At 38.6% G+C, this 128,685-nt stretch overlaps 1 protein-coding gene across 1 annotated transcript; it reads left to right on the forward strand.

Annotated features, from left to right (window-relative positions):
• Positions 1–1,798: 1,798 nt before the first annotated feature.
• On the forward strand, positions 1,799–98,751 carry Frk (fyn related Src family tyrosine kinase). The gene is made up of 8 exons (XM_052164262.1): positions 1,799–2,729; positions 49,190–49,311; positions 79,102–79,265; positions 81,430–81,598; positions 87,287–87,445; positions 92,853–93,034; positions 94,932–95,097; positions 95,490–98,751. The coding sequence occupies exons 1-8, from the start codon at positions 2,365–2,367 to the stop codon at positions 95,693–95,695; spliced, it is 1,533 nt and encodes a 510-aa protein (XP_052020222.1). The 5' UTR covers positions 1,799–2,364; the 3' UTR covers positions 95,696–98,751.
• The last annotated feature ends 29,934 nt before the right edge of the window (positions 98,752–128,685 follow it).

The raw sequence follows: 128,685 nt of genomic DNA on the forward strand, positions 1-128,685 counted from the left end.
TGAGGCATACGGGTGGGTTGAAGGCAAGGCCTGCCAACTACTAACCACATCCCAAACCCAAGAAAAAAAATTAAAATGCCTTATACAAAACAAACAAAATGTTTTGATTTTAATCAAATGAAACATCATAAGAAATTTTGTAATTTTTTTTACCAGCACAGAGTCTGTGCAGATAATTTGTACAGTTGCTCCTGAGGTCTAGGGTGACAGTGGCCCGGAACCAGAGGAAGTAGGGCAAAGTCTACTGGTAGACCCAGAAGGGCTATGTTTTTTTTTTTTTTAATTTTATTTAATCTTATTTTTTTTTACACTTCAGATTTTATCCCCCTCCTGGTCCACCCTCTGACTGTTCCCCATCCCATACCTCCTCCCTATCCCCTGTCTCTATAAGGATGGCCTCATTCCCCCCCCCTCCCCTCCCACCAGTCTTCTCCACACCCCTCCACTCCCTGGGGACTCCAGTCTCTTGAAGGTTAGGAGCCTCTTCTCTGACTGAGTCCAGACCTGGCAGTCCTCTGTTGTATATGTGTTGGGGGCCTCATATCAACTGGATGCTGCCTGGATGGTGGTCCAGTGTCTGGGAGATCTCGGGGGTCCAGAGTTGAGACTGCTGGTCTTCCTATGGGGTCACCCTGCTCATCAGATTTTTTCCCCCCAAGCTTTTCCCTAATTCAGCCACAGGGGTCAGCAGCTTCTGTCCATTGGTTGGGTGTAAATATCTGCATCTGACTCTTTCAGCTGCTTGTTGGGCCTCTCTGAGTCAAGATAGCTCCCTTTTTGTGAGCACTCCATAGCCTCAGTTATAGTGTCAGGCCTTGGGGCCTCCCCTTGAGTTGGATCCCACTTTGGGCCTGTCACTGGACCTCCTTTTCCTCAGGCTCTTCTCCACTTTTGTCCTCACAGTTCTTTCAGACAGGAACAATTACGGGTTAGAGTTTTGACTGTGGGATGGCCACCTCATCCCTTGCTTGATGCCCTGTCTTTCTACTGGAGGTGGCCTCTACAAGTTCCCTCTCCCCACTGTAGGGCATTTCATCTAAGGTCCCTCTCTTTGAGTCCTGAGAGTCTCTCACCTCCAAGGTCTCTGGTACATTCTGAAACCCCACCCCTCCTTCTACCTCCAGAAGTTGCCTGTTTCCATTCTTAGCGCTGACCCTCAGGCCTTCAGACCCCGAATGGCTATCTTAACTTGAGCCTCGGTTGCTCTGAGGTTCTACCACAACCACCACGGAGTCAGAAGGAGTGTGGACCAGAGGTCCAACTTCAACAGACTGCATCTCTACAAATGCTGTCTTCAGCCAGCCACCTATTTCTCCTCGGCACATGTGCTACAGAAATAGCGATGTCTCTGTGGGAAAAAGCAGCCTTTCGAGTTCTCAGCATTTTACCCAGCTGCTTTTCTACTTTTTTTCCCCCCAGAAACTATTAAAAATCTATTCCTAGTGATTAAAGAAAAAAGAATGGTTGGGACTCAATGGCTCTTTCCCAATTGCCCCCTTCTCTGGCAGAACGTACCAAAACAGCCAGTTTTCTCATTTTAAAGTTTTCTCTACCAGTATCATAACAATCCTGCTCATATTTGCAGGGGGAAATAAATCTCTGCCTTGCATTCTGTGTAGGGAATATAGCAAGACAGATAGCCATCTGGGCTAGCCTGTTTTCTCTAGAGTATGGGTTTTGGCTGCTTTAAGAATCTGGCTTCTCGGTAAGGGGGCTGGTCTATCCTGGGTGTGGGAGGAGGGAGGGGTAAAACTGACCTGGGAGTTCCTTTTAGATCAGACAAAAAGAAACCAGGAAGTTAGGAGGAATTATTACAGCCTGTACAGCTCAGGATGTTAAAGGCGATAACCTCCACGGCCTGGTTATTCATTAGCAAGAAGGAAAGCTTCGGGGAGAGCAGGGAGAGCGGGACTGGCTCAGCTGCAGGCTTGAAGGAGGGTGAGAACGGCTGGAGCAGGCCGGCCTGGGAGCTTTTGCCTGGAGTTAGCCTCTCCGTAACTTTTTCCTGGGACAGAGGGAGAGGTGGCTGCTCTTTGTTCTCAGATGTCCCTCTAAATAAAACCCTTTTTATTTTATTTATCGTTGGGGGTCCAAGCAGTCAGGAAGAAGCACCTTCCCACTGGACCTCCTCCTGCTAGGTCCTCCCTTGATTTTTGCCCCAGGGCAGCAGCTACAAACAGAAAGCCAGCTGTGAGTGTCTTGGCCAAGCCCAGATCTGCCGGGAGAGATCCTAAGCAGGACTTTATAGCTCTGCTCGGTATGGTGAGTTGCAGCTGATTTGGAAGCTGCCTGGTGGAGGACAGTGGCTCTGTACAGCTTGTGGGGAGAGGATTTTCCTCCCCCGCTACTTCTACCCAGAACACTATGGGCAGCGTCTGCGTGAGGCTCTGGGCATACCTGCAGCCTTTTCTCCCATGCTGGTCCCAAGAGGCAGACAAGTCAGTGGTGATTGAGAATCCAGGGGCCTACTGTCCCCCAGAGGCTCCCAGGTCACAAGAGCCGGAGAGAAGCCATGGCCAGTATTTTGTGGCTCTGTTTGATTACCAAGCCCGTACCGCAGAGGACCTGAGCTTCCGTGCCGGCGACAAACTCCAAGTCTTGGACACTTCGCATGAGGGCTGGTGGTTGGCCAGACATTTGGAGAAGAAGGGAACCGGCTCAGGTCAGCAGCTGCAGGGCTACATTCCTTCCAATTACGTGGCGGAGGACCGGAGTCTCCAGGCAGAGCCGTGAGTAGCACAGGCCATACTTTTTTTCTTGATTCTTTCGGGGTCGGAGACTGAGCTCTGGTTCTCCTCTTTCCTATCCACGGCCTCTCATCTGCATAGATAGGTCCAGTGTGTGGAAACACATTTCAGAAGCTATTACTCGAAGCATGTCTTTCTCGCAAAGCGAGAGAGACCACACAGGTGATTACTGCTAAAATGACTGATTACAGCGGGCACACCTACTACATTTAAAACTCTCCCTCTGCCTCACTTTCAATAGAACTACATTTTCATTTACGGGCCGCTAGAGTCTCTTCTAAACCTACTTTCAAATCTAAAATCTGAGGCTATTTAGTGTTAACTTTCCAAGCATTCCAAACTAATGCTACAAATCCTGCAGCTAACCACAACCATTTCCATTCTGGTAGGCTCACAAGTGGGCTAACTTACATAGACGACAAAACAACTGCACAACAGTAGGTTTTTTTGTTTTTTGCTTTTTTGTTTTTTCCTGGTGAAATCATAACCGAGAAAACTTATTGGGATTCCTGGATCCTGAGGTTTACTATTCAAATTACATTGGCTTTTGATTTTTAGGATTAAAAACTGGCCAGGTATAGACAGCAAATTTTAAGAAGAAAAGTAAAGGCGACATTTCTTCCAATAGTAGATTAAGATTTCATCCTGAAAAAGTGATTTTAGAGGGGGACTGATGATGGGCATATCTACTGTTATTGATCTTTGTCTCAGTTCCAGTTATCTGTCCCTGATTGTGGAGGTTAACCAATTATTTAACCTTGTAAGAAATGAACTACAAACGTTTGTTGAATACACCTTACGGACTGAATCGCAAATGACCCGTGCAAGCTCAGGTTCTGAATCTTTTCCTCCATCTGGTGGTGCTACGTTTGAAGTCTGTGGACGCTTTACGGAGTTGTGCCTAGGTGGTGGCCAAGCCTCTGCAGGGTGTACCTAGCCTCTACTCCATCTCCTCTGGGTGTTTACGGCTACACCACACAGTCTGTCACAGGTTCTTTCCACCCTGAACTTAATCACTATGCCTGCTGTCCCATGGCAGATTAAAACCTTCAGTAACTATGAGCCAAACTAAATATTTCCTCCAGGTGGGGGGTGGGGGGGGAGAGGGAGGGAGGGAGGGAGAGAGAGATATTGAGAGAGACTGAATAATTCCTATGGTTTATAATGGCACAAGAGAGTTCATTTAGTATTTGAATAATTCCAACAGTTTATAATGGCATAAGAGAAGAAAACCATTATAAATTTATTTAAGCCGCATCCAGTCATCCATCTGCCCATTCAAAGAGCAGGCGTGAAATCGGTGGGTATGTTAGGGCTGTGTGACTAGGATGTAGGTAAAATGTAATCTTAATGGATATGCAGAATCTGGTGGATTAGAAAGCAGGTAAAGATTCAGTGTTGGTGATGAGTTTCAATGAAATCTCCTACAGGGAGCATCTTTCAGGAAACAGGCTTATAGTAAGAAGGGCTCCTGACAGGAGATCACTGGGAATCCTCTCATCTTCTCATCTAGAGATTTTTCTTTCTGCTTGATTTCTTTTATTATTACTTGAATATGACATTTTTTTTTTTTACTAATTTTTAGAGAATTTCATTTTGTGTAATTTTGATCAGATCCACTCTGCCTCCTCCACAATTTTGGTTTCTTTGTGAGCTGGGCATCTCTTAGGGTCCCAGGAAACAGAATGGCAGGCAGCAGCGATGGACCATTGCTGCTGTGTTCCAAGCTTAGTATTTCTAAAGAAAGGATAGTTTGGTGATTTTTGACATTTTTTTCCCAATACCAGGAACGTTTAAAATTAATAAGGCTATAATTTATGCCTAACTGGGCATTAATTGGCTTAGACTGTTTTTTTTTTTGTTGTTGTTGTTAGTATAGAATAGAGTTTATTCAGGACATGGAGAGGGGACCTAAGGGTTTAGTAGAGGCAGAGAGAGAGAGAGAGAGAGAGAGAGAGAGAGAGAGAGAGAGAGAGAGAGAGAGAGAGAGAGATACAGGAATAAAGGCCAGGCTAGCCATGAGCTTGTGGAGAGGGGGGAAGGGAATGGGGAAAGCAGGGGGAAATGAAGCAGAGAACTAACAAGAGAAGAGCAAGAGACCAAGAGTTGACTTAGACTTTTGTTGGGAGGAATTGATGCTATCAAATGAGAAGATTCCCTAGCTGGGCATGGTGGTGCTTTTCTGTAATCTCAGTAACCAAGGGGGCCTGAGGCAGGAAGATTGCTACATATTAGATGTTAGACTGAGCTACACAGTGGATACAAGGACAGCCTCAGATACACAGTAAACCTTGCTTCAAGGGGGAAAAAAAAAGAATGAGTGAACCAGTGACCTGAATGAACTCTTAATTTCTGTGGTAGTTTAGATTTTCTCGCTTAGTTTCCCATGAAGGTGGGTAATACCCGAGACACATCTAAACAGAAAAGAAAGTAACTTTTTCTTATCCACTAAATGCATAGTTACATGCATTTCCTAATACTTTGTTTCTTTGTCAAGCATTAGTCATAGTTTATATTCAGTGTAACATTATCAGAACAAATGCTTTAATGTTAATATTTAGTGCCTTGAATCCATGATATACTAGTGTTTAAATATCTTTTATTTATTGTAGGGTAGGGACTCTAATTTCTCTGTAGGTCTCTGGCTTGCCTACACTCTCTCATTTTGTAATGTGGTATACTCATCCTTATTGGACTACAAATCCTGTTGTTGAGGGGATTGAAAGAAGATGAGCTATCTCAGGTTGAACATACCCTGGTTAAAAGGCCAGGAATCATGTCTGGACTAATTTAGCTTGCTGTCTAGGAACACAGAATAAAGCAGCTAAAGTACTGTGGTTATTTTTCAATTCACAAGGCTGGTTTATAGCCAAGAACACCCGTTCTCACTTTCCTTAGACCTTTCCCCTTGGAGTCAATTGTCAACTGCATTTCCGTCCCTGCTAACTCAGCTTTCCATAGTAGGCTCCCATATATGCTGTCCAAAGGGGCTCCTACTTGGTCTTTGCCAGGACAGGATACCTGTTTTCTTGTAGACACATATGGAAGTTTCGCCCATGTACCTGGTTTCTTGCCACCACTTGGCTGAATGCTACGGGTTGCAAAAAGTACCTCCATCCCACTAAGAGATGTGATTTTAACTCACAGGTTTCAAAGTAAGGATGTTCAAGAGACTCATACAGTATTTATTTCAAAGGAATCACGTAAAAACCTTTTACTACCTTCATTGAGGTTTTTAGCCCATATTTCAGTTTTCTCTTTCAACACCTATCAAATTAACATGGTTAATTGAGTTCAGTAAATGGAACCGAAGAGAGATTGTTGTCTTAACCACTTAGTGGATATGAGGAAGCAATGAAAAGCCAATGAAAGAAGATTCGTCTAATTTCTAATTATTTAGTTCAAAATACAGTAGTTACTTGTGTATGTCTTGATCTTGTTTTTCCTTAGTAGGAAAACAATTAAAGCTCTTCTGCATTTGTTACTTACTTGGGCAAATCAATTGAGGGTTTTAGTTTGTTGAACATCCGGATACCTGGAAGTAGAGATGTCACAAGAACCACACTATTGTTAAAATGAACCACTGCACTAAGGGGTTGTTACTACACTTGGACATGCTTTAAGTTTCCTGAGTATCTTACAGTAAGTGACACAATAGCTCGACTCTTAAAGAATTTTGTTTCTGTGAAGAACTCTTAGATTTATATTATTGTTAATTCAAATTCATTCCTAGATCCTCTTATAGATGAGTGCTTTTCTTCTTTGACATTTTCAATCTAGAATCCATCAAAAACTTTATGCTTGAGGTCTGGTTATTTGGAGATGCTTTAGAAAATAGTATTTGGTGTTTTTAAAGACAGCTGATGCTGGTTACTATGTGTTAAAGGCCTGGGCACCTGTTGGTGACTAGTAATAGGTCTTTGGGTCACTGAGACTGTGCCCTCCAAGACTGTAGGACTTCAGATTTTTCCTTCCCACTTCCCACTTGTGCTGTTTTGCTCTCTGAGGTCCACAGCACTGGGGTCAACTTGGTCTTGGTCTGGAGCATACAAAATTATAAACTGGTAAAGATGTTTCCTTTTTTTGGTGTGTGCATGCTCGCAAAACCCTGGGTCCTATCAGTGCTGCCCAAAACAAAGTCAACAGCAAAACAGAAAAAAAAAAAAAATCCCTGGAGGAACTTTTGAGTGTTTTTTTTTTTTTTTTTAAATCAAATTTGATCTTTCTGTCTTTTACTTTTATGTGTGTTCTTACTTAAGAATTAACTGCTGTGCTCTGTGACCAACCATTCTGCTAGGAGCAGACTCAGCAAACTTAAAAGACTTGGTATTTGCTTTGTTAGGTATCTAATTTGGCTTTATGCTCATAAGCATCTAAAAAGCATATGAGGTTTCTTTCTCTCTGCCTCCTAAGCTTGAGGGTGGCTTACTTCTGTGCACAGGAGGGCTAGAGGAGCCCCCAGCACAGGACAGTCTCTGTGTCTCCTGGGATCACCTGGATAAGATGCAAAACACTCTGTGGGAAGCCTTGCCTGCTCCTCTACCTCCATCCTTCTTAAAGCAATATTTCTCTCTTCCCTCTCCCACCCTCCATTTCCACCTACCTTGCTTTTGTTGCCTACACACTATTTTAGAATCTACCCTGGAAAATAAAACAATAATCAATATTTGTAGCTTATAAAATATTTATTAATATATTTTAAGTATGTATGAGTGTTTTGCCTACATTGCATGCAAGTGTACCATGTGCGTGCCTGGTACCCTTTGTTGGTCAGAAGAGGGCACTGGATCTTCTGATACTGGAGTTCCAGATACTTATAAGCTGCCATGTGGGTGCTAGGAATAGAACCCTGGTCCTCTGATAAAAGCAGCAAGTGCTCTTAAATTCGGACTAATCTCTCTAACCCCAATACTTGTAATTTGTGATTATTGGGAATTGGTACTTATAGGATAAAAATAGAATGTTTTGAAGTATGAAAATAATGGAATTTTCCTCTATCCTTTCAGGATGTAGGTTATTTGTGATCTATTTATAGTGTCGAATGAGGGTTCTTTTCAGATGTTATATAATCTAAAACCATTGCTATAGTAGCCTGGGGGAAATAAAATGGCTATTTTCAGACATAGTCTCATGTTGTCATTTTATAACAGAGTGGGGCTTTGCTGTTTGGTAGGTCATACATTGTTGAATTTACTAATGATCAATAGAAAATACACACAGTGGAGATGGGAGGAAAGACTGTGGGAGAGAGTAACTCGGAGGGAGGCAGTGACCGGGATGTAAAGTGAATAAGTAATAAATAAATAAATATTAGATAAATACATAAAAGAATCATAAATATATACAACAAACACACACATACAATACATACATACATAAATACATACAATAAATACATACATAAATACATAAAAGGAAAAGGAAATACACACAGTGACATCAGAGTGTTCAATGCAGCGTCAGCTAATTTCTTTCTCAGTTGGGATATGAAGCCAACTTTTGAAACTTACATTGGCTAAAGATAAGCAATGTAGTGTCAAAATAAAAAAAATTAATGAATGAATAAATGAATGGCTTCAGACTACTTGTAAACCACACTGGCATAATACACTTTACCTCTATTGTGTAGTTAAGCAACTAGAAAATTTCCACAGGCAGCCAATCATACAATCCTTCTTTGTCTAGATTATTTCTATCCCTTTGTGTTTGGTCTCAAGGAATATTAAATGTACATGTGTTGAGATGAAAAAATTAGATTTGTAGCTCTTCCCCCAAACAAAATATAATTATTATAATTCTAAAAATCAACTAAAAAGAGGTTTATAGAAACAAAAGTAAAATACATCTTAAATACACATATGGTTGTCTATGAAATAAAAGTGTTTTTGGTGAATCAAGGATAAGAATTTAGGACCAGCATTTCAAGTCAGACAAATGAATAGTTAGAGTCATGAAAGCGATTGGGAATTTTTATCACAACACGGCTGAGCCCCCTCTGGATCTGTCTCCTCTTCGAGACTCCTTTGTTATCTGCTTCTTGCTGTGGTTTGAATCAAGAATGTGAAAAACCTGTTGCTGATGGAATTAACTTATCAAAGATTTATCTCAGCTTTAATGTGACTTTTTTTATGCTAACACTGCATACTACATACGCTTGTATAATGTTTATATTAAAGTTTTATAGAGTGATTATATAATTGCCACTACTTTAAGGAAAATGCAGTCAATTATTCTTTTCAACTGTACTGGAAAAATGGATAAGTATCTTAAACTGTGAATAATGCATTTTTTTTTGTTAAGTACTCAAATTTAAAAAGAAGACAGAAAGACAGAAGAAATAAAGGAAGGAAAGAAGGAAGGAAGAGAAAGAAAGAAAGAAAACTCACAAAGATATAGTGAAGTAGTAAGAAGTGGTATCAATTACACTTCATTGAAATTACAATTAAAAATTGAGTTAATAGGGTCTTAAATAACTAATAGAGGAAAGACTTGAGAATGTGCATCTCATTATACCTTTGAGAAGCACTGTAGTACTATGATTTAGAATCATTAAGATGAGCTGGGTGCTGTCTTTTCTCCAAGAAGTAACACAGTTGATAATACTTTCGAATTCTCACAATATTTCATTCATGACTAGTTTCTATTCATCAAAAGCAATGATTTTTTTCTTTTCAGGTTTTCAACAAATTAAAAACAATGGGAAATTCTATGGGAATGAGATAAATTATAAACTATGAATACTAAGTTGAGTCTTAAAGAGGAAAACCTAAATTTCAACTTGGTTGAATTTATTTTTTTGTGATAGTTTAGTGGACTCCCAGATTGCTTGTTTTTGTCCAGTTGAGTTCATTTCAGAACTTTGGTTGCTTTGTTGTTGTATCCTGAGATTTTTGAGATTTTTTCTTTCTTTTTCTCTTTTCTTTTTTTTTTTAATAAATAAAAGTTAAACATATTACTCATACACAATCTTGTGCACAGTAAGATAAGAGCTAACTATTCCTTCCCCGTGCTTTTTGATTTGCCCTGTGACTAAGAAAGAAAAAACAGGAATTGTCTCATCAAACTGAAAAAATTCCTTTTGGATTATCCAACTTGCAATATTACCAGAATAAATATTATATGATCAGCATGCATAAATATTAGATTGATACTTGTGGTCTTCTAACAAATATCTGAGTGAGGCTAAAGCATTGATGGAATAGGATTTTGGTGGAAATATAATACTGGTGGTTCTTTTTCACTCAAACTATTCTATGCTTCATGACATGGGATCTAGATTTCAGGGTGGCTGATTTCCTTTGTCACCTAGAGCTAGGCATTGATAGTCCTATCTCATTTTTTCATATAGAACATGGGAATAACAAGGAAACCTTTTTTCCCGCAGGATTCATTCTACGACATGATTCTGTTCAAAAAGGCGAAATGTTAAGAACCTCTCCACCTCTTCATTATAAGTATTTAATACATGTTACATATTATTCACTTGGAAACTTTTCTACTTTTATCTGAATGGTTCACTCTTTGATGCCCAAGAAGAAGGAAGGAGAGTCCCCCTGGTCCTGGAAAGGCTTGATGCAGCAGTGTAGGGGACAAGGAAGCTGAGAAGGGGTTGATTGGGGAACAGGGGGAGGGAAGAAGGCTGATGGGACTTTCGGGGAGGGGGAAAACAGGAAAGGGGAAATCATTTGAAATGTAAATAAAGAATATATCTAATTAAAAAAAAGAAATGTAAATCACTATTTTAGTCTAGGCTCATAATATACATTCCATAGAGCAAGAATCCTACACTGGGAAACTTTCAGTCTTAGCCAGTTCAAAGTTGTGCCTCACCTGAAAGTTAGATCTTCAGACAGACAATTCCTCCCATTACTCTCCTTCCTCTTTGTTACCTCATGAGATGGAACTTACTCATCAGGTTTATTAGGATGCCTTTCCTTTCCAGTCCTACCTTACTCTCTAAAGGACATTAAGAGTCTCTATTTATAGATTTTAGCATCCTTTGTCATAATGGAAATTTTGTTTTCTGCATAACTGTAAACTGTAAATAGAGGTGGTAAGAAGTAAAACCATTGTCTTGCCTTTGCCTTGAGTTTAGCACTTGTGTAATAACACTAGTTGGGTAACTGAACAATTCAGTGAATGCCTACTGCAAATCTCAGGTCTTCTTAAAGAGCTGAGTGATCTGTCTGAGTCCCATTTATTTTTAACCTGTAGGGAGATCTATATTAAGGACATTGACCATATACATTGTCCTTCTGAGTTGTTTTGTTGTTGTTGTTAGATTCAGTCATAATAGCATAATCTCCAAACTCCAAAACAATAAACTCTGGTAACCTATCCCCAGATTGGCAGACTATTTTTCATAACATAGAATGGATATAAAGTCAGGAAGAAATGACAACTCTCATGAAGATGATATCCAGAAATCATATACATACACGCTCACCTATAACCCTGGTTATCTTCAAAGTAAAGGAATTACTGGAGCAGAGTTTTAAAATGGGAAGCAAACCAAAACTCAATTTACAAAATTAATGTTGTGGGTCAGACTTGCAATTGCAGCTTTTATGCTCAACATATATAATTTCAAATTAGAATGTTTATGAAATATTTTTCAGCTTACACATGCTGAAAGTTGACTGGGGTGGATATTAATAGAGTTTCACTGCTACATTATAAACATTACCAAACAAAATAATTCTATCTTCTTTTTGCTAATTTTCTTGCTAATTAACTGCTACTTTCTCTACAGCATTATCCCTGATTTCCATTTTTAATGGGGTCCTTAACACTTCTTAGCACTGAAAGCATTGAGCTGCTTTCTCCAGGGAAGGTAGTTATGCAGATTAATAGCTGCTTTAACAGTGTTTCAGGGCTCCTAGTAGCTATTTTCCCAAAGCCTGCAACTTTAGCATTAGTTTATGTGGCTGTTTCTTTGAAGATTAATAGACCATCAGAGTTTTGCTAAAATGCATAGATGCAGATATAGATCATGTGATTTCTATTACCCCCCTTATTGCTTATTTAGCTAAAATTCAGATACTACCCCATGTGTATGATCTTTCTGTTATGCCATGTTTTTTTCTAAAGAGTTTCTTCAGTTAGATGTTTTCTATTTAAAAATTGAATTAATTTGCAAGTCAAAGTCTTTAATGTTTATATGTATTTTTATAATTCATACGATGGTTTGTATTGCCTTCAAGTTTTGAAAAAAAATTAATAGACCTTTTGATGATTTCTCTGCCTTTTTGAGGATAAAATGAAAAGCATAATTCAAGGAATGCAATTACTAGGAACTTCTGAACTTCATGTACATAGTAATTTGAAAGGAATTTAGAATAATATTGAAAAAATATTTCCACTAATGCAAATGTTGCATAGGTCATTGGCAGTTGATTTAAATGGTTCAGAGGAATCTCATACTGATGGATGTCAGATCATTATAATGCAAATCTGACCTCATATTTCTGAATACTAATTATAAGATATTGAGATGCTATGTCCGGAGACCAGATCCTTTTTTTCAAAGTTGCTGCCCAGGACTCATTTCTAGAGGAGTCCTTGGTACTTCTGAGTGGTATCATTTGAATTCTTTCTTCTTAGTCTCTGCACCATTTCTATCTTTGAAGGAAATGATTTCTAAAGGGCTCAACAAACATTTTGCTGTGTGTTCTCTGTTTTAAAAGTTCCTATATGGGTGCTACAAAGTTATTAAGACAGTGCTTCTTTTCCAGAGAAGTTTTCAGTCTTAGGGAGTCAGAAGGGTAAGTAGAGAATCTCAATGCCTTTTAGCAAAAAGTCCTCAGTAGTGCAACTGTAGTGGCATGCAGAGAAAAACATACCACAGAGAAGAATAGATCATTTCAGAAGTAAAGCATTAGAAAAGACTCCTGTATTTGAGAGTCTGATTCTGGGGAGGGTGTAAGGAAGAGAGGGTTTCCTCTAAATGGTAGCTATCGGGAAGCTGAGATGCATATATGTTTGAGCATCAGTAAATGTTGTTGAGGCAAGACTCTCTGAAGACTAAAGATGCAATTGGTAAAGAAACAATGGTCACCCAAGTGAGCCAGGATACATGGGTATTTAGTTGTTTGTGTCATTAGACAATGTTTATGCTTTTGTGGATGTTCAAATATGGTTGTATAGTGATTTGATTTCCTTTTTGTCCTGCTCTATCATGATAACAGCATGACTTGTCTGGTGTTGATGGCCTATGAGATTGTTTATATTTAATAGGGAACACCACGACTTAGCCTTAAGTGCTCAACTAGCTTCTGAATGTAGGGGTTTCTTTTCAGTATCCTGGGATAGACAGGTGCTAATTTTTGCCATAGCACAAACTGTCATGCTATGCACATTTGAAAAAAAACTAATTGTTTAGTGCATGAATGAAGAAAGCAATATATGGATGAATAGGTACAGGTAGAAGAGTTCAGTCTTGATTTGAAGGGAATGAGGGCTTTCAAGGCTCAACAAATTTGATCTTCTTTTTAGAAGGAATTCTTTATTGAAAGGATTTGTAAATCTGTTTTCCCTGAAATTCTGCATTTACTATTAGTAGAACAAAAAGTTATAATAAGTGTCATTTGAGAAGAGTTAGCATTGTACTACCTCAAACACACTCAATTTAGCTTGTATTATCTCTTATCTTAGAACATTTGCATGAGGTTGGCTTTTTTATTATAGCCATCTGTAAATTTGGAAAATAAAGCTAAATTAACTGTGAAACAGGATGTTATTAGAACTTAATTTTGATTTCTAGGACTAATCAAAACAGAAGAGTAGAGAGTGAACAATGTAGGCTCAATGTAGGACTTGAAGGCAAAGGAAATAATTAAGATTGTGTGTGTGTGTGTGTGTGTGTAGTGTGTGTGTTTAAAACACTAAGCATACAAAACCAAGTTAATTCTTACATGATAGCTCTGTCTGTAAAGTGTTCCTATCACTTTTTAGGGCTGGAAAATTGAAACTAAAATGAAATATGTTCTAGAGTTCTTTTATCTGGTGAGTAGTGAGGACAGAACTAAATTAGGTGAGGAAGAGAGGTGAGAGGGACTGGAATAAAACTATGATTTTAAAACAGGTAGAACATTAAGTGAAATATTCGTTTCTTACAGTAATTTCACTTCATACATCCATTTTGTGTATGGAACATTTCTTTATAAAAATATGCTTTTCATTGGAATATAATTTTATCAATTTCCTGCCTCCCTGTGACATGCCATCTTTGAAGTCACAATAAGATATCTCAATGGAAATATCCAGAAGATCTCTGGAAAAATCCATCCAGAGGGGCAAGTTAGTTCTGTAAAGTTGGATCTTGAAGTCATTCATATGGAAAAGTTATAATTACACAGAAACATAAGAACTGTGGCATGCTGTGGTCTTTATAAGGATTATAAGGGCCATTGTACAAAAGCCAAAGAAACAAATGGGAGGCACAGACCAAAAATCTTTAGAAACATTTGTAGTCAGCTGAGCAAGAGTGATGTGCAAATTTTAGTAAATTCCCTTTTGGGGTTTTGTATTATATATCCACACTCTTAGGCAGCCTCCTGCCTCACTAACAACTGTCTAAATCAATATGAGTTAGTTTGTTTTGCTAGATGGCATAGTAGCAAATGTGGCAGGAGTAGAGACTTAAGTATTTATAAGTTGGTATTTGCCTTCTGCTCTTAGAGTTCTATAGCTACCGTGTACAAAACACAAGCCAACATTCCGGAAAGTTAAGAAAAATGTGAAGAGCTCCTTCTGGTCAACCTATCTTGCCAGCTGTAGAGCCATGATTAAGGTTAGTTAAGAGGAGTGGAGCTTTCTGAGAAACTAACCTGTAGTTTGTGAGCTAATTAAATAGTTGGTATGAATCACCTATAACTTATGCAGGAACAAGAGCCACCAAAGGAAGCAATGGACTCATGGTAGATGAAAACTGACATCAATCTTCCTTAAAACAGCTAACAGAATGCCAAACAAAATGTTTTAGGTCAGATGCTAAAGAAAGGTCAAGAGATCAAGAAGTTAGACCCCAGGGAACCAAATCACCCTATTAAAAATGGGGTACAGATCTAAACAAAGAGTTTTCACCTGAAGAAATTCAGATGGCCGAGAGGCACCTTAAGAAGTGCTCAGCATCATTAGTCATTAGGGAAATGCAAATCAAAACAACCCTGAGATTTCACCTTACACCAGTCAGAGTGGCTAAGGTCAAAAACTGAGGAGACAGCAGGTGTTGGCAAGGATGTGGAGAAAGAGGAACACTCCTCCACTGCTGGTGGGGCTGTAAGATGGTACAACCACTTTGGAAATCAGTCTGGCGGTTCCTCAGAAAACTGGACATGACACTTCTAGAGGACCCTGCTATACCTCTTTTGGGCATATACCCAAAGGATTCCTGGCATGCAATAAAGACACATGCTCCATTATGTTCATAGCAGCCTTTTTTATAATAGCCAGAAGCTGGAAAGAACCCAGATGCCCCTCAAAGGAGGAATGGATACAGAAAATGTGGTATATTTACACAATGGAATACTACTCAGCAATTAGAAACAATGAATTCACAAAATTTTTAGGCAAATGGTTTGATCTGGGAAATATCATCCTAAGTGAGGTAACCCAATCATAAAAGAATACACATGGAATGCAATCTCTGATAAGTGGATATTAATTAGCCCAGAAGCCCTGAATACCCAAGGCACAAATCGTATAACAAATGACTCCCATGAAGAAGTATGGAGAAGGTCCTGATCCTGGAAAGGATTGATCTAGCATTGGAGGGGAATATAAGGACAGAGAAAAAGGAGGGAGGTGATTGGAGAATGGATGGAGAGAAGAAGGTTTATGGGACATGTGGGGAGGGGGGAATCTGGGAAAGGGGAAATCATTTGGAATGTAAACAAAGAATATAGAAAAATAAAAATATTAAAAAAAAGAAAGGTCAAGAGAACAAGAGAAAGAGGTAGTGACCACCAACTCGTGATAGTGTGCAATAAAGATAGAGATTTGCAGAGGAGCACTGCCATTTCTGTCTGTAACTCTGTACTGGGTGCCTTAAGCCCGTTGACTCATAGTAAAAGTATTGTATGAGACTTAGGTCAATCGAGAGAGTCAGCATTAGGAAACGCATAAGGTCAGTGCCTACAGCTGCCTCCACCTCTGAGCAGAGTTTGCGGTGCTCTTCAAGACTGTTTGACTGGCATTTACAGCCTGTGTCTTGTCTCGAGGGTATCAGATGGGAGCTATTCAGTATTGTATAGTGGATCCCATATTTGGCAGTTGAGATAAAATGAGAACAGACATGGGGAATGTATTTTTACCTTAATCGGATCGGCTGTCTCCAAACTGTTTGAAAATGCAGTAGAGTTTTCCGATCATATAAGCCCCCTTCAGGGCCCGTATTGTGGGAAGAGTGCACACAGTGCTAGATCTTGAAGAGAAGCAAATAAAGATATTACTTCGAAAGAAATTTGATTGGCGCTAGATTAAAGCAATGTCAAGATTGGTGCTTGTTTGAAAATACCAAGACAGATTAATAACTTTAAAAATGCTTCAATGTGCAGCAAAATACTTTATCTAGACATTGGAAAATTCCTTTTACATGGTGTGTTAGTTAATACTATGAAGTAAAAGGAATGCCTCAGAGCTACTTATGCCTGCAACCTACTATGGGCCTCTGTGCTTTCTGTCAACACCTGGGATCCAAGTTAGGTCTGTCCTGGACTCTGCTCTGGCATACCGTCCCTACCTGGACAGTTATGATAGAGTGGATTCCATGATGCTTCAGATAAAAACAATATAAAAAGTGACTCAGCAGCTTCTATCCCTGTGTTATACAATAGCTGATAACAAAACAGGCCAAACAGGTTTTGAGGTTGAATCACTGTGCTCTGGGCTCTGTCTTAACAGAGGACTGCCTTAGGGAAGTAATAGTTGGCTAAAATGAGAGGTCACAGTACTGACTTAGCTAGGTTCTGGTAAGAAAATAGGAAGCCAAAGATGTGACAGTTAGTGGAGGCTAATGAATCACAGTATGTGGTGTTTTACATTTGAAAGGAAAATTGGGGGCTTAAAGAAACTCCTGATTCCTTGTAAAGCCCAAATATCCATTTCCAAAGTTACATGGTATGATGCAATATTCTGGCTTGTCAATAACTTAATTTTTATCTTTTAAGATAAGTGTGATAAATATGAAAGAGCATGTGTAACTTAGGGAAGTTTTGAACTAATGATTGATAAATATCACCAGCTTGTCCAACACAAAAGCGACTACCAACAGTGGTCCCTTAAGGTTTTTCTCCTCCTAGATTCAGAGCAAAACCTGTTTTCCTTAGAAAATGTTGGTAGTAGCTCAGTTTTTAAAAAGAAATGACCAGGCCAATCCAAATGCCCACTGATGAGAGAAGGATCAATTTTGTTCTATTTGTTCTATGATATATATCCCATTGGTGAAAATAATAACTCGGATGACTTGGAGCACAAGGGATGAGGTTTGAAAGCATAACTCTGGGCTGGAGAGGTGGCTCAGCAGTTAAGAGCACTGACCGTTCTTCCAAAGGTCCTGAGTTCAAATCCCAGCAACCACACGGTGGCTCACAACCATCCGTAATGAAATCTGCTGTCCTCTTCTGGGGTGTCTGAAGACAGCTACAGTGTGCTTACATATAATAAATAAATAAGTAGATATAAAAAAGAAAGCATAACACTGAGCTAGCCATGTTTCAGAAGATAGGTGTCTAAAGGGCTTGTCGCACAAACCTACAAGTGAGCGTCACTCTGGTGTGAGGGAGGCAGAGACCAGGATAGCCAGAGCAAAGAGCTACCTTATAGGCTCTGTGTTTGACTGAGAGACCATGCTTCAGTGAATGGCATGGCGAGTGAAGATCCTTAGTGTTAGTACCAGACTAAACATACATACTCACACATGTACATATGCACCCACACATGTGCGTGCACACACACATACATATACATGTATTTTTAAATGTCACTAAATACATTAAATTCAATAATATATTGTTTGAGTATGTATATTTTAGAAAGTTACAAATCAAATAAAGATACAGCAAGTAGACTGTTGCTTGCTTTAGTTATGTGAGTATTGTAGATTAGGAAAATAATGAGATATTGGAGTTGGGTGTATGACTTAGTGGTACAGGGCACTTGGTTTGCAATCCTACAGTTGGTTGTGAGTTCAATCCATAACATTGGGGAAAAATGTCAATAGCAACAACAAAAACTAAGAGTAACTTAAACATACGATCAAAGGGTAGTAAGTCTGATGATCCATAAATTAAACATAGACATGTAACCGCACAGGCAGCACCTGACCCCACTTCATCCACAATATTAATTTTACCAAGGAACAATCTAAAATAAAATGACTTTGCAGTGTCCAATGTCACTACACACTATGACTTTTAAGATTCTCCTCTCTACGTTCTGATGCTAAGGGTCTTTGTGCTGGAGCCTATGATTGCTCTAAGATTCTGAAGGACCAGTTACATCCCATGTCCCATGGTCTTCTGTGTTACCAAGAAGCACAGAGTACAATTGCATGCCTACCTAGAATAACTGAATTTGGTCACAATATGGCTTATTTTCATTCCCACTTGCCTTACTTTAAATATATGTTTACAATTTCTCATCAATAGAGAATTTAGGTTGATGTTGCCTTTTGGTTTTTGATAGGTGTCTGCATTGTAATCTGTTTTAGTGAGTAAATAACCATTATCCATATAAACAAGATTTATTTATTTATTTTTATTGAAATAAAGTCTTCAATATTATTGAATATATTGAATATTCAATATTCAATGAAAGAATATTGAAAATATTCTTCATTTACATTTCAAATATTCCCCCCTCCCAGAAAACCCCCAACCCATCCTCCCTCCCCCTGCTCCAAGAAGATGTCCCTCTGCTCAACCCCTCCCACCTACCCCTCCCTTGATTTCCCCACGCTGGGGCATCTATCGAGCCTTCATAGGACCAAGGACTTCTCCTCCCACCGATGCCTCGCACTCCTCCACCACAATGCGACTGGAACCATAAACATAATTTATATTTTAAAGCAAAAACATAAACCAAAACAAAATTTATATGCTAATCTATATACTCATTGGAGTATACAATTAAAGGAATTGGCTTTCTCATTTATTTGAGAGACTGCTACTGAAGCCATCAGGGCAGGTTGTTTCACTGTGGGCTGGAAGTCCAGTCTTTTCTCCCTACCACTCTGCCTTCCTGGACCTTGAGCTGCTTGGTCCTGCAACCTCTGCTTCTTTCTTTGTTTCTTTTGTTGTCTTTTCAATGTCAGTACTATCACGGTCTGCTGGAGAATCTGACATAGCTTTCTCCCCATTCTCTTGGCTTGTGGGTTTGTGCCCATGCGTATTGTATTCCTTTGACTCATCTCTTACCTACAGAATCATGTAGTGAGCGCCCTTAGTGGGGATGCTAACTCTCACTGAGCCTCCGTGTTACAAGAGAAACACGAGGCATGGAGGAAAGTGGAGGCCAAGACGAGACGCGTGCACAGTGGATAAAAACACAGGGGAAGAGAAGGGCTGATGGAAGAAGATGTAAAAGGAAAGCAAAGACTGTGTTCAGCGGCAGTGTAAGCAAATTAAAAGGAGACAAGTCAACATTTAAGCTAAGCAAATAAAGCTGGAGTGTATGAGGAAATAGAGCGATTACAAGAAGGATTGATAAGCAGATAAAAGCTTGAGCCGGTTTGTGGTTGAAAAGACTTGCGCTGGAGTCTTCGCCAAGTCTGGAACTAAGTCTGACACACATGGCTCTTCCAGGAGGATGTGGGCATTCCCAGAGGCCCAGGATTTAATGATGATGCATTTTAACTGTATTTAAAATACCCCCGGAGCTCTTGTGTTCATTTCATGTAAGCACTTATACCAAGGAGATGAGCAAATTTAAACCATGCTTGGATACTACATCCAAAATGAAGTATATATAATACTGGTCGCTGTCACGGACAGCTCTCAATTCTTTCCTTCTTCTGCCTCCTTTATAACATTCAGTTAATCTCTTTGCCTGAGTATTGTTGATTCTTCCAGAAGTTAAAAAGAAAATCAACAGCGTGTGCAACTTTATTGTGTAGACACTGATAATTGACTTGACTTGCTTGAAAGGCATTGCCCTATACAGTGCACATACTGGTTAAAGCAAAGTGGTGTTGATACAGTAACTCTTATATTGGCTAAGGAAAAATTGACCATAGAGACAAGCTATTAAAAACAGAAGAGTTACAGTGAGAATTAAAGTGACATAATAACCTTATTTTGTACCCAAGGATATAAGAACTTAGAAAAGCATGGCTGGAGAGATGGCTCAGCAGTTAAGAGAACCGACTGTTCTTCTAGAGGTCCAGAGTTCAAATCTTACCAACCACATGGTGGCTCACAACCATCTGTAATGGGGTCCGCTGCCCTCTTCTGGTGTATGTGAAGATAGCTACAGTATACTCATATACATAAAATAAGTATTTTTTTTAAAAAGAAAGAAATCAAAAATGGAAAGCATCAATATACTTAGAAGGGCCTGATCATCTCTGGGGTAGATATGAAAGACAGGCTATTCAATGGTATAATGCTCCAAGAAATGATATGTAAGTAGCGAGAAAAGCATATTTATAAGTAGGATGGGAAATTGCTTTGTGTGAAGTTAAATGTGGATTGGAGATGGTTTATACAAATTTCTGCATGATTCTAACATGCAACATGTCTCCTCATTAGTGTACAATTAAGTAGGTATAAATTCATCTCATCTCTCATTCTTCCTTAGTGGGCAAAAGACAGTCTTCTCCTTTCTCAAAGAAACATTTTCAGCCAATTTGACTTTAAAAGTAACTTCCTAGAAACTGATCTTCCTCAGATTCAAAGGGGCAGTATCTCTTAGGAAATACTGTTTGCTCAATAGTCCTGTGACAATAAAATCCTGCTCAACGCATGGTGCTTTTCACATTTCGGACTGCATCGTTGCACCCTAGCTGGCCTCTGAGCAGGCTTTGCGGTTGAGTTTTGAACAGTGGGCATTGGGAAAAGAATGATCTCAACTCGTGTCTCCAGCCTATGTTTTAAATTAGGCATTTGACATATTTTAGCAAATCGTGGCTGCGATGATTTTGTGCCACCAGAAGGCAAGGGTAGTATAAATGATGAATAGTTTAATTTGATCCAGCCGACAGCCAATGTGTTTGCTGAAAGGGCTGGAGTGGCCAGCTCCCCCTGCCTTGCAGATTCTAACAACTTCCTTTAGCCTGTGGATTTCAGCTTGTGCCCAGAGAGAAGGGCCAAGTAGCCCTTTGCTAGTGATTTGTCTTAGAAAGAGGCTTTTGCCCAGCTAAGGGCACAAACGGATCTAATTTTCAGAAACAAAGCTTGTGTTCAAACTGATTCCAAAAATAGCAGCCTGGTCTCTGTGGTTTCTTTCCTATCCAAATGCCTTTCTTGGGATTGGAAAGCAAAATTAAATTACACTTAGTGGCTCTTACAGGTAATTGTGATAAAGAAGGAGAGAGAAAGTAGGCGGCATAAGGATATGAATCAGGGACTTTTAAGAAACTGGGAAGGAGGGCAAACAATGCTCAGATTTCTATTACAAAGTGGCAAGTGTCCATAAACCACAAATGTGCTCTATTATAAATAGAAACCATAGAAACCGAGGTTCACCTGCTTGCTACTTATTCACAGGTATTTGTTACAACACAGAAACCCTGGACAGTTAAGCTCAGCCAACAGTATTGAAAAAAACATCGTGCATTAGGGATTAAAGAAAACATTTAACACTAAGTCTTTTAAGGGCTGAGTGGGTCTAACTTTCAAGTCGGTGGAGTGATATGGCATTTCTCTTCTCTTGATTCCGGTTTCTGTGACATTTGGTCTGAGTCTCAAGCCATCAGGCTCCAACACTTTGCTAGTCAAATATAGTAGTGCATTATCTCTTTGGAAAAGAGTCTTCAGCCACTCTTATTAGAGGGTTCTGAATGTGTGTTGTAAGTGGATGGGTAGGAAGGCATCATAGTTGTGCTTGAATTGGAAAAGAATAATGTTGTTAGCACATTTAGGGAAGTACGTGACTCTGAAGCATTCTCTGGGCTCAATTGAAGTGTGATATGTGGGCATTGATTTCTTATAAAAATTCTTGACTACTCCTAAGTTCACTGCAATAATTTAAATTCTGGTTGGAAGGGCACACAGAAGCAGACAAATAAAATCAATATTCTTACCTTTTATAAAACAATTCTTGACTCCATTTCCCCTCTGGCTACTGCTTATGAAATTGCTCTCTCAAACAGCAGAGCTCTTTGAAAAAAAAAATGTCTGAACAAGGAGTCCTATTTCCATCTTTTTAGTTTTAGCTTTAAAAAGTATTTTGAGTGTGTGTGTATGTTTGAGAGAGAGAGAGAGAGAGAGAGAGAGAGAGAGAGAGAGAGAGAGAGAGAGAGCAAACATCTGTGGAGGTCATAGGGCAATGTGTGAGTTGGTTTTCTCTTCCTCCACATGAGTTGTAGATATTAAACACAGGTTGTTAGTCTTGGGTAATTAATTGTCTTTATCCACTAAGACATTTTCATGGTGCTGCCTTTATTTTTTTTATAGTGAAAATATAAAACACTTGCAAAATTATAGAAAACAGCGCCTTCATTCCATCACTTATCTTCAAGAACTATGAACATATGGAAATCTTTTAAAATATAATATTCACATTAATTCTTCAAAAACATTTTCTTAGTTAGGGTCTCTATGGTTGTGATAAAGCACCATGCTAAAGCAACTTGGTTAGGAAAGAGTTTATTTGACTTACACATCCTGAATCACAGTGCATCAAGGGACGTCAAGATAGGAACCTGAGCTGGGCAGGAGGCAGGACCTGGTGCTGGTTGCTGCTTACTGGTTTGCTCCCCATGGCTTGTTCAGGCTGCTTTCCCAAACAACCCAGGACCAGCAGCTAAGGAGTGGCAGCACCCACCATGGGCTGGGTCCTCCTCCATCCATCACCGATTAAGAAAATGCTGGAGAGGTTTGCCATAGCCCAACTTTACGGGGGAAGGGGGTGGCATTTACTCATTTAAGGCTCTCTCGGATGACTGGAGCTGGTGTTGATTTGACATGAAACTAGCTAGCACATTTCATGTATTTATACAGTATGGTCTACCTCTTACGAACCTCTAATGAGACAGTCCTGTTCAGTTCTGTCCGTGGCCAGTGGGTAGACTCTTGCTAAATATGGACAGATACTCTAGAATCGTTCTGACCCCCTTCTTCCTTTCCCTTTTCACTTCCAGTCAATCAGTATGTCATTTTGCTTTTTTTTCTTTCTTTCATTTAGTATGTACTTGTGACCCAGCATCGTTGCCTATATATTTTAAGATCCCCTTGGATCTTTTAATCTGGCTTAGTGTGTGTCATGGTTTGAATATGCTTGGTCCAGGGAGTGGCACTATTTGGAGGTGCGGCCTTATTGGAGTAGGTGTGTCACTGTGGGCGCGGGCTTTAAGACCCTCAGCCTAGCTGCCTGGAAGTGAGTCTTCCACTAGTGGCCTTCAGAAGAAGATGTAGAACTCTCAGCTCCTCCTGTACCATATCTTCTTGGATGCTGCTATGTTCCCACTTTGATGATATTGGATTGAACCTGTAAGCCAGCCCCAATTAAATGTTCTCTTTTATAAGAGTTGCCTTGGTCATGGTGTCTGTTCAGCAGTAAAACCCTAAGACAGTGTGCTTGCTTTTTACCAATTTTCTTGATTTAGCCCATACTCTACCAAAACTACACCAAACCTAAGATGAAATGCCAGATGACTAAAAAATTCTTTCCTATTCTAAATCCTCTTGCACCTTCCTGTCTTATTCAGGTAGCACTCCCCTCCCCCAATCTCTCTGAGCCACTTACCCTTACTCTGAGGCCTTTTCTCATCAGTCAGGTTTGGCTCCTCCTACTTCTGCCACAAGCACCGCCCCCTGCCCCTTTTCTGGGGCTTCCCTTCCTGGTATTCCTCTACACTGCTGCACTGAGCCTTTCCAGGACCAGGGGCCTCTTCTTTCTTCTTAGACATCATTTGATATGTGAATTGTGTCTTGGGTATTCTGAACTTCTGGGCTAAATATCCACTTATCATGTGTGCTCTTTTGTGATTGGGTTACCTTGCTTAGGATTATATTTTCCAGTTCCATCCATTTGCTTAAGAATTTCATGAGTTCATTGTTTTTAATAGCTAAGTAGCATTCCATAGTGTAAATATACCACATTTTCTGTATCCATTCTTCCACTAAGGGACATCTGGGTTCTTTCCAACTTCTGGCTATTATAAATAGGGCTGCTATGGACATAGTGGAGCATGTGTCCTTATTACATGCTGGGGAATCCTCTAGGTGTATGCCAGGAGTGGTATAATAGGGCCCTCCGGTAGTATCATACTTAGTGAGAAAAATTTCTTTATGACTTAGTAAGCATGAGGAAATAGAAACTCTTGACTACTGTTTGATAGCTGGAGACCTTTGTGAAGGGTCTTTAGACAAGGGACCTTGACCTTGCTTCTACTAACCCACTGACCTACAGGATCCCAAGTGATGACAAATGTTTCATATAAAAGGCAGCATCTTGGTATTTACACTCTCACTGTAAAGTCCTGGAAAACAGTCAGTTTTAAATTTTATTGATATTACAAGGAAGTTCCACTATTCTCACCAAAAATTTTAATTAGCTTCTGTTGAGAGTTCATCTGTGTTTGACATTTCAAATGAAATTTCAAACAATGCTGCCCATGTTTTGTTGCAAAGTCTCAAAAACATAGTCTTTTTCACTCACTGTTTTTTTTGAGTCATAAAGGAATTCAAAGAAATTTTAAATGTCTAACAACAGTCTTTAGTGTTTCTAACAAGACCAAATGCTGTATTATCAAGAAAGAGACATGTATATTTTATTCTAGAAATTTAAATATATTTATATGTTTAAAGAAATATTTGAAGTTTTTAATGAACTCATTGCAACATGAATATTTATAAAATAGCTTTGAATAAGGCAAAAATAATCTAGGTACTTCCAAAGTGCCCCCACAAAACCACCATTTGAAAGATGTGTCTGTCTTCCTTAAGAAATGAAAGACAATCATGAAATAAAAATGGATATGTGTTTGTCACTTGGCATTTTAGTTATAATTAATAGGACCTCTGATATTAACCAACATTAATTAGCATTGTAAAATGTTTAAACACAGACCATAATAGCAGTACTCAGTAGATTATGAACATTCATCAGTCTACCTCATGTTTATTGAAGGTTTCTCTTTTAATGCTGAATCACTGAATTCATTAAACTATCACATGGATATTGTGGCTCTGGAAACAGGGTATGTGATGTGATTTCAGTCTTGGGTTTACAGGAGTCTGATCTTAGGGTGAGAGGATAGTGGAAGGGGTGGTGCTGGGGTGGGAATATCTTGGGTTAGCATTCTGTCTAAGTTCCACCCCACAGTTACCTGGCAAAAGCCAGGTGTTCCTGACTCACTATAAAAGGGGATGCTTGCCCCCCTCTTCTCTCTCTTGTTCTCTCTTGCACTTGCCCGCCCCCCTCTGCCTCTACTACCCTCTTAACTCCCCTCCCCATGCCCTGAATAAACTCTCTTCTATACTATACTATTGTGTGGCTGGTCCCTCAGGGGCAAGGGATGCCTCAGCATGGGTCTGCTGAGGCACTCCCTCCCCCATACCTCACCACACATCCACCAATCATATCTATTCTTATCTTTTGCATAAACCAAACCATAGTGTGTTTTAAAAAAATAGTTGGAAGTATTCGTTCTCTTACAATGTTAAAAACTAGTAAGTGCCCACTACAGATTAAGTAAACACCGAGAACAGTTGAATGCCTACTATAATTTTCCTTTCAAAAATCCTCATTTCTTAAAAGGAATTTTAATTAATGAAATTCTTAGGCAAATAGATGGAGCTGGAGAACATCATACTAAGTGAGGTAACCCAGACTCAAAAGGTGAATCATGGTATGCACTCACTAATAAGTGGTTATTAACCTAGAAAACTGGAATACGCAAAACATAATCCACACATCAAATGAGGTACAAGAAGAAAGGAGGAGTGGCCCCTTGTTCTGGAAAGACTCAGTGAAGCAGTATTTGGCAAAACCAGAACGGGGAAGTGGGAAGGGGTGGGTGGGAGGACAGGGGGAGAGAAGGGGGCTTACAGGACTTTCGAGGAGTGGGGGGCTAGAAAAGGGGAAATCATTTGAAATGTAAATAAAAAATATATCGAATAAAAAAAGGAATTTTATCCCCCAATATGATCAATTGCATCACGTTTTAGAGCTAAACTCACCTAAGATAATATGACTAAGTTCACAATAGTGTCATCCTAAAAAGGATAGGCTGTATCTACTTGTAGCTCATCCTAAGGTACTTTGATGAGAGGGTTGTAGGTTTCAGGATTGTAGAACTGTCCCTGGATCTCATTTATATTCCATTGGTATATATTAAATTCAATGGTGGGAGTCCTTATTTACTCATATTGGAATGGCAGTTGGGAAGAGGTGAACAGTATTGCTCTGAGTGCACTTGCTCTGGTTTCTCTGATAAATACAGTTTTAAAAGTTCAAGGTTAAATCCAACTTGTATTCGTTATATCTTGCCACTGCTTCTACACGTGATTTGTTGCTTTTCAGAAACTGAACAGTCTTTTATTCTTTATTATATATCGTCTTATGGTGACACCCTAAAACATTATTAAGATATCTTCAAGTGTTTTGTATCAAAAATACTGCACGGACAGAAGAATGTTTTCCCGATGTGTGCATGCAGGTGTCCTCTCCAACGAAGAGGACGTAGTCTATATTTTAACATATTTTATAGGATGCTACTTTGTCTTTATCTTAGCTTTTATAATTTTCATTATAATCCTGTCACGTGAATGTAATATAGCTTACTGGAACTTGTTTAACAATCAGAATTTAAGCTCTGGGACATTATTCATTATTTACAGTCTTTGGGATAGTACAGTAGTAACTATCTTCCGACATAACGACTCCACCCTCCATATTTAGTAGAATTTTGTTAGCATTTATTCCCAGAATCAGAATGAATAAGCCCAAGGCTGTACAGCTAGTTTCCAGGCTCTAATTGCTTTTGCTAAATTTGTTTTTATAAAAGAGTTCAGTAACTGAGTTCATAACTATGTTCATAAAAATCCTTATCACTGTTTGGAATTATTATGCTTTTTCTAACTGGGAAACATTTTTATACTTATCAATTTAAATTTTACCCATATGATTTTTGTATGTTTATGTATATCTCTGTGCACATATATGTGGATACTCATGTATCTCCTAGTGTATGTACTCAAGTGTGTATTTATTTGTAGGTGAATAGGATAGAGGCAACCCCCGCCTCCATCTTCTGTTCTCATTCCTCTCTTCTTCAGACTCTGTCTACCATAGTTTTTGAGACAGACTTTCTGGATCTTCCCAATAGGTAAGGCTGGCTAGACAGTAATCCCACATGGGGACTTACCTTTGGGATTACCATGCAATGCACCACATCTGGTCTTTGTATGTGGCTACTTGGGTCAGAACTCACACCTCTGTGCTTGCCTGACAAGTTCTTTACCAAGTTAGTTATATAGCCAGCTCTGTATATTCTTCTTATAACTGAATTTTCCCTAATTAAATCTAAACCTTTAATTATTTGTAAATTGGGAATTTCTCTCTCTCTATAGCCCATGCTAAAGAGAATAGCATGTTCAATAGACTGCTAAGGTATTAAAACAAGGTATTGTCTCATATTGGGTCAGGGGATCCAATATCTTATACTCTTAGATAACTTTATCTTAATTAAATTTTTAGTGACTTCATTGCAAATGGGGTCATATTGTGATGTAAGGAGGGAGACTGGCAATTTAATTTGCGAACTTTTAGGTGGAGAGGTGAGCCTATTTCAACTCAAAGCATTCCTTAGTTGGACACTGTTCGATGTCAGAATTGTGTTTGCTCGTTGTCTTTAAGATCACTACATGAAGTAGTTAGTGATTATTACCTTTGCCCCATGTAAGTCTCCAACACATCTAACACATCTTTGCCAATGTATTTGAGAGCTTAGAATGATTCACAGGCATCTCTTTAAGGTTTGATTCTAGCCCCATAGCAGCACATCGACTTGGACCTAAAGCAAACATTATGGCCAGTGGTCAGTGTTTTGTGGAGGCACTGTGAACTTGTTGTCATCTCTTTCTTGCTTCATGTCTTGTGCCCCCCTCCTCTTGGATCATCTTCCTCTACTGTTCAGTCTTTACAGTTTTGATATTCAATTAAATGTCATCATTCACTCGTTAGGCTGCATTTTTCTTTTGGAAGTCATTTGTAGACTAATTACTCTAATCTTTTTTTGTTGTTGTTCTTAAAACATTTCTTTTAGTGATTACTCTCATGGATAGAGGGGCCAGCTCTCTCCAAAGAATTTGACTCTTTGAGATACAACTTATCTGTGTTTCTGACACTTTGTCAATAAAAACAAATGTCAACAAGCCTCATGGTCTGATTATGTAGTTAGATTAGAATTAGACTTAGATGAGATTAGACAAGCATTAGCCACCTTTCTTATTTCTGTGACCGACAAGAAGTATACACAGGAGGATGCGGCTGTTTGGCTGACAGTTTTAGGGGGTACAGTCAGCCTCAGAAGGGAAAGCACAGCCACGGGAACAGGAGATAACTATGTTCCATTTGCAGTCAGGAAGCATGGATCAGTCGGGAAGTGGGACTAAGCTATAAAATCCCAAGATCTGCCCACAATGACCCATTGCCTTGAGCTTTTAGGTCTATGCTGGCCCTATAATTGTTCTTATTGTGTTCTTTTCATGGGTCTAAAATCTTAAAGACGTGTAGTTTCTGAGCACTGTATGCCATGGACTGCTCGAGGCGCACCTCAACATGGAATTTCATCCATTCAGCCTGATTCATCTGCTTCCTCACTGGCTTTAAGCTGTGACCTACGTGTTAGCCCTCTGGAACGTTTTTTTCTTTGACCTTTTCTTGAAAGTAAATATTTAATCCTTTTCCAAAGCCTTACAAGTACAAATTAGTTTTGCTTTACATCTTCTTCCTTGTGGATAGTGGAAACTGAATTTTGAATAATGGCGTGGACACTCTTTCATGTTTTTATTAGCCTATGGTCAGTGTGTAAAATAACGGGTGTCATTGTGACATTTTAATGCATGTGTGTAACAAACTTTCATCAAATATACCCCTTCCTTTGAACACTTTGTATATATAGTATATAAGTAGTTTAGAGTGCTATATGATAGTGATTTGTAGTCTAGAAACATCAATGTATGTATAGTACAAAGAAACTTCAATTCTTCTATTTCTAGCTCTTTTAATTACACTGTAATTTTTAGTAGAGGACTAATTTGTAATTATTGATGCCTTTGTGGTACTGTCTGGTTATGGATTCCAGGGCTTTGCACATGTTAGCAAGTTCCTACCACTAAGTCATACATATCCCAAGATCTTGTGGGTTTTAAAAATTATAATCCGTTTATTTTTATTTTTGTCTTATAAATTTGCATTTATCTATCTATCTGTCTGTCTATCTATCTATCTATCTATCTATCATCCATCCATCTATCTATCTATCTATCTATCTATCTATCTATCTATCTATCTATCTATCTATCTATCTATCTAATTGCCTAATCTCCCTCTCCCTCTCCATCTCCCCCCCCCTCTGTATGTGTGTGTGTGTGTGTGTGTGTGTGTGTGTATGTACCCATGCACCACATGGCACACATGTAGATATGAGAGGAAAATTTGCAAGAATGACTTCTCCCCTACTATTTGGGGCCAGAGGATCAAACTCAGGTCCTCAGGCTTATAACAAATGTCTTTACTTGCGAAGCCATCTCACTGGCCCTTTATCTTATTTTGAGATGATTATAGATTTAACTGTAAAGGATTAAAAAAAATCTGTTTCAATAATGGTGACAACTTTCAAAATTAGTAGATGGTCACAAACAGGTGAAGCTCAGACAGTTGCATCCATACCGGGCTGCCTCCTTCTGCTTGGATACAGTAGCCCCGCCCCATTCTGCTTCTTACCCCCACTTCCTCTTGCTTCCAGCCTCCAGCCCTGGTACCACCAAGCATGAATGTGTATACGTTTAACTAAGTCTCAAGACTATCACATAATATATCTAATATATTTGGAATTCGCTTTCATCATCCAATAAAAGTTCCTGGATATTCATATAGATTGCTATGCATTTGTATCTTCCTTTTAATTATTTCAAAGTATTTCCTGGTTTGAATGTACATAGCATAAATACCATTTACTCTCTAAGAGAGCTCTGAGCTGTTGCCAGTCTCTGGTTTTTATGAGTGAAGACACTGAAAACATCTTTTTTTTCTACAGATTTTGGTGTGAACATAAATTCTCATTTCTTTGGAACAAATGCCCAAGTGTATAATTACTAGGCCATGTGGTACTCCATCTTTCATTTTAATAAAAATCTGCCATACTATTATTACAAATGGCTCTTTCATTTTATTTCTACCAACAATGGGCGAATGACTTAGTTTCTCTACGCCCATATCAGCATTTCATAGTTACGAGTTTTTACATTAGTCATTCATGTAGTGATGGCATGTCCTGATTTTAATTTGTTTTCTTAATGACTAAGTGATGTTGAACATCTTTCCATGTTTATCCTTCCACAGTTTACTTTCCAAGAAATCTCTCTGAATCTTTTTACCCAATATGTTAGGATGAATTTTTTTTCTACTACCGATCTTTGAGGAATTCCTTATAATTCTAGACATTAGTCTTCTGTGAAATATATGATTTGTAAACATATTATCTAATTTTTTTATCAATCTATACATTGTCTCCTTAAACAGAAGCATTTAGACACAGTTTCTCACTGTGTGGAGGTTTATTTTCTCATGTGATAGTTTCTCTGTGATAGTAGTTTTTCACAGATAATTTCTCTGTGACCGTTTTCTGTCAGTGTGACACAATCCACAGGCAAACAACTTACAATGAACAGTGTTATTTCAGCTTATGCAGCCAGAGGTTAAAGTCGGATGGGTGCCTGCTTCTGTTGCCTTGCCTCTATGAAACACTGTATCGGGGTAGGGGTTCACAGTTAATGAGACCTGCTCACATAGTATCGAGGAAGAAAAGAGGATGATCTGGTGTTCCCTTCAAGGCTATACCTCCAATGACCCAGATTCCTTCCAGGAATCTCTGCTTTTTTTAAAATTCGATATATTTTTAATTTACATTTCAAATGATTTCCCCTTTTCTGGCTCCCCACTTCCCGAAAGTTCCATAAGCCCTCTTCCCTTTCCCTATTCCCCCATCCACCTCTTCCCCTTCCCACTTCCCTGTTCTGGAATTCCCCTATACTGCTGCATTGAGTCTTTCCAGAACCAGGGGCTACTCCTCCGTTCTTCTTGGACATCATTTAATATGTGGATTATGTCTTAGGTATTCCAAGTTTCTAGGCTAATATCCACTTATCAGTGAGTGCATACTGTGATTGATCTTTTGAGACTGGGATACCTCACTTAGTATGATGTTCTCCAGCTCCATCCATTTGTCTAAGAATTTCATGAACTCGTTGTTTCTAATAGCTGAATAGTACTCCATTGTGTAAATATACCACATTTTTTGTATCCATTCTTCCATTGAGGGACATCTGGGTTCTTTCCAGCTTCTGGCTATTACAAATAGGGCTGCTATGAACATAGTGGAGCATGTGTCCTTATTGCATGCTGGGGAATCTTCTGGGTATTTGCCCAGGAGTGGTATAGCAGGGTCCTCTGGAAGTGTCATGCACAGATTTCTGAGGAACAGCCAGACTGATTTCCAAAGTGATTGTACCATCTTGCAATCCCACCAGCAGTGGAGGAGTATTCTTCTTTTTCCACATCCTCGCCAACACCTGCGAGGTGTTAAAGTCTAAACCTTTAACACAGGCCTTTGGGAAATATTCCAGATTCAAAATAGGACAAATTATTTGACTCGTCTTGGATTCTGAATACCTTTTTGATTTGAGATTTTAACAAGAGAATTATTTGTTCTTATTAAACAAGAACAAATAGTTCTTTGCATATAGGCCAGAGGTCAATTCCGGCTGCCTCCTTCAAACAGTTCTCCATATTATGTTTTGATAGGCTCTCTGAATAAACCCGGGGTTCATTGGTTAGGACGGCAGCCTATGATCTGTATGAATCTACCTCTGTCTACTTTTCCATTGCAGGAATTACAGATGTAACTTGACATACTGACTTTCTGCAGGAAGAGCACTTTACAAACTGAGCCATCTCTAGGGCCAACTATATACTTATCAAAAGGAATTAATATTTTTGGAACCTGTGCTAATGAATTAATGGAAGAAAGAATATGAAAACCATGGTCTGCACAGTTGAAGTCTTTCCATTCAAAGTAATTTGGATGGTTTTAAGCATTGTGAAGAATGAGAGAGTAACTTCTGTAGATGTGGCCATGGGGTGGTGGGTGGTGGTGGGTGGGGTGGGTGGGGTGGGAGAGGGGAGAAGGGTGTAGAAAGACAGTACAGGTATTCTCAGGGCATTGTTTGGGTTATGTGGGTGGGATGAAGGGCACGCAGTAGAAATGCCAATATGGGATTAAGATGTTCTATATTTTCCAATTGGGTTCTCCTTTCCTTTTTTGAATAGTTTGGTAAGAAGTATACTCTGGGAATAGAGAACGATTACCTCACCTGGACAAGGATCTGCATTTAATTCCCATCCTGGCCAAAAAGAAAAAAAGAAGAAAAAAGAAAAAGAAATGTAGAATTATTAACCCAATTTTTACAGATGAGGAAACAAAGCATTCTAATCAACAGTCAGTCAGGTAGCTAAGTTTGGATTAAAGCATGAAACAGTGGCAGCTTCTTCCCTCATGCCCTGTTGAGGAAAATAACTCGGTTGGGCTGACCTTAATATTGGCTTAATCACACTGTACAAAGATTAGTGATAGGAAACACATTACTGAGAAACAGAGTATAATAAGGAAGAATGCAACCATATACAATGAGCATTTGTCTCTTAGCATGGGACGAGTCATTTAATAGATCAAATGTATAAGCGTGTATTTACAAGCTTGATTATTTCTAGAAAGAAATTGGTTATATGGAAACTTACATGGATCAGACATAAATCTGTGATGATTCACTGTTAGCGGCAGGAGTTTCAGTGAAACACAGCAAAGGCACCCCACATTTAAGATAAGGTTTCAGTTTTCTAATGAAGTAAAATAAGTATGTTTTAATTAGCTTCCAGTCTTAGTATGTAATTTCCGACTCCCCCGCCAATTATAAACATATTTCACCACTGCAGTCATAGGTGAGCTGCTGTCCTGACACTGGATCCAAGCTTCTGCTGGATTTCTGAGCTTCGTGGAAGTTCCTGGAGCTTTATAAAGGAAGGATCAGTGGCAGCCAGGCTGAGGTCCTTGACGTGTGTTTTCAGGCCTCACTGCTTCCAATTCCTTTCCTTCCAAGAGTCTAAAATTCTTGCTGTTCTTTGATTTAAAACCCTCTCTCCAGAAGCCCTTTTGTTTTATCTTAAAGGTAAAGATCCTAACAGGAAGTAGATATTATCTTTAAGCAGCCCTTTGATGAGAATAAGATCTCAAAACAGCAGAAGATAGAACAGTTAAGGGCCTGTGTGTGTGTTTGTGTGTGTTGTGTGTGTGTGTGTGTATGTGGTGTTTGTGTAAGCCAGTGTCTCTGTGTGAGTGATGGTGTGTATGTATGTGATGGTGTGTGTGTGTGTGTTAAAGAGAGAGAGAGAGAGAGAGAGAGAGAAAGAGAGAGAGAGAGAAAGAGAGAGATATGTATCTGTGTAAGACACTGTCTCTGTGTAATGGTGGGTGTGAGATAGAAAGAGTTATTGTCTCTGTATGAGATGGTAAGTGTGAGGTGTTGGTGTGAGGCAGTGTCTCTCTTTGTATGATAGTATGTGTGTGCGTGTGGTGGTGGTGTGTGAAGTGTTTGTGTGAGCTAGTGTCTCTGTGTGAGTGACAGTGTTGTGATGGTGCATTTGAGTGTATACATGCTGGCTTTTTTTTTTTTTTTTTTTTTTTTTGCCAACTTGAAACAAGCTAGAGCTAGAGCTGTTTTTGGATTTCTTTTCTTGATTGAGAAAAATACTCCCACAAGATTGGCATGGGGGGCATTTTCTTGATGAGCAAGGCCAGATAAACCATGCAGAACAAGTCAGTGATCAGAGTTCCTCTGTGGCTTCTGCTCCAGTTCCTTCTTACAGGTTCTTACGCCAAATTCCTCTGAGGAATGAGGAAGTAGAAGCCAAAAAATCTCTTTCCTTCCCAAGGTGCCTCAAGTAAGATAGTGTATGCATATGCAATGGTGTTTTTCTGTCAGTTTATGAGCATAGGTTGTCAAATACTCATGACTGCAGAGACATAAACTGCAGGAAGGAGTTTCCTGATGTCAGACTCTGATTCAGTACATTTATAAACAAAACCAGTATTACTACTTTTATGTCCAAACTAAGGAAGCATAAGGTTAATTAAAAAAAAAATCTCTACCACATCAGAGTACTGTTGCTTTAAAATTTTTTATCAGTACACACTGAATGTATAAAAAATAATGGGTTTCAGTGTAACATTTTGTTTTAAGACTATAACATATAAAGCACAACATGCTTTAAACGTGTTCTCCCATTACCTTCTGTTCATAGGATCTAAGAACAGAACAGAGATGTTGGTCATTACAGACCGGTAGAAGTACATTTTGCATTACAAGTCTAGGTTATTTTGCTGTCTAATTTAAGAAAAAAAGCAACAATAGTTTCCAAGAGAATGTGACCAAACCTAGATTAGTTGCAACAATGCTCTGTATTCAGCTAAAAAGTATGTGCCTGCCCCCACAAATCAATTTTTTTTAAAGAAATTTTAAAAAGATTTACTTGGGCCCTGGGGAGATGATTAAGAGCAGTGACTGCTCTTCCAGAGAATCCAGGTTGAAGTCAAAGCACCCACATGACAGTCCACAACTCTAACTCCAAATCCAGGGGACATACAGGCAAAACACCAATGCACATAAAATAAAAATTAATACTTTACAAAGATTTACTTTATTGTATGTGTTTATATGTTTGCATGTATGCATGCACAGCACATGTATTCCTGGTGCCCAGGAAATCCAGATGAGGTCATCGGATTCCTTGAAACTGGAGTTAAAGGCAATTGTGAGCTACTGGATGCTAGTGCTGTGCACAGAACCTGTGAAGAGAGCTCTCAGGAGCTCTCTTTCCACTGTCCCTAAATAACTTTTACAAAGCACAATTTACTACAGTGAAAGACAGGTCTTAGGTTGCTTTTCAATGAAGTTTGATGCATTTATATTAATAGATATATTGTATATTGATCTATTAATATATGCACACTATTAACATTTTCATCTCCTCAGAAACTCTCTGAGCCTCTTTCCCTCCTACAGCCCAGTGGCTTTCTGTTGTGCCAACACTGCTCCATGACTCTGACTTTTAATCCTTTCAACTTCTTTTTTTTTTAATCCAATATATTCTTTGTTTACATTTCAAATGATTTTCCCTTTCCTGGTTCCTCCCTCCCCAAAAGTCCCATAAGCCCTCTTCCCTCCTCCTGTTCCCCAATCCACCCCTTCCCACTTCCCAGTCCTGTCCCTACACTGCTGCACTGAGCCTTTCCAGGACTAGGGGCCACTCCATCCTTCTTCTTGGGCATCATTTGATATGTGAATTGTGTCTTGGGTATTCTGAACTTCTGGGCTAATATCCGCTTATCACTGAGTGCATACCATGTGTGTTCTTTTGTGATTGGGATCCTTTCAACTTCTATCCTTTATTTTCCCCCATGGCCATTTCTTATTATTTATCTTAGTTTTTCTATTTTTAGTTTTCTTTTATATTTATATTCCCCCCTTTTATTTGAATTTGAATATATTTGAATTTCATTCAAAGGAATGTATCTGTTACAGTCTTTAAAAAGCACTAGAGATACTTGCATTATGGTGTTCTTAGGGCATTTATGCTGTGCAACTTTTGTTACCTTGGTGTTCATTTTTCCCCCTAGAAAGTAATGGGACCATGCGTACAGATTAAATTTTGACTAATTACATACTGTGTAATGGGGACCTCAAGGAGCATAGAGAGATCACAATGCAGAAAACCCTTATCCTTTTCCTGTCAAGCCAGACCCCTAGGCCTAGGGCTTTAAGTAGGAGTTGGAGGCACATTTATGCACCTTGGCCTGTTGCTGTTCTCATGGCCTCTGCCTTTCCAGTGGCTGCATGAGGTTTTATCCATGCCATTGGCATATTGATCACACATGTCAATTATGAAGCATTTCCTCCTGACACATTCCTCTGAAAATGTATTTCTTCAATTATCTGGCATCAAAATGACAAATGACATGCTTACATTTTCTTGCCCTTCTTTTTGAAGCAGCCTCCTGAGTGTTTCTCCAATGCTAGTATGGATGGATAAGTGAGCGCAGTCTTGTCTTTACTACAGTAGCTCACGGTCAACGTCTATGAATTTATATCTTCAATATACATCCATGCATGGCTCCAGGGATTTGGGGCTGACTCATGTTGGTGAGGAAATAAAGGGAAGGGAGATGGGACATGGACAGAAGCTGGGATCTAGTGTTCTGGAAGCTCAACATTTTATTTTTTTAAATGGAGTTGAACAGGGAGGTACTGCTATTACATCCAGTTCAATCAAGGAGGCAGGCTATTTCATATAGATAGACAAGGAGGCAGGCTTATGGTGTATAGCTGGGTCAAGGAGACCAAAATTTTAGCTAATCTTAGTAGGTGTGGTCTCAGTAGAGGAGTACTTGTCAGATAGTATATAAGGATGGAGGGTAGATTTCGGTGGATGTTTTCTGCCCACACTGTCAAGATCCACACTTGGATCAGAGGAAGGTTTTGCTGTACCTCTGAGTCTCAGCCTGGGGAAAAGCTTTGCCACTCTTTCCTAGGTCTAAGGATCTTGGGATCCTTGGTGTGGGCTAGCCCATTTCACCAACACACAGTCACTTAGGATTCCACTCTGAGCTGTCTCCATGCCTCACAATCTTCTTTGGATTTTTCTCACATTTATAAAGCTTTATAAAATTTGTGTAAAAAAGATATTCATGAGAAGTAAGATCAACAGGCATCCTTGTTGAATCTGGATGCTGGGGAAAAGTCAATTCCAAACAGAATTATTTATTCTTATTTATGTGTTTATGTGGGGTTCTGTGTGAATGACTGCCTTGTAAGTATCCTTATGTGAGTGTCTATTTGAGTGAATGACATGTGTGTGTAAGTGTCCCCACATGAGGTTCTGTGTGAATGAATGTCATGTGTGTGCGGATAGATCCCCATGCAACTGTGCGAGTGAATGCTATATATACCATGTGTATACAGATCCCCATGTGAGTCTCTGTGTGAGTGAATGTCACATGTGTGTAAATGTCCTCATGTTAGAGTGTGCGTGAATGAATACCATGTATGTGCTGGTGCCCCTAGAGGTCAGACTCAGGTGTTAGAGCTCTCAGAATTGGAGTTGCAGTCACTTGTGAGCTGTCTGATATGGGCGCTGGGAACTGGGTCTTGGTCCTGTGCAAAGACAGCAAGTTCTATCAACTGCTGAGCCACCTCTCCAATATAATACATACAAAATTACACACATATATGTATATATATTAATTTTAGCTATAAAATATATCTTGTGATATAAAGCTTACACACATTGTTCAGCTTTTACTATCTTAAGTTCTTTAGTCATCTTTATGTTTGACTACAAGACTCACATCTCTAAACAGCCATTTGCTCTCCGCTCATGTACTTGTGTTACAGTTTTGAGGATGTATTTAATGCCTGGTGTTGTCCTGGGCCTGGGGATTGGAATGATAGGCTAAAATCGTAGTTGCTTAGATGTTGTTGGGAAAACGTAGACTTAATCAAATATGCCCAACTGAAGTAAACCAAGGAAAAGACTAAGGAAGAGAGGCCTCACAGGGGTCAGACATGCTTGACTCAAAGGAGATGGCTTTCGTTCTAAACACAGATCTAAGACGTAGCCTCATGGTGAATGCAAGTCAGTCTTTTATAATGAATCTCACCATCATTAATGCAGAAAAAAGTTCCCCTCATCTGTTTTATCCTCGTTACCAAAGCTCTTGGCTCTTCAGGTTTTGTGCTTCCACATTCCAACAGCAGTTGGTTTGAAACTATAAGATTTAGAAATATTTTTCATGGGTCATGAAAGACAGATCAAAGGGTACTATGTAGCTACTGTTTGCAGTATCTCTTGCCCTTTTGTGTTAGAAGAAGAAGAGGTTAACTTGGGCTTTTAATCCCAGAGAAGTTGTACTATCAGTTTCCAAATTGTGGAGTCAAATTACTTAATTGCGATTTGCTGATTATTAATAGCAGCAGCTGTTGAAGAGAGATGCTTTCAGTTTCCTGAAATTATTCCTGAGGCCCTCCCTTCTAAAAGAGTGCTTGATGATTTCTCTGAGTGCAGCCCCTGGGTGACCTGGTTTAGAATTCTCCATTGTTTCAAGACCTGCAGTATTCCCTGAGCTTCACTTCAGACCAGTCATCAGTGGTTGCCTAGAACACACTCATTCTGAGACATATATATATATACATAACCAGATAAGTGCCTGTACAGGCACACACACACATACTCTCTCATATACAGTTTAATCTAAATATTTTGACTTTTATGTTTAAGGGAGATGCATGAAAAAATACTACTTCAAATATACCTCTGTAATTCAATATTTTTTAAAATATCATGTGTACATGAAATTTTCATCAAACATTCCTGTTCCTTTTAAACAAAATCCTCTCTTTCCCTGGTTAAATAATCACAGAGCCCAAGGAATTCCTCTGAGAATGTCACAGCTTCTCCTTTCTTGCACATCTACACACACCAGTGATAGGAATACATGAGGTAGTGGCCTCGGTTTATTTTTCAATTAGAAGCAAGTGCTAATAGATGGTGTCCAAGCTGTATCTGAGGAAACTTGACACTGGCTTATCATTCTCTGAAAGTCTAGCCATTTTTTCCACATAGTTCTTTTTATTCTTCTGATTGCTTTGATATCAGGAGCACACAGGAAGACACTTCAACTCTGTCCTGCCATGTTTTGCTGCACATGGGAGGGCTTTAAAAGCTCAACTCTCTCTCTTCTTTCTTGACGTTTTCCTCTCTTGTACCCATCACCTTCCAATATACTGTGCCTTTCACCCAGCGTTTCTGCTTCCTCAGTCTCTGGCTACCTTGAGCCCATCAATCACCTATGTCTGTTCAGTCTTCCCTTTTTATTCCACAAACTCCCCCCCCCCCCACTCATCTGTACCGCAATGGTCACTAAATACAAAGTAGAATGTTCTCCCCTATAATTGTCCCAGAGGAATCTTAATGGGCCTCTCTTCCTCTAGCTCATTCCTATCACTGACTTGTCTTGCATGCCAACTGTTAATTGCTCTTACTATGTATCCTTACAATCGCATGCCCCCCTTAACTTTCTATTTAAATTGTTATCTCTTCCTTGATACTTTAAGACTCTCAAGACAATGGTTAATAGGCCTTTTTTTCTTTTATTAGATATATTCTTTATTTACATTTCAAATGATTTCCCTTTTCCTGGATCCCCTCCCCAAAAGTCCCATAAGCCCTCTCTTCTCCCCCTGTTCCCCAACCAACCCCCTCTCACTTCCTTGTCCTGGTATTCCCCTACACTACTGTATCGAGCCTTTCCAGGACCAGGGACCTCTCCTTCCTTCTTTTGGGCATCATTTGATATGTGAATTTTTTCTTGGGTAATCTGAGCTTCTGGGCTAATATCCACTTACCAGTGAGTGCATAACATGTGTGTTCTTTTGTGATTGGGGGGTCACCTCACTTAGGATGATATCTTCTAGTTCCACCCATTTGCCTAAGAATTTCATAAGTTCATTGTTTTTAATAGCTGAGTGGTATTCCATAGTGTAAATATACCACATTTTGTGTATCCATTCCTCTGTTGAGGGACATTTGGGTTCTTTCCAGCTTCTGGCTATTATAAATAGGGCTGCTATGAACATAGTGGAGCATGTGTCCTTATTTCATGCTGGGAAATGCTCTGGGTATATGCCCAGGAGTGGTATAGCAGGGTCCTCTGGTAGTATCATGCCCAGCTTTCTGAGGAACAGCCAGACTGATTTCCAGAGTGGTTTTACCAACTTGCAATCCCACCAGCAGTGGAGGAGTATTCCTCTTTCTCCACATCCTCGCCAGCACCTGTTTTTCTCCTGAGTTTTTGATCTTAGCCATTCTGACTGGAGTGAGGTGGTATGACTCTAAACCAAACAAGTGAAAGATCTGTATGGCAAGAACTTCAAATCTCTGAAGAAAGAAATCAAAGAAGACCCCAGAAGATGGAAAAATCTTCCATGCTTGTGGATTGGCAGTATTAATGTAGTAAAAATGACCATCTACATTGCCAAAAGCAATATACAGATTCAACCTGTATGTATTCAATATGCAATCCCCATCAAAATCCCAATTCAATTCTTCATAAAGTTAGAAAGAGCAATTCTCAAATTTATCTGGAATAACAAAAAAGCCAGGAAAGCTAAAACTTTTCTCAACAGTAAAAGAACTTCTGGGGGAATCAGTATCCTAGACCTCAAGCAGTACTACAGAGCAATAGTGATAAAAACTGCATGGTATTTGTACAGTGACAGGCCTTTTGCTTTTTAATCTTTTTACAGTATAGTTAGTATAGAATTGGTGTTATCAACATTCTGGCACATTAGGTATATAGAAAATGATACAATTACTAGTTCTGTAGGCAACAAGGTATATTAGGTTAAGAAAATGTTGCAATGCCTTCAAGTTATTTACAGTATTTTATTAGAGACCAGAAATTTCACATCATTAGTGTTGACATGGTAGGCACCACTGCAGAACCTTAAAGCCTCAGGTTTTTCTGTATCTGAGCTGTATGCTTGCTACTGGCTCTCTCTTCTCACCATTTAGATCAGTGTAGTTAACAGCAATTCCCAAAGAAGAGGATACTTTGTATACCATTTGAGTATATTCAATGCTTTAAATGAAATGGAAGGATGCCATTTATAACACTAGGAATCCTTTAAAACTGAGAAACTGAGCACATTTTTTGAGAACCTAGGGAAATGGCTCAGCAGTTGAACAGCTTGCTGTGCAAGCATGAGAATCAGGGGGTGGATTCCCAGCACCCAATAAAAAGTTAGGTGACTTCTGTAAATCCAGAAATCCTGAGTCAGGGAAACCTTAAGGCAAGCTAGTTAGCTAGAGTAGTTATACTGAGAAGCTTTGGGGTCAGCAATACTCAGTGCATTGCCACCTGATGTATGTGGTAGAAAACAATCGTGGAAAGCACCTGATGTCAATCTCTGTCCTCTGCATGCACACAGACATGTGTATCTGTATACACATGTGCTCACACATGTGAATATGCATGTAAACATATATGCAACCCCATTTATATATAAGCAAACATGCATATCCTTAAAAATTCCCATTTTTTCACATGAGAAGAAATAGCATCATATTGCTATGAAAAAGGCTAAGGGAGACAATGATGATAAACATTTGTGAAAATTGGTTAATTAATGCATTGTGGAAACACCCTAAAGTCAGTTGCCTTTGACCTTCAGGTTGCATGAGGAAGAAACTAACAATTAATGCTTTTGACCTATTCTTCCAGTTTCTGTGATAAACAGGACCACACCTATACAAAAGCCAAGCAGACACATTAGAATTTATATTTTATTTTTGAACTGATGACACATATTTGTTTGCATGCCGTTTCACAGACTAATCAACATCGGCTTCCCATTCTTTCACACAAAGAGGGATATTCTGAAATGACATCATGTTTTGAGATGGGTTATCTCTTTGAACCTTGTTGCATTCTCTGTACATTCTCCCATGGTGAATTCAGCAATGAGTCAGGTGTTCTTGAGAACCTACGAGGGAAGTGGTCTCAGGTCATGACAAGATTCTTTAAAGCACAATCACCTCCTCTAATGAGAAAACACAGTTTAGTTCCTCCAAAATTCCCCCTTTGAGGTGATTATTCAGGCATGCAAGAGCAATAAGAAATGCTTTATCACGTGATCCAAGAATGAACTTCCCAGTTTCTTATGTGATTACAAGCCCTACCTCAAATACTGACCTCAAGTGACATCTTCAGATCAACATTCTTTCCCTGTGTGCTGTCAATGTGCTCTTGTTTTAAAGGATGGAGAAGTCAGCCTCATTCTTTTATCTTTATGTTCCTGAACAAAGGTTCTCTTTTTTGAAGAAAAAGGAGGTCAGATAGGAATATATGGTCTAAGGCTAATTAAACGCCTGAACTGTGCCGCAACTGGCTTCTAGCCCACAGATATTTTATAGTGCAAGATATTCAATAGGCACTGAAGATTACATGAAAACACATTATCTAAAGTTCAGTGTTCAGAATCGACATGACTATAAATGCCATGTCAAAGTTCAACACATTAATAGTTTTATCAAGTATTTTGTTAAGAGCTCCAAAGGATATATCGCCAGTATTTGCCATCAGAGTTCTGTGAAGGTATCATATGTGGCCTAGAGAGGTCTTCAGCAACAAGCGACTTCCTAAAATAAACAATTAAAAATTGGTGCACTAATGTCTCATGCTTCAGGTCAAATCTGAAGTGCGTTCTCTGAATACTGTAGGAATATTGGAGAAGTAAGTTTACGTGTACATTTAGGCACAGCAGATGTAGCGGGGACAAAGTTGGATTAGTGGTAATGCCCACATGCTCAGAGGCCTGGCATTCCACTTCAGTAAGCTTTATTTCATAATCAGTCTATACAAGCTAGCCAGTTAAATCAAAACAACAATCAACTCACCGAACAACAACAATAATAAACAACGTTATCCATGTGGTGAGATGTAGCCCGTCATACTTTCAGAGGCCAGCTCCAGTGATGTCTGCATGAGGAAGGGGCAGACAGAGGCTATCTGTGTGCTTGGCTCCTGCATATGATGATGAGGCAGTCATGATTAAGGCTAAACGGAAGAGATGAATCCATATTGCCATGATCTGTGTGGGGACCAAAAGAAAGGTTGTGAAGGGCAAAAAGAAAAGCAAAGAATGAACAACATGATCTCCTTGAGAATTATCTTCTACTCTTTCTTGTGATTATGCCATGTGAAAAGGGAGAGAGGCAGCAATAGCTGACCCCGAGCCAAAGGGACACTGAACCAAGGAAGAGTTCTTGGAAGGGGCAGGGCCTAATTTGCTGGAACAGGAATTTGACAAAGGCCTACCTGGCAGGGTTGGTGGAACACAGAGGCAGGTGAATGATACAGCGATATGGAACCACAATAGCCCCAGGTTACTCTATGTGGAAGGCTTTTGTTTAGCTCTGATAAGTGACTAGATGTGAATGTGTGTGCCCTGCAAACTGTAGGCATTTTGTAAAAGTGCCATTGATGCCCCCTGAGCCACACTGGCGTGGGACAGTAGTTGGGTTTATTTATTATGTGTCATGATACATGATGATGATGGTGATAATGATGATGATGATAGTAAAGACATCCTAACCCCAATTCCAGTGTTGTGTTGTTCTAACCGACTTGCCACTTAGAGACCCTGTTTGCCAAGTTGGCCCGTACTTTCCGTTCCTTGTTTGCTCATGAGACATAGTTCCTCCCTCACCTCTAGGAACTGCCTATGGTATTTGGAGACCAGTTGCCTTAGTGTGTAGGGACACAGAGTAAGATATTAGAGGTCAACTTTTATCAACTATTCTCACATTTACTGATAATGGTGCTTCTTTTTAAATTGTAGGAGGAAATTATATAATCTAGTCAGAATTATGAGTACTTAGAACTCTTTATGAAATAAAGAACTCTTAGTGAAGGTAATATGTCTATTTGCTTGTTCTTTTCAAAGTGGTATAATGTTTGATTGATAATAATAGTACTTAGATGTGCTATTATTTAACATATTTACATGTGATAATCTTTAATGCTGCTTTTTGTGGAAGTGTATATTGGTTTGTGATGGGTGTGTATGGTGTATGCACTAGTGTGGGTGGGTACACAAACTGTTTTATTTCTTGAGATAGGGTCTTTCATTGGAAGTAGGCTGACAGTCAACCATCTCCAGAGATTGTCCTGTCCCTGCCCTGAGCAGCACTGCCACATCCAGATTTTTATGTAGGTACTAGAGACTTGAACTTACATGCTCATGCTTGTAAAACAAGCACCCTGACACATAAAGCTGTCTCTAGCCCCTTTATTTTGGTTAATGTTGTTTCTTTTTTTCATACATGATCACTTGCTATTCATAATGCAGATTTCATTAAACTTTTTGATTTAATAAGATGGCATCTACAAGGACATGAATTAAGGGTCATTTGGATCAATTAGAAATATAAGATCCTGCTCATATATTAACCATGGTTCTATCATGACTTCAAATCTAGAATATCCAAAGAAAACATATAATTTTTCTCTTTATTTAGTTCTCATCAGAGCTACTTAGCATGACCATGCCTGGATAACGAATTCCTTTTTTTTTTAAATTAAAAATTTTTTTTTAATATTTTTATTTTCTATATTCTTTGTTTACATTCCAAATGATTTCCCCTTTCCAGGATCCCCCCTCCCCATATGTCCCATAAACCTTCTTCTCTCCATCCATTCTCCAATCACCTCCCTCCTTTTTTTCTCTGTCATTATATTCCCCTCCAATGCTAGATCAGTCCTTTCCAGGATCAGGACCTTCTCCAAACTTCTTCATGGGAGTCATTTGGGATAACGAACTCTTAACATGTGTGATTTCTTTTAATCTCACAATAAGTGCAAAGTCATTGCTATAATTCCTCCTCACAAATGATAAAGTTGAGGCACAAGGGGTTAAATGAATTTCCTACTACCATGCTCCTCTCTCTCTCTTAATGTATATATGTATGTGTGTGTGTGTGTGTGTGTGTGTGTGTGTGTTTTGGGGGCAGGGTTTCTCTGTGTAACAGCTGTGGTAGTCACAACTCACTTTGTAGACTAGGCTGGCTTTGAACTCATAGGGATCCATTTGCCTCTGCTTCTCAAGTGCTGGGACTAAAGGCAAAGACATGTGCCACCACCTCCCTACCATGCTGCCATTCTTAAGTGGCTGACTGTGCTCCTGAGATAATCCTGGAGTTATTAATGTTCAACACCCTGGCTGGTATGCTCCCTCTGTTTGTCTGTTCATCAGTACTTCCTTCTCTCTGATTCCACTGGTATTTTTCTTGTATATATCAGTTTTCATTGTCAGCATTTTGAATCTTGACCTGGTGACCTGTAGATTTTTGTATATATTCCCAAGTGACTTCATTTTATTGTATATATTAAAGTAGATGGTAAATCATTCTGAAATTACATATTATTACAAATCTTCACACTGGAAAGAAGGATATAGAGTGAAAACTGAAAGACCCCTGCCATTACTTTCTTCATGCCTCACTAATCTTAGAAATGTGCACACATCTGAATACATATACACACATGTTGGTTTTAAAAATATAAACAAATATAACACTTTTATTTATTTGAAGTTTAGTACTTGAATCCAACACTTGACTATCCATGGAAATATCCAGATATTTCTGTGCCAGTATGATAGATGCCTGACAATTATTTGTAAAACACATTTTGGGCTTTGATCATATACGACTTACTTCCATGATAGACATTTATCTTCTCTGTTTTAATCTCTTTTTAAAACATTTTTATTAGATATTTGTTTTATTTACATTTCAAATGTTGTCCCCTTTCCCCGTTACACCTCTCAAAAAACCTATCCCATGCCCTCTCCCCCTGCTTACCAACCCCCCTCCCACTTTCCTGACCTGGCATTCCCCTACACTAGGGCATTGAGCCTTCACAGGACCAATGGGCTCTCCTCTCACTGATGTCTGAAAAGGCTATCCTCTGCTACATATGTAGTTGGAGCCATGGGTCCCACCATCTGTACTCTTTGGTTGGTGGTTTAGTCCCTGTGATCTCTGGGGGTACTGGTTGGTACATGTTATTGTTCCTCTTATGGGGCTGCAAACCTCTTCAGTTCCTTGGCCAGGATAGTGAAAACTATTCTCAACAATAAAAGAACCTCTGGTGGAATCACCATTCCTGATTTCAAGCTATACTACAGAGCAATAGTGATAAAACCTGCATGGTATAGGTACAATGACAGGTAGGTAGATCAATGGAATAGAATTGAAGACCCAGAAACAAACATACAACACCTATGGCCACTTGATCTTTAACAAAGGAGCTAAAACCATTTAGTGGAAAAAAGACAGCATTTGCAACAAATGGTGTTGGTTCAACTGGCAGTCAACATGTAGAAGAATGCAAATTGACCCATTCTTATCTCCCTGTACAAAGCTCAAGTCCAAGTGGATCAAGGATCTCTGTTTTAATCTTAAGAAAGCACTCCTTTCTCCCAATATCCGAGTTATCACAGGTTTCTTCTTTTAGATACTGAATGTTATGGTATGATATAATAAAAACATTATTTTTATTATCAATAAAGCATATGATTTTGTATGTCTAGGGTGTCATTTTACTGAATAACTCCTTTTCACAGCTACGTGTCAAACTCAGGCTTATTTTTATACATCTTGTACACATTCTAAATTCACGTTTAAGGCTTCACGTTATGCTCCTGATTGCTGGACTATAGCCCTGGACTGTCTGCATGAGTAGGTCAGGACTGAGGCCTAAGATTTCCCATTTTAATGGCTTTATGCAAAGCTGATATTCTTGGACTAGAGACCACATTTTGAGGACCATGCCTACGTGACTCTCTGTGACATTTCGTATGACTTACGATGTTTAGATCCCTTCTTGGCCTTCACAATTTGTTCACTGCTCAAAAGAACAGCAGGTTAGGGGATGGTTGGAATACTTTGGTGTACAGCCAGGCCTGAAGTGTGTATGCCCTTCTGCAATGGTGTCAGCTAGGTATCTAAAAGTCAGAGCCGATGATGGCAACAGTCCTGACAGGAGCTTCTGCCTCAAATTAAGGAAGAGTTTTCACAGGTGCAAAGGGCGGGATGAATAACTGTTTCCTCGTTAGGCACAACAGTTATCACATGCTCTAAAGATAACAATCTGCAGCAGGTGCGTCATCTTTGAGCATGAAGGATGGTGTTATAACATTTACTGTGAGCAGAAAATAACTTTTTATTTATGTTCTTTTCCTGATGGGAGCAGAGCCAAGCAAAAGCCTAAGTATGTCATAAACAGATACATTCAGTCAAACACTTAATTTGGATCTATGTAGGAAAGTCTAGAATTGCTGAAAATTAGTAAAGAGTTTCTGTACAAATGAAGATCGCCTTATCTTTAATCATTGGATTTACACAAACCACTGGCTTGTATGTATCTTGTGCACAAGAATCACATTATTCATGGACAATTATCCCAAATACAATTGCAATGGATGCACGTAAAATTTATTTAATGGAGTATTTATACATGAGAATAAAATATAGGAGACACCATAATTTTTAAAAATGTAACTTGCTGGATGAATTGATGCATAATCAATGCCCTTTGAATTTGGAAAATGCACAAAGCTGATCATTATATTTCATCTCTGTTGCTTCTTTGCTGAAAATATATGGAGATTTAGTTTTTTTTAAATCATTTCTGGAAATGCTTGGCTATCTTAACTGTTCATTTTTAATAAGCATGTACAAATTTATAAAAATATGCACACTTTTGAAAATGTGCTTGCTTAAGTTTTATATAAATGATATCACAATGTTGTGAATTGTTGTTCAACTTTCTCTTGCACCCTTATGATTTATTTGTTTTCAATGCTGTAAAATTACACTTAATTCCTGTAACTGTTTATTCCTTGTGATATTTAGGTTCTATCTTTTTTTTTTAACTTTGATTTTTTCTGTCTTTTCTTTTTATGGTGCTGAGGATGAGCCCAGGCCTCACAGTGTGCTGAGCAAGCATCCTATTACCTAGCAACACTCCCTCCACCTGCTTTCGATGTGCTAATGCTAAAATTCTATACCAAATTCTCTTGTCGCATATCCTTGAGCATATAATATACACAGTGCCTTTTCAAAAGTTTGTGCCTTGAGCATATAATATACCTGGTGCTGGATTGGTTTCTGAGTGGGCCATATCAAATTATATTGCTACCACAATTGCATAAAAGTTGTTTGATATCGTCAATACCTCACAATAGGAAGTTGTCCAGTTGTAAAGCATATGCCTATATTTTATTGTAGTTTTATACATAACACCTAGTTACAGATAGGCATCGGCAATGCTGCTTATTTTTAGTATTTTCTTGACTTTCTATCTCTGTGAATTACCCATTTGTAGTCTTTGCCAGTTTTCCCCAATTTTACTTTTTATTGCTTGTTGACTCCACAATACAATCTGAAAACCAATCATATTTTGGTTATGTACTTTGCAAATATTTTTAAAAGGTTTGTACCTTGTCTTTTAATTTTATTTTGTAGTATGTATTTTGAAACTGAAGCTTAATGTATGTTGTAATAAATATTAAAAATATTATCAGGTTTTCTCCATTAGTGTTGCTTATCAATTTTGCAGATTTTTTTTTTTTTTTTGGTTTGGTTGTTGTTCTGGCTCAGTATCCTTGGAAAATTTTAAAATTCATCCTTTTGTGTTAGAGCTCCCTGTGAAATTATTGTATTTTCAGAAAGTAGCATATATGTATCATTTTGTTTAACATGAACTTTTAATGGTACCAATATCACTCACTGAATCATTCATCCTTAGCACTAATTTGCTTTCTTGGGATTGAATTTTGACAATTGTGTTTAGATTATATTGGCTGTGTGACATTGAAGATCTGTGTACTTCTCGATTTGACCACACTCACAAGCCTGTGTTTTTGGTATTTGACCTATTTCTATAAGCATAAGAAATAATTCCACATTGCCATGGGCTTTGGTAGTGATGGAGGTGGGAAAAAATTAAGGAATGGAGAAAGTACTTTTAATTGTTCCCATTTTAAGGGTGGTGGAATGTTTGTTGGCGATGGTGAGGTTAACATGCAGCCTTCTGTGGCCACGCTCACATAAGCACAAGGTCTCAGAGATCCGTGAGGAAGGGCATGGAGCAGGCACCAACCAGATTGTTGCTTTGTGGTTCCATTAGTAATCCTGGAGTAGATTCCTGACATTCTGAAAAATCCTCTTAAGTAGCAAAAGCTGCCATTTATGTGTGTGATGAATTCACTGAAGAATATCAAATGTTTCTGATGTTGGAATATTCTCTTCTTGCTTCTTTTTTTTTTTAAACAAACTCTGATTGGCTAATTGACATTTATGTCTCTCTTGTTTTTTAGGTGGTTTTTTGGAGCAATCAAAAGAGCAGATGCGGAAAAGCAACTTCTGTATTCAGAAAACCAGACGGGTGCCTTTCTAATCAGAGAGAGTGAGAGCCAGAAGGGCGACTTCTCCCTCTCAGGTGTGTGCATTGTCCTGTGTGATTGGCTTATGGATTTGAAAGTTTGCAGTCAAGCACTTGCTATGTGTACCTGAGTATGTTAATGTTGAAATTTCATTAAACAATTCCACCAAAATTAAAATCTACTGAACTACTCTGGAATAACATCAGAATTAGACAATGCCTCCCATCCTCATGACTAGACGTTTCTAGAAACAGTTCTCTCTATATGAACTGTAGATATTAAATGAAAAGGCCAGAGATCATGGGAGTGTGTTTCACATCACCTAAGTATCCTTTTGGAGAAATGATTACAAAGAAGCAAAAATGGCACTATTATAAAAACTGATTTGCAAAAATGCTATGTCTTTTCTCATTCCTCTTTCCCCTGTTTTTCCTTCTGTGTCTTCACTTCGCTGTGTCTGATAACTAGAAAAAAAAATGTTGAGTGAAAATTAAATCTACTGGTTGTGAAATACAGTTTAAGATAAAATGTGGAACTGTACTACCCCAAGGAAACAATGTAGTGGGCTTGAGAAACACCTTCAAAGATTTAGACATGCATGCCTGCTTTCACAAATCTGTGTTCCAATCCAGTTGCAACAATGCACAATAGCCTTGTTTATAGTTGTTGCACCAACCTATAGTTGGGACTTTCAGTGTGGGACTTTCTCACTCTTGCCTGAGACTCTTGCCTTGTTTAGATCTCTATATGTCTAGTGCATGTTCTTTTTCCCATTATCATCCTTTTAATATATTTTTGTATATTATTATGTATTATATTTTTCTGAGTAGATTAACCTTTTTTTTTTGGAGTGGGAAGCAAATTATTTCTTTTCTTTTCTTTTTTTTTTTTTTTTGCCTGTTTTATGTTATCACAATCTTGTGTAACTCATGATGTCCTCTTGGCTCACTAGACATTGTGATTTCCTTTACAAGGCCACACTGAGTCCACCTTTTAGGGATCTGGACACAAACCTGTGGTGCCAAAGATGGGAGGATTCAAGGTCAGTGAGGCAGATAACAGGTTTTGTGTTGGCTCTGTACTTTAGCTTCTGACGATTCAGGTGCTGAATTAATGTGGCATTCTAGAATCAGATGAATTCAACCTCATTATTGTTCAGCTCTGTGGATAAGAGGATGAAAATGATGTTCTGATTCTCGTTCTTGAGATGTACCTAAGTGTAATCATCCCTGATTTTTGAGATGTTGTTGACACAGTAGTAATGATTATTTAATATTGGTGTTGGTCACTCATAATAGATAACCCTAAAAGGTACATCTTGTTACCTTTTACCTGTGTAAATCTAAGTGATGGAAGTCAATATTTTATTCAATAGCTTTTCTTCTGGTTATGAAGCAAATCTGTAGAAACAGAGTAAGTTTCAAAAGAACAAAGACTACAATGCTACTAGTTGGAGATATATTTTTTAAATTTGAAAAAGTGTTGTTTTATAAATGTATACACAAGTACTATATGTGTAGATTATATTTCTCCTCCTCCAACTTGTGAACTACTTTTTTTTTTAAAAAAAGATTTATTTGTTTATTCTATGTAAGTACACTGAAGCTGTCTCAGGACACCAGAAGAGGGCATCAGATCTTATTACAGATGGTTGCGAGTCACCATGTGTGTGCTGGGATTTGAACTCAGGACCTTCAGAAGAGCAGTCAGTGCTCTTACCCGCTAAACCATCTCAATAGCCCCAAACTATTTCTTTTTTTATTAAATCATTTTATCCATTTACATTTCAAATGATATCCTCCTTTCCAGTTACCCATCCACCAACTCCGCATCCCATCTCCCATCCCATTTCCCCTCCCCTTTCCCCTTTACCTAGATGAGGGTGCTCCTCCACCCATTACCCACTCCTGCCTCACCCCTCCAGCATTCCCATACGTTGGGGCATCAAGCCTCCCTCCCCTCCCATTGATATCAGATAAGGCCAATCTCTGCTACATATGTATCTGGAGCTATGGCTCCCTCCATGTGTACTCTTTGGTTGGTGGTTTAGTCCCTGGGAGCTCTGGGTGGTTCAGTTAATTGATATTGTTCTTATAGGGTTGCAATACTCTTTAGCTCCTTCAGTCCTTCCCCTAGCTCTTCCACTGGGGTCTGCGGGCTCAGTCTGATGGTTGGCTGTATCTGCATCTCTATTGGTCAGATGTTTTTTTTGGTGTGTGTTTGTTTTGTTTTTATTCGATATAATTTTTTATTTACATTTCAAATGATTTCCCCTTTTCTGGCACCCCACTCCCCGAAAGTCCCATAAGCCCTCTTCCCTCCCCCCTATTCTCCCATCCACCCCTTCCCATTTCCCTGTTCTAGTTTTGCCCTATACTGCTACACTGAGTCTGTTCAGAACCAGGGGCCACTCCTCCATTCTTCTTGTACATCATTTGATGTGTGGATTATGTTTTGGGTATTCCAGTTTTCTAGGTTAATATCCACTTATTAGTGAGTGCATACCATGATTGATCTTTTGAGACTGGGTTACCTCACTTAGTATGATGTTCTCCAGCTCCATGCATTTGTCTAAGAATTTTATGAATTCATTGTTTCTAATGGCTGAATAGTACTCCATTGTTTTGCATCCATTCTTCCATTGAGGGATACCTGGGTTCTTTCCAGCTTCTGGCTATTATAAATATGGCTGCTATGAACATAGTGGAGCACGTATCCTTATTACATGGTGGGGAATCCTCTGGTCAGGTGTTTTTAATGCTGCAAAACTCTTCCTATTATCTCCTTTCTATAGCTGAAGTATATTTACTTATGTATATACTTATGCATGTACATTCTATACAGGAATTAAAACAGATTATCTAATAATCAATGAAATATATACTTATATTTACCACAAATGTATAAGTGTATACAAAAACATATGGACACACATAATTACAAGTATATAATATAAAGCCAGCCTTTATTTCTTTTACCTCTGAGTGTGGTGTCCTGTGAATGTTTCTACGTGCTCTTTAGAACTTCTCCACTACCATTTTAGAAGATTCATAACTTTCCATTGTATGAGGAGAATTATCATTTTATTTGACTTATTTTGTGTTTTGTTCATTGTTATTTTCAGTTGCTTTGCTATTGTAAAGGATGATTCACTGGAAATCTCTGTAGATAAATATCTAATATTTCCATGAGACTACTATTTTCATGAGAGGACAATCAAATCTCTTTAAAATCTAGATACTTATTAAAAAGAGCTATAAGAATATTTCTTGTTTAAATTAATCCATATTTGTTTATTTGCCTTGGTTGGTTGTCTGTATATCCAATTTGGTCATAGGTGTTTATGAAAAGCTAGATTAAATGCTTCCAATTAGCATAAGATATAGAAAAATATTTCCACAGGGAAAGCAAGTTGGAAGTAGAGTCTCCTGACTCATACATATCTTTGAATAATGCTGGGGCTAAAGTGACTATTCAAAACATTCTCTACAAGGAATACTATGGGACCAAACAGCTTTACAGGCTTTGAAAGGAATTACAAGGATGTTAGCTGCTGTGAGCTGTGAATACTCCAGAGTTTGCTTATGGACTTAGGAAGTGCCGTAGCACAGCTTCTGGAGAGCAGCAAATCATTATAGATTCTTTTTCAATGAAGTCAGACAATTTAGAGTCTTACAAATTACCTGATTGCTGTGTATTCACAGGGGATAAAGTAAATGCATCTGATTATGTTTTGCTGAAAGGGAAATTCTCTTATTAGTGAGAAGGAAGACTATGCAATGAAAAAAAAAAGGAAAGATTCAATAGATCCACATAAGACAAACAAACAAACAATCCAATTGCTGACAGTTGATTATCACTAAGTAGCCTCAGATGTATTACTCCTGGATTTATTTTTTAGTGTTGTTGTCTTTCTAATCAGTCAGAATTGATGGTCTTCAATTTTGCTGACTACTGTACCATTAAAGGAAGGCAAACAGTATCCCCTTTCTATTGCTGTCTTTCCTTCATAACTTTTCTTTCCAAGCATTGTCTTTATTCCTTGGGCAGCAAAGGCTTGCAGCTGTCAGAGAAGAGCTACATGAGGGAACATGATTTATTGAGGCTGGGACAGCCCTGGGAAGCAGCCGCCCAAGGTTGGGGTGGGCGCTAATTGGGTTGTTGTAATCTACGCATGGTTGTCAGCTCTTGTGAGGTCTGAGGAGATCAGAATCGAGACTTAAGGCCATGACACCTCTCATAAAGGGGAGACACTAATTAGCTATGAATTACAACAGCGCTTTTGGATATTACATATTATATGTGGTAGCCAGAGAATCTGTCTTCATTAGACACATGACAGGTAGTTTTAGTGGCTCTATTGTTATTTGTCATTGGTGGTGAATTGTTTTTTCTGATGAAAAATATAGAATTCTGACTGCATATCAACTGGTTTGACTATTTCTCCACATCAATCAATTACTTAAAAGGAAATTATTGTTGCTTTTACCATTAATATTAATTTGATGTTTGGTGTCTTATAAAGCATTTGGAGTCTTGTTTGATGTGCTCATTAAGGAATGTGTGCTTCAGGGGCTAACACTGCGTTGCAGATGAGTTTTTCAGAATAGATTCTGTACTGTGCATTGTAGTTTTGCTTTTGACATCATGTGTAACAGCCTACAGGGTAGTAGGCTGACTATCAGAGTCACTGTTTTTGAAATTCTTTCAAAAGAAGACAGTCATAGATTTGAAGGCGTGGGGCAAACAAAAGAATCAAAAGCTGATGCTATTTATCTTATTTTTTTCTGCTGTAATATTTATGTTATTTATTGATTCTTTTGTTTTATTCTTTGAATGGGAACAGCAACAGTGCACACAAGGTTGTGTGTTGTGTGTGTGTGTGGGGGGGGGGCGGCAACAGAGTTCAACAAGGAGCGATCCTGAAATTGAATCTAGAGGACGATTGTAGTAGAGTTGTTTTATGAGAAAAGAGGGTAGAGAGGTTGAGTCACCCCAAGAATGTCAGGGAAAGCAGAGGTTGCCCTTGTGCTCTGTGTCAGCTTGTATTACAAGGTTCCAGGACTATTCCTGGAAGATACCAGAGCTGTGCTTTTCAGGTAGTAGGACAGGTAGATAGTACAGGTATGTATTTGTGGCTGTGCATGTGTGTGTGTGTGTGTGTGTGTGTGTGTGTGATATAGATGGAACATTGATGATCAGTGTCATGTATCTGTGCTGAGGACTTTAGGATGTTAAACTATAAAAAGACATTTCAGGGAGATGATCCACTGATCTGGGTAACAGATAGTGTGTTATATTTTTGTTCATCGTGGTGACAAAAATACATGATAAGAAGCAGCTTGAGCAGGGGAGGGCTTATTGTGCTCTATCATTTAAAAGGGGGCAGTCATCATGGTGGGGCAGGCCTGGTGGCCAAAGTGTGAGGTGGCTGGTCATACTGTGTCTGCAACAGAGAGAGGTGACTACTGCCACACTGTTCTCTTGTTCTCTCTCTCTCTCTCTCTCTCTCTCTCTCTCTCTCTCTCTCTCTCATCTTTTATCTAGTCTGGCACCTCAGCCTTCATTTTTAGGGTGTGTCTTTACTATGTAGTTAAATATCTCTGGAAAATATATCACAGACATACTCAGAAGTATGTTTTTTGGATTCTAAATCAGGCCAAATTGTCAATGAAATTTAACCATCATAGCTGATTTGATGAGAAGTGTGAGTGAAATGTGTATAGATAGCACACTGAGGAGAAGAGGTGGGTGATGTACTCTAGGCACAGTGAACTGTAGTGTCCTAAAAAGCAAACTCTCCACATAACTCTTCTTTTTGGTAGAAAGAGTATAGGAGTGGAGCTAGAACTAGGGATTAAAAATACTTGGGTGCCAAGCATTCTGATTTACTGTCAAATATTTCCAGGATTGTTTAAAGTTCCAGAATGTTCTGTTGCTATTAAATATCAGTTCCTCTTGGCTAATAAGTGGTAACTATAGGACTATAGGAAGCTGAGTTAAAGTGTGTTCCGTGTTGATGCTGGCTTTCGCCCAGTGGGCTCTTTATGATGTAATCTAGAAAGAACTTTTAAGGAGTCCCACTTTGTCTCTGCAAATATCAATCTGAATCAGGGTAACTGGGAAAACTAGAGAGAAAGAAATGGATCTCTCCAGAGATGAACTGACAGGAATTTGTAGTTGATCAGATATGAATTAAAAAGAGAAAGATGGCAAATGTCAGATTTCTCTGACAAGCCACGCAAATTCTATAGGAGTATTACTTGTGGTTTCTCTCTGCATGGAGTGTTTGTAGGTTTTTAGCGTTTTCTTCAGAGAATTGAATAGACATGCACAAAAAGCAGAGTAACAAGAAACAAAGAGCAAGTACAGAATAAATGTTTCTGGAAGGTAGCTGTAGGTCCTGAGCAAGCATGTAGTTCAAGAGAGTCTAGCTACTGCCCTCCAAAACCTTCCTTTTGTAGGTCTAGGAAGAGGAGTCAGTTGCTTGGGGCAGAGTGTTGGTAGTCTGTATTTTGACTGGTAGGCTTGGGTTATGTAAGCTGCTGTTTATCAAGTATGTGCTTTCCCACAAAACATCTGACTTTAAGAATAGGTATGTCCATATATACCTAGGCCTGCATATGGTGAAGATGGTAAATCAGGGATATTTTCCCCTAAGAGTCCCTACAGAAGACACAGGTTGCCTTAGTGCACATACACCTCAAACACGGTCAGATATGCTCCAGGATTGGGATGAAAGGAGAGGTAAAGTGAGTAGTTACTTTGAAGAAGGATGTCTTCAGTTTGAGGCAGGTGTGGGTCCCAAGTTTCTAAGTAATTTGTTGTGAAAGGACTGTAAGCAGCAGGGTGCTGGGTTGCCAAGCTACACCCAGGCTTCCTGTTTAAGGAAGGCTTATTTGTAGGGAGAAAGTGTAGAAGAGATCTTCCAGGTCTTAGGAAAAATGTGTGTGTGTGTGTGTGGGAACTTGTAGTAGCCATTATCCCTTTTCAATTTTTTTAAAATTTATATTATATTTCATGTATAGGAGTATTTTTCCTGAATGTATGTTTGTGTACCAATTGTGTGCCTGATGCCCAAGGATGCTAGAAAAGGGCATTGGAGTTACAAACAGCCGTGAGCTCTTTTGGATATTTTGGGTACTGACTCTGGGTCTTCTGGAAGAGTCTCCAGTGGTCTTAACCACTGGGCTATTCCTCCAGCTCAGCTCACATTACCTTTTTTTGTTGTTGTTGTTTCTTTAAAAAGCTATGCCATTTTAATTGGGCAAAGAATACTTAAGTTTTCAAAACCAGAAGTGGTTCAGATGTCTTTAAAAAAAATCATTTGTGAGCAATACATTTTCTGTGACAAAATGTTGTTTCACTGATCATATAGATCCTATAGAGTATGCAAGAGTTCCATAATAGTTATGGTTGTTATGAAGAATTTTTGTGAGGCATAAGATGTACTTCTCTAGGGACATATCTTTTTGTAATACACACACACACACACACACACCACAGAGAGAGAGAGAGAGAGAGAGAGAGAGAGAGAGAGAGAGAGAGAGAGAGAGAGATGTATAATTTTTAGAACTAAATAAATAGTTTTATCTGTCAAAGTATTTGGTTACCATTGGTAGAAGTATCACATAAATGGCAAAACTCCTTCTGTGAGAAGGATCACTTTACATATATTCATCAAGAAAAATGTCTACATGTGGAAGTAGCCAGAATGATCCAAAGTTACTACCTGAATACTAAATATAATAAAGGGTTAATCTGAGTGGTGCTATAGAATTCTAATATATTATAGATTTACAAATGCCTCATGAATTAATCTTAAAGACAATGTAAAGAGAATGAGGAGAGCACAAGAGTCCTTAGGAAAGATGTACATTCTTCATGTTGACCTTGGGTATATAGCTCATGCTGTCCTTGTGTGTACCCTTCACACTGACCTTGTGTGTATCATCTACACTGACTTTGTGTGTAGGGTCCATGTTGACCTTGTATGCTTCCTACATGGTGAATTTATATACACAAAGCTTTACTATCTTTGAGCAGCCCCTTCACTATGCGTAAGGACTTTCCCCAGTGGATTACAAAGTCCTTGGGTAGAAGAAACTTTGCTGCTCCTCTGTTTAATGCATTTCTGTCCCTCCACATTTTCCTAAGAGTTTGTGAAGACACTCAAGTGCTCTGTTCTTTATGCTGTAGTCCATATGAGCAAAGAGAAGGAAGGCCATTGACACCTCCTTCAACCAGCAAGCCTGCGCCTTGTAAGAGCTCAGTTGATCCTCTTGTCTTCTATGGTTTATATTATTTTAGAAACACTGTTTCATATCCTAACAAGTTAGCATTTTTTTCCATGTAACATGGCTGTGATAGAAGAGACAAAGTGGAAAATGTCACTCTTTAGTGTGATTCCTGCCTCATGCTGTGTATCTGCTACATCCAGAGTCCTGACTCAGACCTGATTCACACATCCTGCTTAGCCACCACTATTACTCCCAAACTTTCCAGAGATGCTGACTCATTCATATCTTATTCTGGTCCTGTGGCAAAAGGCTCTGTGTTTCCTTAGCCATTCCCTGAGTTATCTATTCATTCTTCATTGAAAATTAATGTGGACCTTGTGGCCACTAGAGTTTGTCATTAATTCTGTTACTAGTAACCATGAAAGTAAATACAATTGTATATCCAGAGTATGAACTAGTATTAAACTTGGGGGAAAAAGTTGCTCCTTGAATTTATTATGTAATGAAACTTGTATGGATTCGGGGAACGTTTGATATTGGTTAAAGATGTTTGCTTTATAAAAGTGCACACGCGGCAGAAAGGAAATCGTCTGTTAATAACTCCACTATCTCATATAGAGCGTATTAAATTTTAAACATGTTGGTGCCATCTTAGAAAACGCCTTTTAATTAAAGTCATAATTTAGTTGTGTTCAGCTTAATTGCAAATATCATTGACTGTAATAGCTAGTGACTTTTCTGCGAGTTATGGTATATGCTGTCTTTCCTTAACGTTACTACTGAGAAGTTGTGTTTCAAATGCTTTAAATACTCTATAAACTTAAATTAACATTTTATTATGCGGTCCTTAGATTGGTGCTTGTGCACACATATGCAGATACACAGGCAGCAGACCTTCCTCCTCTTCTGGGTGCTGATTGTTGGAGGAAGCTCTTACGTAAACTCATTGCTCATGTATTTAGATGCCACAGTATTTTTTACAGGACTTTTCCTTTTTTCCTTTTCTGCTTCTCGGTTGAAGCCATAAGGTCTTTTGCTTTTGAGTCCCCTGGCATGTTTATTTAACATATTCTCTATGTTATAATTTTGAGCTACTTGAAGGAAAACCCATGAAGTGAGTCACATTGTTGCTCTCTGAAAGGAACTCTGCAAGAATCAGCCTCAGTTAAATAGAAACTGATGTCATATGGAGGTCAGTGGATTTGATGTCTTTGTAATTCCTGATAGAATGAACTTTTAGTTCTGGCAAATTAAAGTGATCTTTTAGTGTATTTTGTCTCACATTGCCCTCATAGGTTGAGAGTAGCTAGTTAACAGTTTCTGAAGGCAGTATCTCTTTATTTTATGTCACCTTGGTAGAACACAAAGAGTGATAGACTCTTAGCAGCCCTGTAAACTCTGAGCACTCATAGTGATTTATTCGATATATTCCATCCTTCCCCCTTTTTATAGGAATATAGTGCAATGTAGATACATAATTGTCAGAATGTACGATATTTAAGTGGCTGTAGATGGGGGTGGTTAGGAGGAAGGTGGAAGGATTCTTTGACCTGTGTTCAGTATGTGCCCTTGCCTTATAGAGGAAAGACATTGTATTGCGAAGGCAGCTACTGCTACCCTGCTATGTGACCCTGGAATTGTCTATATTTCATTTCCTTACTTCCTACATCTGAATGGGAGAACAGCTTTTATCCCACCAAACATGACTCCAGTTGAAGACAGATAGGTGATAATAGTGTAGTACCCACTGGTCTGTGAAGCTGACCTTCAGGAGAAGAACAAATCAGAACAGTCTCTTGTGATTGTTTTCACACATTTGTCTGGTCAAACATTAACCACTGAACATTGCCATCACAGTTGGCTTGAAGTGGTTTAAAACCACAACATATTTATTTATCACTGTTCTTGTGGTTAAGAAATCTGATCTAAACGTTCTGGGTTATTTAGTGGGTAGGAAGGGCTCCTTTCCTGGTATATAGATGGCCATCTCAAGTCAGAGAGAAGGCCCTGGGTTCTTCTTTCCAATGCATTTAGGGACTCCACACTCTTGAGTCCCCTGTATTTATCTCCCAAAGGCTTCATCTCCAAATCCATCGTTTAGGCACTTGCAACCTCAATGCATGAATTTTTGTTGTAGAATAAGCAAATCTTCAGGTCATATCTGTTGGAAAGTATTAAACTGTTTCTTTTTTAATTAAATTTTTCATTAGTTTTAAGACATTAATGCATTGTGTTTTGATCCTATACACCCCCCCTTCCCAGTTACTCCTATTGCTAGTGATCATGTTAGTAAAGTACAAGTCCCTCCCACCTAGCAAAGTAAGGATTGATAAGCGTTTAAGGTGTGTGACTAGAGGTTGTGTGCATTAGTGGCATTGCTTCATATATCCACGTGGGAACTGTCCACTCATCCAATGGAGGAAGAATGAGAAACGGGTGTCTATGTTGTTTCTGCCTAATTTCAGATAATTTTATTTACTTGATAGCAACAGTTGCCTGAGATTCTGGCTATTTATAACAGGATCTCCCAATTTACATTATAAAACATGATTAGACAATACTCTTAAATTGATCACAGATTAGCATTTATGTGTATTTAAATCACTGTGTATTAATTTGCTTTGTACTGGATAGACAAATCTCATTAAAAATATCTGAGAATACCAAACCTGATAGTACCAAACTACACTCTAAATATTTGTTCTTACGTCCAGAGGTAAGTGTAGTAGTCCTTACACATTATTAGGGAAACTTGCCCTTGTAATAGATGGAGACCATTACAGAACATCACAATCAATCAGGTTGCAGAGTTGTGTGGCCCAGTCCCAAAAGAGACATCTACAAAACAATTCAGGCATTCAGGGCAGAGGAACATTTCAAAAGAGGGTGTGGAAGGATTGTAAGAGCCACAGGATCAGAGTTTGATGTGAGATTGTGTCTCCTAGTAATGTCAGAAGCTACACCCACACAGCCTCACCATTATGACTGATGAAACAGGAAGCTGAACAATACATATGTTAAAATGGATGGGGGAAAGGTGACATAGCCTCAACCTTACACAAAGAACTATAGGCAATTAAGAAATTCAGAGAACAGGGCAGATACATGTCTCAGGGAAGATCACAATTGGTTGTCTAGTGCAAACAGGCCCTAAAAAATACATAAAAGTAATATACAGACTGAGAGGGATATATTTAGGACTATGTCTGTGTATACATATCAATATTACAACTATTAATGAAAAAACATGTTGTTAACTTGAAAGTGAGCAAGGAGGAGTACATTGGAATGTTTGGACAGAGGAAAGAGAACAAAGAAATCATATCAATAATTAATAATGAATTTTGCCATTTTAGGGTTATATGGCCTCACTTAAAGCAAGACATTTCCCCACTTGAAATAAAAAGAAATAGATTTCTTTCTTTCTTTTTTTCATTTTGAGAAAAAGTTTTGAGAAAAAAAGGAGGGAGGTGATCAGAGAATGGATGGAGAGAAGAAGGTTTATGGGACATATGGGGAGGGGGGAATCCGGGAAAGGGGAAATCATTTGGAATGTAAGCAAAGAATATAGAAAATAAAAATAGTAAAAAAAAAAGAAAAAAATAGTATATACAATATCAGGTTTTATTTTAGCAGTTTTATTATTTATTTTAATTGTAATTTTATGGGCATTTGTATTTTGCCAGCATGTATGTCTCTGGGAGGGTGTCAGATTCTCTGGAACTGGAGTTGTAGAGAGTTGTGAGCTGCCATGTGGGTTTTGGGAATTGAACCCAGGTCCTCTAGAAGAGCAGCCAGTGCTCTGAACTGCTGAGTCATCTCTCCAGTACCATTCTTGTTCTTCCGGTTCCTGGAAAAGAAACAAAGCAAGAACAAGTAAACAGAACCCCAAGATCCAAAACCAAAATACAGTTATTTTTCTGTTCAGATAATGCTCATTCTTAAGAACTTTCTTACTTTTGAAACATATATCGTGTTCCTTAAACTGAGAGTGGGTAAATACCTTCTGAAATCCACTTTTGAACTCTCAAATAAGAAGATAAAGATTTGGATATCGTTTATCCATTATCACCAACACATTTGAGTAAATAACAAAGATATTGCATTGCGCGTATTATAAATGTGAGGGGGATGAATTCGGTATGGCTTATATTTGTGAATAGCGAGAGGAAATTGAAGCTAACAGTTTTCTTCATTTGGTGGCTCTCATCACAGTGTAGGTGCAATGATCTCATGCCAGGGGTGGGGTGGGGGTGAGGGGGAAGATGGAGGACCAAAAGTTTTGAGCTGTGATTGACAGAGAGGCAGAGGCAAGGAAGAACAATTTAAGCTGAGCTTGCAGCCACAGGCATTCAGTCACTCCTGTATTCTATACGCAGTCTATGAGAGTGCGTCATTAAAAAAAAGAAAGGATGGAAACGAAAGAAAGAATTAGAAATAAAATCCCCAAACTCTGCAAGCTTCCTCAGCTCCCCACTGAAAAACTCGACCACTGGCCAGCTTTTGACTACATCCACCCTCTTGTGGTATGTCAGGAAATAACATGCTATGAAGCAAGAAAACAAATGTTTTATCATCTTTTTCTTTCTTTTTTAATTTACTTTTCCCCTTCGGAAATGCTACGTTTATTCTTAGGATGAGGAGGACTATCCACGTATACAGTTGAAAGATAATGTAAAGCATATTAAAGTATTATCAAAATTACAAAATTGTTAACCATTCCCAGATAACATTTAACTTAATTAACTAATTTTTTTTCATTTATTTTTTATGAATGTATATACTCCCTTCAGCTCCATGAGTCCTTCTATCCCCCTCTCTTCTTTTGAATATCTTCCACTTTCTTGGAGTCCCTTACTTCTTTCTTCTTTTTGAGCATGTATGGCCACCGAATTTAGTATTACTTTCTCCCATGGTATAGCTACTGTAAAGTTACTCTTACTACAGTAACTAAACTACCACCCATCCTCATAAATGTTTGTTTTCCATTAAGTAAGTTACTTATATTTTCAGTCTTCAGGACCCAGTGGTTTATAGGAAGGTTATCATTATCTTATTTTATTTGAAAAATATTTCTAAAAATTTATGCTGTGAATGAAAACACCTAGTTGGCAGCAATACTATTTTTGTTTTTATCTTAAAAGACTGACAAAGGTTTTAATTTTCTTATGGTGTCTAGGGTCTATGTGGTGATTGTCACGCAAAATGTGTTCATTATATAAAAGGAAACCAAATAAATACAAACCAAATTAATAATATGGTAGTTCTAATTTTAAACTATATGTTTAAAGAGATTCATGTGTCTTGGATAATTTATAGCTATTTATTTACATCCCATCAATCAAGAAGAGATTTCTAATACACTTAAACAACATGCTTTGCATTTATTTATCAGAAACTGTGGCACAGGAACTAGGCAAGATCTTAGAAATCTTTTCACTGCTGTAAAAGCCCATTCCCGACAGAGGCTAAATTTAATTTCCTGGCTGTTTAGCTGGGTAGGAACTTCCTTTTGGTCTCCTTTCCTTTCAGAGCTATCTCCTTAACACCCACAGGTGTTCGCAAAAAAAAAAAAATGATGAAAACTGAAACATGGAGAAGGCAAAAATGTAACAGAAAAATAAATAAGCAAAAATTATACTTCCATGTTTGTGTAATTATACTGAGAGGCATTTTCTGAATCTCCACTGTAAACCTACTTCCCAGTAAAGAGATGATTCTGGCTTTAAAGAACTTGTGGTTCATTCATCAAATATTTGTTTAGAGCCTTTTATGCCCTTGTAAGTGATCAGAGGGTTGAGCTATAATAGAAAACAAGACAGTCCCTGACTCATGAGCATATATCCCAGTTGGCAATAAAGGTAAGATGCAAATGAAATAGAAGAGATGCATTCACATAGGAAAGACACCTATTTATTTGTTGAGCTACTCTGGCTTTTAGCTAAGTAAGAAACTCATCAAAGTCAAGGAAGATATTTCTCTACATGATAATACTGAGCTGAATAGAAATGGAGGTTGCTTCTTTACATTGGGGATTTGGAAGACATTGGAAACCAGAACTGTGTGATACAATCCTCTTAGTTGGAAGGATCTGGTCATGGTGGCTTCAGTTGGATTCTCCCAAGAGCAATCTTGCCTTTCCCAGTAGTTAGCTACATGGTAGTTAGGACACCACCAGCAGACCTTGAATATTTTGTATCTTGACACAGTTAGCTCTGTGAAGTGCACTTAGTTACATATTCACATATGGAGAAACCCAGAGATGAAAAGATGGAACTAGCTTGTTCAAGGTCACACAACTAGAAAGAAAAGAATCTGAGAGGTATATACGAGCAGGCAGTTGGGTTCAGAGCTTTCTATGAGGCCTATTCCACATTAAAATAAAATAAAAGATGAAAAGTGGGGAGATTTAATGTTAGGTAGAGAATCCATCTATCATTCTTTAAATATAAATACAGCAGCAAGCCTGTTTTATTAATGTTTCTCTTCTATCCTTCCCCACTCTTCTGGGATGGCCCTGAGGAGAAGAGACTTGAATATCTGCTTAAGGGGCAGCTCAAGTAGTGTCAGCTACCTGTGATTTTGGAAGCACTGTAGTGGCGATTTTGCACATAAACATGCTCAAATTTAAGGGTCCTTATTCTAATGGTCTTAATAGTCTTGCAGAGAATCTTTGACTCTGCCTTCCATAGGAGAAAATGGAAGATGACATGAATAAAGTGCTTCCCAAGCTTTGAGGGAAGGTGGTTTCCACCCCGACTCTATGGAGACCAAGCCTAGGCTCTTCCCTAGCCCATGCTACCTCACAAGGAAAAGACTTATATCGCTAAGTAGTGTTCCATTCATAAATCCCCATGAATGAGTTTATCAAAGTTTTCTTGAACCACAATATAAAACAATGTTTCCTGTGAAGTTCTCTAAATCACCACTGAGTCAGTCAGCACACTGAAACAATTTTCTTCAAAACCTAGACTAAAACCATTTATTGGTCCACAGCACATTAACAGTTGGGTTATGTGTTGACCATGTGATTTGAAGTCTGACTCAGCAGCCTCTTTATATGTTAGCCACTTAGAATTTGTCTGAGATGGCAAGGCAATAGGTAATAAGGTTCTGAGATGGTAATAAGGTCTTTCCATTGGGACTGAAGGAAAAAAAAGAATCATAAACAATAAGAAGTCACTTGAGTCTTTTATAGATTCATCATTTATTCACTTGTCTATTTCTCAGGTGTACTGAGAACTCATTTGTTTACCCACTATGCTGAATGTATAAGGTAACTTAAACTCCACCAATTCTCAGCATGATTTGATTGATTTATAAATGTTATTTAAATGTCTTGGAAGGTTTGTTATATTAGTCAAATATTATAACTGAAAAAAATCACTGAGAAAGTATAACTAAAGTTTAGAGCAATGACTTAAGTTTCTAGGTGTGGTGTACTTCCCTGTAATTCTGGTCCTTGTGAGTCTAGGTTGGAAACATCTTTCTAAGAACTCTGGTTGTTCTAATGAGAAGCAAGGCTTAAAACATCAACCAATTTGAACTATCTGGGCTTCAATTTTACCTCTGGCACATAATTGCTGAGTGACCTTGAGCACCTCATTAAAGCTAATTTAGCTTAATTTTTCTACATCAGGGCTGATTCATTGAGATCATGTATATAAAGCCCTTAGCACTAAATTTGATATATAATAAAAGCCCAATAAACAATAATTGCAACAATGACAAGACAGTTTTGTGCTTGTAACTAGACTAATAAAGCAATGAAATCATGAACTTTACAATCAAATGGCTGCGTGTTTGAGGACAGGTGCAATGAAAACACACAATAGTAACACTGGAATATCTAGCCTGTGGGGCCTGGAGGCTGGTGTGCAGTGGGAGACTCAGGGTCAAGGGGGCCACTCTGCTTAATTAGGATAGCTAAAAAGCTTAAGGAAGGAAGAGATCCTGGCCTTGAAAAATTAGTTAATATATGATATATAAGTAGAAGGCATTCTCATTGTAGCTAGTAGTTTATGCAAATGAACAGGGATATGAAACAGAATATTACTTTCTAGAATTTTAAGTAAATACTTAAACTATAAAGAGTGAGTACAGAGGAGAATATTCTTTTTTGTTAAGATTTATTTATTTATTATATGTAAGTACACTGTAGCTGTCTTCAGACACACCAGAAGAGGGCGTCAGATCTCATTATGGATGGCTGTGAACCACCATGTGGTAGCTGGGATTTGAACTCAGGACATTTGGAAGAGCAGTCAATGCTCTCTGAACCACTGAGCCATCTTGCCAGCCCAGAGGAGAATACTCTTTGGGAGTCTGAACTTCAGTCAGTGGGGACGTACTTGAGCATTATGGAGGAGAGCTAAAAGTTAATATTTGCATTTTGGAAAGACAACCCTGTTGACAATGAAGATGGACAGTGAGACTGGAGACTACCTGAATTTGGCTTTACTGAGAGAACCAGGGACAAAGCACTGATGAGTCCTCAGCAAGACAGTGACAGTGGGAAACAGATTGAGGGAACAGAGTGCTCACTGAGTTAAAAAGTCAGAAAGAGACAAGAGTCAAAGATGATCCCTTGTCTCTAGCTTTAACATTGATCCCTATGATTCTAGCTTGAACGTCTTAGTTTTTAGGATGGTTGTGTGGAATTCTAGCTAAGAGAACACTTTGGAAAATGAGAAAATATGAATTAATATTTGTTGGTAAAAGGTCTGTTTAGTCAGGGTTTTATTGCTGTGATCAGACACCATGACCAAGGCAGCTCTTATAAAGGACAACATTTAATTGGGGCTGGCTTACAGGTTCTGAAGTTCAGTCCATTATCATCAAGGAACATGGCAGCATCCAAGCAGGCAGGGGACAGGAGGAGCTGAGAGTTCTACATCTTCATCTGTAGGCTACTAGCAGAATACTGACTTCCAGCCAGCTAGGATTAGAGTCCTAAAGCCCACACCCACAGTGCCACGCCTACTCCAACAGGGCCACACTTTCTAATAGTGACGCTCCCTGGGCCAAGTGTATACAAACCCTTACAATGTCGCATAGAGTGAATTTCAAAAGGATGTTTTCACACAAATATATACGGCAGCTTGACCATGTTCCTATCTAGACCACCACCCTTATGCTTTGTTCTCTCCCCACTTCAGCCAGTCCCATTCTTTAGATACCTTAATTGCTCTTTTATGCTATGTATAAATACGTGTTTTTATATATCTATGTAAAATATGGAATGACCAATGAGAAAGACATGACATCTGTCTCCTTAAGTCTGACTTCATTCACTTAACATCGACAATCTGTATTTTGTTCTGTTTTCCTAAATCCAACACAACTTTCTCCTTCTTTAAGGTTCAATAAAATTCCATTACAGACCCACCACATTTTCTTTTCTCTCCTTTGTTCCATTGACAGATACTTAGGTTGATTGTTTAATTTGAGTAGAGCTGTTGTGAACACCTATGTGCAAGTGTCTCTGCAATATGTTGACCTACTGACCTTAGGGTAAATTACTCAAGAGCACTATTTTGGGTCAGGTCTTAGCCCCATCTGCATGCCCTCTCCCCACAGTGGCTGGTTGAGTTTACATTACTACCAGTGTTGCATGTGTCCCTTTACCTCTATGTTGACTAGCATTTCTTCTTATTTGTTTTCTGAATGATAGCCATTGCGAGTGGGCAAAATGGAATCTTAATGTGGTTTTAGTTTATATTTTCCTGGTGGCTGATAAATATTCTTTTTAATGTTTATTGGGCATTTGTATTTCATCTTTTGAGAACTATTCATTCGTTTCACTAGTTCATTTATTGGCTGGGTTGTGTGCTTATTTGGTACACACACACACACACACACACACACACACACACACACAGTATAGACCAGCACACAGAATATGTACATTCATGCCTCCACACACAGAAATACACACAGAACACACATACATACACATACCTACCACACACACACACACACACACACACACACACACACACACTCACTCACTATTAATTCCCTGTCAGATGTGCAGTTGGCAGGGATTTCTCCCATTCTGTAGGCTGTCTCTTTAGCTTTTTCTTTGAATTAAATATTTACCTGTTTTATTTGAAGTCCCTGAAGGGATACAGAAGATGAATGAGGGAAGCTTTTCAGGAGCTCAAGATCTTAACTAACGAGGAGCATCAAAATATGGTTAAATGTTCCACAGAGGGTTGAGCTGGTACTCCTCCCTTTCCTTTAAGGTGTATCAGTGGAAGAAATTCACCTTACCATCATCTCATTCCTACGCAGTACTCATAGATGGAGAATTATTTGTTTTGAGCTTGGAACTTTAAGATAGCGACGTCAAAATCCTTATCCATTTTCAATAGAACAAGATGGTGCAGATTAAGACTGTGGATGCCAGGCTCACCATGTGGTTTTAAGTCAAACCATTAATATTTACCTTCCCTGGATACAGAAGCAAGTTATTTGCTGCCTGCAAGAATTATATTTCTATCTTTGCCATAAAAATCTAGAGAAAGTTCTACTTAAAAGAGGTAAGCTTAGTTTTGTCTCATGCTTTCATGCATTTCAGTGCACGGATGTCTGACTCCATTGTTTTCTGGCCTTTTAAAGGCATCATTGTGGGAGAACAGGTGCTGGAGCAAAACTGCTTTTCTTATAGCATCTGTGAAGCAAAGATAACACAGAAGCAGTCAGGATTCAGTATATCTTCCAAGGGCCTCAGTGACTCAGTTAGCTTCCTTCAGTTTGGCTCTATGCACCAAAGTCTTTATTGACAAAGGCTCTATATACCAAACAGATTATAAATAATGCTTTCTCCAAGAATTCTTTAGTTTACTTAAGTTTACACACGAAATTAATCTTTCTCGTGCCATATACATAAAAATCTGGAAAAATACAGGATTTTATTATTGTTTGATGTCCCATTTAATATGATGAAACTTTTGGGAAAGAAAGCATGCAGTTTTAGAAATAAGAATGAATAATTGGGAAATTACCAAGAGTTACCTTTACTGTAAAAAAAAAAGAGTCAAGGTTGAAAATGGAAGGAGACAATATTCTAGTATGAAAGTAAATGAGCTAGTATGCAAAATGAATCATTTCAAAGGAGATTTCATTAGCTCTTTGCTTGCTATGATAAAGCACACAAGAAATGCAGCATAACAGGGGGGACAGTATTGTCATGGCTCAGAGTTTTCAGTCCAGCCGTGCTGAGGCAGCACATGAGGTGCAAAGACAAGAGAGACAAATCTGCCTACATCAGCTGTCTCTCAGGAATCCTAGAGAATGGAGAGGAAGGGGCCTGGGACAGAACACATCCTTCAAAGTCACCTTCTGTGACTTATTTTGTCTAACTAGTTATCTGCTCTCTATAGCTCAAGGACGAATCCACTGATGTGATATCTGGGCTTTCATGACTGGTTAACATGCAGTGTCTCCACCTCTGTATGCTGCCCTTCTGAAAATCCATCTAACATATGAGCCTCTGTGGAACATTTCTTTATCTAAACCCCAATAGATAGAAACAATTATTAATGGGATCAAATGTGATTTTAAGGTATTTTCATTACTATTCATTGCATTTTTTCCCAACATTTTTAAAGTTCATTCTGTGTATTAATCAGGGTTCTCTAGAGTGACATAAATTATGGAATGCTTCTCTATATTGAAGGGAATTTATAGTAATGACTTACAGTTTGTAGTCCAACTAACCCAACAATGGTCAGATGTGATGGGAAGTACAAGAATCTAAGAGTTACTCAGCTCCACAAGGCTAGTTGTTTCAGCTGGTCTTCTGTAGAAGTAGGTTCCAACAGATGTACTGGCTAGTAAATAAAAGCAGCCGGAAAAGAATAAATTTTCCTTCTTCCAATGTCCCTATGTAGGCCTCCAGGACAAGGCATGGCCCAGATTAAAGGTATGAACCATCATACCTGTATCTGGGAATTGCTTTGTCCTAGGCTGATCTGAAACTCAGAGATCTCTTGCCTCAGTCTCCTGGGATTAAAGGCACATATTACCTTGCTTGGGTCTAAATGTTTCATGGCCACTATGCCTCAAGATTTCCATGCCAAGATCCAAGTCAGAAACTTGTGTCTTCCAGCCCAAGATCTGGATCATAGGTGTGCCCTCCAATTCTGGATCATATGTAATTCATTTCATATGTAGTCAAGTTGACAACCAGGAATAACCATTATATTCTGTTGAAATGAAACATGGCGAGGAAAGAGAGAGTAATTGTGGTTTAAGAGTTCTAAGGGCAAATAAGAATTAGCCTCAGTTCCCCATCATGGGGAAGGTTTTCTGAGAGTTCTGGTGAAGAACTGAAGTCTCTTAGAGAGATTTGGAACATGTAACATGCTTCCTGGAAGTTAATAAATTATCATGTTTTCTTCAATCAGGACATAAGTGGTGGATGGTTGGTGGATTTTGTTGACTGTACCGACCTTCCGTAGGCCATGCTTGTAGGTTTAGACTTGGATCCCAGTCCTCAAAGAACCAACACATTGCTCGAGAAATGTAGACATTCCTTTAAACATCCAGGCATTTTCTCCATTATTAAAAATTTAAAAATCCATTAATGTAATTCGACAACTTTTTTTTCATATTAGGCTCTGTTTCTCCAATGTCCCTTCTCTAACAAAACAGTGAAAATTTCAAAGCATCTCTAGTTAAAGTTGTCCCTTTAAGAGTTCTATCATACCTTGGGGTGCCAAAACTTTCATGAGTAGAAATCCTAAAACAAACAGGTTATTTCATTGCTTAGTTCTGTCATTAGAAGGCCTTTGTTGAGCATGTTGATACATGATTGTGGTCACAGAAGAAATTCTTCTTGACATAGGTTAGTGTGCTCTGCTATTTGACTCTATCATTTAACTTGTGCAAGGATTTATGAAACAAGATAAATTTAAGTTATGGAGTTGGAACAGTATAAAATACTGATAAATATAAGAAAAAAAGCAAATAGAAGAAACAAAACTGGCTCTCGTTGAGTCTCCCATGGTAGATAATTATAAGAATTTAGAAATCAGGTTATCCAGGGGTTCTGTGGGAGAGGAGGCATGAGGGGAGACATTGTGTCTTTTGTAGAGAAGATGGATTATGACTTTAAATGTGAAAGAAAGATGGATTTCATTGTTTCCTCATGCAAAGAGTCAAGTGTATAGATACTAATTTTAAGCAGGCAATTTTTTACACTGTTTCTCTAAAAACAAAAAATCAGGCTGGAAGCTTTATGTGTATGCTGTTATTTTAAAGGCTGTGTATTGTTATTATAGCTGACATGATAAACAGATGTACTAAAACACCCCCACATTTGCCAATCAAAGCGTAATCTTCATGTTGGCAAATTTAATCATTTTTGTCCATATGCAATTATGATTTCCACCAGGAACCTCAGCTGAGTCCCTTCTGCAGCAAAAGGTTCTGGAGCATGTGAGCTGCCAGCTGTATCCTTATGTTTGTGATTATGATCCTTTCTTAATTGTATATCTCATTTATTTCACTTATTACAGTAAATACATATCTCCTCCCTCCTGCTAGGCAACTTTTTACAATTATTCAGTTTCAACAATTAAGTCTCAATCCCCAGATTTACTACAATTTAACAATCATTTAGTCCTATAAAATGATGCAGTGAGCATTCTTGCTCATATCGCTTTTCCTCCTTGGGGTGATTAACTATTGTTTCAGTTTCCCATACACACGCTTTTATTGGATTTCGGATTTCAAATTAGTCCATAATAATAGAGTTTATGAGAACCTCCTCTTTGCAGTGTATTGCTGTACTTACTCTTGACAATGTCTTTGCTGATATTGATTGTTGTATTTTTCAAGTTTGCTTTATGGTCTATATGAGAAATTTATTTTGCATTTTAATATCATAAGTATTTAGCTTATTCTCTCTCTCTGTGTGTGTGTGGTGTGCATGCACACATGTGTGTGTGTCTATTGGATTAATTGTTGATATTTCCCTTTAGGCAGTCATGTAGCTGAATGCATTTCTGTCTTTATTGTGAACTTCTGGAAAGGAGCAAAGTCAGATGTCTGACCCAGCTCTTACCAATGAGAATGGATATCTGATGATACCACATAGGCTTTAGTCTCAGTATCACTGTCGTACTTCCTTTCTGTTTGTCCCATTTTCTTCCTCCACTTACATATTCATTTTTGTAATTAGAGCTATGTTATATAAATAACATGTATTTATTAAAGTTATTATTAATATATTAATAAATATTACATATTTATTAATATAAATAACTATGTTATTTATTTCTTTATACATCTTGTGGACAGTGATGGAGATTGCACTCAGGGCTTATGCATAGTAGACAGGTACTCCACTACTGAAAGATTATGCCAGCCCCCATGCATTTATTAAAAATTTTACTTTATTTTGTGATGTAAAATCTTGGTCCTTTCTGAAACAGGGCAGAGACATAACTAAATAAAGTGATATTAATATTTGAATCATTTCCTTAGGGTAAGTTTTGAAAAGGAGAAGCAATGGCTATTATGTCCTATTATACGTCAACCTAGTGAAAAGAGTTTCTGCAGACAACTGAGGCGGTATAATGCAAGAATGTTAATATCTGGTGATTTATTGCAGACATAATATCAAGTGAAGGGCCAGAATGCCAAGAGGAATAAAGTGTCAGGTTGCTTTGTGGAAGGCTTCATTGCAAAACTAGGCACGTTAAAGGCTATTGTCATTGTCACATGAAATTGTATGCAATAGATAATTTTCATTAAAGTTTCACTTAAAGTAGTGAAACTTTATATTATATTATAACTTTATAAGTTATATTATAACTTAATTTTAAGTTATACAATGTATAACTTAAAATTATACATTGGTAATTAAAAAGATACTCATTTGCTTTAGATATCAGACACACACACACACACAAAAAACAAAACTTTCATTCTATTCTTAAAATAGAGGAGAAAGATAAGCTGACTCTGAAATGAAGGGGAAATTCACCTATTTCTGTGAGGGGGTTGGTTGGTCTTTATGGGTCTTGAGAATAAGTTTTAACATGTAGTAAGCATGAGAACAGCTGAATGGTTCAGGATTATGATTTCCGAATCATAGCATGGAAAAGAAAGCTGAGTGTAATTATAGGTTATTTTCTATGCTGCCTCTGAAGATCAGTAGCAGCCGAGGCAAGACTAGCACCCAGGATTGTCGTGGAGGTGTCCAGGCTATATGAGTGTGCCCTTACCAAAGGGCTAGCTTAGTAAGATTTTTGAGTCAACTAACACATATGCTTTCGTGGTAAATTTTCACCTAATTCAACCTACAGTTTAACAGTAAAACCTAGTGATTGATGTCTACAGAACACTGAAAATTTCTAGCTGGGAACAGGATGTTCTGGGGACCTACAAAGTAAATTATATGCATGATATAAGATAGGTGTCAGTATTCTTTTTGACATAGTTGACATTTTTGTCCTGGAAGAGAGAACAATTCTTTTAGATGATACCACTTACTATTTTAAGACAGATAGACTTTTCTCATTTCTCAAGTCCTACTCTAGTTTCTGTAGGGTAAGAACTTACTATACAATGAGTGTGCTTTTAACCTTTAGATTTATTTTCATCAATGTGACTATGTGTGTCTATCTGTTTGGTGTCCATGGAAGCCTGAAGTGAGCTTCAGATCACCTGTGGCTGGAGTTACAGGGGGTTGTGAGCCACCAAAAGTAGTGCTGGGCTCACTAATAAGTGGATATTAACCTAGAAAACTGGAATACCCAAAACGTAATCCACACATCAAATGAGGTACAAGAAGAATGGAGGAGTGGCCCCTTGTTCTGAAAAGACTCAGTGAAGGAGTGTAGAGCAAAATCAGAACAGGGAAGTGGGAAGGGTTGGGTGGGAAAACAGGGGGAGGGAAGGGGACTGATGGGGCTTTCGGGGAGTGGGGGTCCAGAAAAGAGGAAATCATTTGAAATGTAAATAAAAAAAATTCTTAAAAAAAAAAAAAGAAGACACAATTAGCCTATCAAATGACTCCCATGAAGAAGGAAGAAGAGGGCCCTGATCCTGAAAGGCTTGATCCAGCATTGTAGAGGAGTACCAGGACAGAGAAAAAGGAGGGGAGATGATTGGAGAATGGATGGAGAGAAGAGGACTTATAGGACATATGGGGAGGGGGGTAACTAGGAAAGGGGAAAGCATTTGGAATGTAAACAAAGAATATAGAAAATAAAAATATATATATACAAAAAAAAGTGATAAAGGATTATAAAACAAAACAAAACAACAACAAAAAAGTAGTGCTGGGAACCAAACTCAGGTTCTCTGAAAAAGCAATACTGTGTTTTGAATTTTGTACATCATAATCATTCAATTACAAGCTATTTTGTCATTCAGTAGAGCTGATGATTCAGCTTGGGTTCTAAGGCACTGTTATAGGGAGAGTTGTCAAGATTGCCTTTGGCATAGTTTTGAAACATTATAACCAAATCTTTGGAAGTCAAGAAAAATAAGATGTTTATAAGTGCAAGGTTCTCTCACCTTGCATTAATAGCACCCCCCCCCCCAAATCCTGTTTGGAAACCAGTTATCATTGTTCAAAGGATAGGAAGTATTGCTACAGAAACATCTCTCATTTGCTGACAAGGCTATTTGATATTACTGATATTGTAATGTCCTACCCACACATTACACATTGCAAATATCTATCATTCTTTGTGAGCAATGATACTAGAACTATCCCGAGGGGGTATAGAGATACAATCATTATTCTCATTTTCTAGATAAGGAAACTGAAATGAAATTCTTTGCCTAAGGTCAAAGAACAAATCATGGACAGAATAAGATTAGGGCAGAGAGTTCTCAATTTTCAATCCTTGGCTCAATCAAGGAAGTCATATTGTTTTACTTGGTGTGGGAACTGATTAGTATCATCAAAAGCAATAAGGCTGTGCCCACATGATGCCAAATGCCAGAAGACATGCTGAAAAATAAGAATTTGCTTAACCATCCATTTATTTATCCCTAAAACAACAGGCTGCTCACTCTGCTGTGTATTTATTTTTCATTGAAATGACTGGGTTTCTTTATGCTTCTATTATGTCTCGGAGCTCCTATCTTTCAAAACATCTAATTTTGGCATATCTTGGCTTTTACACTTATTCGACATACTTGATTAGCATGCTGCCTGTCTGGTGGAAGTAAGACAGTATTTTCTATGATAGATTTAAATGATATAATCTCACAACATTCCTTTCAAGCCAAACCACCCTCTTCTACTGTTTGAGACTGGGTGAGACAAGACCTTCCTGCTAGGACAGAACTGAGCTGGACCTGTCAGCAACTGCACATAAGTGTGCCTGTGCCTGGCTGGTGGCAAATGATGTAGATCACATTGCTACTCTAGACTCCCAAGTCAGTTTACTCTGAGGGCCAAGGGGCAGTCCCGTGGTCTGTGGTGTGGTCTATATAGTCGTTAGATGCAGAAATAGAACTTTTTGAAGTCAACAAACTTTTATTGTAGTTTCATATAGGCTTATATCTTTTAGTCTATGCCAATTCTTATACATGATCTGGTAGATTAATCAGTTGATAGGGGAACATCCCTCCCCAGGTCAAATAGCACAAATGAGAAAAAAAAAAGGTAAACACAGGATCTGTAATCATTCAGATCTGTCACAATGCTACCGAGTCTTTGATGGATGGTTCCATATGCCTTATAGTTGGCCTTATTTACATTTTTGCAGTTCAACTACTGAAGCGCCTAATTTTCTGAACCCACAACAACGCACACTGAAAGTGGCACAAGCATGGTTTTCCATTTGTAGGCTACAGAATTTAGAGTAAGGTTGATTTCCTTAAAACAAATCATAGGAAACAAAAGGAATATAAACTTATTTCTCCTCAGTTTTAAGACCCCTGAATTCATTGCCATTTGGAATGACAGTAACTGTGGGAGCTCTAGTAAATTAAAATTACTTTTAAGAATAAATATACATATATTTAATTTAATTTGACTACTCACAAATATATATAATATCAAAAGTACCTTCACCCTGATTATGATGCATTGACTTTCTCTGCTGTAACTGCTGTGGCCTAATTTTTAAATAATATATGTCTTTCAATTTTGTTCAGATCGAATATGAACAGTTCATATTTGCTTTGTCATGTGGCCCATGACACCACAAAGGAGTGGAATAATTATATATTCCCACTGCTTTTAAAAAACCAGGGAGTTAGATGTCTTCAATGGGATTGCCTTTTAATTGTAATTTATTAGTCTGCTTTCTTTCCTTTTAAAAATAAAGTTTAGGCTGGAAAGATGGTTTTATATGTAAAGTGGTTGCTGTACAAGTTTGAGTGTGGGGTTTTTGATCCTTAGGAATCATGTAAAAATAGAACGCTGGGATGACTGTACATATCTATGACCTCAGTGGTCTCTCTCTGTCTCTCTCCATCTCTGTCTGTCTGTCTGTCTGTCTCTGTTTCCTCATGTGTGTGTGTGTGTGTGTGTGTGTGTATGCATGTGAGTGTGTATGTGTGTGTCTGTGTCTGTGTGTCTGTGTGTGCGTGTCTGTGTGTGCGTGTCTGTGTGTGTGTATCTGTGTTGGAATGTGACAGAGATCAGGACATCCCTGATACTCTTTGGTCAGTGTAACAAAAGAAAGAAAGAAGGAAGGAAGGAAAGAAAGAAGGAAAGAAAGAGCTCTATGTTCAATGAAGTGAAAACTTTGTCTCAAAAATAGGAAGGAAGGGAAAGAGGCAACCATGTTACTGCCCTCTGCCCTCCCGGCATGCACACACTGGCAAGTGTATCTGCATACATATGTAGACAACATATGCTCATCTATACAGGATGAGATTCTAGGTAAGTTTACTGACGTTCTGAGAGTGTTTGTGTGCTATCCCACTTAAGTTTGCCTCAGCTGCCTTAGTAACTTATGTTTCAGTTTTAATTCACCAGTTGATGACTTTGTTGCTCATGTCAGAGATGTTTGTGTGAGTTGTCACTCCGTCCCACACTGTGCTAGGCACTGTAAGTGCACAGGCCATGTTGTTCAAGAGATACCTTTATTGTCAGCGTATTTAAGTGTGTTATCTGCTAGAAGCCAAGAGCTTGAGTGGGCCGGGCAGGCTTGCTAATGGTTTTAAATGGACATCTAGACAGAGAGGCAGCTGCTAGGCTGGCCATCCATGGGAAAAAAATCATTTAAGTGAAATTCAAAAAGCCCAGTATATGATCTCAGTTTTATGAAAAGACTGTAGAAAAATAAAACAAAAGTATAGAATGCAGGGAGAGAAAGATATGGGTATCAGAAAGACCTGCACATGAATGCAGAAACATTTGGGAGGCTGGGGCTTGCTAAAGTCTACATTTAATTCAATGTTGATGACATCAAGGCCCAGGGGGACTGGCATTCATTTCATTCATGTATTTAAATTATAGCCTGGATTATCCCTATTTGAAGTGGTTCTTTATATCTTGAAATAAAATTATTCATACTGTGATTGGAAACTCTACCTGTATTCCAAAATATTAGTACCTGGTTAAGTTAAAGAGTTCAAAGCCATATTAAGAAAAATCTGGCAAATATTTACTCAAGCCTTCTTTATAATCAGTAGAAATTTTCTACAGCTATATCAATCATTGAAATATTCCCCCTTGATTGGGGAAACAATATAGAATATTTTAACTCTTTCTTCAGCTATTGATTTAAATCTCTTGCTTGGAAGCCTTTCAGTCTTTTGTGGCCCATTAAACAGAAATCCATAAATTTGTGTTTAATGTACACATAGTCCACTTCAATTTGGAGCCATGAGATGGTCCATCTTGTTTAATAAATGGGAATTAAAAAAATCGCTTTTCATCATTTCCAATTACAGATCTATTGGCTTGCTAGACATCCCAGCTATAATTGATGCACTTTTCTTTTTGATAAATGACAAAGCTTAAATTTTCAGGCCAATAAGTTATATAAATTGCAGCTATACTTTATATTTTGCTTCCACTTCTCATATTTTTTTATTACATTATGGAGAAATGAATTGGGACTGACGTGGCATTGTTTACAGCTCTCTTCGATTTTTTTGTTAGCCTTTTAATCCAGATACAGGAATCTATTATGAGCTAAGTTTTCCATCGTAATAAAAGCCTTCTACTTGGAGATGGTGGTTCAGGTCAATTAACCTTGACCTAAGAGTCAGTCAGTAGCATTGGTAATTTGACAGATCAGGGTATAAGGATGTACACTATACACTTAAAATTATAATGTAAGATAATGATATTCTCTTTAAGAGAGCTAATTGTCCAGTTGTGTTTTGTATTAAAAAAAGGAAGGAAAGAAGGTTTAACCTAAATTCAGATGATGTCTTTTTATTATCATATTATGCTTTTATTATCAACTTAGTCAATTGGATCTTCTGTTTGAAACCTGGTAGTATAGAGCAGTGGTTCTCATCCTGTGGCTTGCAACCACTTTGGTGGTCATATTTCAGCTATCCTGCATATCAGATATTTATATTATGATTCATAACAGTTTCATAATTACAGTTCTGAGATAGCCATGTATAGCTGACCCCAAGGACTAAGATTTACTTCTTCAGTCAGTCAGCACTGTTTTCCACTGGGTTGTGCCTCTTTTCAGGAAACACACAAATTCTATCAATCGTTTAAAACCCCATCATCCAAACAAACCCAAAACAAGTCCAGAAAAAAAAATGGTGATGTCAAAACTGTTTTTTTTTTTCTTCCTGGCCTCCTTTATACGTTTCAGAATTTAAGCTTCTGGATAGCTCTCAATGACTTGGCATTCCCACGATCAGGCTGGGCTTGGGGTCTTTCTGAATCTCACCTTGGGAGGAAAGCAAGGACTCTCTGGAGTAAAAGGGAATGTTGTTAGCAAGAGAGAGTGATTAGTGGCCAAAGGCAGAACAAAATTTCCCTGGTTGCTCAGACTACCAGAATGCAATGCAGGCTATTGTCCCTGCAGATGCTGTAGGATTTGCCTGTGGACTAAACAATATTGCAGGGGAGCATGCAAACCACATTTTAGGCTCCGTAAAACATCTCCTGCTGCATATGCTGGATCTTTCTGCTATCAGTCTGCACAGAAGGGTGCCTCTCCAGTGACTTGCATTGGCACTGTGGAATTCCTTTTAATACTTCACACTGTTTCATTCTTCCCATTACTAGATTTCCTGGGGGTGAAAGACCAGCATGAACTGAGATTTCCTCCACACCTTGTGCTGTTGTTTCTGGATGCTGTGATTTCTGAGCTGGATCAGATTTTCTTGGTTCTGTTGTTAGAACAACAGATTTAATTTCATGGCTTTCTTCACTGATGCTCGCTGGCCTTCCAAGCTTGGAATGTTTTCCTGTTACTCTTCCTTTTTAGTTTGTGTCCTCTCGTTCCTTCAATCTTATCTCTCAGTGAGTGCCCCTGCTTTCTCCCCCACAAATTTTGGGTGTGTCCTCTTTGTAAATTTCATACGATCTGTGACAAAGTGGAAAGATACCAGTGTTGTGAAAAGTTCATTCTATACAGTGATGACAAGAAAAGGTTTGGGTTCAGCAATGCCTTTATTGACAGGATTTGTTTTATGTTCTAGTTTTAGATGAAGGGGCAGTAAAACACTACAGAATACGAAGGTTGGATGAAGGTGGCTTCTTCCTCACCAGGAGAAAAGCCTTTTCAACCCTGAATGAATTTGTGAACTACTACACCACAACAAGTGATGGGCTGTGTGTCAAGCTGGAGAAGCCATGCTTAAAGGTGAAAGTATTTCAGCTGAGTTCACTTATTCAAGCTAACACTTGCCACTCAGGCATTCCAGCATTTGCCATTGGTTGTCAGTTCATGGAAAAACACAATCGTTTGCTTACTCAGGGCAGGGATAGGGAAACTATTATAGTCAGTATTATCCCATGTTCATTTTAAAAGGAAATTTGTTTGTTTTATTAATTATTTTATAGGAGACACACTGATTTCCTTACTATCTTTTAGTTATTTTGTGCCTTTATGTTAGATCAGCAGTTTTCAACCTGTGGGTCATCTCTTTTCGGGGAGGGGAGGCTGAATGACCTTTTCACAGGGGCTGGTCATCTAAGACCACTGGAAAACATAACTATCTACACTTAAGATTCATAACAGTAGCAACATCAGTGGTGAAGGAACAAAAATAATTTTATGGTTGGGGTTCACAGCATGAGGAATTATATTAAAGATTCACAGCATTAGAAAGGTTGAGAACCACTGTATTCAAGCTGCAATAGAGACACGATATATGTGGTATACCTGACAATGAGTTTTAGTACCTATAGTGCTCCTTTGATCAATAGACAGAAGGAGCTAGGAGGAAAGATTTATTTTGTCTGCATGCCTGGGCAGAGTGTCGTGGTGGCAGGAGTTTATGGTTGAGCAGGTTCATGGCAGATAGGAAGTATGTAAAGGGAGAAAACAGGAAGGAAACACATGAGAGGTCCAGATCCAAACAAAACAAGACAAAACAAAACAAAACAACAACAAAAAACCCCCACTGCTGTCCAATAGACCCTGTCCTTTCCTTAAGCATGCCTAGGAAGGCCATCATCATATAAGAGCACCAAGAATCAAGCCTTTGATTTTACCAGAGCTCTTGTGACTTAATTGGCTTTAGAAACACCACTGGAGACATACCTAGAAGTTTGTTTAATTAATCTCTTAGGTCAGTGGTTCTCATCCTTCCTAAGCTGCGTCCCTTTAATACAGTTCCTCGTGGTTGGCAACCTCCAACCATAAAATTATTTTCATTGTACTTCATAGTTATAATATTGCTACTGTTATGAATAATAATGTAAATATTTTGGGAGACAGAGGTTTGCCAGAGGGGTCCTGACAGACAGGTTGAGACCACTGTCCTAGGTGTGTTGCAGTCCAATCAAGTTGATTACTCAAATAACCATTACAGTCCTCTGAAATATAACTGGCCTTGCCAGTTGTATTTACCGAAGGTGCCTACTTCATGCCTGAAAAGCACTTATTAATTGAGGTAAGTGAGTGAGTAGAAAACAAAGAGAAATGACAAAAATGGATTTGAAAATTGATGGTTTCACTTTGCAAAGAGATGTGATGCATATAATAAATGCTATATCCAAGGAGTATAGGAAAGACTTGTGAGGGAGGGAGCCTTTCTAGTTCATCTTCACACAGAGAGGATCCAGCAAGGCAGGAGGCAGAGAGGAGTTCCTGCAGACTCCTGTGAAGATGACACTGAGTGCTGCTGGGGTGAATTGACACAGAGCTGGAACACACGAGAGAGGATTCAAAGACTTAACAGAACAGATTTTAATTTACCATATTTGCTATTTAGAATCAATATTTTCCTCAAAAAGTAAAGACTACTTTTCTTCTTTTTCATTTTTTATTGGTTATTTTATTTATATTTCAAATGTTATACTCCTTCCAAGTTTCCCCTCCACAAGCACCCTACCCCCCCACCACCTCTGTGAGGGTGCTCCCCCACCCCCCTACGCACTCCTGCCACAGTGCACTAGCATTCTCCTATCCTGGGTCATCAAGCCTCCACAGGAGGGACCCCCCCTCCAGTGATGCCAGATAAGGCAATCCTCTGCTACATATCCAGCTGGAGCCATGGGTATCCCCTGTGTACTCTTTGGTTGGTGGTTTAGTCCTTGGGAGCTCTCTGGGGGTGGGGGTGGGGTCTAAAGACTATTTTTCAATCAAAATGCTGAATATGTGAGTGTGCATGCACTTAAGTACTATAGTGTGCATATAGAGGTTAGAAGGCAGCTGTGTGTAGTCATAGATCTCCTTCTAACTCTACATAGATTCCAGGCATCAAGCCTATGTCATTAGACTCACATGGGAAGTATCTTTGTCCTCTAAACTATTGCCCTATCTTATTTCTGACGAGTATTCTCCTTTCTCTCTGAAACAGATCCAGGTACCCACCCCTTTTGATTTGTCCTATAAAACTGCGGACCAGTGGGAGATAGACCGCAACTCCATACAGCTTCTGAAGCGCCTGGGATCTGGTCAGTTTGGAGAAGTTTGGGAAGGCCTGTGGAATAATACCACTCCAGTGGCTGTAAAAACGTTAAAGCCAGGTAAGAGAATGTCGGAGGTCAAACAGCACACATCGATTTTCTTTTTATTACAAATTCCCATCGTAAATGCCATAGACTTCATAGGACAGTCAGTGCTGGCAGCAAGCCGATGTTGCCATCATTCAACTCTAGGTGACTATAAACTATAGATAGCTTTTAAAATAGGAAGACAGGGGCATGTTCTCATTCCAGAGAAGCTAAAACACCTCCAGTTCCGTCTTTTGAAAAGTTAGGATGCCATCTTCATTTTTTTTTGTAATTTACTGGCAAAAAATACTTTACCAATCAGAAGAAGGGGCTAGAGATATTGCTCAGTTGGTAAAATAGTGAACACACACACACATGTGAGATTCTTACTTTGACCATACCCCCAACCCTCCCAGCACCCATGTAAAAGGCCAAGTATGGCAGCGCACACCTGAAATTGCAGCACTGACACAGCAGGAACCTTGCTGACCAGTCAGTATTGCTGAGTCTTTGAATTCAAGTCAGAGAGAGGTCTTGTTTAAAAAAAAAATAAGGAGTATGGAATAGGGGGGTTGCAGAGGGGAAACTGGGAAAGGGGATAACATTTGAAATGTAAATAAATAAAATATCCAATTAAAAAAATAAGGAGTAGAGTGATAGAGAAAGACACTTGATGTTGGCCTATGACTTATAACACACACACACACACACACACACACACACACACGCACACATGCTTATACATACATACACACAATCAGATGACAAGCTAGTATTATTCAAAGAATAACATTCTTTATTAAAGATGAACTGTAGATGATTAAAATATTAATAATGCTAAGGACACTCTAACAAAGTTATTATAAAAATTAAATCAAGTCATTAGCAGAGACACATCATTGTATGGTTCATGGTTCAAAGTCAGTCATGAGAAAGTATATTGTTATTGTTATTATAATGTTAGTAATGGCAGAACTTCTGGCCCATAGTTGTCATTGCTGAATTATTCTCTATAGAAATGACAGTCTATGGAAACACAACATGAATTTCTGGCCACCTCATATCTACTTCTGATAATACTGTAAGGATCGTAACTATTGGGGTAGACTACAGTGCGCTGTGGACCTCCATTACTTCCTAGTCCATAGTGCTTATATTTTTTTAGAAGCCTCCTGTTGACTGAACTTAAGAATTTAGAATCTCAGATATAAGTATGTATAGTACTAAGTTCCCTAAACTCTGTGTTAAGGCATTTTTGAGAATCCTAAGGAATTGACAAGAGATGCTGAGGGACATTGGAAGTAACAACTTGAATATGATACAAAGTTGAGGTATTTAAGTAATTTAGGGTTTCAGCTTTTGATAGTGTTGTATTATTTTTAACACCGTATTTGTTAATCATTTAAGGTATATCCGTTGACAATTTCATACATGTGTACATGTGTATAATATATTTTTAAAATCATCTTAACACATACCATTATGCTTTAATTTCCTTTACTTGCATTGAGTTGTACTTCTCTACTTTTATCTGTTTTTTTTTTTTATGATGATGATAAACTAAGTTTAATCTGGGTTGCTTGCAAAAGTATGGATAGGTGTGATATTCCCTGGAATATAGGACACTTACCAGTGGCTACACCACTGAAGAAAATGTATTCTCTCCCTCTCCCTCTCCCTCTCCCTCCGTCCCTCCCTACCTCCCTCTCTCCGTCTTCCTGTCTCTCTGTCTTTCTCTGTCTCTGTCTCTGTCTCTCTGTTTCTATGTTTGTCAGAAGCCATTAACTGACTGTAGCTCTTGAGGAAGGGGTAGAGCCTCATGACACCCTTCCCACCTATAAAGAATATTGAAAAACACAGTCGTAAGCAGGTCTTCTACAGGCAACTACAGCTACCTTGGGCTTGTGCCTGCAGCAACACTATCAGAAGACAGTGATTCACAGGGTTCTTGCATATCCTAGAATGTCCCCTGAACCGTGGTGTAAAGACTGATAATAGATGTCCTGTTTAGGTGCGAATTCTTACCAATCACTTATTCTCAGTACTTTGACATTTAATGCATCTTTGTATTAGCCACTGCCCACCACATAAAGAAGTTTCTCTGATCACGGCCGTGAGCAGGACTAATCTAGGAATAGAAACATAAACATTTAGAAAGCAACTCAACAGTATGTTAATTCAGTAAAACAAGAGTAATAGGTTTCTCCTGAAAACCTATTACCTGATTAGGAATCTATCTCTATCTCTATCTCTATCTCTATCTCTATCTCTATCTCTATCTCTATCTCTATCTCTATCTCTATCTCTCTATCTCTCTATCTCTCTATCTCTCTATCTCTCTATATCTATCTATCTATCTATCTATCTATCTATCTATCTATCTATCTATCTATCTAATATACTTTAATCAGGTTCTCAGTTCAGGCATAGATTTCTTCCCATGTACAGGGTCTCAAATCCCACCAAAAAAGCATCTGGTTATCACCATAATGGTCTTCTCACTATTGCCCTAGTGACAATGACTTTCTATGGTGGCACAATATGAGAAGCTGACCTCATCTCTATCTCTAATAATGCTGCAAGGCTCATAACCACTAGTTAGACTACATCTTACCTGGCAGGTCAGTCTTCTAGAATGCTGACTCCACAGCTGAGTAAGATGGAGAATGGTTCTTTTCCTTAGCAGCCCGCACAGCATCCTCTCCCCATCCCCCAAACTGAAAACTATAGAGTGGAGAGAAGGCTTCCAGCTCAGTTCCAGTTTAATTTCTCAATGCCAAGTTTTGATGACTCCTATCTTCAAATGTGAAATCTACACAAAAATCAACCCAGACTAGGGCATGAGGGATAGCAGCACTTGATCTGATTGCAACATTTGAGAAGTTTTCAGTACTCTACTCTGATTGTCCTACATTTCAAAGTAATTCCCTTTCTCCTTTAACTCCCCTGTATTACCTTCTCAGATAGCCATTAGTTTCCTAGGAAAATAACTTACAGTTGCTTGGATGGAACTTAACAATCAAATAAAGTGTTAAATGTTGTTTGTGGCATGGGGCATTGTGAAGAAAACCAGCTGAGACATTAAGGGTGCTACAGACTGAAAATGTTGAGGGTATTATAGCGTAACAGGTCAGAGCAAGAAGTTTTGGGGTAAAATAAATCCGAGTTCAGACTTGGCTTTATCTCTGTGCCTCTGAATAGTTCATTAAACTTTCTGGATTTCCTCATCAGGATGTGGGAAACATAACAGCTCCTCATTGCTAGAATCTTAATGAGGGCAGATTAGAGCAGTGGCCACAAAGGTTCTTAATGCCAGAAGTTCTTAATGAAGTGTTAGCTTCCAGCTCCAGATAGAGCTCCCAAGCATAGGCTTGATCATTCAGGAATTTGGTTCCAGCATCCACATCCGCTGGGTGAAACATCAGAGAGACACTTGTATGTGGCTATATGTTACCCAATGACTGCCAGTGAGGACAATCTGTTCCAGCATTGATTGGTTCACAAGTCACCATGCACATGCACTTCCAAATGCTAATCTTGTTGACAGCTGAGCTGAAACTTTATTGTCCAATCTAAATTATTCTTTTTTAAAAGATAAACAGCAAGCTGTCCTTCCTAACATTGCTCTCTAAGGAAAGCTTTCTGGAGGTCAAAAGAGAACAACAACAAAAAATGTCATATTTCTTATGCCAAAGAAAGCCATGATAGTTTGCTCCCCAACAGGAATAATTATTATTGATTTACAGTGTAATAGCAGCAAACAGCTTTGGTGATTGGTTAAATGTCTTCACTTTACTGGGGCCATTAATCAATCTTAGCAGCTATTTATTGCCTAGCAGACTACCACGCAGTAAAGATGAGCCTGAAATCAACTCCCACACTAGCTTTGACAGGCAAAAATTAATATTTAATGTTGCATTACTAGTTGACTTGAGATCGGGACTTCCTTCCTTTGGACAGCTCTAGCAGGCCTGGCCATGAAAATTCTGAGTAGCGCTCACCTGCAGGGGCTCCCGTGGTGTTTCAACTTCAGCTCTTACAGATAGACTGACTTGGGAATTGTCTACGTGTCCTGTAGAATTGGTCTGAATGATGATTATAAGAACTACTGTCACTTTGACCTTCACATATCTTTTTTAATCTTTTTTTTTTGAGGAGAGGGTCATACTATATCTATATTTGATATAGGTTATTTTTAACCACTGAGAAAAAAAAGTGATTTGGTATGATTTATGTGTCTCTTTTATTACCTCCTATATTTTTCTACTATGATTCTAAATTTTAAAGTTTTTTGACCAATGTTAATGCTGGCATGGAGGGAGATCAGAAATAACTCCCTTAAGAAGAGGATAGCTTTATTTCTTTTCCTCTTTACAAACTTGTCATTTCTCCTTAGCCAACAAAAACCACAATTAATGTGTTTGGTTCCCCTAATACATAAGAGTATGTAAAATCACCACTACTACTACCACCACCACCACCACCACCACCACCACCACCACCACTATCAACAACAGCTATTGGGTCAAATGTGCTAGGCATTGCTATTATCCTGAAGTTTAGAGAGATCAGCCAACCTGCTCAAGACGACCAAGAGAGCTAGTCGTATAGCTGCGATTGTTTTAAAATTCAACTTTGAGGCTGAAGGCTGAACTTGCCAGGCTTTGCAAGGGTAGACTGTTTCAGTACTTAGTATGAAATAACATCACATTGACAAACAAGTTTCAGTGCAAATGCAACCCTTACAGTATTGAAATGTATCTATGTCTGGGTTCCCATTTCAACCATGAAGTCCTTGTCGGGAGCAGATGATGAATGGAATGATATCCTGAGTGAATATCAAGATATGATCAATCACAGTAATACTTCTGGAACATTACAGACTAAAAATAAGAGACTTGAAAATTACTGTTGAAATGTAAACTCCAGGCATCTTTCCTTCTCCTTTTTATTTGATATTGACTCTTTGGTACATGGCATTTGAGTTAGAGTTCATTTAAAATTAGAGCATCATTTAAAGTCAATCTGTTAATGAGTTTTCAAAGGAGGCTTCAGAGCCTTAAACCTTTAGGGCTCTGATGGAGGAACTGGATGGATAATGTAGGAGAAAAGGTTGGGTACCAGTTTGACATTAAACATATAAACTGGTGAAACACACTGTTAGCTTTTGGAAATGTCCCTGAATATTTCTTAGTTGGTCTACACCCTATATTTCTCCAAAGTCAAGGAAAGAAATATGGCAAAGTCAGAGTTTTAAGGTGCTTTTCAGCTGTTCCTAGAATGGGCACCAAGGACAGGGCAGAAGTCAGTCCTCTCTTGATCCAAAACCAGTATGTCTGGCTGGAGTAATTAAGCATGCTTTGTCTGCCTGTGTTTGTGTTAATGGGCACTCTCTCTTTGTGTGAAGATGCCTGTCTCATGTCATCAATTACACTGTCACTATCCCTCTATCGTTTCATTTGTCATCCGTACCTGAATCCACTTGCTCTTCACCTATACGTCGTAGCACATAAACTGCATACCCCTGACACAATGGTGTATGTAGTAATTAGGTTGCCCTGGCCGGAGTGATTCCATTCTTTGATAACTCTGAAGATTTGTGGCACTGATGCTCTTAGATTATCGAGAGGCAGGAGGCAATCTTGGTGCTTCCCACCAGGCTGCTGAGGGGATAGAAATGCCTCAGCGACATAAAGTGATTTCCTCCTCTTCTTGTTTCAGGTTCAATGGATCCAAATGACTTCCTGAGGGAGGCCCAGATAATGAAGAGCCTTAGACACCCGAAGCTCATCCAGCTCTATGCTGTTTGCACTTTAGAAGATCCAATTTATATTATTACAGAGTTGATGAGACATGGAAGTCTGCAAGAATATCTCCAAAGTAAGCTGAAGGCTTAATAAAAGGAAGAAAAGGAGGAATTCAGTTTAGCTAGTCCCATAAATATCAATTTAGCAAGCCTCCTATAACCCAAAAGATGTTTAAAATGTGTGAATCTGTAAGAATGAATGTTGTAACATTGACCAGCTCAACTACTGTCTATTGGAATATGTCCTCTGTTCTCAAAAGAGCAAAAATATTTATGTAGTAGAAGATCTCATTGTGCACAATAGACCCATTGGCCCACCTAAATGTATTGTGGGAAATGGGTGAGTGTCTGTTTTGTATTTCCTTTGCCAGTTAATTGAACATTATTAGTCATGAAAAAATATTTTCTGTGGAGTACCCTTTATGGACCAGGAATAGTTTGGAGAAAGATTTTTAAAAAGTTATCTGATACTTTGTGTGTGTGTGTGTGTGTGTGTGTGTGTGTTATTCGAAGCTACTTTTATATCTAGGCAAAGACTAGACATAGAAGCTTTCAGGTCTAGCATAGACTAGAAAGCAGAACTATAGTACTGCTGTATTCCTGCATTTGATTCTGGCAGTCACAGTAAGGGCACTGCAATATTTCTCATGAATGAATAATTCAAAAAATAATAAGCACTGAAATAAGATGCTCAAAATTGAGATAAAGTGCCAGCATAATAATCCGTGCTTGAAAAATAGAGACTTCCTCTGATTTTTGCAGTATCAGGGCAAGACTGATAGAATTGTGAGCAGGTGAGAATAGTGGGGGGAAGAATTCAGGAGGAGGAGGAGGAGGAGAGCATCTTCTGCTTTTGAGGGGGACTTGTGAATCTGGTAATTCTAAATTTCAAAACAAGAAAGACAAAGGTGTGTCCTATATCGTGCTGTGAAAACCTGAAGGATCCTTAGCTCCCTGCCTGTGCTCACCAAATTGAGCAGTCTCAGAACAGTGACCCACCACAGAAGAATTAACTCCAGCCACTGACACTTCCTGCCCATGTGTTTCTGTCATATCTAATAAAGTACTTAGCAAATGTCTATAACAGCTATACTAGGTGGAATTATGAGCTCCCTATATTTTGGCCTATCATGAACATAGAATTAATTGATTTTCTCTAACTCGTTTTTGGTTTTTTTCAGTCTGTGATTCCCATCTTCAGATTTCTCAACTGATAGTTCTTCCAACTAAGATGCCCTCCTAGTGTAATTCATTGTCTTGTTAATTTCATATAGTCACAGTGTTTTCTCCCATTCTCTTTGATTTTCAATATTTACAATTGTTATTTCTAAATCATTGTCCTGAGTATCATCTAAATTGTTTTCCCAGGGAAGATTAGTACTGTGATAATACTAATTTTTGGAGAAAATGTATTATTAATTTCCCATATTATATTTTTGTAAAAGGACCCAGGCATCTGGAGTTAGGTTGTTGCTAGTGACTTTTGGTATTCTTTCCACTTGTTTAGAGTGGCTGTTTAGATCTTTGCTGCTACCCAAACTTGTCTGATTATGGGCCAGCTGAATGGGGTTCAAGATTCAGCCCCGTGGCCACTCATGTGTTAATGTACACATGAGGTATCTGAAGTACTCTGAGCTTAGCTACATAGGGTTAGGTGCAGCTTCTGATGACAGCAATGGACCTTCCAGAGAGTTAGCAGGTGCTTGCTGCAGATACTCAGAAGTCAGTGGAAGGCTGTACCATTGTGCAGCTGGTCCTTGGGTGGCAGAGGCTAAGGTCACAGCAGGAGTGGGTAGTGCTACTTGTGGGAGGAATGTAAGTTTTGTGGGGTTCTCAAGTGGTTTTACGTCAACTTGACAAGCTAAAGTCATCTGAGAGGAGGGAGCCTCAATTTAGAAAATGCCTTTATAACATGAGGCTGTAGGTCCTGGGGTCTACAGGTCTATAAGGTTGAGCCAGCCACGAGGAACAAACCAGTAAGCAGTGTCCCACCATGACCTGTGCATCAGCTCCTGCCTTCAGGTTTCTGCCCTGCTTGAGTTCCCACCCCTACTGCTTTTGACAATGTACCGTTATACAGAACTGTGAATGAAATAAAACTCTTTCCTCTCCAAGTTGCCTTTAGTCATGGTGCTTCCTCACAGCAATAGTGAACCTAATAAAGACAGTCAGGAATGTGATTTACTAGGCTTTGTAGCTCAGGCATCATGGTTCATGGCTAAGGTATTATCATTTGTCCAAATCATCTCACAGTTCTAACAGGGATGAATCTATCACCAAACCAACTCAAGTTGTTGGCAGAAACTGGCTCATCCTGGTCTGTTAAGCTGAGGAAGTCAGTTCTTTGCTGAGTTTTGGCAAGAGTTTGTCCTGTGCTCCCCATCACACAGAATGGCTCGTAACTGCCCAGTGGTGTGAGCCGGTGAGAAAGCAAGAGAGCAGTAAGCATCAGTAAGATGGAGGTACAGGCTTTTGCGACTTTAATTTTGGAAATGTTGTACCTTCAGTTTTTCCATATGCTATGAGCCAAATGTGTGTAACTGGGTCCATCCCAGCTCGAGGTAAGAAGGTGATGACTAGGAGACAAGGATCAGTGGAGGCCATTCGAGAACAACATGGTGAGCCATCAGCACCTCCTCTTATCTATACCTTTCTTTCCTTAGTGAGTGGATTTGGTATCAAAAGGCAGGCTGTTGTAGCCACCAGAGCACTTACATGTTGTCATTGTGCTTCATGCTCAGCCTTATTTAATCATCACGATAACATCTTTTTGTTCAAATGCGTAGTTAGTGCTAGAGACTATAGCATACAATTTAAAGCATTTGTGACTTCGCACACTAAATTGTCCTTTAGGTGCCTTTCGCTGAGAGGTGACCTGAGGAATTACACTTTTCCTACTGGTCTTCACATTATGAAATGTATTCCTGTTGCTTCAGAGTTGAGGGATATTTAAGGGCCTGGACTGAAGATTCTATTGATTCCTCCTCACACATCCTGTTGCTCTAAGCTAGCAAAATGGCTAGCTTAAATGTGATTTTCTGTGTGTGCCCTGGACAAAAAGAAATAGGGAACTAAATGACTGGTGAACCATCAGTCATGATCTAATGGTTCTTGTTTCATGAAACTATACATGTGTGTATGTGTGTGCATACATGTGTACACACACGTACACACATATGTATATATATTACACAAATGCTCATGATATTTAACTCTTTCCAATTTATTTCTTTATTCATTTTCATTTGTATTGGAAAATTACTACATTACTACAAATGCAGAAGGTATAAATGATATACAGTAACAGCATGTAACTGTAATATGAGTAAGTAAGAAACTATGCAGTTATCTCCCAAATCCAGAACCTGAATACAGCAGGCATCCCAGAAGCGTCTGAATACTCTAGCACTCATAATCCTTGCTGTCTGCATTTCCCAGTAATTATTTTCTCTTAACCTTCCCATGCCCTTTTAGTCTCCTTATTTTCTCCCTAGTTCTGAAGATTGAACTCCAACTCCTGCTAGACAGGAGCTTTGGCACTGAACTCAACAGTAGGTCTATTCTCCCCTTCTTTCAGTTGAGAATTTTAGTATTTTCTGCTTCATTTGACTGTCTCCACACCCTCCTCACTCACATGCCATCATCCCTATGCTGGACCATCTCTAGTAGAACTGTCCTTTCTGCTACCCGGCTCATCAGTGACTTCTCATGACTTCAGCTAGCAAATGCCTTTTAGCTTTTATCTTGCTGAGTCCGTGTATCAATTTTGACTGTGATGGTAACTTGCTCATAAAACCCTTGACTTGTCACGGCACCTTCCACTTTCGTGATTCTAGCTCATCCTTTCCAGGTTTCTTACAGGTTTACTCTTCTCTGCCAAGACTAAATGTTGGTGCGCTCGTGAATGTGTTTCATTCTAGATACCTAACACACTTGTTCCTGCTCATTCACATAACCATAAAATTTATATGCTTAGCTGAAACTGTGAGCTCCAAATGCACAGGCTTCTCTTCTTTCTACCAGTTCTACATAGGCAATTCATATATATCACTAGGCAATTAAAATTGCCTCACTTTTGCACAGGTGCAATGATAATACTAGCATCTAGGATCTATTGGGCTCTTCTCGGGTACCTGACATTGTGTTAAGGGCTTTAAATGTGTTAATTCATTTGAAGTTCTACTTTAACAATGGATACTCTGAGTTAATTACTGTTATCACTATGTAGATGAAGACACTCATGGCTGTTAATCATATTGCTCAAAGTCACAAAGCAATATGAAGAATAGACTTGATCTCAAGTCTGATACTCTGATGTCATTTCAATCTTCCTAACTCCTGTGCTGTAGCTTCCTCTGATGTCAGGGCTTGTGTCTAAGCCTAATGACCACAAATCCAGTTGACTATATAAAATAGTATTTGATTTAGGCAGTCAAGGAGAACAGGAGTTTACACTTTTGTAAAATAACCCCTGTGCTCTAGATATCTGAAGATACTTGCCAACAGTATGGAAGTTTAACCTGAAGATGGCATGAAACTTCAGAGTTTCCAAAGGTAGTCCTGTCTGCTTGTAGTAATGATCAAGCCTATAACACTATGTAATACCTATATTTCTGTATTTCTACAGAAATTTTCTATACCTAGCTATATAGAATTAGCAGTAGGTTAAATTCTGTCCATTTAAGATGTGTCTGTATCTGGAGAGATGTTCTGAGAATAGCAAGCCAAGAGGAAAATTAAAAATGCATTATGTATGTGGCTGTAAATGAAGTATATACATTTTATGTGTTATATCCTTAAAATTTGTCCATGACTTCATTTTAAAGAAAAATCTGATGAAAGAATGAAAATATTTCTTTACTTTAGCCAGATTGTATGCTCTCTTTCCGACCCTCTCTCTGTCTTCTCTCTCTCTCTCTCTCTCTCTCTCTCTCTCTCTCTCTCTCTCTCTCTCTGTGTGTGTGTGTGTGTGTTTGTGCACGCATGCACACATGCATGCACATGTATGGGTTAGAGGTCAATATTGAGTGCTTTCCTCCATAACTTCCTGTTTATGATCAGAGTAACTGGGTCTGGAGCTCACCGACTGATGAGACTGACTATGAAGCTCAAGGGTCTTCCAGTCTCTGCCACCACAGCATTGGCGTTACAGGCATGTACCATCATGACTAGATTTTTTTTTCTTATAACAGTACTGAGGATCTAAAATTGAGGTTTCCACTGAGTCATCTCCCTATGTTGGAAATGCTTTAAAGAAAGGCAGAAGCCCCAAACTGACAGTTTCCATGAAGAGGCAAATCAATAGTGTGAGATTCCGAAAATTTACAGATTAGCATGTGTGTTGGGATCATGAGATGCTTTTGCTGTATTCTTTGTAGATTGATGTCATAGCATATGTGATGGATTTATCAGATTTCTCACAATTTACGCTCAGTATTTTCCAAAATAATCTTCCAGTTTCTCTCTCTCTTTCTATTTTAGATGATGGTGGGTCAAAAATCCATTTGATTCATCAGGTAGACATGGCGGCACAGGTGGCTTCCGGAATGGCCTATCTGGAGTCTCAGAACTATATTCACAGAGATCTGGCTGCAAGAAATGTCCTTGTTGGTGAACATAATGTCTACAAAGTAGCAGATTTTGGACTTGCAAGAGTTTTTAAGGTAGTTTTGGTTTTGTTTTAATTAGTTCTTATAGTAGGTTAAATGGCAAAAAGGTTAATATAGTGATAAGTTCATGATTATTATTTAAAACTATTTCTTTGCTAGGCTCGGTACTAAAGTCTTAGGATCCCAACACTCAAGAGGGTGAGGCAAGAGGATTTTGGGTTTGAGGTCAGCTTGAACCTCAGTGAGACTCTTGTCTCCAAATAATAATTGCAACAAGAGTAACAAAACAACACACATACAAGAAACAAATAAAACTGTCATGTTGTCAATCTATGGTCTACTGATATAGACAAGTTATGTAGGACCTTACAGACAGTGTGCCTTTCTATTTCTATAGAATGGGGCAACCAAGGAAAAATGGTGATCATGCCACTAAATAAATATGTAATTAAAATTGTAGTTGATTTTGTGGCCTACTTATCAGATGCTACCAGCATCACTGATCTGCTTTCTCACATTCCTCTTCCAGAAAGCAATAGATTGTATCTAGGTTTGCTCACTTGACAACAGGCTAAGGCCATGCTACCATGATTCTGCCACAATCATCAGCTTTTATGTATGTGGGCATGTCAGTGTTTTATGTATGTGTGTGTGCATGTGTGCTTTTGTCTGTGTGAGACCATGTATAGGCCAGAAGTTGATCCTGAGATGTCTTCTTCAATCATTTCTACACCTTGATAAAATGATAAACTGTTTCTTTGAGGATTTCATATAATATATGTTGATCATATTCATCCTCTCCCCTTAACATCTCTCAGATCTAGTTCTCACCTCTCTATCCATCCAACGTTCCACGCCCCGCCATCTGTCCTGAGACCAACTACACTTGCTATAGGGTAAATTTCTCACTGAACCTTTAGTTATCATTTTGGCTAGACTGGCTGGCCAGCATGTCTCTAGGATCCACCTGTCTCTTCATCCTTAGCCCTGTGTTATACACGTGTACCTTATTACCTGGTTTTTATGTGGGTGCTGGTGACCTGAACTTACATTCTCAGGATTGCTTGAAAAGCATGTTGTTCACTGAGCCATCTCTCCAAAGCTAAACTACTGTGTTTTAATTTATCTGTATTTACCCTTACCCTGTTTTGTAGCATCAATTGAAAGAGACTAATAATTAGTCATATGAGGTGTTTAAATCTGGACTTAAGTTTAGATTTCTATATCGTTCACTAAAAATATGAATGTAGAACACAACAAGTTTCCATATCATCTTTCCTGCTTTTTTTTTTTTAGAAATTAATTAAAAAGTCACCATGTTGATAAACGAATTTAAATCATTTAGATAGCACTTTTTGGTATTTGCAAGTGCTTTAGATGATAATGCCAACTTTTCTAAAAAGGGTTTTATTTATTTTTATTCATGTATATGTGCTTTTCTCCTGCATTTATGTCTGTGCATTTATGTCACTGCAGAAGCCAGAAGGTACCAAATCCCCTGGGGCTGGAGATATAGATGGTTGTGTGCTACCATTTGGGTGCTGGGAACCAAACTTGTGTTCTTATCAAGAACAACAAATGCTCTTAACTACTGAACTTTCTCTCTAGCCTTAATAGCAGTTCATAGCTCTTCATGACTAAGAGCAAATAAAACCAGATATCCTTTGCCTCTCTTGCTCTTTCTTCTTCTTCAGTTTGTAAAGGACCAAATGGTCACAATTTCTCCTGCATCCAATAGGACGATCCTCCTCAGGCTCTCATCTTGCTACTGACCTTTCACCGATTTTTCTAGTTTTATATCTTGGGTTCAGAATATTTGATATTATAATGCAAATTGACCTAAGCCCATATTGAATATTTGCCTCTACATTTTCATGTGACACAGGTTACAAATAAATGAGGGCAGCCCAACAAATCACTGACTTGGCTTGAATCCTTGATGCATTAACAGGTGGATAATGAAGACATCTATGAATCTAAACATGAAATAAAGCTGCCAGTGAAGTGGACTGCACCCGAAGCCATTCGTACCAATAAATTCAGCATTAAGTCTGATGTGTGGTCTTTTGGAATCCTGCTCTATGAAATCATTACTTACGGCAAAATGCCTTACAGTGGTGAGTCATTAATTCAGAATTGGGCCTTTCTGTTGCAGGTCACTTGCTTAGATGTGACTTTAACTGCTTTGCATAGACTTAGAGGGCAGAGTTATGAGGTTGGCCATACCATGTACCTGGAGGAACCTGATAGATAAAATTTGATGATGATAATTTGCATTAATGAAGTGGTTTATTACTTTTTCCTTTGCTCTTGAATTGCAGTCTTACAGATATGACTTGCTGCCGGTTTTAGTTTAATGTCTACAGCCTGGGAAATGGAAGGGGGGGTCTCATGATGGGCTTCATCAAAGGAAAAAAAAATTCCTTTATAGCCCAGAGTTCAGTGTCAACTATAAATTGAAGACTCTGATTGTCCACTTTTTTTTTTGGTTCTATTCTATATGTCTTAGGTATGACAGGTGCTCAAGTAATTCAGATGTTGAGTCAAAACTACAGACTACCACAGCCAACTAATTGCCCACAGCAATTCTACAGCATCATGCTGGAGTGCTGGAATGCTGAGCCTAAGCAAAGGCCGACATTTGAGACCCTGCATTGGAAACTTGAAGACTACTTTGAAACAGACTATTCAGATACAAATAACTTCATAAACTAAACAGCAGGGAAAAAGAAGAAATATAATGAAGATGTGAAAACGTGGGACTCATCAGTCCAGAAATACTATCTACTCAACCAACTGTGAAATCAGCTTATTTTGACATATTCAGGTGGTAGGATGAACGCAACCATGCATTCCATATCAAAAGGATAATCTGTGTATTTTATTGACTAGGAAACACTGCAGGACAGTATAAGATGATGTGTCATTTTTCCTTACTGCCTGGTAAAATCAATCACACTAAATGAAGTTTTTTTGTTTTTTTTTTTCCTTTTGAGAACTCCTCGCATTTCTATTTATTGTTTGAAATGCCGATCAAGAGAATCAACAGATGACAGTGTTTACTCAGTTACTGTTGTGGCATTTTCCTGTTTACTGATTAGACTAGTTATTCATTATTCCTCAAATTGCTGAATCCCATCAGGCTGTTATTATGAAGGAATTTGATTGCTTTGCCGCACAGCAGGACCTGTGCTTTGAGATATTTTTTTTCTCTCTTTTAAAATATCCTGTAACTACAATGATGGCAAAGCCATGTTAAATGACTTGATTGTACTTGAAGTAATTGCACATACTTTTCCTATGCATAAGAAAATGAAGCAGCTGTTGAGAAAAAGAATTAAAATCTTTCTCATTTTGTAGAAGGAAATGACGGAGTTTGCTCTATACCTCAGTATGTGTCATTGGAGAATCATCTGCATTAGTTTTAATCTCTTAATGTCAGGAATCAGGTTGCAAAGCCAATGAATTGTTTTGTATGGGAATATAAGGGAACTACCACATTGCTTACCAGGTCTGAGAAATAGATATTAAAGTGACTTAGGGAAGCTAGCAGAGAGGCGGAGGATTGCTGCAGATTCCTAAGTAATAATAAAAAGTTCCTTTGGCACACAGGCCCATTTTAAATTGGCTGCAAGACAGGCTAATCCGTGTGGTAGCTCTTGAGGCTAGGAATAATGTCCGAACATAGTTATGAACTGTAGCTTTTGTCTGTTAAGTCTGGATGCTTTTTAGTATCTTAATTTTTTTTCTAACATTGGTAAGAACTTCCCTGTTTTCTTAGGCAATGAGTGTATCAAATGTTCTGCCTCATTGGATGGTTAGCAAGACTTCTCCCAAGTCAGTTCGATATATTCCAGGATCTTCTAATGTGCAGCGCTGAAAAACATTACAAAATGAAACAGAGTATATCCAGTTTATTTTTCATCCTTCTTTAAGAGAGAGGGGAATATCTAGATGGTCACAAGGATCCATTGGGAATTAAAAAACATGTCGATTCTTTCTACTAGGAACTAGGAGAGACGGCATCAGGGACTATCCATTAGCAGTTTGGTGATGTCACTACCCTAGCTGCATTTCTGTTGCCATCATAGAAATCCTGACAAAAAGCAATTTAGAGGAGACAAGGTTTATTTTAGCTTACAATTCTGGGTAATTGCAGCACAGCAGGAAGTCATGTGACAAGAGCTTGAAGCTGATGACATCACATCCGCAGTCTACAAGGAGAGAAACCTAACTACAGGCACTCAGGGCTTGCTTGTTTGTTTACTTGTGCTCCATCCCATATCTACACTCTTCAAAAGTTTGGGACACCTGTGCCTAGAAAATAGTGTGTCACACAATGGGCTGAATCTTCCAGAATCAATTAACTTAATTAAGACAATTCTCTACAGACATGCCCACAGGCCAATCTAATATAAAGAATCAGCGTCAATTTATTTCAACTCTCTTTCTTGGTGATTCTAGGTGCTGACAAATTGTCAATTATAGCTAGCCATTAGACCACTTAACCTATCAATCTTTTCCATCTACCACAAGCATTGTCTGGGTTCCACTGATCACGGGTGGCCACCAGTGGTAAGTTGTAGTGGATAGCCCTGGGCTTGTATTTTGATGCTAATCCCACTCCTCAGAGGGGCTGCAGATGAGGAGTTGCCTTTTGAAACTTCTCCCCACCTTTTCAAATAAAGGCTTGAGCCAATGATTGGGCAGGAGGAAGGGGGAGGAGCTGAGAGTTGAGGGGAGGAGCCATGGGGATCAACAGGTAGGATAGTTGCTCTGAGGGAACTATGGAGAGGCTGCAGAGAGAGAAGCTCATGGCCTGGAGAAACTGCAAGTTATATGGGATAATATAGGTGGAAATAGAGTAGTGTAGTGATAGATCTGCCCAATCTAGGTTTATAGTTCGTTTTGTTACTGATTGAGTTGAGATTTCTTTTACCAGGGAATTGGGTTGGAAACAAAGTAGCAACAGTAAGTGAGGCTCCTTGTTCTCTTATATTCAAGAAGACAAAATGGGCAACTTCATTCAGGCATTGTTCCAAGCTTCTTAAACACACACACACACACACACACACACACACACCATACCCATTTGGGGGAGGGGAAAGCAGGTGGCAAACGGTCCTGTGGCCATTGGAAAATGATCAGCACAGCGAATGTGAATGCTAAGTGTTGATTGGTTTGGAAGAAGGTCTGCACTGAAGCTGGGGATATGAACTTCTCCAAGTCAAGTTGTTTATTCAAATAAAATTAAAGATTAGTTGCTGGTTAGGTGTCCATTATCAGAACTATTTAAGGTGAACTAACTGTTGGAATCAATCTATGTACATGTATGCATTCATTTATCATCTCAAACATTTCTGAAGACTTTAATCTGGATCATGTGTAAAGACTTTATAGACTTGCTCAAAGAAGGAAAAGCATTTGTAAAATAAGATCACCATTAATATTTTAATTATTTGACAGAGCATGGAGTAGCTTCAATTGTTTATTTCAGATTATTTGGTCTAATGTAACCAAGGAGAAGACATTCAACAACTAGTTGGTTAAAATGAAATTTAAAAATTAAAAGGACTCCTTTTCCTGAGCTCATTTCTTAAGAACAGATTCTTCTTGGGGAATATGTAGAAATAAGAGATAATACTCCCATTTCATTGTGCAAATTCAAATGCTATGTACTTTTATGTGGTAGATGATAATAATAAATTTGTAGCAAGATCTGGTTTTGAAATATAAAATGGTTATCCGTTCCTGCTTTAATATCACCTGAAACTTATTTAACTCACTGTGTTTGATTCTTGGAGACATTTATGTTCAAGGCTCTGTCAAAGCAATCTATTATTCTTGTTTTTACCCTGATGGATCATGGGGGGAAATAATGGATTCAGTTATGAGAAGCAGTAATAGATTTTTTTAAACTGACATAAATTTTTCTTCCTGTATAGAATAAAAGGATCAGGAAAGAGATAGGCTGAATTTCCTACAATGAGCCTGCTTTTGTTGAAGTTACCTCCCATAAATTGTAGCCAAGCACTTTTCGTGTAATGTTTTATTTATGTAATTCAGTTATTTGGAGATGGTAGTGAGGGATATGAGTACATCATTTTATGTGGTATTTCAAATCATTTTTGACAAAAACCTTAAGAAGTTTTGTGATAGGAAAATTCAAAATTCCATTAAGTCTCCTTTTAAGAACATAAGGAATGAAATAGGTTTAAATTACCCAAGGTCAAGGAGTCACAGAGTGGAGTTGAAGCAGTTGTGTAGAGCTGAATATTTTGCCATCAGACACAAAGTCAAGTCCACAGTGATCAGGAATGGACAACTATGCTATATGAACAGGTAGCCTGAAAGCACACCAATGAAGAAGGCTGTAGGGAGATACTACTTCACTCACAACTACAACTCATGTTTCTGTACAATAGCCATGTGTATCTAGGGTACCATGAGAAACACCAACTATTTTGACTAGTTGTCTGAAGAAAAAAAAAAACATCTTAGGAAACTTCCTCTATAGCTTCGATACAATTTCAAAGAGGAAGGAAGACCCAGATAGCACTATGTGGTGTGTCAAGCATTGCTGCACCTGCCATCATGTTCTTCTTGGTATAGTTGGGTCTATAGTTGACCCATAAAGCATTTGGGTCAAAATGCTGTCTTGCTGGTGGGATGTTTATGGTGACATTTTTGGACTGTTTGTAGGAGTGCACTGGATATGAACTGGCCTTGTAATGAATTAATTAGCACCGTACTCAATTGCATCACCATCTCTCACCACGGTTAAAGTAAATAGGATTTCTATACCAAGAATGGTCACAGGCCAGTGGACTTATCTGAAAATGGTTGATGCTTTTATTTCCTGGCACCACGAAGGGGAAGCTTTGGCTGTAATCATCAGCATGATGCAAAAACTCAGTGTTATAAGAAAACAAAGCTGGGAAAGTTGGCAGAGAATACCTATACATATTTTAAACCCTTGACCACAGCAATGTTTTGATGTTTACAGTACCATTCTTCCGTGGTAAGTTGCCCAACTAAACTCTTTCTGAGCTTTATCTTTCCTTTCCCTTTATTTATTTATATATTCTGACAGTGTTTCTCATGTAGATCAGGCTAGCTATATTTAGTCCTCAAATTATCCTGCTTCTATATCTTGAGTACATGGTATACATGCATCACCAAACCCAGAGGACCTTTTTCTCCTTAAAGAGTGTTTTTTGATATCTCTAATTTACTTATTTCATTAAGAAATAAAGTAGAGAATGAAAATAGAAGATATTATTTAACCATGATGAAGAATGACATTATGCAAGAATGACACATTGCAGAAACATGGATGGAATTGCATGATACCACGTCCAATACTGTCCAATAAGACAGTATCATGCTTTCTTTCATTATATAGAAACTTAAGGATGAGCTGAATGTAGAAGAGAGACTATTAGAAATGGGAAAGAAGGAAGACAGGTAGGTAGATCTCTGTGAGTTCAAGACCAATTCCAGGACAACCAGGGCTTTGTGGAAAGCTTAACAAACCAAAAATCCCATCCAAACACAAACTCTCTCCCAAACTCCTTCAAAAACAAACAAACAAACAAACAAACAAACAAACAAACAAACAGAAAAACCCCACAAACCAAACCAAATAATCCAGGATCTGTGATGTTGACTTTGCCAAATGTATACTGCGTGCCAGGGTGATAGGGAAACCACCACCTATGTGGCCACTTGCTTTCGTGAGTTTTGAGGGCTTTGCTGTATCTCACATCAGTAGTTACACCCTTAGGATTGGAAGATGTCTACCCTACCTTTGTTCCCATTTTCCAGTTGCATTCATATGGCTCTCTGCACATACAAGAAAAGCTTTGCTATCTCATTGTGAGTCAAGAACTAAGCTTTGGCGACATTCAGTGAGCAACACAAGAATCTGTCATGATATTACATTAAAACTTCAAGTGATGCCAACTTGTCTACTGCCATATATACACACCAATTGCTTTCTTTCTTCTTTGCTTGTTTATGAGTGTGTGCATGTGCACCTGTGTGTATGCCTCTGTGTGTGTGTGTGTGTGTGTGTGTTATGTGTGAATTTGGATGCTGGGCTGTGTGTGCATCTGTGGAGGACAGAAGTTGACTGTAGATGCCTTTCTTCATTACTTTCTTATTTTGAGATGGCATCTCTCACTGAACTTTGAGCTCACTGTTTTGGTTATACTGATTAGCCAGAAAATCACAGTGATTCCCCTGTATTTGCCTTCCTGCTTTGGGGCTTTTTGACTCCTATTAAGAGTGCCCATGTTTTTACATGGGTGCTGGAGATGGAGCTTAGTTCCTTCCATTTGTGCAGCAAGCCCTTTATCCACTGAGCATCTCTCGGACTCCTATCATCAATTGCTTTCTCATCAATTATTTTATTATTCATTCAACAAATATTTATTGATTGCCTTGAATAGCCAATAGTTGGTTAGATGCGTGGGTAAAACTGAACAGCAGTGACAATGTCCCTGCCATGGAGTCAGAATGGGATAAGTGAACCTCAGCTCACAAACCTGTATACACAATTTGCCTCTGGTTTTCTTTCTAAGAATTAAATTGTGACCTGTAATTGAACGTGCAGTACCCACTTCCCCGATATCCATCTAAATCCAATATCCATATCCACCTAAATCCAATATCCATCTAAAACCAATAAGGAAATGGGAATGGAGGTTACTTCTGAGTTCTTGATGTAAGGAAGTAGCTCAGGCAGTCATGGGGCCCTGAGCTACACTGTAGGAAAGCAGAATTGTGCTGTTCCTGCTGTCACTTCTAACCTCTGTTGATTAGGATCTGCAGTGCCCATTTCTGCAGTGTTCTGTCTGCTTCAAACTTGGGTTTCAGTGTTATTTTTAAAGAAGCCTTAGTTGATTCTGGATTTTCTCCCATAAGTTCTAAAGTGTTTGTGGTGTGTTAAAGCAGTAAAGGAGAGAGTCTTATGGCACTGGAGTTTATTTCCCTGACCATGTACTAACCTGCTTAGATATCTAACTCCCATTGGAAGAAATATTGACCTTGTCTCTTTCCCATCTAATGATGCATCTTTCTAAAAATGATGTCTTGTACCCGATCTCTCTTTCTAAATTTTACACAGCCCAGCATGGACTCCACAATATTACTGTTTGGGGAAACCTTCTGAAACCTTCCTTTTCCTCTGATGTCTCTTGGTGATAAAGGTGCCCCTGTACTCAAATGTGCCCCCAGAGGAGAATGGACCCAAGTTGGGACTAACCAGGCAATCCCTGTTCCAGTAATGGAGAACTGTATAAAAACTTCACATTTGCCCTTTTAACTTTTCAGAACAGGGCCCTGATGACAACCTATGAGTCCCTTTGACTCACCTTTTCCTTATGTCCTTGAGATCTTCAGTTTTTCAGGAAGTTTGGATTAGGTTGGGTACACTGAAAGACTGAAGGCCCCATCAAGGGCCTTAGCTTTAAACTCAAAGTCAAGATTTTGTTTTCTGTTTTCTTATTTTTCAACTATAATGATCTTCCTTCAGAGAGTAGTTTCCTTGTGAAGAGGGAACCTGAGAATGAAAGACAAAGCATAGGAAATATGTCAAATAACATTTTAAAGCAATTACCTGCCATGCACAGAACAGAAGAAAAAGGTATGCAGAAAGTAAGTAAGTACGGTTGTCCTGAGTGTGGCAAAGAAGCTATATGGAATGCTGTGGGACTATATAACACGATCCAGCAAGTAGACCTGAGGCTTGAGAGGAAATGCAGGAAATGGTGTTTCTCTATGATCTGAAGGAAGAGAAAAGGTCGGTGTATGTCAGGAGACAGCAGACATGGCAAACATAGGTTCTGCATAGGAAATTATGGTAAAGAACTGAAAGAAACTTAAGAGTCTTGCCACAGTGTGGGAGTGAGGAGGCTTGGACCCAAGTTAGGTGTAACCAGGGGAAGAGAAAGGGAGGAACCTGGTTATGGAAAGTATCAGATAAAACCAAGAAGGATGGGAATTTCAAATTGAGTGAACATATTAGAGACGTGGTTTTGAAATTAGAATTGAAGAGGTGGCCAATTTTATTGAACCCGAAGAGCTAGAGAACACAGAACTTTCCTATTAGTCTTCAGCACCCTGATATCCTGAGGAAGAATGTGTTCATCTGAGAAGAATGCTCAAAGTCTAACAGCCAGGGGCTAAAGCCAAGTGAGAGGGAAGAAGTTTGAGACCACATACATTGCACAGACAACTTTTCCTGCTACACAGGTGTGAAGAGATATAGATAGCAACTAACTGTGACTGCAGAATTCACAGGAAGGAATGCATGTGATTCTGAACATAGGAGACACTAGATTTGTTTGGCAGCTTAAGTAGGTTTACCTGAGGTAATATCAGCAAGTAAATGCTAAGTAGAATAGAGTAGGAACACTCTATTTCTCTAATGAGTCTGAAAGAATAACGTATCATTATCCTGGCCATTGAGTTTGAGTCGATTCTACCACATGGTTCTTTGTTCTTTTCTGGTAATTTAAACCTGGAATACAGTAAAGACCCGTATTGAACTGCTATACCTCTGAGTCCAGAATAACCATTTAGTTTGTTTTAAGGAAAGACTTATATTGCCGTGTCCTTACCTTTTTTCTAAGACTGATATAGTTCTTAACTTTGGAATAAGCAGATTGATTTTTTTTTTTAAAAAAAAGTTTCACCTAGCTTATAGAAGCTTTAAAAAAAGAAAAAAATTAAGTAATTCCAAGTGAAATATCTATTCATTTCCCTTGGCTATGGACGTCAGATCTAATTATTCAAAATGAAACAATATGGCTCATTGCAGATGAATTATGAAATCCATTTAAGGGTATGTTAAAATAGTGTCAAGGAGGTGATAGGAGATTTGAGATTTAATATCACAGGGGGACGACTTAAACTATCCAAAGAATAAAATTATAAGCAAAGAAAAAAAAGAAAAAGAGTAAAAAGAAAGGATGGTGAGTCTATCTTAAGAAAATCATCAAAATCTCCGGGAAAATGTTCCTTCCTTTATCTGGTGTAGACTGGGTAAGAATAATACAGAAATGTTCTTATTTGACTATTGAATATGTGTAGTTAAAGTACGAAGTTTCAGAACCTGAATCAGACAAAACAGGTTTTATAATAAAATATTTCTTGGGAATTGTCTTCAACTTAATTTTACAGTGCTACAGAATTTTCAAACTGAGAGGGCCCCTTGAGATCATGTAGTCAGACTCTCAGGCTATCTCACCTTCTGTTAGAAGGAAACTCAGAGGCAAAAATAATAAAAAAGCAAAGAATTATAGCCACGTGGGAGAAATTTTCCTTCAAATGAAACTGCTCCACGGACTCTATTTCCTTGCAGAATTGCACATCTTCATGAACAAAGATCAAATGAAAATAATGTGTTGTGCTATCTTTTCTCCCCTTGTATTTTAGAGAAACCCACAATATTCAATGTAGAGAAGTGTAAATGCTAAGGGTTTTATTTTGTGCTTGTGCCTTAAAATCACAAAGCATGCAAGTTGTGCAATGTTAGGCAAGCAGGAACAAGCAACAATGAACAGCAGAAATCAAAGGAGCAGGACAAGCTGTTTATGAGTTCTCAAAATGACCAGCAGATGGGGGCCCAGATTGCTGCGGAAGATTGGGATCAGAAAGAAAAAGCAAAGAGGAAACCCAGTGTAAAAATTCTCACATCACATTCAGTTTTTGTCAAATATTAGTGAGGGAAGTTCCTCCATTATTAGGTTCTCAGATCTTCAATGAAGAGTTGGATGTTATAATCCCTCTACTGTGTCTACATTTTAAAGATATACAAAAGCACACATTTCAATACTTGTAGACTTTAGTTATTAAAATAGATTTGAGTACTCTTCACCAAAACAGAACTTATAGCACATCACCTTTGTAAGAATTTTTATGTGTATTTCATGATACATCCTGAATGGATTCCCACATGTCTAATTATATTTCAAATGAATTAAAACTTTTTAGATACCTTTGCTTACATTCTTATTTAGTCATTTAGCCAGTAATTATAAATAGATATGTGTGAAATTAATATGGAAAACTACAGGAACTGGGATTACTGTTAATACAAGAAGGGAAAGATTTTAAAACTACCATAAACCAATAATTTACAGTTTATGTTCTTTAATCATAGGTGACTTAAATTATTATTAAATTATTATACTAATGAAAATTATATAATTTTTCCCACTGTGCTTTAGAATTTTTAGATCAGGAAACAGGGGAAAATAATATGTTTCTTGGGGTATTAATTCTACTTAATTTGAAACTTTAGAATAATTTTATTTTCTCCCACTAAATACTTAATGCATTTTCTGCATAAAACTTAAATATTTATATGTAAAGTACTGATTTTGTGCTAATACTTTAATACATCTAAATCACAGTGGTACTTTTAGGAAGCCAAAAACCAGTTAATCTGTATTTTGTTACATACTCAATACTGTGATTATAGATTAATGTATTGAGTAAAGAAGAATTGTGGAAAGACTCAGTGTAGCAGTATAAGGCAAAACCAGAACAGGGAAGTTGGAAGGGGTGAGTGGGAGAACAGGGGGAGGGAAGGGGGCTTATGTGATTTTCGGGGAGTGGGGGACCAGAAAAGGGGAAATCATTTGAAATATAAATAAAAAATATATCAAATAAAATAAAAATACATCAAAAAAAGAAACATAGTAGAGAAAAGTCAACTTTATGGAGATTATAAGCTAATAAGGAAAATAAAATTTATTTAAAATTAACACAAAAATTGTGTATTTCAGGTCTACTAAATAGTAATAGAGTCTAACGATAATCAAAATTCATGCACTTTTGCAGGGATGATACAATTAACTTTTCTCTTCTATTTTTGCCATTGCCTTGCTGCATTCTCAAAAAGAAAGGTCTCATAGGGAAAAGAATTTACACAAGGGAAGCTCTACTTGGTTAAATGCTGGGAAATGTTTGTGCAGCATCAACCTTCTGTCTCGTTGGTCTTGATTTGGGAGGAAAAGTGGATCAGACCAAGAGGACTTTAGATTTCCAGGATGTTTCTGGATAAAGTGCCAAGCCAAATTTCACCTTTAGGCCCATTGAGAGACCATTCAGTTTCACTTATATGGAGCTTGTGAATGCTGAGTCACACTGAGTCATAGCAGGGGAACCAAGACTGTAGCAGGAAGGGAAGGGTGGTGCTCCCTGAAGAATTCAGGGATGTCCCTGGTTTTGGATCCATGGTGCTGTCCCCTTTTCTCATTCTTCATCTTTTTTTGTTTTTCTGAATGGTCTAACTGAGAGCTGAGATGAGGAGGAGAAAAGCAACTAGGAAGAAGAAAAAGACTAGCAGCGTTGTCTTGGAAGAACTAGGTTTCCTCTCTTGAGACCTCAGTTTTATTTTATCTATTTCAGTCTTAGTGATTTCCTGGCAGTATTTTGCCAAATCAAATAATTTAATTTTATAATCAGTTTTCCTGCTCTTAATAAAAAATATTGTTAGTATTTATGACTTGCAATGAGAATCTCATGAAGACAAAGCCTTGAATATTTCATGAAGGTCTTAAAATATTTGGATCTTCGCACATGTTATTAAGTATAATTAACTCGAAATACCACTTAATGGGTGCTATATGGGCAGCTAATTCTTCACAGTTGTTCCCTTGCTGTATAGTGTTTCCTTTTGCAAGTTGGTTAATGTGTGGTTAAGAAAAGCAAATTAATTTAATCTTAAAATGAGTAGTAAATCTCTCTTGCATGTTGAGACACAGAGATGAGTGAGTTCTATGGGTGGGGCTCTTTTGGTCTTTTATCAGATCTTTAACAATGTACTCAATGAACATCTACTTCATGCTGTGGACTGGCCCTGGGACTTGGGAACAGACTATGAAGGAAGCAGTCTAATATGGTAAAGTACTGCTGTTTTAGAGTTGAACTTGATGGATTTGCAATTTACATACCAACCATGAGTTGTTACCTTTGGGAATATTAGTTTGCCTCTTTTAACTTTTTCTTTACTAATCTGAAAAATGAGCTTTTATCTAGGTTGAAGACTTGTTTTGATAATTAAGAGAGATGCATGCACAGAGCTGCATGTGGCACAGGATTCTGCATGCTATCCACGATCTGATAAAAGTCTAGTCTTTCCAGATGATGCAAGCCTTGTAGGCAACCCCTGAAGGCATCTGGAGGCAATGATAGGCTGATCTCTGTGATTTTAAAACCAGGCTGGTCTACATGGCAGGTTCTAGACCAACCAGGGTTGTGTAGAGTGACCCTACCCCAAGCAAGCAAGCAAGCAAGCAAAGAAGCAAGCAGGCAAGCAGGCAAGCAGGCAAGCAAGCAAGCAAGCAAGCAAGCAAGCAAGCAAACAAACAAAAACCCACTCAAGCCCAGGTTGTGTCTTTCAGGACCACTATTTATAGGGAGTGTGTATAAGTACAGATGTGTATTCCAGGGGCTCAGGGGTCACACTGAAAATAAGAGATCGGGCTGGTCTGAGATGGAAGAGGATAACAAGACCAGATTTTAAATAAAGTTGTGTATTAAGCCAAGGATACTAACTTTAACATAGAAAAATTTGTGCTCATATATAAGCTTCAAGCTGAGTTGAATTTGGAAGACCTTTCTCCAACAAATCCTAGTTTTCAACCTAGGAGCCTTCTCTCACAAATGAGAAAAGGATGTCTCATATCTTCAGCTTTTGATACTTTCAGTTTTTAGGGACCTATCTACCTTTCCAAAATTAACAAAATTGGGTTTGGGTTTAATATCTTTATATGTACCTTCATTTGCCATGCTTGATAAATTCCTGTGTCCATTATTAGTGCTTTTATCCTATTTTGAAAATGCAGTTTCCTTCTTCAGTTAATTTCAGACTTCCTTTGTTCTCCTGGAGCTTCTTTCCCTTATATTTTCCTCAAGTGTTATGGGAAGGAACATATTCAAGGGAAGCGATTGCAGCCCTAGAGGGGAAGTGTAAAGAGAGAACTCAGTGTGTGTGGAAGAAGCAGCCTGCTCTCTCTGAATTCACACATCACACTCTGCCTCATTAAAAAAATCTTTCCTAAGATGCAAATATCACATGGAATGATTAATATGGAATTCCTTAGCATGTAAATCTGAACGGTTTATGTTGACACCAGATCATATTTATAATCTGAACTCCCCTACAGTTTAAAGTAATCTTTGACCCAGAAGGATCTTTCTTTATGCCATGCATTATCTAGTCTCATTGTAGCACCTGATGTGATCAAGTAGTATCACAGCATCTGATGTGTAGTATGCATGTATTAAGAAGAACGGAGGCAGATTAAAATCTCCCATACTAATACCACAGCTTCTGGTGTGTGGGCTCTTGACATCATCTTCTACGATATGATGGTTATGATCAGGTTATCTAGTGTCTGGTAGCCAGGTAGATTAAGTTTCTGTTTCTTGTAAGAACTTCCATGTAATTGGTGCATGTGTGGTGACATGCACAAAGGTGAAGAATACAAGCCTGAAGACAAGTCAGTTGTCATTCTCTACTTGTTTCTTGAAATATATCTGTATTTCCTTTCCCAGTCCTGCTCCCAGAATGATGACTCTGAGACTAATTACTTATTATTAAATGCTTATGTCATAAGCTTTGGCTCATTTCCTGACTAGCTTTGAATATATTTAACTATTTAAATTATTTGATGCCTACCACTTGGGTAGTTACCTCTCCTTCATCCTGGCCTACTTCTTCCTTCTCATCTCCTCATAGTCCCATCAGGGTCTCCCTCAGCTTCTCCAACTTCATCTACCTGCTGGTCCATCTCCTTAGTAAATCTCTATTGTGTCTCTGGTCTTGACCCCTGAGGATCTCTTTGCCTCTCTCTTTTATCACTTACTATTTCCCAGGATTCTTTCTCTTCCTGCCAGTGTCCCACCTCCTATTTCCTGCCTTAGCTCATTGGTTGTCTGCTTTTTTATTGACATGTGAGGTTTATAAGAGATTCTACAGGTTCTGCTACAGCCCCAGCTCCACAAATTAGCTAGTGGTTCAAAAACTTTCCTAGAGAAACACAGGGTAGACACAGGTTCATTTTTTAGAATGTCAGCTTGCAGGGTAGCTTACACACAAATGATGGGATCTACTTTCTTTCAAGGCTGAGTTTTACAAGGATTTCTTTCACTATAAAGACAGCATTCCATTTTCTTAATGTAAAATCAAAGAAGAAATTACCTGGGGTTGTGATCATTAGAGACTGAATTTAGGATAAGATGGGTCCTTTCACCTACCTAAACTAGATAAAAGAATTTGTGTTGCTTCAAGTGTTCGTCTATAGCATGAGCAGGGACAAAATTTACAAATAGTCCTAAGACCCACATAGGGTGTGAGTCAGCCCAGTTTATGATTTAGTGGTTTGCAGAGACTTGAATGTCAAGATAGACTGTTTCTTCGGACAATATGTGAGCTATAAGAAGAGATTATTGAAGCATAAAGAAAATTTTCAGGTTAAATAAATTTATTTTTATAAAATTCTGTTACCTTAAGGCTAAATCTTCCCTCATGGTCGCAGGATGTTCCACTATGTAGGACTCGTTCTGTAGATGGACATCTTAGATTAAGTTAAAGTGGTGGTACATTCATGCATTCATTTTCATTCAACAACTGTTATTGTGAGCGACCGCTATGCACCAGATATCTTCTAGGCATCAGGGACAAGAAAACAAATCTCTATCCCACATTCTAAGTGGTTTCACTTTAAGTAACTTTGCCCAAGTGTTTCTGCCTCAATCACACAGTTCATTTAATAACCCAAAGGTCAATGACATAGGGATGTAAAGGTAAAATAGATCTGAGTTGCTTCTCACAGTGTAACTGATCTTTGGAGTTTTGAAGGTCTAACTCTACTCACATTGCTGTACATTGTATTGTTTCTTGGAGGACGTTACAACTCCAGAAGCTTGGTGAGCACAAGAAGCTACTCTCAACTTTGTCATGCCTGGAAAACAAGAAAACCATCCATCTCTTCTCTGTGAGGTAGGACATTATCACTCCTTATCTTTCAGTTCAGAACATTTCTAGAAGCATTTCAAATGGAATTTATGCAGAATTATTTCAGAATTCCGTTTGAAATTTTTTTGTATGTCAAAGTAGTGTTTAAGTTTTAGGATGTTGTATTTTACATGAGAAAACCAACACTGGGGTACTGGCAGCGATTGGGATTTTTCTACATAGGAACTTTAAAAATACCAATCCCACTGGAGACTAGATAAGCTTCTCACTCAGTTCTCCTGTGAAGGTATCTTCTGTTCCTTGTCTCATGGCTGTGTTTCTGCAGTGGAGACACCATCATTACCAATAATAAATCTTTCCTGCTTGATGCATATGACTGATCAGTAGACTAAAGCTTAGTAAGTAGGAAAGGCCTGTGAAGCATCTACTTGCCAAAACCTTAAAACCTATCCGAGGCTTTTCCAAAAAAATTGAACACTCTAATTAATGCTGCATAGATATTGTGTGTTCTGTGGGAATTACACTTCATAGTTAAAACAGCTTCAGTGCATGGCTTGTTCCATCTCAAGGCAGAGATGCGTCTCTCATAATTTGAAACTAACTATTTTTCCTATATGTCATTATTTTCATTTTATGCTCTAAGATCAAAAATTGTCAAATAGGACCTCATAAAACTGCGAAGTTTCTGAAAGGCAAAGGACATTGTCAAAAGGACAAAATGGCAACCAACAAATCGGGAAAGGATCTTTACCAGCACTACATCTGACAGAGGGATTTTATCCAAGATATACAAAGAACTCAAGAAGGTAGACTCCAGAGAACCAACTATCACCCTTAAAATGGGGTACAGAGTTAAACGAAGAATTTTCACCTGAGGAATATTGAATGGCTGAGAGGCACCTAAAGAAATGTTCAACATCCTTAGTCATCAGGGAAATGCAAATCAAAACAACCCTGAGATTTCACCACACACCACTCAGAATGGCTAAGACCAATCTTTGTCAATATCTACTTTAACCATCTACTTACTTTCCCCTTTCTAGACTTTGCACTGAAGTTTGTAAGAATAACATACTTAGAAATATCGTGGCCACAATCAAGTGACGTCTTCATCCTTTACTGCAGTCATGTGTGTCTGCGGACTTCAAAGGCAGGGCTGTATATGAGTTATGTGAACACAAGAAGCCTCAAAGTGGGTGGAAAGTTTATCTTGATCTGTATTTGAGATAGGAAAATTGGTCATCCCAAACATTCAATAGTAAACTGGGTGTGGTGGTTTGCACTTGTCTTCTCATTTGGGAGGCTGAGGCAATAATATTACCTCTAGCTTTACATTAGTCTGGGCTGCACAGAGTGTATGAGGCTAGGTAATCTACATAAATAGAGACCCTGTAATATAACAGATAAACAGATGAACAAAATAAAAAAAATAAGTTTCCAGTAAAGCTATAGAATTAGCACATTAAAACAAAACAGTAATGGAAATAGTGACTTCATCAAATGACAGTCTAGATGTCTCTGGCACCTCTCATTCGTGTGTTAAGATTTGGTTTTTGGGTCTGGGGTGATAACTCAGTAAGTAAAGTTCTGGATGTATATATATAAGGACAAGAATCTGGATCACAAGGCCCCATGTAAATGCTCAGGGGTAGTGGCAGCCCAGATGTAATTGTGGCTTAGAAGGTGGGGACAGGAGATTCCTTGGAACAACCTGGCTGGGTAGATGACCCAAACCATGGAGCTCTGAGTTAAACTGAGAGACCCTGAGTCAATGAACAAAGTAGAGAATAAACCAGGGTGATTCCCAGTGTTGGTCTCAGACCTCTAACATACACGTGCAAGCAAACTAACACACTCCTGATCTTGTTATATCCATTTAAGGAAAATGGAAGAATATGTATCCCTTAGAACTGAGGAACCTAGAAATGCCTTGTGGGATGATGAAATTAAGAACTTGTGTATGGATAGTGCCTACAATGCACACTGTTCATCACACATATTTTCTTAATTAATCCTCATTAAAATATTAAAATGTCATTGTCTGAGCTTTATGGAGGGAGGAAGATATAGCTCAAATAAGATAGATACTAGTGCATCTCAGACTTGGCAGACTCAGAATCAACTAACTTATTTATCAACTCACCAATTCTACCTCTAGCAATGGAATCTTCATTGTCTTCCTTGTACTGGGTGTAAACTTTAATATTGTGTTCGATATGTTTTTGTCATATTCCTGTTGTCAGAAATGAGTTTGTCAGTAGTTCCTTTGAAACACTTCTTACACACATTTCTATATTTCTTGTCAGTGATGCTCTAATGTGTACTCATTTCTTCCTCTCAGGGTCACCATAGTCTATATCATTTTCACATTTGTCCCTGGACCTCTTCCTTTTAGAAGGAAAAGTGTGAGGAATCTGGGGTATTATTTCTTCATAGAAAACCAGTTCATCCTGCTATTTCACTTCTCAACTATCATTAAATCCTACAGTTCTGACAATAATGAATTTCCACAAGAGTATTTTGTCTTCTAGCTCTATTCTATATTAACTCCCCTTCCTTTTTTTGTTCCCCAGCATGAGTCTTCTGTTCTTGATTTATGATTTTTTTTTTTTTTTGCACAGTGGAGAATTAGAAGGTCCTTGTGTACCTTTTGTTTCAAGTATAAATTATGTGATGGCTTTGTCCTAACTTTGGAATCAATTAATCATTGGAAGACTCTAGAAAGGTGTTATGTGTCTGTGGTTAAGAACAGACTTACAAACACCTTTGTCTTTTTCTCTCCACCCTCACTATGCTGACAAAATAGCAGGAAGGGTGAGTGCTTTAACTATTTGTGGGGTTTCTATCACAATGCCAATTTCTCGCTTGTATCCTAGCTAACTTAAATGTTACATTTAGTGTTAAAAAATCAAACACATCAATTTAGTATGTCTTTACCAAGTCATCATTTGCAAAAGACCAGTTTTGAAGAGCTGTATTTTTTTTCTTCAAATGGAGTTTATTGTCCACCATTCTTAATGTGAAGTTCATATAAGTTCACATACTGAGTAGTAGACCTTAGAGGATCCACAAAATCTGGGTAAATAAAAACCATTATAGATTTACTCAGTCCTTGGATTTCATGTTTGTAATAGAGTTCGAATTTCTTTCTTTTAGCTGAAAGTGCTTGTTAGATTCAGTGCTTAATCTTCATGTATGCCTTTTAGCATTAAGAATCTGCCAATATTTGTCTGAAATTAAGGACTGAAAAATCACTATTTTAAAGGAGTTCATATCTTCATGGGTATTTATTCATGTTCAGAATCATTTCCCTCTCAATCAAGACAAAAGCTTAAGAATTACTTCTTCAAGATCTAGGCCCTTCTCTCATATTATATAACAACTTCCTCTTGGTTGAAACATTCTATCTAGAAGGAAAGCTTGTTTTAAGATTCTAAGAACCTTAAAGATTTTAAGAATTTAAGAAATTCACTTGGAAACCCACTGACCAAGGATTAAGCCTGAGAACCATGTAAATCATTAAGCTATGCTCTTTGCATATGGAGGTTGCAAAAAAAAAAAATCCTTTAGACTGAATCTTTTGTGCTGAATTTTTTCTTACATGATGATGTCAAGCCATCTGAAATGTAGGCTGGAGCAAGTAGTTTTACAAAACATGTGTCACAATTAAGTTTTACTTTTGTTTCAATGTGTCTCACTTGTTTTGCTAGTAATAAGCAGTGGTTTTTTGCATTGTCTTCTTGTTACAGATGTTCTAATGCATATAGTAAAGGCCAGTGATATAAAGCTTACAACTTAAGTGCTTCTGCCTGTGTTCAGACGTCGGTGTAAAGACCATGGCACAAGCTTTGCAGACGGTTTGACGTAACATAGAAAACACTTACTATGTCCATGTTACAAGGATTGATTGGTCCATGGGTAATTTTTATCACTTTACAAATAAAGTACATTTTGAAAGAATTAGTATAAAAGTAATAAGGTTAAAATAGTCCCACTTTTAACTGATCCATTTTAAAATTTGTAAATCAATAAAGTTTTTGTTGTTAAACATAAAAACAAAACAAAACAAAAGATTCAGGAAATTCTAAATAGAAATTTCTTAAGATTCAGGAAGAAAACTACTCATAAGTCACAGGAAACTGACCAGATGCTCCAGGCCTCTCCCCATATGACTATATAAGCAGGAAAGAGGAGACTAAGACAAGCCCAGTCTATGGAAGTATTTTCCTATCTGTCCATACCAGGGAGCCATCCAGAAAGCTCTAGGGTTCCAGTTTTTATGAACAGTCATCTATTCTCAGGTAGGTTTTCAGTGATGAAGGTGACTTTATCAATTGTTCATGCTTCTGTAAAGCACTCCAGCAAACTCACTGATTTTGGTGGTATTATTACTTTGCTCTGTTGCTGGTTACATGTATGTGTTGAGGAGATGTTTGCTCTTGTCTTCCCAGGACCAATGTCATACAGTACTACTATAGTGTATCTTCTTGTGCTCATACAATGTGGTCTACAGTAATGCCTCAGGAAACTAGCTCTGTAATCAATGCTGGCTTTTTACCACTGCAAGGTGGGGGTAATCTATAGATTGAGAAATAGGACTGGAGTTTTTCAAATCCTGTGGCACTCACTGGGGTGACCCTGTGTAGCTCAATTTTAACCATCCTTGGAGGAATCTTCTTTTTATATATTTTGTACAACCTTCTTACTTTTCTTGTGTAATGTCCATGACAGTATGAAAGCACATTTAAATTTGCTTCTTTCAAAGCCCAACAAGAATACCTCTTCACAATATGACTTAACCAGGGCGGGGGGGGGGGGAACCTCAAATTCATACTCCATATGTAGAGAACAGTGAGGAAAACCATGTGAATTAAGGGCCTAGCGCCATGGGGAAGAATGAATTTTGAATTTACATCAAAATAAAATAAATTTGCAATATTGTGATGGTTAATCACATATATGTATATGCATGTATACATATATGTATATATACACACATGTATATATGTATATATGTATATATGTATGTGTATATATGTATATATGTGTGTGTGTGTGTGTGTGTGTGTATTCATGTGAAATGTGGGAAATCAATTTGGGTGGACTATGGGCTTCTGCAGATTTGTGGTTAAACTTTACTCTCTGAGTATCACACAGATCATTTGTTGGTACACCTGGGTGAAGGCAAGGCAACCTTGGTAAATTTAGCTCAGAGGCAAAAGAGCAGAAAGCTCCTGTCCAAAAACAATTGGCTATTTTTAGGGAGTCACTTGCATCATATGTTGCCAAATTGCTGTAGTATCAACATCTGTAGGACCCGTGGGAACATTCGTGAGTTAGAGGTACCTGGTGATCATGTGGATGCCAGAAGAGTAGGAAAGAAGGTAGACATCTTGACTACAGACCAAGCATTTGAGAAATTTATCTGTGAAAGGAAGAAAAGAAAATAAACATATTAACATAATCCAGTGGACTCTATTTAATGTGATCTATCAGGGAGAGGAAAGACCAAAGGAAGAGGAGAAATCATATTGAGGGGGGAGTACAGGTGTGGTAGAAAGTCATACTAATACAAAGTCAGGGAATGTTGAGGGGATAAGGTCAAGATTACATAAAAAATAATAAATTTCAAGAAAGAGGAGGAGTTCCATTCTCCAAGAAAGATATTTACTTACATAGACCAAAAAGATCGATTATTTGGATAAAAATAGAAAGCACACTTATCAAATTTGTGAATGCTCCCAAACTGTGAAGAGTAGCTAATATGATTAATAATAGAGTCAAGATTCAAGAAGTCATGTGAGAACGTGGGAATGATGAATGATGAATTGAAACAAACAAAATGAACTTTCACAATGATAAATGTGAAGTTTCCCCTTTCTATGAAAATAAATCACATAAACATACTATAGAGGGGGAAATGACTTAGTACTGTTCTATGTGAAAAAGACTAGCATTTTCCTCATACAACACTGATGTATTCATGATGCCAACAGGCTGAGGTGGTGGTTTTGGAGTTAGTGCAGCCCTAGATTTGATGACTGAGAGACTGTAGGCTCTGGCTCAACAAAGTCTATAATGTAACATATATACCGTCTAAATCTGGAATGGAGCAGCAGTATGCATGTGGGATTTTAATTCAATAAACTATGGTATACTCTGTTAATGGAGTACTCTTAAATTATGAAACATAATGAAGCTTCATGTGTGTTAATTTAGAAACATATTTAAGTTATATTTAAGAAAAATGAAGATGCCTAGTAGCATAGATACATTTTTATTTATTTGAAATGTGGGAAATGAGAAAAATATAATCATATTTATTTTTATTTGCATGAAGGAGTTCAAAATTAATAAAAGTAGGTTTAAAGTGTGTTTAACAGTAGGCACAGTAAGGATGAAATAAACTTGCAGAGGAATGGTAGTTCTCAATCTGCCTCACTTTATTTCTGTATGAACATATGGACACATCATTAAATTTAGAATATTTTTAACGAGCTGGATGACTGGGGACAGAAATTAGAATTGAAGAGCGCAGATCCACGTATGCTATCTGAATTATGATCTTCCCCGTGACAGGCTTCAAGGTTCGTTTTCTGCCCCTCTCAGTGACATCTACAATTACATTTGCCATTTAGAAGCCTATCAGTCACATAATTATCCATTATATGTACAAAAACAAATGAATGTTTGAATTTCATGACATATGTCTCTAAGAGTCTGAGAATGTATCATTTATGCAAGAGAACCTGGGTTCAGTCTTGTTAACAGGAAAGAGTCAGTGGAGAGCTGTTAAAGGAAAGAGAAAATTCAGTCTATTCTGTCAAGAAGCTTTGAAAGAATATTTTTTTGGGTAGGTACTGATACAATTCATGGAATCAGACATGGCTTCAACCTTTAAGAGATTACATGGAAACTCAGCAGCTTAGGCACATAGCTAGCTCATCAATATGTACTTCAGTGATGTATTGATGCAGTGATAGCATCAAGACAGAGAAGCATGTAGAGTACTAAGAAAACAGGAATGATGAGTTGGAGACAAAGACTCTCTGCTTGGCCAAAGTTTTATCAGACTTCTGAAACCTTTTAGAGACCTGTATACAGTCTTATAAAAATTCAACTTTAGAAATAAATCTTCCTTTTGAAAGAATCCATTACCACTTGGATTCTGCTTTTCTCTGAATCTCACAAGAGATATCACTGTGTCACAGCTGGTCTTTGACTAGAATAATGTTATGAAAGTTTAATCAGCACCTACTTTTCTCCTGATAATGGCTTTTTATCACTGTATTCTCCAGCTATGAATTCCCGCTTGGCCATCCTGTACATGGAGTTCAGCATGATCTCTCCCTTGAACTTCAAGACAGTATTGCATTAGTTTCCATTCTTTTTCTTCATGGGATTCCTTAACACACTTTAACAAATATCACTGAATAAGGTTTTCCTTAACAAAGGTAATCATGAGTGGCTTGCTGGTGCACAGCTTGCCTGATTTTAATATTAAAACTAGGAAAGGGAGGGATGAAAATGGAAGAAAGGGGAGGGAGGGCAGAAAGAGAAACCCAAAGGAGGAAGAGGAAGATGGGAGTGTGCTGTGGAGAGCATCTGGGTGACTCATCTGGAGGGAAGCACATGGGCCTGGAGGAATGGGAGAAATGGTCACAGAACTGTTCAGGACTGGAGCATGGCTCAGTAGTTAAGAACATTTAGTGCTATGGCAAAGAATATACACTCCCAGCAAGCATCTGGTTGTTCAGTACCATGCTTATCTCTAGTTCCAGGGGACCTCACACTCTCTTTTGACCCTGGCAGGAATTAGCCACACATGTATGGCTTACAAATATGAATACAGAATAAAAGAAAATACTCATAGACATAAAAAAATAAAATAAACTAAAAAAAAAAAAAGAAGGAAGAGTTCTCTGCGTAAGCTGTTTTGCTCAAAACTGGAAAAGAGTATGACCATTTGTTAGTGCTATAGAAAGGACGTGGCTCAGAATTTTGAACGGAGCTGTGTCCTTAAGTATCACCTAGGTAGAAGGAAACATGACAAGAACCATCACCTCCACATTTTTAACACAGTGATATCATGAGTTTACTTATTTACAACACTACTTAGGAACATTTACAGTTAACTAGTCAAAGTGCAAGGCATGACATTTGGCAAAGGCAGAAGAGACCTTGTGTTCTAGCAGTGGAAAGGAGGTAGGGTATGGATTGGGGAATAGGAGGAGGGAAGAGGGCTTATGGGACTTTCAGGGAGGGGGGATCCAGGAAAAGGAAAATCACTTGAAATTTAAATAAAGAATATATTGAATAAAAAGTCATAAAAAAAGAAAATGTGTAAACATAAATGAAAGAAGTGTATTTACAATGTGGCCTGATCTCAGGCCTCTGAGAGGAGTCTCATGATCAGTACAACATGAAGTAGTTGCTATATTCATGAAGCTTTATGCTTCCCTAAGGGCTGTCATAGAAAACCATCTCATCATAAAGGAGGAGGGCTATGTTGGCCAGGTAAGAAGGACAAAGGAGGCTTCCTGTTTGTGCCTTCCGCTTCCTGTTTGTGCCCATCAGTGTGTCTACCCCTCTGAAGATCACACAGTCTGAAGGCCTCCCAAGAGATCTACTCTACCCAGGGCAACAGGCAAGGGACCTGCCCAAATAACCTCAGCAGGTAAACTATATAAATAGTACCATATCCCCAAAGAAATGGAAGTTTTCATTAAAAACCTCCCAACAAAAATAAGCCCAGAGCTAGATAGCATTAGTGTTGAATTTTGCCACACCTTCAAAGAAGATTATACCTATACTCCTCAAGCTATTCCATAAAATAGAAACAGAAGGAACACTACCTAATTCATTCTATGAAGCCACAGTTACTATGATACCTAAAACACACAAAGACCAACAAAAAATGAGATCCTCAGACCAATTTCACTTATGGATATCTTTGTAAAAATACTCAAAAACCAAATCCAAGAACACATCCAACAATCATTCACCATGATCAAGTAGGCTTCATCCCAGGGATGCAAGGTTGGTTCAATAGAAAAAGGAATTCTCAAATTCATCTGGAATAACAAAAAACCCAGGATAGCTAAAACTATTCTCAACAGTAAAAGAACTTCTGGGGGTATCAGTATCCCTTACCTCAAGCAATACTGCAGAGCAAATGTTAAAAACTGCATGGTATTGGTACAGTGACAGGCAGGCAGATCAATGGAATGGGATTGAAGATCCAGAAATGAACTCATACACCTATGGCAATTTGATCTTCGACAAAGGGGTTGAAAATATCCAGTGGAAAAAAGATAGTCTTTTCAACAAATGGTGCTGGTTCAACTGGAGGTCAGCATGCAGAAGAATTCGAATTGATCCATCCTTATCTCCTTGTACTAAGCTCAACTCCAAGTGGATCAAAGACCTCCACATAAAGCCAGGCACACTGAAGCTAATAGAAAAGAAACTGGGGAAGACCTTTGAGGACATTGGTACAGGGGGAAAGTTCCTGAACAGATTACCAATAGCGTAGGCTCTAAGATCAAGAATTGACAAATGGGAACTCATAAAATTACAGTTTCTGTAAGGCAAAAGACACCATCAAAAGGACAAATTAGCAACCAACAAATTGGGAAAAGATCTTCACCAACCCTACATCAGATAGAGGGCGAATATCCAATATATACAAAGAACTCAAGAAGTTAGACCCCAGAAAACCAAATAACCGTATTAAAAAATGGGGTACAGAGCTAAACAAAGAATTTTCACCTGAAGGAACTTCGGATGGCTGAGAAGCATCTTAAGAAATGCTCAACATCATTAGTCATTAGGGAAATGCAAATCAAAACAACCCTGAGATTTCACCTTACACTAGTCAGAATGGCTAAGATTAAAAACTCAGGAGATTGGAGGTGTCTGCGAGGATGTGGAGAAAGAGGAACACTCCTCCACTGCTGGTGGGGTTGCAAATTGGTACAACCACTCTGGAAATCAATCTGGTGGTTCCTCAGAAAACTGGGCACATCACTTCCGGAGGACCCTGCTATACTACTCCTGGGCATATACCCAGAGGATTCCCCAGCATGCAATAAGGATATGTGCTCCACTATGTTCATAGCAGCCCTATTTATAATAGCCAGAAGCTAGAAAGAACACAGGTGTCCCTCAATTGAGGAATGGATAAAAAAATGTGGTATATATGCACAATGGAGTACTATTCAGCCATTAGAAACAATGAATTCATGAAATTCTTAGACAAATGGATGGAGCTGTAGAATATCATACTAAGTGAGGTAACCCAGTCTCAAAAGATCAATTATGGTATGCACTCACTGATAAGTGGATATTAACCTAGAAACTTGGAATACCTAAGACATAATCCACCTGTCAAATGATGTCCAAGAAGAACAGAGGAGTAGCCCCTGGTTCTGGAAAGGCTCAGTGCAGCAGTATAGGGCAAAACCAGAAGAGGGAAGTGGGAAGGGGTGGGTGGGGGAACAGGGGGAGGGAAGAGGGCTTATGGGACTTTCAGGAAGTGGAGAGCCAGAAAAGGGGGAATCATTTGAAATGTAAATAAAAAATATATGATATTAAAAAAAAAGAATGAGGACATCTTTAGTTTTGCAGGCAAATGGATGTAACTAGAAAATATCATGCTGAGTGAGGTAACTCAGACTCAAAATGTCATACATGGTATGTATTCACTAGTAAGTGGATATTGGTCAAAAATATACTGAATACCTAGGATAGAATCCATAGAACTCAAGAAAGTTAACAAGCAGAAAGGCCGAAGTGAGGTTGCTTCAATGTCACTTGGAAGGGAGAAGAAAATAATCAAGGGAGGCAGAGGGAGGAAGGAATCTGGATAGGAGCGGGGAGGTAGAGGGGAAAAGGGGAACACGATCAGGTATGTGTGTGTGTGGCAGAGGGAGGGAGACAAGGGAGGAGCCCTGAAGGTCAGCCGAATGAATGGACCCTCTAGAAGGTACCAGAGACCTGGGAGGTGAGAGACTCTTGGGTCTCACAGGGAGTGGTCTTAGATGAAATGTCCAACAGTGGGGAGAGGGAACTTGTAGAGTCCCCCTCCAGTAGAAAGATATGGCATGAAGTAGAGGGATGGGGTTGCCATCCCACAGTCAAAAATTCTGGCCCAGCATTGTTCCCGTCTAAAAGAACTGCAGGGATAAAGATGCAGAAGAGGCTGAGGAAAGGTGGTCCAGTGGCAGGCCTAACCTGGGAAATACCTCAAAGGGAAGCTCCAAGGCTTGATACTATTACTGATGCTATGGTGTGTGTACTGGCTGGTTTTGTGTGTCAACTTGACACAGGCTGGAGTTATCACAGAGAAAGGAGCTTCAGTTGGGGAAGTGCCTCCATGAGATACAGATGCAGGGCATTTTCTCAATTATTGATCAAGTTGGGGAGGGCCCCTTCTGGGTGGTACCACCTTTGGACTGGTATTCTTGGGTTCTATAAGAGAGCAGGCTGAGCAAGCTAGGGGAAGCAAGCCAGTAAGGAACATCCCTCCATGGTTTCTGCATCAGCTCCTGCTTCCTGACCTGTTTGAGTTCCAGTCTCGACTTCCTTTTGTGATGAACAGCAATGCAGAACTGTAAGCTGAATAAACCCTTTCCTCCCCAACTTGCTTCTTGGTCATGATGTTTGTGCAGGAATAGAAACCCTGACTAACACAAATTGGAACCAGGAGTGGGGTATTCCTGTGACAACCTGACCATGTTTTGGGGAGGACTGTGGAAGGACTTTGGAACTTTGGGCTAGATGATCCATTCAGTGTTAAGAGCTCTGTGGAATGTTCTGTAGGAGCTTGGAAGATAATGTTGAGAACATTGCAGAAGATGGAGGCCTAACTTGTCAAATTTCAGAGGGAAAATTAAAGACTCTTATTGGGGCCATGTTTCAATTGTGAAGATTCTGTGGTTTTGGTTATCTGGGGCTGAAGAATCAGCTGTGATTAACAAAATATCAGAACCACTAAATCAAACCTTTGTGTTACTGGGACTTTTGATGTTGCTTAGCTGGAGCTAAGAAATTAGCAGTGATTAAGGAGAAACCAACATCACTGCGGTGAAATCTTCTGGGAAGTGTTTTCTGAGAGCACAGAGGCTATGTTCCAGAGATAGTCACAGTTGTATTTTGTGTTGTGGCTAGACTTGGTACTGTGTAAGAGTCACCCAGATGGTACTGGTTTTGAAGGCATGTAGGGGTCATGAAGAGCAGCTGAGGCTCTTGGCACAGTGAGAGGCCACGGAAGGCCATTGGTGAAGGTGCAGCCTCAGTTGCAGTTGACGGCCCAGGACTTGTAGGGGTCATGCATAGGAGCAGAGGCTTGTCACCATGAAAAGAGCCTATGAGAGGCTATTGGTGAAGCCTAATTACAGTAGAAGTCACCAGTGTTTTGGAAATGCCAGTGCCTTGAGATGACCACCAAGAATAGCAGCAGCAGTGGAGTACCGGCAGCTGGAGCCTAGAAGACAAGCTGTGTGCTACAAAGGGCAGAGCTGGAGAAGTGACCCAAGCCCTTAGAGGAGCCCGAACATTGAATCATTGGAGTTTGAGTTTGCTTTTGGTTGTGACTGTGCCCTGATATGTTTCCCTCTTGAAGGAAGAAAGTATTTTAGTAGAGCCCACAGTTAAGAGACTTTGAATTTTTAAAAGACTTTGAATTGTAAAGATATTGGACATTTTAAAGTGATTGAACTTTTAATATGAAATGACTGCGGGAATTTTAAAGTAATTTAGATTTGGGGGATGAATAAGAAAGTAAGGGTTGAGGCTTAATAGTGATGTGTTTGTGTATCAAGTTGACCAGGGGTCAATTGTACTGGCTGTTTTTGTGTATCAACTTGACACAGGCTGGAGTTATCACAGAGAAAGAAGCTTCAGTTGGGGAAGTGCCTCCTTGAGATCCAGCTGTGGGGCATTTTCTCAATTAGTGATCAAGTGGGGAGGGCCCCTTCTGGGTGGTACCACCTTTGGACTGGTGCTCTTGGGTTCTATAAGAGAGCAGGCTGAGCAAGCCAGGGGAAGCAAGCCAGTAAAGAACATCCCTCCATGGCTTCTGCATCAGCTTCTGCTTCCTGACATGTTTGAGTTCCAGTCTTGACTTCCTTTTGTGATGAACAGCAATGCAGAACTGTAAGCTGAATAAACCCTTTCCTCCCCAGCTTGCTTCTTGGTCATGATGTTTGTGCAGGAATAGAAACCCTGACTAAGACAGTGTGCTTATAGCCAGGAGCCTAGAATGGCTGTCCTGTGAGAGGCCCAACAAGCAGCTGATTGAGACAGCAACAGAGACTTACATCTGACCAGTGGACTGAAGTCTGGGACCCCTGTGGTTGAATTAGGGGAAGGCTGGAGGAAGCTGAGGAGGGTAACCCCATAGCAAGACCAGCAGTCTCACTAACCTGGATCCCTGCGATCTCTCAGACACTGAGCCCCTGACAGGTGGCACCCACAAGGTTGTCCAAGGCCCCTGACACATATACAGCAGAGACCTGCCTGGTCTGGCCTCAGTAGGAGAAGCTGTGCCTCATCCTTGAGAGACTTGAGGTCCCAGGGAGTTGGAAGGCCTGGCAGGGTGGAGGGAACATCATTTTGAAGATGATAGGGGAAGTAGGAATGGGATGAGGAACTGTGGGAGGGGGTAAAGTCTGGACTGTAACAAAAATAAAAGCTAAGAAGAAAAAAAAGGATAGAGAGAAGTGATCCAAGCCTAGTGTACATGGTTGGGTCAATGGGTTAGGGTACTTTAAAGTCCTAAATTTAGCTATGAAAGACAGCCATTAAAATCTGCTTTAAAGTTTCCTCATATCATTCCAAAGTAAAAACAGTATTTTTGAAAAGAAAAAAAAAATTTGTTTTCTTTGCCTTTTGTCCCTACGAAGTAATGCAGGGTCATGCTACCTGGCAGCTATGTCGAGTAAGTTCTTATTTAAAAATAAATTTTGGAGAGGAGTACTGAAAGTTAATAGTTTTCTGGTGTTTTATAACAATACGTAACCATTCTGATTGTCACTTGCAACTTTGGGAGTCTACACCACTTGCACCCTCCATAACACACACACACACACACACACACACCCATACACCCCTTTCCAGATGTACCTCAGATAAACAGCAAGGTCATATGATTTCCCTGCACTCACAGAATTTCAATGATTGACCACAAAGTCTTTCTAAGTCCCCACCCTCAAAGTTTTAAATGACTAATTGAACTATTTACTGGGTCTTTTCTACCGTTTTTCTATATATTTTATTTTATTACTTGAAAATTATTTATCTTTTAAGATTATAATGTTTTTCTCTATATTTCAGATTTTAAGTCATTTCCAAAAGTGATGGTAATCAAACAAGGTGTGGTTGATTTCCTCTCAAATTTGGCCACCAAGTCTCAGTTTATGAAGGTCTCAGAGAGCAGCTTGCAACTCCCACGGGAAGCTCTCTGTCTGTTTTAGAGAATTGTCCTGTAATTTAGAGATCTGGTGCTTGCTGACAGCAGCTTGAGAAGGGAACAATCAGCTTCATAGCAGGGCAGGAAGACCTGTGGAAAATTCAAGTCTCCAGAAACCCCAGGATCCAACTGTGGCACAGAGCTAACAACTTCCCCTGGGAATGGGGCTGGCCTTGTCATTCCAGATGGTTCATGGTAGGTGCACCATGGGGGGCTGCAGAAGGAGCTGTCCTGGAGGCAGAAACAAAAAGAACAATGAGGGTCCTTTCTGGTACCAACTGGGGATCTTGCCCTGAAGAAGGATCCAAACTACTGTCAGCTCCCTGCGGGGTGCTGTCTCTCATGGTGCTCAGCTGGACTGACCACCAGCTCCTTTGATGAGAATAATTATAAATGCACTGGATACAATATTACACATGTTTTGTTTTTTGGGCAGAAGTCATCCTACTAGTTATGAACAGCTTCAGGAACAGTTGCCTTTAAAGTGGTGTGTGTGTGTGTGTGTGCACGCGCGCACGCGCATGTGTTAACTCAAAAGAAAAAATGCAATACTCTGCAATATGATATGGTATTAACGAGAAATCAAGAATGAATTATAATAATTTTGGCTCTCATGGATACAGTTTCTCCCCTCTCTACTTGGATTCTTGTGCTTCAAAATTCCAAGATCAATACACCAACAGCAGAGATTTCCTGCTGCAAATAAATGTTAAGAGATAACTGTTTCTTTTCAGTAACTTTTATTTTCACCTTTCCAGTGTGGTAAATACATGCCACCTTCAGTTTTGTCTTTTCTAATTAATCTTAAAGAGTTAAGAAAATCACTAGAGCATAAACTAGAACTCCATTTAGGAACCATTATTTAGCCCACCATTTCATTATTGCTGATTTGTTAAATAACTATAATGTATACTGGGAAAGGGTAGATCATAAGTTATTTGTTCATTAAAATAATTAGGACCATGTTATAGTCAAAATCTTTAAAAATTTGCTTCTGTGTAGGTTGTGTGGGTTGGCTTCCTGGTTTGTAGCCCTTGCATACAGAACCTCATGGAGGCCAGAAGAGGGCATCAGATCTCCTGGAACAGGACCTACAAGTGTCTGGAAGCTGCCTGATAAGTGGATATTAGCCCAGAAGTTCTGAATACCCAAGACACAATTAGCATATCAAATGATTCCCCTGAAGAAGGAAGGAGAGGGCCCTGGTCCTGGAAAGGCTTGATCCAGCATTGTAGGGGAGTATCAGGACAGAGAAATGGGAGGGGGTGTGATTGGGAAATGGGCAGAGGGAAGAGGCCTTATAGAATTTATGGGGAGGGGAAACCTGGAAAGGGGAAAACATTTGGAATGTAAACAAAGAATGCAGAAAATAAAAATAAATAAATAAAAAAATAAAATACAGTCATTAAAAAAAAGATATAAAATAGAAAAAGAAAAAAAAAAAAAAAAAAAAAAAAAGAATCCAACCCAGGCCTTTTGCCAGAGCAGAGCAGAGCAGTGTTAACCTCAGAGACATCTCTCCAGCCCTGATAGCTAAAATCTTTTTTAAAAAGTCTTTTTATTGATTCTGTGGGAGTTACACATCACGCACCCCAGTCCTTCCATGTCTTCTCCCTCTTTGTGACCTTCTCCCCCCAAAGAAGTAAAATACAAAAACAAAAATAAAAAGATGGACAATACTTTTCAAAAGGAGAAAGTTTACTTGGTGTTATCTACGTAGTCACTTATATTCACCGGAGCATGGTCAAATTCTTAGAGGTCTGCTGCTTGAAGTGGAACTGAGGCCTTCCCCTCCCACATCTCCACCAGAATATTGAAGAGATCTATTCTTTGGCATCTCCATCACAACTTCTACCCCTGGCCCCAAAAGAAAAATTAAAAGTTTAGCCAAGAAGCCACTGAAGAGAACTCTTAGAAGTGTGACTGAGTCAACTAAAATCTTAACCCAGGGAGGTATCAAGGTATCAAGTAGTAGTAGTAGGTAGGAGACTGCCAGCTGGATTCTGATTTTAAGTCTTGGACATCAGTCATTTTGCCATCTTGCTTGTGTTAGGGGAAGAATCTATCTCAGTCAACAGGAACTGTTTGGGGTTGTGTTCTTTTTTTACTGCTGCTTCATGGCTAAAGGGGGGGCAGTATTAGATGGTCTAATGGCATTGGGTGTAGGGATGAATAAACATCTGTAATTGGCACAAATCCCGTGAAAGCTTCTCTGGTCCCTGATGCTTACCCAGAAGCATCACCATTTCATCCCAACTTGTCCACTCAGTTATTGTAAAAGAAATGATAAGGACAAGAAGAATTGGAATGTCAAAGTAGTGGGCTTCTGGAAGAAGTGATAATGTTTGATTGCTTGTGGTGAAAGGAATTGAGTCCAGAGTCTCATGTGCTCCAGACAAAAGAGTTGAGGTGTATTCTCAACGCTGTAGATTTGATTTCTATAGAGCAACACTGCCCGTCATGACCTTGTCTTGGCAATGTTGGATTGGTTGGTGAGACAACTTTCTCATAAAGGCACCAGAGACATTTCTAAACAAAAGGTGTTTTTAAAAGACAAAAGTACAGCACTTTTTTTTTTTTAAACCAGAAAAATTTTATGTGATGGGATTCTTTAGGGATTAAGACCAAAGGCCTCAGGAAAAGCTGTCTGCTTTTATGCTTTGAAGAAAGTTTGAAGAAAATTGGTCATTGAAAATTTGAGTCTGACCTCCTCCTGGTAACACTGATGGGGGGCAGAGCTTGTCAGCTGTGAGTTCTCTGGGCTTCTCTGTATAGCATCCCTTCCTGGGTGAGGCAGGACTACTGTTACTATATATGTGTTAAAAGAAGGTCAGGATTTGTGCCTTGGCTTAGCAAATGGAGTTCTGCTTTCTATGACTAATTTTTGAGTTAGAGGAAGTTTGGCTTCTTCTATCTCATTTCAGATGAGGGAGACGACTTGGAGACAGGAAGTAACTATCAAAAAGATGTCTTTTGAGGTGTTCTAATACCCGGAGTTTTCAGTACTTTGATGTAGTATTTTCCAAGCCTCTACTCTTAGAAAAACTTACTACAGGTGAAAAATAAAAAGCACAAATTCAACGTAGTTTACCAAATCTAAGTTTGTGATTACATGGTGCTAAAAAAAAAAAAAAAAAGAAAAAGAAAAAAGAAAAACAGAGTCAAAAATGAAAAAGATATCCCCCATAGAACGATGGCACTCAGTACACTGGTCTCATTGTTGACCCCCCATAGAATTCCCCTTTCTCTGTTGGTTTTCTTGTTGCGTTTCTAGTTAAGAGAACTTCAAGAATTACATTGCCCAATGGCACGTGTTTATGGCACTGTGGCAAATGTTTATCCGAATGATTATCTTATCATATGTCTTGAAACTTATTTCTATAAGTGATCTAGTGTGCCAGTTTTTATAGGAAATATCCTGGAGAATGACTCTTTTACAAAGTACAGTATACTTGGGATTATCTTACATGTATAGATTATTAATACATGTTCATGGTCCCAAGAACTAGTGAATTGATACTCAGAGCATTGTGGTGTGTTGACAACAATGGGTATGTTTTCACTAACAGCGGCAACAATTTTGAGCCCTAGTGCCTATAGTCAAAGGAGTAGTTGTGGTTCTGTGGAAGACATGTTATGTTACAGGTGCTCTTTCTGCAATTTGTCTTATTTTATTTTTTTCTCTTACATTAAAATAAATTTTTTTCTCACATAATATATTAGGATTCCAATTTCCCCTCCCCCTACCTCTCCAAGTTCCTCCCCACATCCTTTCCCATCCAGATCCACTCTCTTTCTGTCTCTCATTAGAAAATAAACAGGCTTCTAGGGGATACTAATAAAATAAAATAATAAAAAAAATAAATACAAGAAAATATAAAAATAAAAACTAAGAAATCAAAATTTGACAAAACAAACAGAAGGAAAAGAGCCCAAAAGAAGGCAAAAGAATCAGAGACCCACTCATCCAAACACTCAGGAGTCTCCTCAAAGCTCTAAATAAGAGGCCACAATATATAAGCAGAGGGCCTGGTGCAGATGCATGTAGGCCCTGGGCACACTGCCTGTTTCTGTGAGTTCATGTGAGCTTTAATCTTGTTGATTTATAGGGTCTTATTTTTTTGGTGTTCTCCATCCCCTCTGGCTCCAATAGTCTGCCTTCTATTTCATGGAGTTCCATGAGCTCTGAGGGGAAGGATTTGATAGAGACATTCTTTTTATGGCTAAGCATCCCAT

The sequence above is a fragment of the Apodemus sylvaticus genome, chromosome 19 (genome assembly GCF_947179515.1).
Source record: "Apodemus sylvaticus chromosome 19, mApoSyl1.1, whole genome shotgun sequence".
NCBI classification, from domain to species: Eukaryota; Metazoa; Chordata; class Mammalia; order Rodentia; family Muridae; genus Apodemus; species Apodemus sylvaticus.

Bases quoted from the DNA above. Each gene is read 5' to 3' on its own strand.
- Frk (XM_052164262.1), top strand. From the start codon at position 2,365: ATGGGCAGCGTCTGCGTGAGGCTCTGGGCATACCTGCAGCCTTTTCTC. The intron at 81,599-87,286 runs GTAAGAGAATGT...TTCTTGTTTCAG, and splicing joins TGTAAAAACGTTAAAGCCAG to GTTCAATGGATCCAAATGAC. The intron at 87,446-92,852 runs GTAAGCTGAAGG...TTTCTATTTTAG, and splicing joins TCTGCAAGAATATCTCCAAA to ATGATGGTGGGTCAAAAATC.